At 41.8% G+C, this 117231-nt stretch overlaps 7 protein-coding genes, 1 long non-coding RNA gene and 2 other non-coding genes across 16 annotated transcripts; 3 read left to right on the top strand and 7 right to left on the bottom strand.

Moving 5' to 3' along the window:
- The first annotated feature begins 572 nt into the window (after nucleotides 1-572).
- LOC105899051 (histone H2A, sperm-like) lies at nucleotides 573-3748 on the top strand. Its single transcript, XM_012826179.3, has 2 exons — nucleotides 573-738; nucleotides 1090-3748. The coding sequence occupies exon 2, from the start codon at nucleotides 1092-1094 to the stop codon at nucleotides 1500-1502; it is 411 nt and encodes a 136-aa protein (XP_012681633.2). The 5' UTR covers nucleotides 573-738; nucleotides 1090-1091; the 3' UTR covers nucleotides 1503-3748.
- Nucleotides 3749-6091: 2343 nt separating this feature from the next.
- On the bottom strand, nucleotides 6092-6166 carry LOC116220390. Its single transcript, XR_004163630.1, has one exon. It is a non-coding gene; the product is annotated as a small nucleolar RNA SNORD59 (small nucleolar RNA).
- A 681-nt stretch (nucleotides 6167-6847) lies between these two features.
- LOC116220391 lies at nucleotides 6848-6923 on the bottom strand. The gene has a single exon (XR_004163632.1). It is a non-coding gene; the product is annotated as a small nucleolar RNA SNORD59 (small nucleolar RNA).
- A 7757-nt stretch (nucleotides 6924-14680) lies between these two features.
- Nucleotides 14681-26148, bottom strand: si:ch211-180f4.1 (uncharacterized protein LOC100144405 homolog). Of its 2 annotated transcripts, XM_042707630.1 has the most exons (3): nucleotides 25893-26148; nucleotides 25688-25761; nucleotides 14681-18540 (listed from the first exon to the last, which is right to left on the bottom strand). In XM_042707630.1, the coding sequence occupies exon 3, from the start codon at nucleotides 18440-18442 to the stop codon at nucleotides 16211-16213; it is 2232 nt and encodes a 743-aa protein (XP_042563564.1). In that variant the 5' UTR covers nucleotides 18443-18540; nucleotides 25688-25761; nucleotides 25893-26148; the 3' UTR covers nucleotides 14681-16210. The 2 variants fall into 2 exon arrangements, with proteins under 2 accessions (XP_042563564.1, XP_012681554.1); XM_012826100.3 differs by lacking the exon at nucleotides 25688-25761.
- A 128-nt stretch (nucleotides 26149-26276) lies between these two features.
- LOC116220297 lies at nucleotides 26277-27138 on the top strand. Its single transcript, XR_004163552.1, has 2 exons — nucleotides 26277-26475; nucleotides 26880-27138. It is a non-coding gene; the product is annotated as an uncharacterized LOC116220297 (long non-coding RNA).
- A 9813-nt stretch (nucleotides 27139-36951) lies between these two features.
- elk1 (ETS transcription factor ELK1) lies at nucleotides 36952-49323 on the bottom strand. Of its 3 annotated transcripts, none has more exons than XM_031566143.2 (10): nucleotides 48231-49323; nucleotides 44564-44775; nucleotides 43139-43534; nucleotides 41695-41820; nucleotides 41014-41283; nucleotides 40180-40387; nucleotides 39746-39972; nucleotides 39548-39611; nucleotides 39191-39292; nucleotides 36952-38196 (listed from the first exon to the last, which is right to left on the bottom strand). In XM_031566143.2, the coding sequence occupies exons 1-10, from the start codon at nucleotides 48253-48255 to the stop codon at nucleotides 38036-38038; spliced, it is 1791 nt and encodes a 596-aa protein (XP_031422003.1). In that variant the 5' UTR covers nucleotides 48256-49323; the 3' UTR covers nucleotides 36952-38035. The 3 variants fall into 3 exon arrangements, with proteins under 3 accessions (XP_031422003.1, XP_031422004.1, XP_031422005.1); XM_031566144.2 differs by having other exon boundaries at nucleotides 40246-40387; nucleotides 48231-49321; XM_031566145.2 differs by lacking the exon at nucleotides 39548-39611 and having other exon boundaries at nucleotides 48231-49320.
- A 781-nt stretch (nucleotides 49324-50104) lies between these two features.
- uxt (ubiquitously-expressed, prefoldin-like chaperone) lies at nucleotides 50105-54986 on the bottom strand. Of its 4 annotated transcripts, none has more exons than XM_031566148.2 (7): nucleotides 54884-54986; nucleotides 53405-53540; nucleotides 53210-53291; nucleotides 52987-53054; nucleotides 52787-52894; nucleotides 51867-51930; nucleotides 50105-50371 (listed from the first exon to the last, which is right to left on the bottom strand). In XM_031566148.2, the coding sequence occupies exons 2-7, from the start codon at nucleotides 53485-53487 to the stop codon at nucleotides 50309-50311; spliced, it is 468 nt and encodes a 155-aa protein (XP_031422008.1). In that variant the 5' UTR covers nucleotides 53488-53540; nucleotides 54884-54986; the 3' UTR covers nucleotides 50105-50308. The 4 variants fall into 4 exon arrangements, with proteins under 4 accessions (XP_031422008.1, XP_031422009.1, XP_031422007.1 ...); XM_031566149.2 differs by having other exon boundaries at nucleotides 53405-53519; nucleotides 54884-54969; XM_031566147.2 differs by lacking the exon at nucleotides 54884-54986 and adding an exon at nucleotides 53700-53860 and having other exon boundaries at nucleotides 53405-53519.
- zgc:86609 (ER membrane protein complex subunit 3-like) lies at nucleotides 54249-57520 on the top strand. The gene is made up of 8 exons (XM_012826176.3): nucleotides 54249-54715; nucleotides 54834-54891; nucleotides 55012-55105; nucleotides 55220-55324; nucleotides 55511-55592; nucleotides 55849-55928; nucleotides 56305-56387; nucleotides 56804-57520. The coding sequence occupies exons 1-8, from the start codon at nucleotides 54561-54563 to the stop codon at nucleotides 56930-56932; spliced, it is 786 nt and encodes a 261-aa protein (XP_012681630.1). The 5' UTR covers nucleotides 54249-54560; the 3' UTR covers nucleotides 56933-57520.
- A 102-nt stretch (nucleotides 57521-57622) lies between these two features.
- usp11 (ubiquitin specific peptidase 11) lies at nucleotides 57623-77781 on the bottom strand. Its single transcript, XM_012826177.3, has 21 exons — nucleotides 77584-77781; nucleotides 76471-76580; nucleotides 75512-75642; nucleotides 75265-75382; nucleotides 74633-74778; nucleotides 74171-74232; nucleotides 73831-73930; nucleotides 73409-73582; nucleotides 72184-72342; nucleotides 71402-71626; nucleotides 71221-71304; nucleotides 70940-71034; nucleotides 69971-70174; nucleotides 69418-69542; nucleotides 68750-69223; nucleotides 68170-68240; nucleotides 62711-62823; nucleotides 61948-62097; nucleotides 61172-61287; nucleotides 60878-60966; nucleotides 57623-60672 (listed from the first exon to the last, which is right to left on the bottom strand). The coding sequence occupies exons 1-21, from the start codon at nucleotides 77691-77693 to the stop codon at nucleotides 60499-60501; spliced, it is 3030 nt and encodes a 1009-aa protein (XP_012681631.1). The 5' UTR covers nucleotides 77694-77781; the 3' UTR covers nucleotides 57623-60498.
- A 1060-nt stretch (nucleotides 77782-78841) lies between these two features.
- Nucleotides 78842-112408, bottom strand: grm6a (glutamate receptor, metabotropic 6a). The gene is made up of 12 exons (XM_012826081.2): nucleotides 112008-112408; nucleotides 106086-106695; nucleotides 94077-94293; nucleotides 93575-93710; nucleotides 91482-91636; nucleotides 90996-91136; nucleotides 90571-90771; nucleotides 88541-88680; nucleotides 87703-88326; nucleotides 85607-85918; nucleotides 83004-83242; nucleotides 78842-80857 (listed from the first exon to the last, which is right to left on the bottom strand). The coding sequence occupies exons 2-12, from the start codon at nucleotides 106644-106646 to the stop codon at nucleotides 80854-80856; spliced, it is 2730 nt and encodes a 909-aa protein (XP_012681535.2). The 5' UTR covers nucleotides 106647-106695; nucleotides 112008-112408; the 3' UTR covers nucleotides 78842-80853.
- Between the last annotated feature and the right edge of the window lie 4823 nt (nucleotides 112409-117231).

Consider the following 117231-nt stretch of genomic DNA (forward strand, 5'->3'; position numbering starts at 1 on the left):
ATCACCAAACATGAGATGAGGACCATGCTAGAAAGTATAGGGATAAAGAGTCACATTCTAAATAATTGTAATCTTTAAAAAAAGTATAGGCTATTTTATTTGCCTGAGCAGCACAAAAACAACACTCAGGACATTGTGATGTCACTGCAGAGCCTCACTGACCCAGAGCAGTGGAAGGATATCGGCCAAAGTTTTGATACAGCACATTCACTATGCGAGTTTTATGGACTTCAGGGGGAAGAGACCAACCTTGAAACAGAGTTGAGAGTCTTCCATTACAAGTGTCCCAAGAGGACAGTCAGGTCTATGCTTGAAATATTCAAAGAACACGATGCTCACATCATATTCCCTACACTGTTCAAACTCATTTAAACATATGCTACTCTACCCGTCTCCACTGCAACGGTAAAACATTATTTTTTTGGGTCAGGGCAATGTCCCCTATAGTTAGGAAAGCAAGGGTGGCAGAATACACAAGTGCCCAACTGGCTGGTGACCCCCACAACACGCGCCATATGCTGTACCCGGGGTCCATAAGAGCACTCCTTCACGGTAAAACATGCGCTGTCTGTAGCCCAGTTTGTAGCCCAATCAACGTGTCAATCTGTTGCATAAAGCAATGGCGTCTAGTGATTAAAATCAGGTGCTGGCAATTACCTTCAATCAAGAAGTAGGGCGCACGCTATAAAACACGCTTACACGCTTTAATTTCCTTATCACAGTAACTGAGTTTAGAAAGTAAGTAGACTGCTTTGCACGTTTTAATGTGTGAAAATTTGCGCCAAAATTTGATGATCAGTCTTGTCTACTATTTAACGTCTTCTATGTAGTTATCCTGCCTGAGGTTAAATTGGATTGTATACAAGGCTGTAGGCTATTCATCTTGTCCAACTTCATTTCCATTAACTATCATCTGGTTTTGAATGGCAAAGGCACGCTCAACTTGGGTTATGCTCTAACTAGATATTTTGTTCAACCCTGAGAATCGAAGCGAGGCCTATAGCCTAGTTTAGGTAATTTAGTGTTTGAATGTCTTTCTGATGTGTTATGACTTGTGACGTATATCTTTCCACCAACCATCTTTCCCAGAAATGTCCGGTCGTGGGAAGAAAGTTGCTGCTGTTACAGCCAAGACATCCATATCCCGCTCCTCCCGAGCTGGTCTACAATTCCCTGTCGGTCGAATCGCTCGCTTGCTGCGTAAAGGCAACTATGCACCGCGTATTGGAAGCGGGGCATCAATCTACCTGGCTGCTGTCATCGAGTACCTGTGTGCGGAGGTGTTGGAGTTGGCTGGGAACGCCTGCAAGGATAACCGAAAAAAGCGTATCGGCCCACGTCACATCCAGCTTGCTGTTAGGAATGACGAGGAGCTCAACACCCTTCTTGGTGGGGTGACCATCTCGGAGAGCGGTGTCCTTCCAAATATTCACGCTCAGCTGCTCCCCAAGAGGACCATGAGGGATGACGCAAGCAAAGATGTTAATTCCCAAGAATTTTAACTTATTTTTATAAATTGTATGTTTATGCACTTGTTGTCTTTAATAAAAAACGTTATTATATACTTCTGTGGCTGAATATTAGGCGTAATATTTGTGCCTGGGTGTCTATCCTAGTATGGGGGAAGAATCTAGTGCCCCCCAACTCTGCTGAATCACCGGGTAGTAATTTAGATGGATTTTCTGTAACCACTAAAGATCCACTGTGTAGGTTTGGTGGCATCAATTAGCAGAAGTGGAATATAGTACTTATCGTTGTGTTTTCGTTAGTGTATCATTGTGTTTCCGTTATCTTAGAATGAGCCCTTCGTATCTACTTAGGAAACGGGTCGTCTGCCATGATGAGCAGACAAGCCAAAACCCTGACTCGGGATGGGCCTTTTCGTGTTATGGCGTTTGACGGCCACCATAGGTACTGGCATACATTTGTTAATGGAAGAATGTTCAGCTGGTTGCAATTCAGCAAACTTGCCACCAAAATCTCCTAGTTTCCTGCAAGGCCTCTTGCACTCTACACGTATAATGTAACGACCATACCTAGTTGTATGACGTCTTCCTCAATGTCTGTTCACTGGGAATGTAATTTGGCAGACTTGTTTAACAGTAGTTTTACACTGCATTGGTGACATTGCAGCAATTAAACATGAACCAGTTGTGTGCAAGTGCAGTGTGGATTATATATTCTCTGAGGTGGCATCTCAATGTTAACTTTTGTACTGATAAGCCTGCTTGTTGGGTATATATTACCATTTTAAAGTCTGTAATGACTAACTAGAGTTCTGTGAGGTCGGCAGTTCTTGCCAATCAAAGCGATGGCGGATCCTCCCATCTTTTGGAATCTGTGGAAGATCACCTTAAATGATGCAAGAGGGGTTGTTGAAGCTGATTAGGTAATGCCATTCTTTGTCCTAGGTCCATATTAAATTTGTCGCGTTCGGAACAACAAATACCTGACGATATTAGGTTGACCGTGGTAGGATCTAGACTCTTAAGGGTTAAAGAGGACCTGTTATCCTAATCAAGTGTGAATTATTTAGAATTTCTGCTTTTCAGTGAGTTTCTCCAACAATGTAGATTTTGAATGATGAACTGACAGAATGTTCTTCTCGTAACTGGTGTGGAGTCTGGGGAACACAAATAGTTTTGTTTATTTTATCAATGAATTGTTTCCTTATGACATCTCTTTTTAATTATGCTATACTTTACTGTGACGATGTAGTCCAACTCTTATCCCTCAGTCTTTTTTACTGATGGACGACAGTGTACTTGACAGAGCTCTGAACTCTTAACTTCATTAATAGGGGGCTTACAATAAATCCCCGGGTTAGGAGAAATGCCTAAAACTAAAAGAACAACCTAAGGGGGGAAAGCTCTATCTATCTGAACCAGTCAGTCCTCTCCACTTGTTCCCTCCCTTTGTACCCCACCCCACCCCCTCCTAAATAACCAACCAACTAGGGCACTTCTCCCCCAAGTAACCTAAGTGAATTGTATAAGGCTAATGCATGTTAGGGTGCATGTGTACAGTCATGGACTGAAATCAATCGCTTCCTGTAACCATGAATGAGTGTCTTACAACTCTCTACTAGAAATTATGAACCACTCTTCTTTTCCCAACTGCTCCAGGTCTCTCACATTTGAAGGGTGCCTTCTCCCAACTGCTGTTTTGAGATCATGCCACAGGTGTGCTATGGGATTAAGATCTGGACTCATCTCGGCCACTTCAGAACTCTCCAGTGCTTTGTCTTAACCATTTCTAGGTGCTTTTTGAAGTGTGCTATGGGTCATTGTCCTGCTGGAAGACCCATGTCCTCTGACGGAGACCAAGCTTTCTGACACTGGGCCCTACATTGCGCCCAAAAATGATTTCCTGATGCCATGCACACAGTCAAGGCATCGGGTTCCAGAAGCAGCAAAGCAACTCCAAAACATCGGTCCACCTCCACCATGTTTGACTGTAGAGACCGTGTTCTTTTCTCTGAAGGCCTCATTTTGTTTTCTGTAAACTGCTTTACCAAAAACTCTATTTTGGTCTCATCTGTCCACAATGATTTTGGCTTCCCCAGGAAAGTTTTGGCAAACTCCAGTCTGGCTTCTTTATGTCTCTGTGTCAGCAGTGGGGACCTCCTGGGTCTGGGTTCCAATGTAAACAATATAAATCAACATGTGAATACCAAAGCATGTGTAATTGCAGCAATTTTCTGGGAGAAGTGGTACAACTCACCACAACAGGGCACTTTTTGTGCGTTTTAGCCTAAACCTGGTGCGATTATGGTTTGAAGAAAGATTAGAGTATATTTTCAGCATTAGACTGATATTACATCCATTACACAAATGGCAGGCTTGTAGGCTATATCTTTAATCATGTAGGCCTTTGCCATCTTCTAAGACTACTTTGACTGTGTGAGTTAAATGCTATGAAGGTGTATTATATTAGAGAACAAGGACAACCATAACTGTAGGCTGGTTTCTCTTCTCACAAAAAGACAAATGTAAAGAGCACATTCTTTTTTCACTATGCATAGGCGTACATCAAGCACCATTGTGAATATGGTTTTATTGGATCTTTGATTTTGTATGACATTCAAACACAAGCCATAGTCCCTTAGGCTGCTACATCACATTTGAGGATTCAAAAATTAGTAGGTTTAGGGGGCAAATTGGGCCATATAAATCTGAAGTGACATAGCTCTCTAAGATTCAACTAAAATAGTAAAATACACTAAAAAATGTTTTTAAAAGAATAATTATTACAAAATAAATAATTTAATTTTTTTTATTTTATTTCAAAACATTAAAATATTATAGTAGTTAGGATATAAGCCTATGTTTTATTCCTAATGTTGGCCATAATCATGACACAAAAAGTAACCTAGTGCCCATATGCCACACATAGTAGGCCCACTCATATGCAAAAACATCGATTTGTGCTTTCTCACAAACAAGATCAAGAATGCTCAAATAAAGGTTTAGTATGTTTCATTCAGTGCAGCTGTATTGTCATCTCTGTTTTCATAATATGAATGGCTTATAAACTTTAAGTTAGCATACCAGCTGACAAACCTGAGCCTAATACAACCTAATTTATGTAAGCACATACAAAACTGTTATTTTTAAGTAAATTGAACACATATTTGATTAACCTAACCTAAATCTGAGCCTAAATGTTATGTAGCCTCCCTGGATATATTGGAAATTTCTGATATTGATTTAGATTGTGGATAACCAACACGACATAATGACGAAGTAGACGGCATTCTTGTGTCATCGTGCGTTTGGGATATTGCAGCTAAAACCCAATGGCGTTCAATTTAGCGCACAACAGCGCATTGAACTCCAAAACTTAAACAGTAGCGAACAGTTTAAAGTGCAGCTAAGCTAGCCAAAGGCCCCTTAAAGTTCAGGGTAGGTCAGCATCCATTCTGAACACCTTGTATAGACCATACATGCAGTGAATGTGTCAGGCTACAAGACCAAAATATAATTTTCTCCCTGAAAATGTGGGACACACTATTCAGTTACAAAAACTACCCAAATTGTTCAGAAATCAATCACAGGTTTTTCCTGTAAATGGGAGAATTCTGAGGTGTTTTGCATGGCCTGGTTGCTTATGTCCAGCTGCTCTGGTGTTAAACTGCAAGTTACTCTGAGACTCTAAATGAGTGTAAAGTAAATTAATAATACAATCTATATAATAAAATATAATTAATAGACGCAGTCCTACCACACGACATAGTAGGGAGGTTGTGGCCTGCCGATTAAAAGGCTTTCTTCTGCATGCAATTTTCTCCTCAGTCTGCTTAAGACAACACCTGGCATAAATGAGCACCAATACCACCTCAGTCATCTAAAATGTTACATAACATTGATCAAACTGTTAGTGGATCTTATCATAAAGCAATTGATGGCATTTACCCAAGAGCTATACTTTCAACGACTTCACAACCCTCTTGATATTTATACAATTTACTACCATTGAAAGACTTAAAGGTGGAGTAAATAGCTTTAATACAAAATAAATAACAATGATCACTGGCCACACCTTTAAGAACAGCAGAAATGCCAAACTCAAAACTGATGGCAGGGGATCATGTTTGGTCTACATGAGACTGTCTAGTGATATGATCACACTATTAGCATACTGCATCTAACAAAGCACACAGTGTCATCCTCTATATCCACTATTACAGCTAGTATTCATTCAGCAGGTCACTCACACTTTATTTGCATGAAGAGAACAGTGGTTCTTGAGGAGCAAAAATAAGATACAACTGTATCATGTATTTATATATTGTGTCAAGCATGCTGCATGCACCAGTCCATCAATTTAAAAACATTACTTTCTGTGAGGACCAGCCCTATCCAAAATAAATCATGTGGAGGGGGTGTTCACTTTTTGTCAAGCCACACCTTTATTTCGCTTGGGTATAAAGTGTACAAATAATAGCAGATTAAAATCAGCAACATCTCATTTCAATCCTGATTCTTGCGTCCTCCTACATCGTCAGTTCCTGCAAAGAAACACACAGATGTAAATTAATAAGGCAGGGGTTATTTGACCAACTGACCAGTTTGTAAAAAAGAAAGAAAGCTCTTCTCAGGACAGAAAGATTGGCTTCAGCAGACTCAGAAGAACGAAAGTCATACTGTTAAGTCATCACCGAAGAGATCAACTCAAATTGCACATTACTGGGAAAAATGCAGATATTCTCATGATATCTCAAGTAGGACCATCTAGTGTACCTCCATCGTTGGAAAAGGTAATCTAAAAAACTATTTTCAATCACCATAGCATGAATAATGTTGGAGAACAAGCTTACCATGATGGAATTGACGATGTTGTTCTTCAGGGCCCGTACGGCCTTTGCCCGCGATACGTTGGCTTGGGACATCACGAGTTTGATGTCCTTCACCTCGACCCGTTGTCAACCTAAAAATCAGAAAATCAGTTAGGTTGGTTGTGGTTCATCCGCTGTACAGCTGAACAAGGCTAATGAACTCTGCATTCTTGTACAGCAACAAATTCAGCCTGGAAGAAAGGTGCAGCTTAGGGCCATACATGTTATTCCCCTAACCTAAGTCAAGCACTGAGAATTAATGTTGTGGCGACACTGCCACGAGAGACTAACCTCTTCCTCTTCGCTCTTCTCCTGTACGGTGGGCGTCTGTGTTCTCCTGGATGTTTGAAACATCCTCTCCCTGGACCTTGAACTTCTCTGCAGCGGCCAACTGGGCTTGCTGTGACAGATCCTCAATCTGATGGAGAGGAGAGAAGAGCAGCAAAATGCTTAAGTGACACCCTTTTGGGAGGTGGGATCATTACCAAAAACACATTCAATCTCAGGATTCCCTCTCAGCACAGATCCATTTGGCTTCATCAGACTCAGAAGAACGAAAGTCATGCTGTTCAATCATCACAGAGGGCAAAACATCTATTCATGCTTTGTTTTATTCTAGGGCATCTGAAATACCATAACGGAATAATCTAACACAACTTCCATATTCTAAGACGGACTTCTCAAACATGTCGTAACTGGGATTACTCGTCTTACCTTAGCCTCACCAAATACAATGCAAGTATCTGAAGTAGGACTTTTGTACACGTTTGGTTTGGTGATGACGAACAAGACGTTCTTTGATTTGCGGATGGTTACCCTGGTAACACCAGTCACCTGGCGGAGACCCAACTTGGACATAGCCTAAGCAAAATGGAGGGTAGAGATTATGGGAAAATGCAGCAACCTCTAAAACATTCACAAAGTCCTGTGGTACACGTCACCACAAACTGGGGACTGCATTTTGCTTCGACTTTTCTAGTTCATCCTGTCTAGGCACTAAAAACTAGTCTTGTTTGAACAGTGCCCCGATCTCCAGTCCAAATCTTGAAGTTTCAAAATAAGACTACAACGACTGTCACCATGAAAATGTTATGAATTGTCCGCAATCACAAAACACACATTGCAGAGATGTAAATTAAACCAGACAAGACACACAATGCTGAACATTAATAGCATGACTAGCCTACTGCAACACACAGACCGAGTACCTTTCTGGCCTTCTTTTCACTTCTGCTCTGTTTAGCTTTGCTGACTGGCTCCTCATCAATTTCAGCAGCAGCTCCAAGCTATGAGGGCGGAAGAAAGCGCAATGTTAGTTTTCTTCAAACACCTATTGGTAGACAATGTTTTCACATGACTATTCACACAAGACGAACTCTTCAGATTTGTTTTGTCGCAACAGCAACATTTATAGACCCACGAAAAATGGCGCACAAATGTTGACCATCAGCACGAGTAAAGAAAGAAAGTTCTGATGCTCTTACCTGTGCCTGCTGTGTCTGTGCAGAATCCTGTTCTTCCAGCTCAGGCACAGACTCATCGCTGTCTGATTCAGTACCAGACCCTGTTGAGCACTGTAACGGTGCCGCTGCCCGTTACCGCTAACATTATTCATGTCTGGACTAAGACAAACGAAGTAGACAGAGCGGGGTACAGGCACAAGGTTTATTTGCACACAAACACAACGATTATATTCCACCACAATGACCGCATCTGTAAGACAAACATAGAACATACCGTTACAGAAGAGCCAACACGTTGCAAACATTTTACAAATCAAGACAATGGCGAACTTCTTACCGTGCGGTGGCATGTTGACTTCCTGCGTCAGGACAGAAGAAAGACCGGAGAGAAAGTCGGAAGGGACTTTTGAACTGTGGGGCACGGAACGACGGACGTGCACATGCCAAGTTGGTGGGATGAGAGGGGTGTTTGTAGTGTGTGATTACTGGTGATTGATTTAGAGTGCTATGTAAATATATAATATGATTGTGGAAACCTGTCTGTATTAATATAGGGAATGTATTTATTGATAGTTATTCTGAATATGTATATTTTTAAGGATAATTGATTTAGGATAGGTGTAATGGTTTAGGCGGGGTGAGTAAAATACCGGAGCAGAACATGTTTGAGTGAGATAGGTATAAGGTGCACAACACCATAGAGATATATATATATATATATATATATATATATATATATATATATATATATATATATATATATATATATGTATATATATATATATATATATATATATATATATATATGTGTGTGTGTGTGTGTGTGTGTGTGTGTGTATATGTCTATGCACAACACCTCTAGACTATGTAGTTAGAATGCCAGATTTAGTTAGCTTTTGATTGTTGAAAGTTACTTTGTTATTTTGAAATGTAATTAGTTATTGGAAATTATTGTTTGGTTTTCTTTTCTTCATCTTTGTTTTCTCCATTCTGGCATGTTTTCCTGCTACCCAGGGCCGGTCCTTCCTACAGGCGACATAGACGGTGTCGGTCATATATGACATGTATATATGTCTATGGTGTCGGTTGTCTCGAGCACCACCCAGAGGGGGGCGCCAAAAACTGTGCCCAGCAAAATATATATATATATATATATATATATATATATAAAATGTTTTGCTGGGCAGTCTTTTGCGCCCCTTCTATATCTCCAACCAATATTTTGACATTTGTGATCAGTATTAACAGTGAGGTTGGTGGTCAAATTTCATACAATAATGTCATTGATGACTGCCTAGAGGAAGGCCAGAAAGACTGCACTGTAACCCTTGAAGTGTGGAGTGGAATGTAAATAGTTCGAGACAACGTTCATTTGTACTGTTTATTTATTTTGCATATTATATTTTGATTATTTAACATGTGTACATTTGCATATATTCTTTTATTGTTTGTTGTTATTATCATTATTGTTAGTTAAGTTGTTTATTTGTTTTGATTCTTTAGTGTGCACTTTGCACTCTTGTTCATGTAATAAATAAAAGGTGCAGTACTTTACTGTAAAGAATATTAATTTTGGCACCAGGGGTGAAGCTTGCCTAGGGCACCATATGTGCTAGGTCAGGCCCTGCTGCTACCACTGGCCATTAAAGCCTTTTGAAATTGTTCTAAATCTGAGACAAGGCCTCCAAGCCTTTTTTCACCGCCTCAAAAAGAAAGAGCAATACCCTTGTCGTTCTTGATCACAGGCTCCGGTTTTGATGGGTCTTTAGCGGGGGTAGGGGCAGGGGCGGGCACAGCCTTTTGTGCAGGTTCTGGAGTAAGAGCAGGTTTTTGTGCAGGTGCTGCTACAGGCTTCTGGGAAGGAGCTGCTGCAGGCTTCTGCGTAGCTGCAATGGCAGCCTTTGGGGCTGCTGGCGGCGCAACCGTGGCAACAACAGGAGTGGCCTTTGGTGGAGCCTGCACAGCTGTAGGGGGCTGGACAACTGGCATAGTGACTGGCTTCTCTGGGGGGATGAGTGGGGGAAGATCATCATCTTCCTTTAGGGCTGGAGAAACCACTGAGGGCTTCACACCAGGCTTTGCCTCAGTTGGTGGAGCAACCGCAACAGGCACAGGCTGAATTTCGGAGGCTCAGAGACCGTCTTGGGGGAGACTGGGGGCATTTTAGGTGGACTACAAGCTATAGCTTCAGCTATATAAGGCTTGGGAGCTGGATAAGACTTGGGAGCTAGAGCAGCAGGTTGAGAGGTAATTTTGAATGACACAGGAGTTGTCATTTTGGGGGAGGACAGCTGATCAAGGAGAGAAAACAAATGCTTTTCTTTAGCTTCTTGAATTAATGGTTTAACCTCATCCACTTTGGGTTAAAATTTTGCTGGCTTAACCTCGACTGGCTTGGCCTCAGCCACTGTGGGTTTAAACTCAGTTGGCTCAGCCACAGAAATGACAGGTTTAGCCTCAACTGGCTCAGCCACAAACACTATAGGTTTAGCTTCTACTGGTTTGGCCTCAACTAGTTTAGCTCCAGCTATTTTGGACTCAGCTGGAGCAGGCAAAACAGGGAACTGAGGCGCAGTAACACAGCATCTGGCACAACAGCTGGAGCTTCTGACATAGGAACAGGAACAGGCCTCATTCTTCTTGTGCTTGACTCATTTAGCCTTGACCACTTTGGGTGCAGCCATATCTCCCTGACCAGAAACAGGAGAACCCACAGGAAGGGAAGCCGAGGGGGAACGGGTAGGGGTACCACGGAGACCAGAGGAAGATTTGGGAGTGGTAGGTGAAGAGGAGGAAGCAGACAGTGATGAACGTTGTCTTCTGCCAGAAGGGACAGGTTTAGGGGCAGTGGTGCTTAGAGAGGAGGACAGCTTATGTCCATCCATGTGGCACGGTGGCTCAGGTGCTTGCACTGCTGCCTCACAGCAAGAAGGTCCTGGGTCAATTCCTGCATGGGGCGCTGTTGGTACTGGGGGCAGGTTCTCCCCAGGCCTTCAGTGCTCAGGTGGGCTATCTCCCGGGCCTTTGTGTGGAGTTTGCATGTTCTCCCTGTGTTCACAAGGGGTTTCCTCCACTAAAATGCCGAAGAACAAATAACGCTCCTGTCCGTCCCTGACCAAGACGGACATGATCACTTGACTTGGTCCCCAGGCGCCATAAAGGCTGCCCACTGCTCCTGGCTGCCCTGGAGGAAGGACAGCCCAGGATGGGATCAATGCAAAGGATTTTAATTTCACTGACCTCTTCGGCATGCGTGTGTCCTGTGTCGCCACCCAAAAAATGCACGTGTGTTTTGTGTGTCGTGTGTGACCATAATAAAACTGACCTTGCCCTTTTCAGGCTTTGCAGGAGCTGCAGCAGCTGCGGCAGGAGCAGAGGGTGTGGCTGAAGAAAATAAATAAACTCAAGTTGGAAATATTTGGATATTCTCTTAACTGCCATAACAGGTTTGGAACCAAAAGCAGACAAAGGCAACAAAGTCTCTTCAAAGGGGTCTTTTAATTGACCTTTCAGCAGAATGAATGTCTTTAAAAAAACAGAGGCAGTGGTAGGAGATCCAACAGAAAAACAGCAAAGCTCAGAAGATACAAAACATTGAGATCTCAATGAGGCAAGGCAGGCAGCAAGAAACAGAAAAACTCAAAGGCCAGGCCAGGCCAGGGCTAGATGCACAGTCCAAGAAAGGGTTAAAGGCAAAAGGCGCAGGCAGGCAGGCAGGCAGGCAGGCAGGCAGGCAGGCAGGCAGGCAGGCAGGCAGGCAGGCAGGCAGGCAGGCAGGCAGGCAGGCAGGCAGGCAGGCAGGCAGGCAGGCAGGCAGGCAGGAAGATACAAGGTCCAATTAGCCACAGGTGTGTTAGATCAGGCACCTGGAAGAGGCAGTGAGTCAAGGGCATGGAAAAAACCTGGAGCGGAGAGACAGAGAACAAGACAGGGCACATGACAGAGAAAACATGGATCCGGATCTTGGAAACCAACTGGACAACAGAAATCTTTCAAGAATATGAACGATCTTGTGGCTAACAGTGCTTTGAGATTGTGTTATGTGTTCGACAACCGAAAACTTTCAGTGTGTGCCCTTTTCCCATTATTTCCATGCAGTGCTCACATTCAGAATTTGTGTGTGAGAATCTTCACACCCCCAGTAGTATACCCAAACAGTTTGAAATGGACACCTAGCAGAGTGTGAAGTGGTTTAAAAACTACCATAGTCCTACTCTAATGAAGTGGGAAATATAGAGAGTGGAGGCGGGGTCAGGATAACGAGTGGACAAGATGTCAAGGTTTAACCAACAGTTTTTAAATCAAGCATTACTGCAAGATGCCATCAAAATGGCTTATCTACATCCTACCATGAGCTTCCAAATAAGTATTGTGTAAACCATAATGTGGACAATTTCTTCCAGCTAGAACAGTAATTATGGGTTATTTGGCGTCTTGATTGTCCGTTGTTGAACTCTTCAATGCTCTAATTAAACAAAGTTCCAGAACATCGGACTTAACAGTACGTGTACAGTTGTGTCTACAATCAGAACATCCCTAGTTTGCTTGTTGACTTGCAAGAGTCCATTCTTCCAGCAGTCTTCAAATAAGAATCTTCACCGTATGAAAGCAAAATCTCCAGCAAAGGTAACCGCAGAAGCATCTTCCCCTCAGCACTGTCTATATGTAACATTTGGAAGCTCATGTGATGCCTTACTTGAGAAGTTTTGCACATCCAAGGTTGGATGGAAATGGACATTTACCCAGTAACACAAAATGTATTAACCTTATGTTTACACACTGTTTATCTTCGAATTTTGCTTGAAGAAATATATTCATTAATGATAATGCTATCAAATGTAAAATCAACGCAAAAGTTTAAGTAGTCCTTTCTCAAAAAAAATCAAAAATGTCCAACTCTTCACTTTGTTTAATTTGTATGAAATATGATAACCCATGAGAAATTAATTATGAAGGAAAAATCCATAAGAAAATGGTGGTTTAAAAGAATGACCAAGAGAATATTAATGTCTTGTGAGAGTAAATGTCATGCAGCAATATGCACCATGTCTCATGCACAGAGAAATCCTGTACTTCTTACCACCCCATTGCAAGTGTAATTTCATTCAGTGCAGGCAATGTGTTTAAGGGGAAAGGTGGTCCTGGATCACACATCTTATCATTGTATATCAGGAGTCATACTCAAAGAATAAGCCCTTGCTTGTCCCGAAAAACAACCAATACCTTAGTTTGTTTACTCAGCTGTCACACCAGCCAACAGAGCGAAGCTTTAAAAAAAAATGTGGCAAAGACAGGTGTTGCGCAATTTAAAACGACAGGTTTGCATTTCAGCTTAAAGATCAGTTGTAGCCTAAGTGCACTGAATAGATTCTGAGTTCCGGGACCCCATTACCTGCCAGAAAGTTTAGTATTGGTATAAGCTTCCATGGTATAAGCTTCCATAATCAATGGGCATTTCCAAAACTTGAGTCATGTCCCTGAATAAAATGTAAAGCATCTCCACCAGCCAAAGTTAGCGTTATCATCCAAATGCATTACCTAAAACTTGTTTTTTAAAACGGCGTAATGACTTGTAAATGACTAAGTTGTATAATTCTGAACGTCTATGCAAGGAGTTAGTAGCACATACTCGTCTCATTTATTAGCAAGCAAGTAACTTAAGTTCAAATATAGCATTAATTGAACTATTTCATAATGCTAACGTCTTTAGAGATAACGTAAGGTTTCAACCAAACGGCCAGCCTGCTTAAGATAAGCCGCACAACGATATACGTCAAAGTCAAAGTGTTTATTGTCACGTGCACCAAATAACTTAGCGTCATCAGAGCAGTGAAATTCTTATGACCTGGCAGGCAAAATCTACACAATAGACGGGCAATACAAGATAAAAAAAAAACATATAACATAGTACAACAATTAAAATGTTATATGTTACTATGTTATATGTGACTATGGTATATAACCTACCTAGCGATATATGTTGCTAAAATAATGTAGTTGTAACAAAACTGTATGACTTCAATACAGTTTTGAATATCAGAATTATGTCGAAATCATATTGCTAATTACTACATATAATTTGTATAATGCTACTGTACCTGTACTGTACACATACACACTATATATGTATAGTTGATATTTCCCCTTTGGCTGCTAAAATGGTAAATAGGTCTAATTTCTACATAAATAAAACAAAAAAAATGAATGCAATCTTTTACAGGAGTTAACATGTGTCAGGAAGTGTATGTATTTGTGGTTTTTGAGCAAGCGCCTGTGCTGGTCCCCTGAAGGAGGGGTGCCAGCTCATAGAAATATATTATAACAGGGTATAATTACATCCTTTAGTCATCCTGTTTGATATAAATGAACCCCAGCTGTAAGTATTTATCTATCAAGCCACCTATACAAACTAGTGTAACTGTATATAAACTTTACATATGGGTACACATATACACCTGTATACACACTATTTCACTGACCAATGGATGGTGAGAAGGTTACCTCACCATCTGTTCTACCTGGCAACACTATGATACCTAGAAGCACACTGCCTACACCACAGACGACACCAGATAGAGTTGGGGATTCCCACCATAACCATGTAAGACTTTGTGTCTGACAACTTCTTTCCCTAGTTTTGTATACATAAAACCTTGTTATAATATTTAGTAACAGGATGGGGTCAGTTTCTTCTTTGCTCAACAGTACATACTAACAGTGCCTCATAACGACAGCAGGTGATCACCAACCATAACCCAGATGTCTTTATTGCTTTTGTTTTTATTGTTTCTTTATAATATCCTAAATAATGAAGACTGGGTGGTTCACAGATGTTTACCCAAACTTACTGATCAAAGCAATTCACAAACAGAACACAACACAATTGTAGTGGTTGTTTATTTGTTCTAAAAGTACAGCATACACCATCACTTCTCAACTATTTGACAAAGATCGACATGTCTTCAAGTGTAGATTATTACTTGTTTACTTGAATAAAATATCACAATAGATTCTCTAATATAAAATACCCTGTTATTCTCTGTCACAACAAATCATGACTTCATCTTGGACATCAGGATCTTTGACCACTAGAGGGCACCTCTGCCTGAGAGGCATGGAAGCTAAGATGACAATGTCAGTGCACTACAACTCACTAGTAATGAAAATGCAATTGTTTAGGGTTAGTATTGAAGTATTGAACTTAGAAGATCAATAACCAAGGCAATAAATAAATAAAGTCTCTCATTTCATCTCATTTGATGTGTGATGACAGTTTTTCTTGTTTTTTTTTTTACAAAGTACAACACTAAATAAAGCTTTAAATGCCTGGATACAATGCCCTTAGAGCCAACTGAGACCAATAATATAAATAGCCAAAATGAATATATTCTGCAGGTGTCATGGTTGTTAACAGTCCATCTGAGAAAGTACACGACAACAGCAATTTTGAATATCATATAACATTAAGCAATATGTTTTTGGATATGCAGTCCAGATGAATGTCCTTCAGTTCATCTGCATGTGAAGTTTCTGACAGATTTGCCGAAAAACAAAATACCACTTTCAGGTAATGCTGACGATCAAAATCAGATATAAAATATCAGAATTATGTCGAAATCATATTGCGGCTGGTTGATTTATCAATATTGCCAACTGGTTATGAACAATGGCAAATAAAAATCGCTTCATCCAAATCATAGAGAAACAAATGAGAAATATTTAATTTGCATATTATATGTTAATTTCCCCTGATATTTTTGTAGGTTGAACAAGTGAGTGTTGTTTTGAAGATGTTAATGTTACACTTCGATCATTGTTTTCCAGCTGATAGGATTAGTCATAAACGAATTGTAGTGTAAAAAGTGTAAAGTACAAAATATCACCTTGTGGCTGCACCTTTTTAAGAGGTTAGAGAAGGTAGGAAAGTGGGACTCACTGTATGAGAACAAGGATAACATGCAAAAACATGCTAAGAATCCTATACAGTGATTTGGAATCATCTTTACCCCTGTGAGATGTGACGACCTGCCTTTCGCCGTCAGTTATACCTGTTTATGTAGAAACGCTTAAATTACAAATAAATATAATTAGCGATAGCTATTAAGTAATAAATGCTCTGCATGCTGAATGGTACAATGTCACTCAAAAAATACAAATCTCTGTGCTGCATGGGTGTATTTTAGGCCATGGATTTCACAGCTAATTCTCTCTATTATAGCTGGAAGCAAATGCAACTGCTCAACTCAAAGTGTGTGTGCAAAAAGAGAGATGTACAGTCTAAAAATACATATATATTTTGTTCACAAAGACATTTTTGTTATTAATAAGATAAATGTTTTTTTTTTAATACAATACAGAAGCCGCTTGTGAACGTCCTTTCTGTCTTTCCCACTAAACCTGCAAGTCCGACCTACCACATATATGTTTTTGAGGTGTCAATCTGTGAGTTCTGTGAATCAACTGAACCCTCTTTCTCTTTCTCAGTCTCGTTTTCCCACAGGTTGATAAGAGGGGGGTAGAGCTCATTCAGTGGGATGGATGTGGCGTGCTGCATGTACTTCTTTAGGGAGTGGTGGCAGGATTTTTGCTTCATGCGTCGCCCCATGTAGAAGACCAATAGGGCCATGATGCAGATGGCAAACATGGACCCCATGACTGCTGCCAAGGCGACATTGGTCGGCTGGGCAACCATCTCCACGGCGAAACTGGCATCCTTTGTGGTGACGTTAATGCAGGAATGCTGTGTCTGCAGCTCTGTGGCAGCCATTGTCAGACATACTCTGTACTCAGTCGAGGGCAGCAGGTGAGTCAGGTTATACTCCTGGACATCGACGGGGACCTTGGTGGAGTAACTGATGTGCTGGTTGTCGATCTTCATGGTTGCGCTGACCCACTTAGGCTGGGGGACCTCATGGCCTGGATGGGATGCGGGAGCATTCAGTTTCCACTCTAGCACCACTGACTGAGAGTGAATGATCTTGGCAAGCACAACCAGCGCCCCAGAGGTGTTTATGAAGCCTGGACCAACAAAGCTGCGCTGGCCGCCGTAACCATCACTTCTCTCTACGAACACTAACACACTCCGTGTGTCTGCTCCTTCTGCATTCCATGCGACACACGTGTAGAGGCCAGCGTCCTCTGGCTCAATGTGGAGGATCTCCAGAGCACCTTGATCCTGGAGCCGGTGCTTCTTGGTGCTGCTGTCATTAATCATCTGCGATGCTATGACCTCCGAGGTCACCTTGTCCCCTGTGGGGGTCACCCAATAGAACTGAGGCGCAGGGTCAGCAAAAGCCCAGCACTCTAAGGTCAAAGGTTGACCAGCTGACACATTGAGCTGGGGAGGGAAGGTATAGAGGGAGATTTGAGGGAGGCAGGTGTTGCTAACCACATTCCAACTAGTTGTGACCACTTCCTGAAGGGAACGCCCAATCAGATGAGGAGGGTAGGCACATAGGGTGATTTGGGATTCTAGCAGCTTGAGTGTGGATTGGTTGCCCAGAACTGGTCCCCAGTTAGACAGACAGTCACACCTGAGGGGGTTACTGTGAAGGCTGACTTCATCCAGGTTGGGGAAAGAGCCTAAAATCTCATGTGGCAACAGGCTAATGTCATTATTGTGGATCATTAAAGTGCGAAGTCCATTCACATCCAAGAAAGCACTGCGATCTATATAGGACAAATGTGGGTTGTTGTACAGCTCTAGTTTGGCCATCTCCGGAAGGTTTGCGAATGCTCCCCTCTCCACAGCAATTAGCTCTTCCATGTTGTTCAGGCTCAGCTCCTCCAAGTGGGGGAAATCACGGAAGTCTCCTTCCTGCACTCGAGTGATGGGGTTCTTGTTGAGGTCCAAGAACTTGAGATTCGGGAGAACACGCAAAGCCTCCTTGGGCACTGCTGTCAACTTGTTATCAAAGAAGGAGAGACTCTCGAGGTATTCCAACCCTTGAAATGCCCCCGCTGGCACTTCCATGAGTCCCATGCCAGCGAGCACTAAGCTATGCAGTTTTACCAGTGGGTGAAAGCTCATATCCTGCAACCCCAGAATTGGGTTTTCTCCAATCATCAGGATCTCCAGGCTGGGAAGAGATTCAAACCATTGGCTGTCGATAGCCACCAGCTTATTGGAGTTGAGGTGAAGACGCAGAAGGTTTACCAAGCCTGAAAAGGCTTTGGGGCCAATGGAGGATATCTGATTGTGATTAACATACAGCTCCTCTAAATTCACCAAATCCTTGAGACTATAATCTGGAATCTCTTTCAGTTGGTTCTCCTCGAGGTACAGCGTGACAAGCTGTGTCAGGGGATTCAAGCCGATATCTTTGATGCGGGTGAAATGGTTCTGGGAGAGGTCCAGTTCGGTGAGATTGACCAGCCTCTGGAGCTCCTGTGACACAGAGGAAATGTTGTTGCTTTGGAGGAGCAACACTTGAGTGTCTCCTGAAATATTCCAAGGGACATGGCTCAGATGAAGCTCATTACAGTCCACTGTCTTGGCCTGGTGGTAGACAGACTGTGGCGTGTACCAAGGACGGGTTTCACACACGCACTGCGCTGGGCAGAAGGAACCCACCAGGGGGCAATGGCTCATAGCAAGCAGGAGATAAGTGAAGAGCGAAAAACTGACTCCAGTTCTCTTCATGGTGAACTTCTTTAAAACTTTTTCAAGCAATGGCTTAGTCTTCACAGATGGTAAGGTGACCTAAGATGGGAGGGCTTGAAAGCTGCTGTCACCCAGTCCTGTCAGAAAAAGCACAAAAACAACAACATTAACCTTATGGTTACAGAATAACAATTACAAGCATTGTCAATATATATGTATGTTTGCTTTATTCCCATTTCAAAATTACAAATTCTTATCTTTGTAGTTTATTAACAAATGTTTCAAAATCTTTTATCCTGTTCATAAAACATTTCAATCACATCAATATGCTTTGGATCATGTCCTCTCAAATGCAAATGCTCCTGTCAACAGGAACTTGAAAGGAAATTCACATCAAAGAGTTTTGGTGTTGTCTGTCTCAGTGCACCTCGAGAACTGGATGATCTCATAACCATTCTGTTTTATAGTCCCCCAGGGGCCTGTAAGTATAACGATGATGAGAGAAAACTGCAGACATAGTTCTGTAAAAATTCGCCAGTATCTGTAATAACAGCATACACTGGTGTAGCATACCGAACTGGTGTAGCAAACAAAATACGAACCAAGCAGTGAGTGATGAGCAGTGAGTGAGCCTTCATACATATGTGAGAGGCAATACTTGTTAATCTCAGCCTATAAAAAACTCTTTCTCTCAGTTCCATGTCAACAAGAAACGTCTTTGGTGTGATTTCTAGCAGCTAAGAAGCAAATGTTAGCATTAGCTTTCTGTCTTCCAGCTATTGCCACTCTGCACTAATGAGCCCAATGTTACTGGCTGGGTGTAAAAAGACAGTGGGAGGCTGGTAGCACTTAAAAGGTGTTGCGGCTGTTTAAAATATATATTTTTCCCCTGTTCATTTTAAAAAGTGGTCAGACAGGTCACAACTATGAATTCATCAAAATTAAACACAGATTGTAATTCATGACGAGGGGGAAGGTACGTCAACTTGACAGCTTATTTAAGCAATTCAATGATGCTGATGTGTTTCAGAAAACAACAGTGGACAGATGTTTATACATTGAAGCTGTCTTTCTCACTCATTATGACCATGTACCAATTACATCACCACAAAGAAGATTTCACATTTGGCAAAGTGCCTGCTGCGTCCAATAAATCCCTTCTGAGCCTTGGGGGCACTTAAAGTGAAGCTGCCATGATGCAATCACAAGTAACGGCTTCTTATGCTATATAAGGGACACTTCCCAGGTAGAGTGCCCAGGTAGACAACACGGGGGATATTTTTGAATAAGGCTCTGAGAGTTCTCCTATCTCAGCCTTTTAAACTGTGATTAATTCATGAGCCTTGTTGCCCACTTAGTGCTGATGTGAGAATGTGTATATTAAAAATGACCCTACTCGAATATTTGGTCATTACAGAGGTCAGTGGTGGAGAGAGGGAGGGGGTGGGTGCAGGACCTCTCCCTAATCAATCCTCTTTCCCAGAAGACCTTGTGCTGTCAATGGTATCGCCAGAGACGATGCCAGCACATGCTCAATCTCCATCAGCTATTGGCGAGAGGGAAAAGCCAAGGGCGGCGAATCAAAAAGACACCAAGCCCTGCATATGAGTACAGAGTCTCCCTGGGTTTTAATCTGCTCAGCCTGTGGAAATGCTTGCATGACAGCCTTGTTGAAATCCTCTGAACAACGTCGGGAACATGGACACACACCCACACACACACACACACACTCATAACACACAGTGCCTGCTGACATGGATGGGCCTTACAGAATTAAACAAAAACATGAAAACAGTTTGGGGAGAAAAATAAATTAAAAATCAAAAACAAGATGGGGAATAATTACCCCCGGATTCCTCTCAACCACAGCACACAAATTGACTCTCACGAGACCTGCCTCAAGGGAGAGAGGGAGAAATAGAGAGAAAGACTGAGAGAGAGATGAGCAGCAATGATGAAGTGGTGAAGAGGAGAGTGTGCTTCAGCTTTATAGAGGACTGTACAGGATGTCACATCAGGGGAACCATCCTGAACCCATAGCCCCTGCATCCCTGTCTCTGGCTGGGACCACATTACTTGCCCTACTGCAGTCCAGGAGTCGTCGAGAAGAGCTTAAAGGCTTCTAATGAGCGCCTGTACTGGAAGCTGAGCAGAAAGGAGATTCCTGCACCTGTCCAACCCCCACTCACTCGTCTCTCCCCTCCCTTCCTCTCCCTTCCCAGGCAGCCGTTACAAGCCCCTCCAGCACAGATGGGAGGTAGTTCCCCAGTAATAGACAAAGGCCTAACCTCCCCGGTTAGCTATCATTACCAGGCCCCCCTGCAGCAGAAGGACTATGTATCCCAGCAAGCAGCACGGTACGGAGGGCAGACTCGCCCAACCCCAGAGCCGACTGTGGCAGCTAATCAGCCGAGACCTCCCACCAACACCACCCTACCCCATGCTCTCCAGCAGTCCCCTCCTCCACCCCTCCCCGGGTTGCGGATGTGTGACAGTCCCCACCACGCCTGTCTGATCGCATTAGGGCACGCGGCCGCACTCAGGACGCTAACCCCCGCAGACCCCTCTGAGGACGGCAGGAAATGGGGCCACCTTGCCTGATGCCATGGCAACCTGACAGGAAGTGGGGAAAAAAGGAAAGCAGCCCTCGGGTTGAGGGGGTGGGGGAGGGAGGGTACAGTGCGTGTGTGTGCGGGGTGGGGTGGGGCTTTCACAGACTTGGGTCTCAGTGGGACTGTTCGCTACACTCGCTCACACACGGAGACAGTGATGGGAATGAGGAAGGACGCAGTGCATTTGAAATTCATGACAGAACTGAAAATGGGATATGCTGTGAAACAAATGCTGTCTGATGCAAGATGCTTATGAAAGAATAAATGACATGCAACACAAAAATAAATTACGTGATGCTAAATTTAAATATGAATTATCTGTCTGCTTAATGGATGCCTGTGTATTGTTACTTAACAGCAGGTGTTTAATAGCAGGTTGCTCTGTGCAATTGTGTAAAACAAGGCTAAATCCAGTAGTACATATAATCAGTAGTCAAATTAAATGCAGCTACAAACACTAATGTGACACTAATATAACATAATTTGTTCAGAGAACTAAAGAGAGTGTGTTCACTGGAAGGTCTGATAGCTGCTATTTAAAAATAACTTATCAAGCATTCATCATTTTTCATCAATCTATCCATCCATCATTTGTTTTCTGAGAATTATAAGTGATTTACAGAAACATTGAATTTAATCTTGCTCAAAGACATATCTGTCCAACACATCAACAGGGCATCAGCAGACTAGTACATCTCCTGTTTCCTTCTTTGAAGTCTCCCAGTGACTGCAGGCATTGTGTGGAGGCTGCTGTCCCCTATAGCTAACTCCATAGCCAACTCCAATGTCTTTTAATCTCAAACAATCCCATAGCTACAAAAATCAGCAAGGCCTTTGTGATATAATGAGAGTAATTATCAGAATACAGCAGAACCCCCCCCCCCCAAAAAATGTGAAAGTCAGGTCTGTTCAATACAATTCTATTTTTACATATAGAAAACATGGTGTACAACATTGTACTGTTTTCAATGCAGAACTAAGACAGATGTTGTCAGGCACTGTGCATCCTCTTAATACTGAACTCAGCTCACTGGCTCGGCAAAGTGCTTTTCCGAGGCACGCCTTTTAATTTAAGCAAGATTACCAAGCCAGATGTTGACATGACCATTGTGAAGTTCTCAAACTAGCTCTATACGTTCAAGCTGTCACTACTGATTCCTTATATGAACTTAGAACTCTGAACACAACTAACACATTAGGAGCTTGTTGCTATGGCCTTCAACACAACAAATGTTACCAAGACAACAAATAAAAAACCTGAAAAGTAAATCCAACTGCAGTAAAAAGAAGCTACAGCCATGCAACCTCAATACCAGTAGTTTAAAACACAACACAATGCCTATTCAACTGTGATTTATTCACACTTGCAGAGAGATCGTGCTAAAGACATCTGCCCACTCACGCATGGGAACTATATTGATCATGTTCTCATCACTACTCTCCAATACAGTGCTTCCTCCCTTTACTCTGTGCTTTGCTGCATCTCTCCACATTTGCAAACGTATTGGATGTGATGAAAAATTCATGGCTGACTTATTAATTATTGAGAGTACTGCAGGCAGGTCTTTAATTTTCATCCCTGGCTTTTTGTACAGAGCGCAGGAACCAGCTGTTAATTGGCGTGAAAGAGAGGTAGCGGCTGGAGCTTTGCGGTTTGTCAACACTTCTTGACCTTCCGCCCCTCCCCCCCCCTCCCCCTGCTCCCACCAATAGTTGCAACTGCTTTCCCATGTGACAGGTGTTTCCTCATTTAGGCATCTTGATAATTCAAGTCATGCATGCTGAAGTACACCTTATGTCACTTCTATCAGAACCCATGGCTGGCTTCTTGAGTTAAACCTGAAACTGAAACTGAATTGTGACACTGTGCAAATGCTCTTTCTTTCTTTCAGCAAGAGGCCAAATAAAGGGTACCAGACACCATCATTGTTGCTAGATGCTGATCTAAAAATCTGATCTAAAATGTATCAGCTGTTATATTAGTGTCTTAATGCAAAATAAAAACAGCAGTATACCAATATACCAATATGCTGCAGGGTCAGTGGGAAGTGCGCTCTACCCCAGCCTGATAGGACACGCTGTATTTGTATCCAGCACATGAGCAGCGAGAGTGCTTTTAGAAGTTGCTCCAAATGGACAGAGAGGCCGAGTGTCTTAAAGGAAATGCCAGGGTAAGCATCTTTCCAAAACACTTAAAATTCAGTTCTTGACTTACTTTACTCTTAACTCTAAATGCGAAGCGAATTGCCTTCCAGCCATTTAATGCACTGCTGCGTTTCAAATGAAAAATGGATGACCACAGTTTAAGCCTCCACATTTATGAACAAAATATGTACCATTAACAAATTTGACTTCCTCAATCATTTAATTTGATCTGGGTTTCAGTTCAAAATAGCCCACATTTATCAGTAACTGTGACTTGAACTGAAACGCAATGCTAGGTACAAAACAGTCTGAAACAAACTGACATACAGTATTAACCAATTCTCCAAAATCTTTCCTTACATATCAAGTATTAATTAACCAAAAATAGCCTTGTGTAGACATTGTGAGATGTTTATAATGGCAACTAATGTCATGTCATGTAATGACTTTGCTGCCTGTGTCTGATAATACATTTCTGTTGTTTAGTTCTCTTTCTCCTTCATCTACATTTTCTCCCTTTCTATTTCTTGTGCACGCTTCCTGTCCCTATCTCTTGGAACTTCACTCTCCCTCCCTCTGTTTTATGCTCTGAGAAAGAGAAAAATCAGTTTTGATAAGGTAGATAGGGATGCGCTGGGATAGGTAGATAAAGTGCGCTGACACACAGACAAAGAGATACTGCAGATATCTCGAATTAAAGAGCATCACTCCAGGGAGGGAGAAGTCTAGCTCAAGGACATGCCTCGCTGCTTTTCATGTTCATTTGTTCTGGGATATGAAAGCACTGACGCTCTGACTCTCTCCTCCTTCTCCTCCCATTGAAACTCTAAGTTTTGAATGAATAACTTTGAGAACTTCATGTATTAGCACTACACACGCAAACACTGGGGTGCTCCACAAAGCAAGTCCACTACAGTTTGTTTTTCAGGCAAAATACAGATGATGACCCCAACCTTCTACCGCTCCAGCTGGTGACAGAGTATACATTTGGGGAGGGAGTGCGTTTGAGAGGGCTTGTTATAGCGGTGAATCATCACACTGTGTGCACTCAGCGAGCTAAGTAGCATTAACATTTCAGTAATGTCAGTCCTCTTCAACACTTACTCCCGCAAACTATCAGGGCGAAAATAGGCTTTATGAGTCCCCCTTCTCACTTAAGTGCAGTTCTTCGTGACTAAAAACATTCATGGCAAAGCCACTCTATATGTACTCATTATACCTCCAGCGGAGGCTAGAGGTATAGTTAACAATGAAGTACCATAAACGTTGTGACAATAGGTCATAAAGCACTACGGGTTCGTCCACCTACATCTGTTCTTCTCTGTCTTCTCCTTAGTCATTATCACTTGTATCATGGACAACAATGTTATTGCGTCAAAATGCCAGGTGAAGACACACAACAGTGTAAACAGAGTTACATCGACGATGGAAGTTGAAATCTTTGAATTACCATAGATATCTTGACCCTAAAAGCTTAAATCTATAAGAAAGCAAATCCAGCTATTGTAACTAATTTTCTCAGTTACACTAATGGTGTTAGAGAATCACACTGATTGTATGATACAGATACAATCGGCATACTGGCACTTCAACCATTTTAGTGGAGGCGAAATTAGGTGACCATTAGTGCTGTATAAAAATAAGGATGGAACCTTTTGCCAGGACACACATCTGGTGGGAGGTGCCTGCATCAAGGTCCTGTCATTAGAGGTGCATGACAGTGAAACAGAGCAAGAGAGAAAGAGAGGGGGAGGCAGAGAGAAAACGACAGAGAGAGAGAGAGGGAGAGAGAGAGAGTGATGGAGCGTTGCTCAGCGTCCCTGTGCAGATGGCAAGCATCTACAAAGGGAGGGAAAAAAATGGAGGGTGGTAGGCGGCAGTTTGTTTTTGTACTTTTGCTGTCATCTCCAGCAACCCCCACAGAGATAGTTGTAGCAGGAGCGCTTGGCTCTGTGGTTGCTGTGGGAGCATCAGATCTTTTGTGAACATGGCATAGCTCAATGAAATGGCTCCAGATTGGCAACAACATTTCCACCATTTTTAAACAGGTCTTCTATAAGACATTACAGAATATAATTGTATTTATACAATAATATGTCAAGAACGTGGAACAGGAAAAAACATGATTATGAACTTCTGACAGTTGATATACCTGCAAGTTGATATACCTAACCATGTGACTAATCATAATTTCATAAAAAGAAACATTTTGTTGGCTTATCAAGTTTCACCTTGTTATTTCAGTTATTAGTAATGGTGATAAACACAAACACGTCATGTCAATTATATTAGGCTAATGCATCTAAATCTATAAAGGTTTGATTGCGGCACTATGAAAGAAACAGTCACTGAAATAAAAACTAGGGGTAACTGTTATTTCAATTGATGATGATGAGACAAATGAGGAAATGGTTTAAGTCATTATTTATTTAAAGAGTATATTTTTGAGGGTTTTTTCCAGACTACTGTCAGGTAAAAACAGGCGCCACACTTGACAGACATCAAACTTGAGATCAAAGTAGCTAACCAAATATTCAGGCGCTCGCTGTCGTCTGCATGCGCCCACACGAGCGTTGAAGCAGGTTGATCAATGAGAAATCGCTGCAGACGATGGAGGAAATCAAAGTAAGTATTGTGCAACTTTTTTGCCTCCTCCATTGTAAAAATAGTGCATGATTACCTGCAGACAATAATTAAAATAACCATTAAAATGCTCAAAGTAACGCCCTTACCTCCGGCAAATGCAGGCGGAGTCCAATTGAGGAGATTCCTTGGACCTCCTTCGCTTGCAAATCGTCAGTGCGGACTATTTTGCCAGTAATGGCATATCCTTTTGTTGATGGAAGATCGCTTGAAGCATGCATGTGTAGGCTCCCTACCGGACTCGATTTTCTGAACCGCAGTCAGGGGGTCCAAGATCTGTCTCCGGGTCCGCTCACTGATGTACCTTAACCTGTCCTGTGTGTGGCTCCCACTGTATTTGAAGCAGACTACGCGCCTGAATGTACACGCCTCTCATCCCTGCTCATCACGTTGTCGTTAACCAATAACATTCCCAGGACTCTGTTCTTCTCCAGTAGAATTCGAAGTGTTATTGAAGGATAACCAATAGCATCGCCAGGTCGCTGCTCCTAACCAATAAGGTATAAAAAAGGTTATCAGTCTATCCCGCTGGAATGATGTAATGGTCTAGTTTTTCGCCCTGTTAGTAGGGTTTACCGTGCCTGCTGCAGTGTGGGAATTAAAAAATGTTGTCAAGCGGTGATGTCAGCGACGTAGGCATTCGGTTTCATCAAATGAGTAAGAAGATTGTAGGTCAGTACTGGAAATAGGCGATGACTCTAACACGGTTGAGATATACAGCCCACAGCTTTTGACCATGGCATCATCATAGCGGTGATATTTGGAATCAAAACGTGGGATGGACTGACCTTTTACTCTCTGAAATGTACAATTTCAGTACCCAGTCAATTAGTAGACTATAGACTATGTATTAGGTTATAGACTAGTAGTAGTATGGACAGTAATGTATGGAATAACACATTTAAGTAAGGAAAGACACCTTATTCCATTCTTTCAAATTTAACTTAGCTGATATATGATTATATTGAATGTTTATGAGAAAAAAAGAGAGCACGCTTGACCGATAAATTAGGGCCTGTGAACTAAATGTTCTAAAGACATAACCCTGTATCTGAATATTGTGTTTTAATTCACAGGAATCATGGAGTCTTTTGTGAATGTCTCACTGCATTTCTCAACGTTTGACTGAATTTAGGGTCAGTTTGTATTGTGAGAAAAATTACAACATGAATGGATTAGAAGCACTGCAGAAAAGATTAAATACAAATGTAATCAGTTTTATCTTTTTATCTCCCTAAGGTGATAGCCTCAGTTACTGTATTGTTAAATATAATTTCCAAAGGGTTGCATGACCAACTAATTGTACAAATTCGCACAATAAACAATAAATGACAATGTTTGTTCTATTTCACCCCTACATGTAATCCTGTGTGTTCCAGTTCCTTCAGCAGGGCTTGTCTGACTGTCTAAATCACACCTCACAGAAATGAAAGAAAACAACAGAATAAGTACGTGTCACCATCTTTCAATTATGCTTAACTCAAGCCCACCCTCGACCCCCTTATCCCATTCCATCCCCACCCCACACTGATGTGTGAGACCTGGGCGTGCATCTCAGCACCCTGCCATGCCGAGTGAAAAACAATCACATCCCTTGAAATCCGGGATTACGTTGGATTAGTCAGGCAAATATTAATTCCCCCTCGGGCCCGTACATGGGAGTATACTGTGCCGGCTGGTGCGCAGGCTTGCCCCTGCGGGAGAGTCACGTTGCAGCTTACACAGAGACACAAAACGCCCTGCTCTGTCTAAGCAACTTCGGAGCCAGCAGCCTCTGAGACAACCACACTAGAGACACACAGGAGAGGATCTCTGGTGTGTGTGTGTGTGTGTGTGTGTGTGTGTGTGTGTGTGTGTGTGTGTGTGTGTGTGTGTGTGTGTGTGTGTGTGTGTGTGTGTGTGTGTGTGTGTGTGTGTGTGTGTGTGTGTGTGTGGTGTAAGTGAAGCACCACCTTGTACACAAGCCTTGGGAAAAGAGACTTGTTTGCATCTCGGTAATAACGATACTGATGAAACCACATGCAGGTTCAGAAACCAGAGTTTTATGATATGATGGCAGTTGAACAGGCTACTTTCAAATACACATAAGGGAAAATCTGAGTGGAGCTTGAAGTAAATATGAAAGAAACAGAGCAGGCATAATGCCCTACCCTCTTCACGGTCTTGTACAGCAAACTATCGCTGCAGGCTGACGTGCTCCAGTAATGCTCTACTGTCATTGAGCTTGCTCCCTGCCCAGTTGGAGCTATTGATTGTGGCATTATACTATGCCGCTGCTGCTGAGTCATCAGACAAGAGCAGGGCTGATGCGCTTATTTTTTCTTCCCATACCAGGGACCTCCTTTACCGTTAATCAGACCACACCAAGGCTCATGACTCACTTGGCAACTTGTTGGGCAGTAGTGTTTGGCAAAGAAACAATAGACTTATTTTATTTGTTTGTTTATGACCTCACAGATCATTTCATATTCTGACAAAAGGCTTCTCAGCGACTCATTGCTCTTATGGCTATGGAATGAAGAGATCACTCTGGTGTCTAAAAAAGTAGTTCTATTAAAGAGGTAAAGCATGAGACTTTCAGCTTTCATCACAAATACCCATGCTCTATAGATTAACGGACCACCATTTCCAGTCAGTATGATAACATGCTCGCCTACATCAAGAAAATAACAAGAGGGATAAGACTTCATAGTCAGGCTCCCTTAACTTGGTCAAGCAAGAGCCGTGAACTTCAGAACTTTTAAAACCATCAGTTCTTTTTAATGCCGAAGTTCATAGTTTGTTCATTTTAGCAAATGCATTACACTTTACACCACTGACAATTCTAAACTGATCCCATCAAAATCATAAAATCTAACTCACATTATTCAGTGAATAGGTTGATATTAATGAACAGTTACATTAAGTGTTAAAACTGTTATAAGAGACATTTCTGGAATAAGGAAGCTGACTCCTGAGCTCAAAGACTCTGAGAAGAGATGAAATGTTAGAAAAAAAGACTAACATCATTTTCATCATCAGGTAGCCAGTAGAGTGCCGTTATTAATGCTTTATTAATGTTAATAAATGTTAGTTAAGGGATTATTGTAAAGTACTACCATGAGCACTATTGGGTATCCACTAGGTCCACATGTACATGATTATCTAACAAAACATTTGGAGCAGATCTATTGCAGATAAAAAGATGTGTGATGTACAGATTTGTACAGCTGTTCTTTCCTACATCTATGTTTCCAACTTACGTATTAATTCAGTGTTGGAATGAGCCTGTTGTTAAGGCACGTTAAGTTAAGCACAAATTGGAATGGGAATTTCCTAACTGGAAAAACATGAAATAAAGTTCAAAGATGAAGAAAAGGATTAGAAGGGAACGCTGCACATACATACTGTACACTGCAGCCAAGGCATGGCATTATTACGGATACTGAGATTTCATATTCAGACTGAAAACTGGTGAATGCAGTATCTATATGCACATGTAAATGTGTGGTATTCCACTCTCTGGCAGCTCCATGCTCCGATGGCTGGGGGAGCACTGGAGCAGGGCATGCCTGCTTCATTAGCGAAGGACATTGATGAAATAGGTCATTGTAATTCAGTATATGCCAAAGGACAAAGGAGTGCTGAAGTCATGTAAAATAAATATAAGCCCCTTAAAGGGGAAGGGCCACCAACACATAAAAGTGTCCTTGGATCCTGTACAATTTGTATGCAGACAAAAGAAGATGAAAAGGGTATTTGCCCACAAGTGGAGAGGAGAGTACTTTGATGGGTTGTATTTTATGTCTCTCAGTTTTCCCGTCACTGTCTCTTCCACACTTTCTCTCTCCCTGTACCTCTCACCCTCACACACATACACACACCCTGACACTGAAGACAGTATCACAACATTTCCATAAAACAGTACAGTAATTGGATGGATCAGATACATTGTTTTGTCTATGTCTTTTGAATTTTGCTGCTTTTGAGTTAACCTTACATAACCAGCAACCTCTGCCTCAGTGAGACAAACCAGGAATTGAATCTGTGGTTTAAATCACCTCATCCCTTGATGAGATCACTGTATGATGAGAAGGTATTGTAATGCTGCTATCTTGGCCGTGCACCCTCCATCTGCCTAATATGGGGTACTGACAGCGCTAATATCATCCCTGCGGGTTTCTCTATCCATCTTATGTAAGATGCGCGGCTCCAGTCTATTTAACTCATCATTGTAACCTGAAACCTGAACAGCATAGCCTGAATACTTCATGTAGAGCAGATTTGGCTTTGTAGTTATACACCACTTGTCTTTCAAGCTTGTGTTGTACCAAGAATACATGAGGCAATCACCCTGGGAACAGAACGAATCTTCATCTAAAAGGGCAGGCTAATTGAGAGGAGGTGGACCCTGGCGAGTGTTCAGATTGAACTTGGATGGTGGACTAACTGGGAAAACTGCTTTCAGTCCTTCTGTGCTCGTAAGGATTGAACGATAACAGAAGGGCTGTAGTTTAACTTCCTGTTACTGGACGCTGTTTTTATATATAGTACATGTGTTTATTTGACAAGTGAGGCGCAGAACAACAGAACCGATCAGCCTATTGAAGAGAAACAAAAGTGCCATATTGTCAAACCTCAATAATTGTACATCTGACTCAAGCACCTAATAGCCATCAGGATCTGAAAGAAGTGCATCAGAAACACTATAACGCATGATAGAGTACACTAACACACACTTTTAACCAGGGGCGGAGATCCCATTTCTTTGTAGGGGGGGACAATGCATGGTCAAATTTCAGAGAGTAATTCTTGGGGGGGACATGAAAAAGTTACTGTCTGGCCCTATCGCCCTCTCTCTCTGTATGCTTTCTTCGTACTGCGTCTGCTACCTTGCAGAAAGCAAGCTAACACTTGTCTTTGCAGAATAAAGATGATGAATTTCAAGTGAATACACAAGTCTTATCTTGAGTTTACTGAAGTTATCAGCATGCATTTATTCATACAGGACGTTTGATTTTGTAAAACTGTCTGGAACAGCTGAATCCGGGGTATGTTCCACGTGCTTCGTTACTGCACTTTACTGGAATAAAGATTGCGCACTTCACTGGAATAAAGACAGATTGCTGCATCAACCACAAAAGAAACTTCCTTTTTGTTACAAACACAGATTGCTACATCAACCACAAAAGAATTGGCAGTGACTGTGACTGCAGTGACTGTTCTTCTCATCTCAATAAATGAAATATGAAGGTTTCCTCATGAAATATAATTTTCTAGGGGGGTTCTGTATGTCAACTATGTGTTTTTCAGGAGAACAGTCAAACAAACAAACCCACGATTCAACAAAGTTGTCGCATTTTGCAAAACATAAACCTATGGTTTTTTTTATTTCGCTCTAACGCAAATATCTTGCTGCAACACTTCTGTCGGCCTGAAGTTCAGTTAAAGACAACTGATGAAATGAAGAATTCAAATCATGGTGCCCTGGTGTTCTCTCTCATTTCTGCTAAGCATCAGCTTGCCTAATTCGTGAGCCTGTCAACAGGGGGGGGGGGACGATAAAAAAAAAAAAAAAAAAAACCTCAGCTACGATTGGAATAATCTGACGGGCCAAAAAGCTGGCGGGACAGAATTGGTCCGGGGGCTGCCTGCTGCCGACCCATGGTGTGTAGGCTACTGAACTGACTGAAACAGGGAGCTGACGGTAGCCCCGCCCGTTGGAAATAGCATGTGAACCAAACCACTTTGAGGAATAGGGGATCATGATTTTCAACACTTAAAAAACACATTGTTTTACGCTTATAATTAGCACCACTTGTGTTGTCGGGCTTTTATTTAATATTACTATATTATTCCAAATTATTTATTTGTGTTTACAATGATTTTACAATGACCCTTGTCCCCCCCGGGATCTCCGCCTATGCTTTTAACCCATAGTGCAGGTGTATGTGTCTCAGTTTGTATAGCAACCAGATGCCCTGTGTATGGAGGCTGACATGGGGAAAAGAAGGAATCCAAATGTTACCCTCCACTGAATAATGTGGCCTTTACTGTAACACAGAAAGACATCTGTAGGTTCTTTCTGCTTCAACTTCTGATGAAATCGCAGAATGGATCTTGTTATTCTCGGAAGCTTTACACATTAGTGGTCATTAGCAGCCTTAAGTGGCAATACAACTGATATGGCACAGGAGATAAGATCAGTTAGATCCTGCCAGTCTGTCCCATCTGTATCGGTCAGACGAGTGACAGCGTCAGTGATGACAGCAAGATAACGGAGTGGGACACATCCTCTTCCCATCTGTTTACCAACGTGAGAAAATATTCCAGCTCCCTGATGCCGACAGAGAACGTCAGATCGTTCGCTTCCACTGCCACAGAATATGGAACAGATAAGCATTTTAAATAAGAGGCTCTTTCATCATTCTTTTTGAAAGTCTCCGCCAAGCGGAATCAAAGACTAGTTTTGAGGGAGTATTCTGAGGTTTGGCTAATCAGTGCATTGTGCAGAGGTCCTGCTGTGCCTCTGCTTAAAAGCCCCTCATTAATTAATACCTTGGCTCTCACCCTAGAGAGACAGAATCAGCCCCCACCCAAAATAAGAGAGGACGACATCCATGATGGAAACTCCTGTAGGGGGCATGGTAGGCTTCATTTGAATATTTTTAGCATTTCTGGGGGGGTCTGTACCAAACTCTCCCAGCAGGGGATGAGTTCTATTATTTAGGTCCAAGTTGAAATTACTTTTTAAAGTTTGTTTTTAGCAGAAGAAAATAAGCTTTTCAGACCAGGCCATAATTATTTTGGGGATTCTCTAGTTTAAAATGTGCCAAGTCAGATTTTGTGCCATTTTGTTGGGCTTGTACATTGTTGGCGGGCAATGGAGTAGGATTATTTTCATAATTTTCCATTTTAATTAATTTTTGACAAAGCAATATTCTGTCAAAGTCTTGTCGGGGGTTTGTGAAATAACAGACTAAACGAGGGAAAACAGCATAAGAATGAAAGACTCAAACAAACGATGTAATCAACAATGTAAAGAACAAAATAAGGTTTTATTCTTTTTTCTTGAACATTAGTTCCAGATATTTCTTTAAAAAACAAGATTAATATCTATAACATATACACAAACAAATCAGAATGTGCAGATTAAAAATAGTTTTGTCTTTCTCTCTTTTTCCAGTAAATACAATGTATTTGGACAGTTTATAAACAAAAAATAACAGATGAAAAGTGACTTCTCCTTCTCTCTAAATAAAACCCCAGAGAGCACCACTCATCTGGGTTAAGAAAGGAGAAGCCCGACAGACTGTAACGACTCGCATCAGAGTCCTGGGGCTAAAACACACAAACGAAACTGCGTTCCTCATGTCAAGAGATATCCCACATATATTTGCACATACACATATAGCAAGTTTTTTGCCAACACGTTGCAATTTACCAGGTCGTACAAGAATACTCCCACATGACATTTAAATAGAAAAGCAAGTCAAAGAGGGAAAGGAACAGAATCACAACTTACAGCAACCATCACAGATATATCATTTTCAGTAACTTTGTAAGTACATTACAATGAAGCATAAGCTTTTCAACAGTTTTTAGCCCAAATGATTTCATTCATGGGAGCTGAGAATAAGTTGTTGTTATACTTGGATGACAAACTAAATGGCATGACAAATAAGACAAGCGCTAATGTTTTTAAAGAGACCATCAAAAAGGGTAAATGCCCCCCCCCCCCCAAAAACAAAAACAAGAAGGAAACAAGATTTTGCTGGTATTGAGATACACCTTGCATATAGGTGGTGTGAGTACTGAGTATGAGCGGAAACAGATGAAATCATTATCAATGGCTTTTTCATATCCTGGCCCTCATTAGTTTGCATAACATACACAGGTAGAGAATCAAACACTTCCTGGTCACTTCAACCAGTGACCAAGAACAGATCACAAAAAAAGCACACCGCTACAGAGCAGTAGTAGATATTTCTTCAAATATAAAGCCAGAAAAGCAATGGGTAGTAATATTTCATATTACTGTGAGACTACGTACGATTTCAAATAAGTGTTACATGCCAAAATATTCATCTAATGCTCAACATTAAGGCTTTGGCTTATTCTCCACATTTGATTTATTCTAAATTGTATCTATAACAGTCTATAGAGGATTCTCACTTAGAGTCTCGCTTAGTTGACTTTGCACAAAGGGAAAGCTGGTTGAGGTTACGTGCCATGATAAACAAAACCTTTTCACCTTGAAGGTTGAGCTCAACCATGCTCATTATCTTTAAATAATTTATAAAACTACTCTGTCTATCAAAATACGATTTAATCTAAAAAAAACAAAGCAACACAGACCTGAACAATCACATTGCCATGCTGCCACAAGCACTGCATAATCTGTACTGCATATTAACCCAGAAACTTTTTTACATCCACTGTATTTGTACACACATACACATACATATCTGGTTGTGCCACCTAGTCGGACATCCCCACCCCGAACCCGTCCCCACCCCACCCATCCTGATCCCGATTCAGGGCCATGTGGTCGACTCAAACGCTGGTTGTAGGTCAGAGAAGGCAAAAACAACATCATGGCTAAGGAACTGCAGAGAGAGAGCTTATACTCAGGCCAAGCGGTATTTAAAATGCATTTAACCTCCATTACAAGACATGCAGAATTAGAAAGTCTGAAACACTGAAACAGTCATATCCTCTTAGCATGAAATGCGCTCATCTCTGTAAGTACACATTGTGAAAGAGAAACGTTTTTAACTTTCAAAACAAACAAAAGCGTGTTCTTAGAGTGCCAAGTACACGTGCCAGTGTGTGGGCATGTGTGTTTGTATGCGTGTTTGTTTGTTTTTTTCCCTCAGATGACTCACAACAATAACATAAATCACAGTGAGCCACTCCATATTGCAGGCGGTGTTATTGTTTGCCTGGTTAATAAGTAAAGGATGAGAGATGTGCTCTACTTGTGAAAATCCACCGGGTTTAAATCAACAAGCTCACCATGCTGTGTGAAATGGCTTCATTGTCATTATTATCTGCTGATTTTGAAGGAAAAAAAGAACCCCTCCATGCTAACGGTTAACAAGAATGTCAAGGACTGTGCCAGACTGACCACAGAAAGATTTCTCCCCTTCCTAAAATGGTTTAGCTTCCTCTCTCTGAAAAAGACATGCTGAATACAGGCCAATGCCATTAACATTATGACTAGGGTAAGCACAAATTATATCTAAACAGTGAGTGAATATTTCACGAACGATCAGTTTAATAACATATGTAAAACAAGACAAAAATGATTCATTACAATAAAGACTAGGAGGTATGAGCTGTCATTTTCTGTCAAAATGTCTTTCCACGGTTGTGCGCCACAAAAGCAGGCATTTCGTTTCACCTGTGTTCAAATGATGTGTTTGAATGTTTAACATGTCATGTGAGCCATAAATTAAAAAAAATAATTTGTATAACAATAATATGTTGAGACATAGTGCTGAACTTCTGGATTTACAATACAACCTGAATGACTGGGAGCTGCTGAGGCTGGAAAGGGTAAAACACACAAAAGGAGAATAAAACGCTACTTCTGCTTTTTCGTCGAAATCAAATTCAGACACAGGTCACAACTTTAACCTCAAGATCTACATCCTTGTGACCATGTCAGGGGTTACTGCCCTGGGAATGTTACAATAGAATGAAACTGTTAAGATAAAGATACTATACATTCAGTTAAATCTGTTTGGTTAAAACTCTGATGAAATTCCCGTTTGGTGTAACGAATGCGTTAAAAGCTGTAGCAAATAGTCAATACAGGGACCAAGGAATGGATGAATTGGAGGAGAGACCCCCACACTGGCTTAGATGACCAAACGAACATTCAGCTGGCCTCAGATGAAGCCGGTACAGCGTAAAGTTAGCTTCTGCTTTCAATGCCAATTCTTCCAAGGGCTTCTCTCTCGCTCTCTCTCTCTATATCTATCTCTCTCTCTCTCTCTCTCTTTGGATGCCTGCACACTTATGTTTCAAGGCCGAGCTGCAACAGGTGCATTAAGAAACGCGAACAGTCTAAGACACACAGAGCACAGTGCCATATTTTACATGCAGAGAAAGATTATTTCATCAACACACCTCATCATCTTGTGTGTACTCTAGCAAGACATTTAGGTAACAGCTGTACAAAATACATGGGATACTCAGCATGGGAGGTGGGAGCTAGGGGGCGGTCTGAATGTGCTTTGACTGGATCATTTCATTACAATTCCTCAGATATGATTGTTGAAAAGACACAGCATCCTTGCTGCCTCACAATGAGGCACAGGAAGTCTGCAAGCTTCGAAAAGTGCTTCATACAAACTGCCAGAGATTCCTGTAATACAATTACAAAAATAAAACAAACAAAAAAACTAAACTTACGTACATTCTTGACAGAGAGCTCGAGAGAGACTGTCATTTTAGGTCAGTCTGGCCAAAACCGGCGCAAACTTTCACTTACGACTGACAGATACCAAATCCCCCAAAAAGCTGACACGTTTTGGAAAGGCTGTTTGGTTGGATGTTGGACTCTGCTGTTAAAGACCGGATTGCTTACAAGCATTTCAATCAGACTCTGCATTAAGGAGCGTAAGAGGCTTTTCAGTCAAACAGCACCAGAGAACAAGCTGCTGGATCCACAATCAGTTTGTTACGCATCTCTGAGGCTGGACAGCCGAGGATAATTTCACCTCCTTTTGTGACACGTTGAGATGATGCTTGTTTTATAAGCCAAATGTTTTCATACTGAATAAATATGTCCGCCAAGGTAAACAGATTAAATCAGAGAACATCTCCATACTTGGTGCTTCATTATGAGACTAAAAACAAACGGCCTTTCACAAGAGGCTGGGAAAATACCCAAGACAAAAATACAGCACAGTTGCCGTCCTCAAAGGATGCATTCAGCTCTCCTGTTAAATTACACTTGGTGTTACACCACCCAAAGAACTTACATTCATGACAGTAACCTGTATCCAGTTGTTTTATTTGAATGCAGAGTGTGATTTCTGTGGTATTTTTCTGGGTCTTGTAGCCCTTCCACAAAACAGACAAACACTGCAGCACTTCGAAAGATACTTTAGGTTTGTATACAAACGGCTTATGCTATTTCTTTGGTTGCCTGTGATGTTTTTGTTTTTTAAAACCATACAATTAAAAAAGGTTTCTTGCGACACTGCAGAGACCTTTGTTCCACTGAGGAGGCTGCTTTTGTCAGTGAGGCTTCGTGACATCAGAGAAACACAAAAAAAAAAAAGCAGACCTTTGTTTTTATCCCCCTTCAAACGTGGAATGGCTTCAGCATGTAGAACAAAAGAGCCATTTAAAAACAGTGGAATGCAAATCACATGGACTCTCCTGTCTAAACAAACCAAGTTAGTTCATTCCATTTGTTAAAAAAAAAAGAGAGAATCTCTTGAAAGTCATCGTTTATCTGGCGTGTACATTTTTCAAGCTGAGCTCCAGACATGAAAAATCCCAAAGATGGCTGTGAAAATTCCATTGGAAAAGTGCCATCTGATTTAGAAAATAGATTCTTCTATCAATGGAAAATATATCGAGGGTCACAAAAATTATTTTGTCTTCTTCCTCTTCCTTTACGAACCAAGTGCATCGAACGTCAAATGTGTTCCCCTCTTCAAGTCATCCCAATGACCACAAATATAATTACTTCCTCTTAAATTGTATTGCGGATCCAATGGTAAATTTGAGATAGAAAGAGAAACATTTGACTAGAAAGAGTAATAGACCGTTATCACTTGGTCAAAAATCTTTGAGTCCAAAATAAACGAGCCTGACAAATGAACAATGAGCTTACTCATGGCATCATTGCACTGAAAAAGTGCTCAGTGTTCACTACTAAAATGTTCAATGTTCACAACTAAACAGAGAGAAAAAGGATGCACCAAGATGTCTACTTTGTTGAAATCAGACAAAATAAATAATGAATAAAAGATGAGAAACATGTTTTTAAAAAAAAGAAAAAAAAGTACTGAGTTAGATCTTTCTACGATGTAAAAGAAGTTACAGATGCTATCTCTGGGTCACCAGAAGACTGAGGCATCTGGACCAGCCAATCAGGCCAGTTGGGGTTGCTTTGGAACCTCCAGATCTCTGCCATCATTGGACTGGAGACTCAGACATCCCCGCCCACTGGCAACACTGGGATCTCTGAGTGGAGTGTGTAGTCTGTCCGTCGTCTGTCCTTAGCCTCTCACTGGCTAGGCTGGGTGAAACTACAGGAAGTGGGACCAGGTGATGGAGCCAGGCAGCTGCTCAAGGCTTCTGAGGGCCAGGTGATAACACAACAGGAGTGGAGAGGCCATCCACACTCAAGGCAGGGATGTGGATTTGACTGCTGCCGTTGGAGGGGAACTGCAAAGGTACAAACAGCAAAGCAAATTATAATCACTGAAACAACTTTTTCTCTCTTATTCTTAAACTTCATCTCATGATTTGCACGGACTGAAATGTTCAGGATTTAAATAGTGAAACAGAAAACAGCAGGTACAGTAGAACAACACACAGGGAATGAAGATGACCACAATATTTACTAGGTTTTTTATATATACGTATATATATATATAACCAATATGTGGCGTCACCTCCCTATGTCTTCAGAACAGCATCAATTCACCTATAGGTGCCCTACACTTCAACAACAGTTTTTTAAGGAAGGCAGGTAGGTCGTTTTGAGCATTTCTGATATATATATATATTATGTACATCTACCAAATGCATGCTGTGTACAACACTTATTGTTTCCCTTCTCCTTCTGCTACACAACCCTCCCCCCCCCCTTCCTATCTCCACCCGGTCGACCTCAAGCAGATGGGTCCCCCCTTATGTGCCGTGGTTCTGCTTAAGGTTCCTTCCTGACTAACTACGTTTTTTCTTGCCCCTGCTGCCATTGTGCCTGCACTAAGGGGGTCCAGGCTCTGGGCTCTGTAAAGCGCCTCGAGACAATTGTATTGTTATGGCGCTATATAAATAAAATTGTATTTAATTTAATTGTGAAACAACTATACTGACCACCAACAAGGTGACAGATGACTTTTCTCAGTTAAAAAAAATTCACTGACCCTGAGCATAGGTTTGACAGCACTGACAGTCCTTCTTACAGTACGGTGACCAGCCAGCAGGGGGAGACAGAGGGACAGACTGCAGCCTGAACTACAGCTTCCCTGCGTACAGTCATCTCTCTTGCTCTGTTGCACAGGCACCGGGCCACAGTGGCAGCTCTTGCTCTCGCTCTCTCTCACACGCTCACACTCTCTCTCTCGCTCTCAGATGAAGGTGTAAGGCGGAACAGATGGCGCAGTGCAGGGCAGCATGGGATACAGCGGAGGCAGGAAACAGGAAGTCCTACCTGGAAGGAGAGCTTGGCAGGGCTCCGAGGGGCAATGGGACTGAGCGTGCTCCAGAAGTGGATGGTGGAGGGTAGGGGGCTGGGAGTCAGCAACACCGGAGTCTGGGAGAGCAAGAGAGAATCAGCAGTCATTATATATTCCATTCCATGTTTAAGTTCAAATTGAAACATTTAGCAGATACTTTACATTAACATGAGCAACCATCTGATAATCATAAAGGTAAATGTGGCTAGTTAGGGTGAGATAATAGAGCATAGGATTTCAACAAGCTATACATCACACCTCATTGTGGAGTACAACTTGACCCAAATGAACACCCTGTGACACTTCTATCATGATGAACCAGCAGTGCTTACACTGCTGAAGATCAGTCGAGAGACTCTTCAGTAGAAGCCTGCTCCTTTGCTGGTTAAGAGGCTTCTGTGGATGGATGTACAGATTTGAATTGACCCGTCTGTTTTTCAGTAACGTTAACTGACTGTCAGCTGTCAGCAGAATTCGGGCGCCCCCCACGGCACGATGCAAAGGTGCATGTCTGACGCTCTGTCACTCACCAGGGCGTGAGAGGTGATTACTGTAGGCGTTAGTGTGTTGGTGGCACTTCCGGGGGCCAGGAGGCTGTTGACCGCCGCGTTGACCTTATCCAGAGAGAGGCCTGGGGGTAAGATGGTGGGGGATGACGGCAGCTCCAGGCCACGTGGCTTCTTGGCCTTGGGTGGGTGCGCCTCCTGAGACGAGGAGGAGGACACCAGGACAGACAGGGAAGGGACTGAAGACCTCTCTGCGGAGATACAAACATGAGACTAATTACTATTTCTCCTTTTCCTTCTTCTATTTGATGCTTCTGAACAGACAAGATACGTAAGTTCAAAATTACATAGCATCAGTAACTAGATGACGCTGTTTGTTACATATATTGTTTTTAAGTACTGAATCTGAGGATGAGGAGACAGAACAGAAGAGTTCCTGACAATTTCCTAGCTCGTGCCTCTAAAACGCTGGCCTGGTGAAATGACACGAGCAGACAGACACAAGAGACTGTGCTGTGGCCGACCTGGCAGCTCGGCCTTGTCCTTCGCCTCTCCTTCCCCCTCCTTCTGCCTCTCAGGCTGGTCCACTGGATCCACAGACGGAGGGGTGGCGTCCACGGGGGAGGGGACCTCCGCATCCCGGGGTATGGATGCTGGCTCTACAGCCTGGGGGGTTGGGGGTGGGGGGGTGCAGGAGGGGAGAGGAAAAAAGATAAACAAGATGACAGACTATTAGATGACAGAACAAATAGAAACAATGACAGTGACCAGCGAGATAATTACTTTTTTGGGGGGGGGGGGGGGGGGGGGAGAGATAAAGAAAGATGGTCTCAACCTCAGGCCAACTGAATAATGTGTGTTTCATGTGTTCATGTTCAGTCTCTGTAAAGAAAGTGGGACCAGAATAGGCTTGTTTTTCCAAACCAAATACAGTGGAAAATGCTGACCATAGCATAGATTTAGCTACATTAGAAAAAGGCGTGAGCACCCATATGGCTTGCAGTTAATGAACCTTTGGGAGTAGTGCAGCCCCTCCTGGCTTAGCTCCACTACACATGGTGCACCTTCACATCAACAGGTCAAAATGGATTCGGTGCTTTCAACACAACCAACTGCAAAACATCCTCTACAAAATGTTCTTTAATCTAGACAACTTCCATGACATTTTGCCCATGATAAGGTCCGTCTCACCTTGCATTTCCACCTGTACTGCAGCAGAGTGCAGATATAATAGAGGATGTTTCTAACTGTTGCATAACCTAGTTCATGCAGCAGTCCTGTCTGGTCCCTACCTCTGCTGTAGGCTTCTGGTCGAGGCTGACCATCTCCAGGAGTTCATCATCCGATGACAGACTAGGCTCCTTGGAAAGGGGACTCACTGATGGGGGTTTGATGACCACATAAACTTGGGGCGCCTGGGGTGCCTGGTTGACCACACACTCCCCAGGGGCGACGGGGGCCCCGACAGGGGTCAGAGAGATGAGGGGGCCCTGATCTGAAATACTCGTCAAGAAGATATGAGGAGAGTCGGCCACGGTTTGGGTCTGCTGTGCGTGAGCATTCTGTGTGGGAAAAGGGGGGGTGGTATTAGTTGGCAGACAAGCCTTAAATACAGCAATAACGATTCTGTGCTGAGTTATGATGATTTTGTTCTCTTTCCTGGACTGCCTGCGTTTGTACGTCTATGAAATGAGTAAAAATGCTATAAACACTATATGGCGTGTGTGTGTGTGTGTGTGTGTGTGTAGGGGCATTTTGATGGATCATTATTAACAGTCTACGATTTAAAAATCATGTTCCAGAGTAGTTTCAACTGTAAAATATAGTTCCTATGTCATGAATACAAATCAAATTCATAGTCCATTTTACCAAACTCCATTGTGTGTGTGTGTGTGTGTGTGTGTATGTGTGTGTGTGTGTGTATGTGTGTGTGTGTGTATGTATGTGTGTGTGAGAGAGAGAGACACACTGACTGTGCTGCCCGTGGTGGACCCGGATGGCGTCTGCGGGCTCAGGGCGGGCGTGGCGCAGGGCGAGGGCTGGGTGACGATGACTTGCAGGCCGCTCTCCTGCTGGGCCTCGGGTGCACATAGACGCAGCTGTGGGGCAGACACAAAACACTCCATCTCAGAACTCCTCACGCATTCAATTTACATTCTGACCATTTACATCAGCCAGTCAGTTATCCTCCAATAACGCAATTATTAACTTTAAAAAAAAAAAAAAAAAAAACACTCAAACCTTCAATAGCTTAGCTCTTGGCCTCAAGTGCTCTAGACCACATGCCTAGTGAACTGATCTGGCCCTACCAACCTTGACCTTTGTTAACAAAATATTACTTATAAAATAAGTAAAAAAATAAATAAAAGCCTGCCTTTCTTACTCCAGCCTCATTCACCCACATTTACTTTTTCAAAAGCACTTTCACTGGACTGTGAGTCACGTTAGATGAAACTGTATGCAAATGTAGGTACTCCCATGAGTCGAGCTTGTAAGACATCTGAACGAGCTATTTCAGGAGCAATATTTATTTTATTTGTTCAAAACAATTCATTTATTTACTCATAATAACCTGATTTTGCCTGCAGATGAGGAACAGCACGCAGGCAGCACTTCCTGTTTACTCTGAATGTAATCCTAGTTATGATGGCAAGGACCCCCTAGGTGTTGAGCAACAGTAAAAAAAAAAAAAAGTTGCCATCTCATAGCAGGGTCATTAGTACATATCATTACTCCCATCCCTTCTGACGGATGGATTTGATTCCACATATCGAAAAAACTATTTACATCCCTGCAGGACACTACATGGTTATTTAAATTCTTAACACATCATTTGAGACGAATATATCCATATGCACCGGTGAGCTTATTGTAACGATAATGTGAATAAATAATAAATGAATGTCAATGCAATATAACAGTTATGGTGCTTATTATTGACAACTGAGCTCCTGATGAGCTCTGACTCATACATACTTTTTACAACGGCCTGATTATGAATTACTGCTGCTACGAGTTTGGAACTGCTATGTGATAAGGCATTCATTATTTTCAGTGATTGTAGTTGGTCCACTCTTTGCCTGCCTCTGTATGAAGCTGAAAATGTCAGCCAAGTAAATAAGTGTAATTGACACATAAATAATCGAAAATAGAAGCACACAGACAATAAACTCTGCTTGAGGTATACCAAGCGGCTGTGCGACCGTGACATTGTTGCTATCGATTGTGATGGTGAAAATGTCTGCTGAAAAAGATATCCACTGCTGAGTACACTGATAAACATGACAACAACAGCATATTTGACTAAGCATCCCCACGGAAGACTAAAGAGGCCTAATGCCATCCCATCCCTATGTAATGTATGCTACGTTCCATGAACGTGGGAGATAATCTGTATGAATAAACAATCAGTATCACCTCACACAGAGCGACATCAGGTGTGGGCACAGCAGCTGGGGCGCCTTTGGGCAGGCACTCGGCTATTAGGTGTGCGCCCTCGGTCTTGATGGGTTTGGGTGAGGTCTTCAGGGACTGGATGGTGAAGGTGGAGTAGAGGCCTGACTTCATGTAGTCGTTACGGGAGCTGCGCTGGGCCATGCTGAGCGTGGGCCTCTGAGACTGGAGGCTCTTGGGAGCGCCGTCCACCCCTGTGCCGGCCACGGCGTCAGGCTTGGACTGCACGATCACCTCGGGGGCGCCCTCTCCGCACCGCCCGGTGTCCTCCGGCCCTCGCGCCCCCTCAGCCGAAGCGGGATCAGGGGAGTTCACAAACTTGTAGACGAACTTCTGGCCACTCACCTTCTTGATGATGTTCTGTGGAGGAAGCATTTGTGAACAGGAAGTGGCAAGGAATCAGATCAGTTCTGCATACCATCATATACCCTCTCTCTTGCTTTGTCTTTTTTTTTCCTCACACACACACACACACACACACACACACACACACACACACACACACACACACACACACACACACACACACACACACACACACACACACACACACACACACACACACACGGAAGGCTAATTGCATGCATTCACTTTGTAACAAATATAAATTGCATGAAAACTATATTAATATTTGAGCATTTGCCCATATTATACTCAAGAGGTTACATGACAATGTATTTATAATTTAGAGACTACTGCACTGTACTACTAAAATGAATATAAATGCCTATAAATCACCCTTACAAAAGCAGACAAATAAACAGCCTAACTTATAGCTATATGCTTGATAGAATCTGCAGCATAGTACAAACACTTAATTCACCTTGAACGCCATGGGGATAGTGTATAATTGCTATGTTCAAAAGGCACAGCCCCTAAGACACCAGTGGCGTTTGCTGAACAAAACTGCCTGTAAACCCTCTGAATACTGGGATCAAAGCTCACCCACTGATATGAATAACAATGCTATAAAGCAATAACAATAATATGAATAACACTGAATAAAAACGACATGTTCTTTAAAAGTTTCTCTTCGAAAGGCTGCATACACTGTGCAGACAACCATTTTGGTTCCAAATAATGTTTCTAAGGGCTGAAGGGAGTCCTCACAGTTGAACATTAGTCTAAATCCAGGGGCTAAAAACAATCTCACAGGGATTTCTATAAAGTACCCTTTGATAATTGTATATCTCCCACAGGTTCCTGTAGTCAGCCAGGAGAACTGGTAGTTCTAACCTGAACCCTTCATTTTTTATCTTTTTTTATAAATACACAAATCTTGCTTCAGGCTAACAAAACACATTTGCATTTTATGATCATTATGGTTTTTCCAGGTCCCACAGTGAGTGTTACTCAGGCTGGTGATAAGAGACAGCAGCAGCTCCTCACCTTGTCATAGTAGTAGCGCAGGGCTCTGCTGAGCTTGTCGTAGTTCATGTTGGTCTTGTTCTTGCGGAGCCCCCACAGCCTGGCCACCTCCTCTGCGTCCAGCAGCTTGAACTCGCCGTCCCCGTTGGGGGTCCAGGAGATGAGGTGCTTGTGGCTGTGGTTCTCCAGCAGGTGAAGCAGGAACTGCCACAGGGTGATGGATGGATCCATGGCTGTTCAGAGAGAAAGAGAGACAGAGAAAAAGAGGAGAGAGAGACAGAGAAAAGAGGAGAGATAGAGAGAGAGATGGGTGGGCGAGGTAACATTTCACACTCTACATATTCCCTTATCATTCACAACAACCCATATGACACTGGTGAATTAGAGGGGGAGGGACAGACATCTCAATTTGTGGACACGAGACAACTGATGACAAACAGTCTGCTTCTGGCAGCAGCAGTACAGCATCTGGCTGTACTGTGTTAATGACAGTATTATAGTATGCATCCAGCTGTACTGTGTTAATGGCAGTATTATATTATGCATCCGGCTGTACTGTGTTAATGGCAGGATTATAGTATGCATATGGCTGTACTGTGTTAATGGCAGTATTACAGTATGCTGTGCCCTAATTAACCAACTCATTTTCAGCACACCAGGTAAAAATGCATTCTCTGGAAAATACTGGTAAATTACGAAATATAACATCAACAAAATAGAACATCATATTATGAAATGGATAACATCAAATGTTTGCCATATATTTCCTCTTTCCAACCCAATTCCAATTCAATCACAAAGACAATTTCACCCTGTAGTACATTTATGGTTCGGTATTGATTTAGTCCTAAATTCATGATTGAGGGAGCAGAGCAGGCATGCTTAGTGCTTATTGCCGAATGGATTCGACAGGGCTTATGCTATTCAGAGTTCAGTGTTACACCATCTATGCGGTTGGCATCATGTTACCCGGAGTAAGTGGATGAGAGAGGCCCACTGACAAAAGCGCTGCCAGACACAAAGTGGAGGGGACGTGCATCACAAGCAAAGGAAGAACACGAGGTGAACGCAAATTAATCGTATTACCATTTCCCCCCGTCCAATTACGCAACTCATATCAAACACCTAGGAAACTATCACCATGGTAAAAGCGTTAAAGCAACAGTCACCAGGGAACAGGGTGACATTTTTTTTTCGCCATTCAGGTGTTGTTAAGCGTATTCAGTGCCAGCAGATGCAGCAATTACTGCATTTGTTGCTGCTCTAAACCCAAAAATGTTTGCCTGTACTGCTAGGAGCAGAAACATCCAGGGGCAATATGGCCAAACCAAAGCCCATTTTAAAAAGCCTGTCAGCTCTGCATTTCTGACAAAAAAACATTGCAGTTTAAGCAGCATGATTCTAATCATAAGCAAATGCAGACAAATGTGGTCTACAAAGACAAACTCAGCCTCGATCAGCCTCTGAAAGGTGTCCTGCATCAGATCAATTGCAATGCTCTTCATTTTATGAACTCCACAAACATTTACAAGTGTCTTCATGTGTCAAGAGTGCTTTTCTCTGTAGAGGGCCTTGTTGTTTTCCAACAGGAGAGCACTGAACCAGACATGCAGTGGTGGTATCTACGACTCCTGGTTGATCTTGGACAAGATCACAGTGTACCTTAATAGCAATGCAAACATAAACAATGACAGGTGACAAAAGGGGCATAATTGTACTCAGAACCTGTCAGCCCCTAGAGCATAAGCGCAATGGTTCCCAAAACCCAATTATCTCAGAGCTCTTAAGAGACTGAGGTGCAGATGATGTATTTCACCTGATGTTAGCCTTAACTTACACCACGGAGACACAGAGTGCAGACGGTAAGTAGAATTATCACAGTGCAGGGGCATGAAATATTTGTGAAATTCCTGAGAGCAAATGTGATATGGAACTAATTCCCTGATCAATTCCAATGGTTTAATGGGATGCTTGTAGTGTCGCGGGGACATTGCAGATTCAGAAACCGATATTGTAATTATGAAGAAGGCTTGCACAAAGAGCCCCATACAGAAGAGCAGCTACAGTGTGGATCAATAGCCTACTCATTTACCTACTGTTTGTTTACACAGACTTGGAATACAAGCTTAATTTGCATATTTTGCTTTCACAGTCACCAGTAGAGGCGGGAGAGCATGTTGGAATTCTTTCAGGAATTTCCACTGCTTGAGCAGGAGAAACAGGTATAATTCAACACCTGAGTGAAGCAATCCATGTCCAGACACGAGCTCAGAGCACATAGGATTGTAAGAACACACATTAGTGTTTACCAAACATTAATTATCCTATGTTTTCACTGTCTCAGTAATTCCATTTAACAACACTTAACTATCAAAAAAAGACAAACATTTTTCTATTAAGACCTTTCCTAGCTGCTTGCTCAATCATCCTTCGGCTGAATTGCAGGACCCAATTCATACGTCTCAACACCACATTTTTCATTTGTTTGGATCAGCCAACCCCAAGGCCTCCAACAGGTTGTGAGACTGCACGCTCTCCAAGAGGCCTGACCGGCATACAGACTGGGAGCATATAGTAATAGGGTAATTCCACGTCAAATCAACATATTTTAGAAAGTTATCCCATCCAAGACTGACCATCTTGGATTTGCTTCATACTTTATGTGTAAATAATGGCATGGTACACAACAACTAGTGCTTTAAAAAGGCTTTCAATTTTGCTGCAAATACAAGCGTTGCTAAAATATTACAAAGTTCCATAAGTCATTACTTATGCTAGATGCTTGAAATATTCAGGGATTGTTCTACATAATTAGATGTCTTCTAGTTAGTTTGTGCATATTGCCCATCTGTGGCAAAGTGTAAATTGTAGACTTTTCATGCATGGGCAATATGCACTTGAAAGATAGGGATACATTTAAAAAATATATATGTATTTGTATGCCTCATAAATCTAAATTTTTGATTTTTGATTTTGATGCACCTAGTTCCTAAGAAAGAACTATAACATGAATATGATACATAAAAGGACAAAAGCGGAAAAAAGTTGCACTAAAGAATTATTTTATACAATTTTTAGCAAGCCATAACTTGGTAAATATGCAACTCTGGACCAACTATTTTAGAAGTTAAAGACATCGAATAGTGTAGAACAGTCCCTGAAATTTTCAAGCATCTAGAAGTAGAAATACTTCAAAAGTAATTGAACGTTGTCCTTTTTTAAGAACATTCGATTTTTGCAGTCAATTTGTTTTAAAATTATCCTTATTTCAGACACTAAAGAAAATACATGCTTAAAATGTCCACACTCTAGTTGTTGAGTATTACAAACAATTCATACCAGCATCGTCATGACGCATCACTACATGAAGCCCTTATGTACGGTCCCTTTGCTTACCATCTGGTAAGAGTTGGATAGCCTAACGAGCTGCAAAGGATGGTTGATTCAGCTATATCCTTTTAACGGGAGTGTGAGTGTACTATGTCAAGTACAGTTATACAGTTAAACTGCTACCTACTATGTTTGAAACAAGATGCTCTTTGTGGTGTCCCACATATAATGAGCTACAACTGAGGAAAAAAACAAGTCTAGCTGGTGTTAAACGCTGATAAATAAAAATCAGTGCAGTTGTTTGTTGATAAGAGGCCTGCCAATTCATAAGATTCCCAAGAGGCACTTGTAAACTTACCACTTAGGAGAGTGTTTGGGTCCATTTCACTTGGGTTCTCCCAGATCTCAATTAACAGCCATAAGTTTTTTAATCCAAGGTGTCAAAAGTCGATTTGTGTGTCGTCAAAGAGCAAAAGATGAGACCAGCGAATACAATTCTGTTTTGCAATTATGTAACACTGCACTGACAACACATGCATCTCTTCCTCCATGTTAGTTGACATTAACGTTAGCTTGTTATCGCCTGCACGCAGCTAGCGAACAGCTAACGGTGTATCGTTGGCCTTCACCTATGTGTTTTGCTAATGTCCGTCGACTTTTGATAGTTACTCAATATCTTTTCCAAGACACAGCAGTTGTTCAAACACGTGTAACGTTACGCTAAGTAAGCTGTGAAGCTAACGGTAATGTTAGCGTATGAGATTTCACCCTACTCTTTTTAAAATCAACAGTCGGCTAGCTCGCTAACTTTACTTAACGTTACTCTTATTCGCCAGCTAGCTAGCACAGCAACTTAAAATGAACAGAAAACTAGCAACTGAAAGCTCTCCTGCAGTGAACTCGTTGTGAACGAATACGTGCACCGTTCAACCTAAACGAACGTCTGACTGTACTCATGTCCAAAGTGCCAAAAGTCCTCTCGTTTCCCTCCATGGCCATTCAGTGTCTCAAATGGTACTAAATACATTATATCATAGATCGACGAAGCAAGGCGCCCTTTGAAGTCACACAGAGACCCGACTTTAATCCTTTGCTTTGCTTTCCCTCGGCTTCCTGTTTCCATAAACGCCCGACTACTTTGGTGCGCGTTGTACGCTACACAGTCTGCTTGCCTGACTCCCCTGGTCGCGAGGACTCACAGCCAGCAACAAACGTCATTAAGTTCATGACGTATATTGCCTCCAGAAAAATGCATGAAGTGTGAGCATCTCATTGAACTGTTAGAACATAGCTTACAATTTCATTTCAACACTAGCATCGCATAAACATTTTCAAAAGCTTAATGAGTATAATAAGAAGCAACATATACATATGCAAATACAATGGTTTTGAACGCAGCTTTTAGTTTGTTTTTCAAACATTGTAGTCATTATATTCCCTGACTGACAGATGAGAGCATGCTATGCAGTCTTATGCTGTTTCAAAACGCCATTCGCACCCCTTAAATTATTTTGTTTTTGATCAATGTAAAGTCATAACAATTCACCAAGGGTTGTACTCATCAATGAGAATTTAAAACGAAGGGGAGATTTTACAAACTGTACCGCACATGAGCGTATTTTTGTAGAAATGTGCACCTCAACAATGAAAAGGCAATCTATTTCAGGAAGCGGGTCTGCCACAATTCAACGTCTAGTTTCCATGGCAACTGTTACTAGACGGGATATTAGACAGAGGGATGCTGGCGGGGGGGAGAACGACAAAACTCTTTTCTTATCTTTGAGTACAACTGTGACAAGCACAAAAACAAAGACATATGTAATTAATCGAGAACCACAAGTAGCATTACAAGGCCCTTTATAATCATGCACAATACCGCACCATACAAGGCAGTTACTTGTTCCGATTTCCATTAAGGGTAGGAGGAAAAGCATTCATTATGTCTTCAGGTGACAACTTCATTGGCTATTTGATCAAATTACATCCACTGCCTCAAAATGTATTTCAATATGAGGTCTTCTGGAAGAATAAAGGGCAATTCTTAATGTTGCCTACAGGTGACTTTAGTCAGTGGCGCGAAATGGCCATTAATAACCATAAGGTCTTCTGGAAGAATAAAGGGCAATTTTTAATGTTGCCTACAGGTGACTTTAGTCAGTGGTGTGAAATGGCCATTAATAACCATAACTACATGATGAGAATACACTAAAAATATTTCAAGACACAGAAAAGTTCAAAAATATATTTTTAATCACTGCAAACTAGACAGCAATATTTAAAATAAAAAAAAACATTGGTGCACCCATTGGGAAGCCAATTTAAACTGTGTATGATTTCATTGCACAGCTAAGTCAATGTTTGAAACAAATAAGCCTCTCCACAGGAAAATGGAGAAATATGACATGAAGCCCAATACCAAAGTATATAACAGGAGCTCTACAGGACCTCTCTTCTCCTCACCTCAGGAAGGTCTCCCAAACCCTGAAGCTCTCGGAGACCCTGGAAACAAAGCAAATTATCGATGTAAATTATGTATGTATTGTATGTATCACAAAAATAATTGCCATTTGTGTCCAGAATTATTTGTTTACACTGCTAATTTGGTCCTGCTTTAGGCCCTGTTTACACGGAGCCTGGATTGCCTGAATTCGAAAAGAAATGTCTACGGGTCGACCTTTCGTTTACACGAACCGGGCGGATTGGGTCACTGAATCCGCAACCTTTTGAATCGGGTCTCCAAAGTGAGTAGATTCGAACCCGCCAGCGGATTGGTGTTCGTGTAAACCCCGATCCGCACACTTTCTAACCTGATGTAATTGCCCCACGTGAACGCCTCGCAACCTCAGCCTGAACCCTTATTAACCCGCTGCCTCACTTCATAACAGCAACAAGATAAACTAAATCGATGTTGTTAAGAAGCTGGTTAGGAAAGGGATGACATTAACAAGCCACACTTTAATCTATCACTGTTTAATCGAATGCATCAGACCATTGTTCAAAACCGTTTTTTAAAAGTGTCAGCAATAGCCTATATGAGCAAATCTGACGTGAAAAGATTTTTATTGTAGACGGAAGTTTCAAAACGGTAACTTACACAAACGAGGGTTATGGCGAAGTGCGCGATGTGGAGCGAAATGGAAAACCCCTCTGCTTAATATGCTGTCGTCACTGTCGCATTTTAAAGCCTCAAACTTGGAGTGCCATTTCTCCACACACCATGTAAACATAGCCCAGGAGTTTCCTAAAGGCACAGAGCTACGCAAGCACAAGGTAAATACTTTGAAACATCAGTCAGAGAAACAGTATCAGCTTTTTCGAAAATTCACGAGGTTCTCTGAAACTGTCACGTTGGCATCGTAACAGGTGGCATGGAATATTGCTTGAGCAAAAAAGTTGTGAAGTCTTGTGTACGTGATGTCATTGCTATCCTCAACCCTGACAATGGCGGATTAAAGCAGTCTGTGTCAGACCTGCAGCTGTCACGGCACACCGTTGAACAGAGGATATCTGACATTAACAACGTAATTGAGACACAGTTATGTACAGTTTTTTTCTTTCTGTGAGTGAGTTAGTTGGAGTGTATGTTGTGTGTGTGTGAGTGAGTGAGTGAGTGAGTGAGTGAGTGAGTGAGTGAGTGAGAGTGTGTTGTTACAGTTATTTTACCGCAACCTTGCTCTCCTGTATTTTGAAAACATGATAATTTATTAAATACAATTATTATTCTCCGTCACCTCTTCTCTATGGCTCTTATGTTATGTTGAGCCATTTCATGCCATTGATGGTCTGGTAATACTGTGGCTCTTCGAAATGGTGTTGGGTTTTCCGTGTATACGCGATAAAAAAAGGTACCGGATCCAAAAAAATGAATCTGGATTCAGGCAATCCAGGCTCCGTGTAAACGTGGCCTTAGACACTGTTTTAGAATGCAACAGAGGAAATATACTGAACTGTACAATACATCATTTTATTATTGCAAAAAGGCTTGAAAACTGACCTCTAGTACCATGCGAATATTGGCCTTGATTTTGGCTGAATCTTTAGTTAGTACCTCTGAATACCTATAAAATTAAAAGCAAATTCATTACATCATTAAAACATTTCCACACTGTAAATATACAATTATCTTTGCTGTTTGCTGACAGTTCACGCCATGGCTCAAACTCCAAGGTTAACAGCTGAAACATCCCAGTCATGGGAAAGACTGTATGTTTATATAAAAGGTTAAACACCTCAAATGTAAATATATCAAAATAACTACAAAATACCCCAAAATACAATATTTAGTTTCTATTAAATATTACCTCAGTAAATATCAATCAGGAAAGCGAGCTTTTCTGTAAAAACCCAGCCTTCATCATAAAAATGGATCAAATATGTGGACCAGCTGTAGTGACACGAACAGGAAGTACTGTTGAACCTTATTCTAGTCGTCACCAAGTACAAACTCCGTGTGGATGGGGTCTAAGGATATCACCATGCAACTATGCACTGGTCTTAACTGAAGAATAGATGGGGAGAGGGACTATGGTGTACAATTAGTCAGGAATACTGCAAACTCAATTAACATATGCTGTAACAGACTTCAGAGTTACACACTCTGAAACTCCAGTGAGTCAAAGTGTACATTTAATGGAAAATGTTGGTGCAGATTGTTACTACGGGACAAAAGCCATCGAATCCAGTCCAGTATTGAGTTAGAACGCTAAAACCAGCAACCCCGAAGTTTCCCTTTAAGAAGCCCTATAAAATGATCTGAATAGTAATCCACTGATTGCTGCAGTGTGTGCACCAATAAGTCTGAGTGGTAGTGAGTTTAAAGAGATTTCAGTTTTCACATCATGATATTCTTTGCATGTGCACAAGTACAGGTTGTCTGGCCCTTGTGTATTAGAGGGCAATAGGCCCATGACTCACGCTGTAAGCTGACTAGTCTTCTTCTCAATGAACTTCAGGGCTTCTGCATGTGTGAACTCCACAAAAAATCCATACCCCACAGCCACAAATATTTTTGTGGCATCAGGACTGAAAAACAGTAAATGATTACCTTAGGCATCCTCTTCAAAACAGAAAAATAAATCATTTGAGACAATTAGATGAGACAATTCTATGCTTACACGTGAGCTTGAACATAGAAATTGCATCCCAGATCTACCTCTGTCTTAAGGTCAGAACTTCCAGATTCCTATACAGGAAAATTAATAAACAATGTCCACAAACATTTTATAATTACAAAATTATATTATAATAGGCCTATTTAAGCCATTTGTCTCAAAGTTGACTTACTCCTGTTCAGAGCGGAAATGTACGTCTCTGTTGTTCATGATGACGGTATCTTACCTGTATGTTTTCAATGGAATTTTTTAACTGGAGATACTGGGCCATCTTTTCATACACACCATCTCTTTGCTCCAACACTTTCCTGTCAAAAACAGACTTTAGTGACTAGGAAGATAGAAGTGCAAAGAAAAATCTATGTAACATCAGTATTAGTTTCGTAGATTTAAAATGCACATGGCGTTGGCATACACTTACTCCAAGTCTCTTTTCAACACCTCGTTGATAAATGTTTCATATTGGAGCACCTTGTCGTCAATGTTTTTCTTCTCGGTTGTCATCGTGTACGCCTAGTGTCCACATAAGGCCTCAGCTATGTGTTAACACAAGTGATCTATGATAAATCAAATCAACACCACATTGACAGCTATGTCATTTAAGTACAGCTAGAAAGCTACTTTGAGCAAAGCAAGGTAGAATGAAGCTGAATTGCAATCGCTCTCCATGCATAAACATGTAGGAAATGTTTACAAGCAAGGTATTATAACTTTACCGTAATAAGGCTTTGAAGCTGCTCGAAAGGTGTAATGTTAGAATACAATATACATTGGCTTAAACTGAAGCAACACCACTATTTCGTCAAGTAGTGTTGCAGTAGCCAAAATTAAATACATTGAATGCATTTCCTCTCGCTTGGCATTCTGGGAAATAATTTCCATTTTAAAAGTCTCTGACCGCAAAGGTTCCCCACTCACACATTCATGAGTTTTCCTGACTATACAGTTTGATATTGTGACTCTGGGAACGCGAAATCCATCAAACTACAAACAAATTGTAGGAGCAGTAAAATACGTTTGTTTGCTTTTGCAAAGTTCTATGGCGTGGGGAAGCTTTTATTTTGAAATAATGTACAAATATGAAGTTAGTATTTCACGAGGCAAACTATTTGAAAAACGTAATAAACACACAACTCCTGAAATGTATATCTATCTTTTGATACCCATTAATATTCGACTGCGTAAATCAGATTGATTGACATGAGTAAATTACATGATTTTAAAAGGCACAACTTAAGAAATATGTCAAAGGTCATACTGAGAGACCACCTCTTCCTGGTTGGCCGGTGTGCTAAATAGCTAACTTAGGCAGCCTGCAGGCATGCACGGCTAGCGTGTCGCTAGCTTGTAAGATTAATATGTCCTTGGAACCTTGATTTGTTACATGCCTTCTTGCCTTCATGACTATTATTTTGTTGCTGCCCGCCGTTGAGTCTAACGATCCACATTTGCCAAGTACACTAAAGAAGTGTTGCTCGTGAGTTTTCTTAAAGGTGAACTTAGGGAACTAACGTTAGGGTCCGAACGCTAGCTAGCTCGCTGGCTCCTAAAACAGGCTAACGTTACTGAAACTCAAAATGTCTGGACCAGAGTTGCTTTTGGATTCCAGTATCCGTCTTTGGGTAGTTTTACCAATTGTCTTTATTACTTTTTTCGTTGGAGTTATCCGTCACTATGTTACACAACTTTTGCACAGTGACAAAAAACTGGATCTTGAACAGGTATCTGATAGGTGAGACAACACTTTTGTTTATCTGTAATGTAACGGTTATTTTATGTTCCTGTAGGTGAATTGGTAGAACATAGTTAAAATACATCCGATCTCACTTTGAAACCGTCTGTCTTTACAGTCAAGTGTTAATGAGGAGCCGAATACTGAGAGAGAATGGAAAGTACATACCCAAACAGGTACCAAGCAGCATATTGACTTCCCTTGTTTTAGCATTGACGTGTAGTCATTGGGTTTGCGATGTGCAATTGTCAATATAATGCAAAGATCATTTTCTTTGCAATTGTTGTTTTTCATAGTCATTTGCCATGCGAAAGCAGTACTTCAACGATGCAGAAACTGGGTTTTTCAAGAAAGTCAAGAGAAAGGTTGTTGCTAAAAACCCCATGACAGGTCAGGTGACGGTGCCTTACTATCTCTTTCTTGAGAGTAGATCATTGATCACATCCTCCAAACATTCACACACTGTCAGTGCTTGTATTTCAGTTGTTTCCCCCCTTGTTTCAGATCCCAGTATGGTGACCGACATGATGAAAGGAAACCTGACCAATGTGCTTCCGATGATAGTGATTGGAGGATGGATAAACTGGGCCTTTTCTGGCTTTGTCACAAGTACTGGGAAATACATTTCGTTTCTTCATTTTTATTTGCATTCAGGCCTAACTACATAGGACATAGTTTATAGATGTGAATGCTTTCATGTCTGGAGTGATTTCACTCTGGTCAACAATTAAATCCCCATTTTTGCACATGGCCATGGGAAAAAGCCAACATTTCTTGTTGTAATTTTTCCCCCAGCTAAAGTGCCCTTTCCACTGACCTTGCGGTTCAAACCAATGCTTCAAAGAGGAATTGAGCTGCTGTCACTTGATGCTTCGTGGTAAGCTTCTGAAGATGTTTCTGCTCATAATGTTACTTGTGGTTCAAAGTAGCACTCAATTTGGCTATATATTATCCATGTGTATACAGTATTTGATTAGAACATGATTCAATATAAAAAATTAAGCCTCATCATTACATCTTGACACTTATGGTTGTTTGCTATTAGTCTCACAGACAACTGGTAGGCCAGACTCCTCTTGTTGCATGCTCATTCCATCCTTATACTGAAATGCACATTGTGTTGATTTGGGCAGGGTGAGCTCTGCTTCTTGGTACTTCCTTAACGTTTTTGGGTTGCGCAGTATGTACAGTCTCATCCTTGGACAGGACAATGGTAAGCTGGACTCATGTCCCCACACACCTTCAGCTTTGCTTCATAGGGTTTATTAACATGCCCTTATCTTGTTCACGTGCACAGCACTACACCAGTTCAGAGAGCTCAGGATTTTATCACGGAAAATAAATAATTTAGTGCTTAGAGCGAAAACATTTCAGTAAGTTTAAATGCATATTTGTTTTGTATTTGTCTTTTTTTTTTTTATGTCATTATTCGTCTAATGAGAAATCAAACCTCTCCGATTTTTTTTTATGTCAGTATATAAAATAAGGAAAATAATTTATGTTGGTGTATATTATAAAATATCAGACTACGGTTGGCTGTGCTTGATTTTGTGTGTGTTTTTTTTTTTTTTTTTTTTTAAACAACAAAGCTGCTGATCAGTCAAGGATCATGCAGGACCAGATGACTGGAGCTGCTATGGCGATGCCCCCTGACCCAAATAAGGCCTTCAAGGTAACCTTAGAAAAATTTATTTTGTATTTATATATAGCCTTTGTGGTGAAATCCCAAAATACTTATCATGTAATGTTAATAAGATTGATCTTTTCAGAGGTCTTTATCAGCAGGTTAAAAAGAGTGTGTGTTGTCTTGTGTGGAAAACCTAAGAACCATTGAGTGTAGGAAGCAGCTCCTGCAATATTTAGGAGGTAAAGCAGAGAAACTAATTGAGTTTGCAACATCATGTGTCATTGACGAAGACCAGGAATAAATTATTGATAAATGGTCTTCTCTCCTCAACTTCAGTAGTGTTCATCAAATGGGAGAAGCACTTTGAGATCAATGTGTTAATGAAGAGCAAATTAAATGCTGGTTATAAATGGTGAATTGGAAGTGTGTCTTACCAGAGCTGTGTTTTGGTGGTGTTCCAGAGTGAATGGGAGGCTCTGGAGATCGTTGAGCACAAGTGGGCCCTGGAGAACGTGGAGGAAGAGCTGATGGCTCAAGACCTCAACTTCCGAGGGCTCTTCAGTCAGGAGCTCAAACGCACTGCCTTCTGAAGATGGCCTCCCGAGCATCATTTGGCACTTGGAATGAGACTGGTCAATTAGACCCACCGATTGATAGCTTTATGTGAACATTTAGCCCAGCTCGACCACTGAGCGTTCATGTCTTAAAATGTCTTAATGTATGGGAAAATTATGAAGAAGAAAAAGGAATGTTGGCAAGGAGGGATATTTAACATCCTTCAGTGCAGCAAAAATACACCAGCCGATTACATTCATACATAACACAACCTAGTTTTTCATAACATTCGTTTAAAAAAAAAAAAAAAAAAATTATTTCCAAAGGGGTCTGTTGTCCCTTGCTCGTTTGAGTATTTTATATTCTGTGTTATATTTGTTTAGAGAAATCATAGAGTATGTCATGAATCAGTTATTGTTCAAAGCTTTTCCATGTGAATGTCTTCGGCTTTTGCACCTTTTTAAATTCAGTGCCAAATGATCTTTAATAATCCACTTCTCTGCTGTAGTGAATATACCTGAATCGGAGTATCCCCATTCTCCTCATTACTACTGAAAGTTGGAAACTTGTTCAGAATGTTTTACATATTTAATAAAAAAGTGAAATACCTGTGGACATCTAAACACATTTGTTGTCAGTATCATTAAGGAATCTGCTGGTGTTTCTTGGTACATCATTATTATCATTTTAACAAGATCAGGATAAAATTCTCTACTACACATGAATTTTAAATAGCATTTTTATTTACACTTCATTGATTTTGTACAGTATGAAGTGTAATGGCTACCCATTACACAAAAAAAATATTAACGTTGCAATGCAGTTATATTGTCTTGTGGAAAGTAAATAACAATGCACATTTGTGCACCTCACCCGTAGAAAACAAGAAAAAAGTGGTTATGAACTGTGCACACTGGGAAAAAAAATCCATTATTTCAGGGTTACTTGTTGAGTTATTGAATAATTGAATGATCCTCTTGATTTTTTTCTGCAGTCCAGACCAACAGATGAATTAACTGCAATTTAACACATGTAAATACATTTCTCTTTTAATTAAAGGACAAAACCTTTTCAAAGAAAGAAGTCATTTTAAAATAGGAGCAACTCAAAATGCCTAAACCTGAGATATTCTCCAATACATTTTGTGGTAGGTTAGAGCTAGCTGTCTTTAGCCTCTATCATCTTTTAAGTTTTATAACTATGAATTTATACTGCTTAAACTAATCATATTTATTTGCCCATTAAAAGGCAGTCATACTGCACTAAACATAATAAAGTAGTCCATGAAATGAAACAAGAGAATCTACCCATGAAGAAGTTTTAGTGAAAAAAAAGTGTCCCCTGAATAAATCATCAAAATGCAAAACTTCTGCTGGCATTATCACTAAAATTATTATACAACTACCCTTGAGCAGGGACTGCTCCATCCTTCCCCAAGTACAAATGGAAGACAAGCAAGTCAAGAATTCAGTTGAAGTCTCTTTGATTACACAGCAGTGAACACTGAGTTTTACAGCATAAAAAAATAAATCTGTTGGCTGTTAAAGGGTATAAAACAACATCTATAACACAGCTCCATGTGATGCAGACAAATGTGCACCAGAATATCCTTATAGTCAGTGCTCTCTACATTTAAAATATCCTAATACTTTAAGTGGGAGGTAGTGGTGGCACCACCACAGTTCATGTGAAGGCAAAAGCAAAGTGACAACCGCAGAAGTCCTCTCTAATTTTACAGCAGTTTTCCAGTCTGTGCTATGCAAGGAATACAGCTTTGTCGTTCTGCAATTACTTATCAAAACCACTGATTGACGGTCTACATCCCGTACGAACTTAAGCTAAATGAAGCCTTCCAAACAATTAAGTGTGACGTACCTTTAAGCATTTAAAACTTAGCAGTATATATGTGTAGGAGATAACAGTTTTAACGTATCGTAGAAAGTGGATGTTGAGCCATAGCCAGCTTGCCACCCCAGGTAGAGAGAGAGTGAAGTTGGTACCCCTCAGAATCACCACAACAACAAATGATCAGTACTGTATGCAGGACCTGGCCGAACTCTTCACTCTTCTTAGTCATATTCAGGGCACTTAGAACTAAATCCAAGATTTCCAGCAAAAGAAAAAAAAAACACCAGAGAGTCCCATCTCTGGACGGTAGAAGAACATACGGACAAAGTGTAAAATCTCCCTCAAGCCTATTAATCATCATTTATTTATATCAAAAGAAGCGTATACAATATAATAATAATATATTCAATCTATAAACAAAATAAAATGAAAGATCACCAGTCCCCTGCATCTGATCCAGATGATCAAAGATACAATACAAAAATACTGTACAGATGCAATTTAAAAAAATCAACAGATCAAGAGCTCTATCCAGAAAGCACTTAGCTGAAATATTCTCATTGCTCAAAGGAATATAGAAATTGCACAAGTGTTGGGGGCAAAAAAAAGAAAAGTGTATATTTTAAATGCTTTGTTGTTGCGTCTATTGTAAAAGATAAAAAATACAAACTCTTCCTTAGAAATATGTATCTGTGCCCTGCAACAGAGATTTATTTTCTAACAGAACAAGTGGAAGATCTGTTTAAAAAGCACTCTGATGCCACTGGGAAAATGTCTGGAAAAATAACAGCTATGAAAGGAGAAAAACATAAAATCCCATCAGTGTCCCTCACAATTAATCTTAAAATGATCAATAAATAATCTATCACGAGAAACTGTTCCACCCCATCCGTCTGTACATAAATATGCCTCAACAAATATGTCGTCTCAGCTTGCCTTGCAGGATCATGTATTGCAACTTGTCTGCCATTTCTGGTCATGCAGTCCCTGATATGATGAAGGGTTGAGAAAAACAGAATTTGATTCTGAGATAACTGTGATACTTCTCTGACAGACAAAAAAAACAAGCCTTTCCTGTTCAGCCACAGGTCAGAGATGTCACCCCTTCAGATCATGCGAGAATCCTTTCTGTAACTTGCTCCGCAAAGTCAGCTGAAAACAAAAGTAATAATCTGAGGCGAGATCTGAGACAGACACACAGTGGAATAAGCCTGGTTGTACTCTAATGCCTGGTGACCTGCAGTGGCTACATTCAGCATAATCATGAAGGGAACAAAAAGGTCAACTGTGGCAACAACCCAAACATTCTGAGTGTACGGACGTTTGGAACAGAAAATAAAGCAGAGACACGGACAAACTCGCCCTCCACTTTTGAGCCTGCCTGCAGCCGTCAGACCTGTCCCCTCACGGCTCAGCAGAGAAGCCACTGCGCACTGTTCTCTCCTCGTGTCGCCCTGGTCACCTCCTCTCCTGGTTTCTCCATCCCTCCCTCACCTCCACTTACTTTCTCCTCCTCGGCCTGAGATTTTAGCCCCTTCCTCTGCTTTCATGTTTGAAAAGAGGTAGAAGGTTCAAGTTTTTGTTTGTGTTTTCTTTTTTTGGAAAAGATCAATGAAACAATGAAACAAACACAAAAAAGAAAAAAAATCATCCAGAAACACCCAACAGAGGTTGGGAGGAAAACAAAGTGATCAAACGAAACAAAACCAGGAGAGGGAAAAAAAAAAAAAAAAAAAAATGGACAAAAACAGCTTTAGTCAGTTTCCATGTTGACACAGGAAGCAGCACTAGCCAGGCCATCGTGATTAGAGGAAGTAAAATCGTTAGCTGGCTTCACCGAGGCAGCGCAACCGTCTGTGGGGGCGGGCAGGGTGGGTTTGCGGATCTTGTCTTGGCGCTGGTAGAACAGAACGTAGGCAGCATTGGTCTGCAGAGAAAAAGAAAGAGATGGGTTTTACTTAATTGACCAAAGTGGAACGGTCAATGAATGACACTGAGTCACTGACTGACACACAAAGTTCAGAAAGTCCACCCAAAGCGCCCACACACACACAGCAGGCTTGCTTGTGCAATGACTTTCAGTCAGCGTGAAGAAGAAACTGTAGTGGAATACAATTACGTCCCGCACGTACCACTATTTGATCCTCTCTTGCATAGGTCACCTTGCTGTCATCAAAGTAATACCACTGCCCGTTGTCTTTGTTCCGGGCATAACTGGTATCTGAGGAGAGAAAAAGATACGGACATTGGCTCTACATGTTAAAACATTTTGCATTATTACTTTTATAAAGCTTGGTTATCCAATCTTGTGGTACAGATGCAGTTTGCCTTGTGGGGAACGACATATGTAGTTGCATGGAACTGGATAGAGTTAAACTGTATTAATGTATTAAGGCAAATAGCACAGAAAAAGAGCCGTCACTCACAGTGTCCGTCCCTCAGGCCTCCATAATGGTTAGACACAGCCATCAGGTCATAACGAATGGGGGGCTCCCCATTGGCCCCCGTCTTTCGCAAGAGGTAGCCAGAGAAGTCCAGTTCTCTGGGACCACAGAGTGAAGAGACAGGGTGAGAAAGAGACAGAGAGAGGGAGAGAGAGAGAGAAAGAGAAAGATTTGGGGGGGGGGGGGGGGTAGGCCAGAATGAAATGAAGTGAGAATAAAAGAGAGTGAGAAACAAAAAGAACAAACAGTGAGGAGCCAGAGAGGATCTCATGTCACTGCCACAGCAAGACCCCTCAGCAGAGAACTATCAGCTCTAAGGGCTCTGTCACATTTCCAGCAAGAGTTTGAGTCGAAGCCAGGTGAGGCAGACACAAGATTCTGTCCAAGACATCACTACAAACACTACACATTACATAAACACCCAGAGGACTGTCAAAAACAAAACAATGCAGTGAAGGTTTTATCAAAACTTATGCTTAGTGAAGATTTGACCTTTGCATGAGCCATGTCTTACTAATGTCTACAACATTCCATATAGCGGGTGGCTCTCTGATGGCATGACTAACTTCACGGAGTTATCCCTACAATTTGTACTTCCCCAATAACTGGTGTTAGTAAGGCTCATTTAGCAGTCCTAATATTCAAGGCAGGGTCATGCGATCACTCACTCGTCATTTACTAGCTGTGCTTGTTCCCTTTTTGAACCACTACATTTGTGTTCTTATAAGCGCACAACATGCTAAGAGATGGGATCTCACCGTAGGGGGAAGTCCACTATAGTGTCGAGTTTCTCGCGGGAGTACTTGGTGTAGGAGAAGCGCTTGAGGTGGATGATGAGAACCTCCGGCAGAGACCACAGGTCAAGCTTCTTGGTGGCCAGCTGGTGCTTCTTACACACGGGGCAGTACCTGCACAGGCACACCACAGAGAAGGAAAGCACAGATTTTATAGACGGTGGTTCTTGAGGCTCTCCATCTTACTCCGAAGGAAGCAAGTCCACTCACAGACCCAAATCACAGATCAGATTGCGCCTTTACATCTTTGGAAATATATTAAAAATGAACTAAATCTGTTTTTTTTGTTTTTTTTAAGCTCATTCAAGTGTGACTAAAACCCTGGCTCTACTATGGTGAATTACATTAAAATAATTGTAGGATCAATTTAACAACATAATCATGATGGGTTTCATTGATTTCAGAAGCCACAATTATGAATCTAATGGTACAAACCTGTTGCTTCAGACCCCTTTAATTATTTGTGCTAAATGACTTCATTATAATTCATCCATGAAACTACAGTAATGGTTGTGGATGATGAAGCTGTTAGTGACGAGTCTGTGCATTTCAATGGGCCATCTCAACACCCATGTCTGCATTTTAATAACATGAGCAGTTAATAACTATGAGGCTTGAAGGCTTTTGTGTGAGCTTTTAATGTGCAGTGATGAATCACGCTTATGTTAGACAGAAGGAGAGATGGGGGGAGGAAGGGAGAGAGAAAGGGAGGGAGGGAGGTAATTACCAGGGATTCTCCTCCTCCAGGGTCTCTACAGTGGTGAAGAGCTCGATGCACTCCTGCAACTGCACTGTGGTCTGCGTATGGGGCACCTCCATGCTGGCGTGTTTCACATATTTCTGTTGGACACAGATACATACAAATTACTCAAACACTACAAACTTATTTTACTGTATTAGTAAATGCAAGGTGGAACATAACCACACACACACACCTAACACACATACCTATAACTGTAATAACTATAACACACATACATATGTTTGTAAACTGGCTATGCCAGTTTAGATCGAAGAAGATGGATTCCTATTAGGGATGCAACAGTACAGTGGGCCTACGGTTCAGATGGATACTTTATTAATCCCGAATTCGTTCGTTATGCATCACAGTTTTTGGGCCACAGTAACGGTACACTTTCAGTATCTTTATTTTTAAAGGTACAGTGTGTAGTTGTTAGTGGCATCTAAGGGTGAGGTTGATATAAAAATGCGAAAAGCCTTCTCTAAAAGCCAGTGTTTTGGTTTGTCCATTCTGGGCTACTGTAGAAACATGGCGACGCAACATGGCGGACTCCGTGGAAAGGGACCTGCTCCCTATGTAGATACAAAGAGCTCATTCCAGGGTTTTTCCTCGGTCAAAATGGGTCTTCGGTGCTCCAAAAAAAAATTTGTGTTACCATGTCACCTGGTAGCTTACATTTTACCATTTCAGAAATAATGAGGATATGCTTCAGGAAATCATTTTGCTTCCACTTTAGATTCAAATAGATTGACAATAGTCCAAGCCCCATGGTGCTATCATGTATGGTTCAAAGATTATTAAGGTTTACCTCTTTACATATATATGCAAACTACTGAAATGTATATCAATAGAATCTAGAACTAACCAGTGGTCAGAAATGGAACACACAAATTATGAAAATCAAGTTTATCTATTATTACTATTCATTTTTATTATACAAACCTACATACCATTATTTTTGTTTTTATTATTAAAACTGTCCACAAATATGTTTAATAGTGTGTTTAACTTCTATTGGCCCACCAATGGAGGCTGCGTTGGAAATCAAACTTTTGTCAGCATTTTGAGTGGACATTTCATTTGCATTTGTACAGGTGTATTCGTGCATGTCGGGCTGGCCCTCGCAGCGGAACGACAGTTTACAACCGCACCGGTTTATCAATGATAATATTAATTCGAGATGCAACACAAATATATCCGCTCTCCTCCGAACGAGCTGAGCTTTCATTGATAAACCAATGCGGTTGTCTGCCTCTCCCGAGGACCCGCGGTCTACTGGTACTCGTTCAAACGGGTAAACAAATCAAATAATAGCCTACACCTGTGTAGGTCCTCAACATAGCAGATATTGTAATACATTGAAAGCCATGAATACTGAAAATGGAATGTTATGCTCAAAATCACCGCCGACTGATGAAGTCAGGATCCATACGCAAGTTGAGTGATTGGCAGTTGGCCGCTCTGTCCATTCGCGCACCTCACAGTTGCGTATTGTTCAGACAAGACACGCTTATCAACTCGATTACTATTGATCAAAACAGAACGAGGTTTCGGCTGTAGCCTATACTTGAAACATACTATTGAGACCATATTCGAACATTCATTGCACGCAGAGATGGGCAGTATTTCAATTACTTGTATTTGAAATACATATTTCAACTGCTTTGAGTATTTTGTAATTTGTATTTGATAGGGCCGATAAAAAATCTAACGTAATTTGTATCAAAATACTTTAGAGTAGAGTAATTTTGTATTTAAAATACTCAAAATACTTTCTCCATTGTTAAGGCAGAAGGAGATTTTTTTTCTGTCAGATTCTACCACTAGACCAGGGGTACTCAATAGGCGGACCGCGGTCCGGATCCGGACCCAGGCGCAATCAAATTTGGACCGAAGCCAAAGTCAACATTCTAATTGAATCATGACCCAAGCGAGTTTTTATTGGTGCGTGATTTTGCGCTATATATTTTTTCCCTACTCGATGTGGTTTCTATCTTCCGTATCCAATCCAGAGGTCCAATCAGTAGCTGTAATAACAACATCACTATGACAACTCACTCACTCAATGTTGGCCGCGAGATTTGTGGGTCACGCAGGTTGTGTGTGTCAAACAACGCAGGCAGATCGATTTGTGAACGGTTTCTCAGCAAACGAAAATCATGGCGTGCTCTAATCCTGACAAAAAACGAAAAGTTGATTCCAAAAATCGCGAATTTAAGAAAGAGTGGACTGACAAGTATGCATTTGTGCTGCCTGTGAGGAGCACAAAACCGATGTGTTTTATCTGCAACGAGACGATTGCCCTTGTCAAAAGTGGTAACGTGAAACGTCACTATGAAACATAGCATGCACACTTCGAACAACATTACCCCACATAACTCTGAGGTAAGGTCCAGAAACCATCTGCAATCATCATACCAAGCAACATGCAGTGTAATAGTTACTGTAGATCAGCTACACAACAAGAGCGTGCATACCTCAACATACTGTTGTGTGTCTGCCTTTTCAACCATGAATATGGTCAAAAACAAATACAGGAGCACACTCACTAATGAACACTTACATCAGTGCCTCTGCCTGGCCTTCACACCTTTTATGCCTACATTTAAAGCACACAAAAGGTGTCACCTTTCACACAAATAAAGCCAGACCACATCACCTTTTGTGCATAGTTTGAACGTTTTTGTTGGAGTTATGTTTTTGGATTTAGACCGTCACTGTTCCGGACCCTGGACTGAAGGGAAATTTGGCGAGTGGACCTTTTGGGTTTCTAATTGAGTACCCCTGCACTAGACCATCTGCCTCTGAATGTCATTGTCGAATCAGGCAACAGTCAGGCAAAAGTGGTGCTTCAAATGACCCCGCCCCTTTTTGGGGCGAAATGGAAATCGCCCAGATCTCTCTCATTGACTCTCACGTTAAATCCATTTTTTTCACAAAACAGGGCTGTGTTCGAAAACTTAGATAGCTGTCTTGATCCTTGTCAATTTATCTTCATTAGTACGCCGACTTAAAGGAGGTTCTTTCAAAGAGAGAATCGAGTTGTTGCACCGAACGTTAGCCATCTTGACAGAATGTGGCTGTGGCTATTACGGCACACTTTACGAAGTACTCTGCAATACAGTGCACTTACATTTGTAGTTTTGTTCTGTCGCTGATTAGTGTTGTCTCAAATGGAACACTGAGAGACACAAATGTGGGAGCCTTTAACCCGTAAATCTGTGCTCCGGCCAACTGGAAATTTGAAAGTTAAAAGTTACAGAGAAATAGACACTGTACTATCAGATAACACAGTTATTGTAACCAGCAATAATGGTTGAAGTGATTTGCGAAACGTCAGTCAGCCAACTTTCCAAACTGAAAAGCTTCCGAAAGGGCTCCTCCTCTTCCGCTACGTAGCCAAGATGGCGCCCGTTTAGAGTGAGTAGTGTCCATTATTTCACACTGCATTTTTTGACCGTTTGCAGTGCGCCATCCAGGTACTTTCAGTGCCCTGAATTCTGCTGGTTCTGTCAGTGTGAACGCCCTAAGCACTGAAAGTCAGTGTTTGAAGTGTGCAAGTGTGCGGTGATAGACACGGCCTGTGACTTGATCAAAGCCGTATGACGTCCTTATACACAATTACGTATGACAAAAGCATGGTGGGGCGAGCCCTCCCGGAAGCCATAGAGATTGCATTGAGATCCCTGTTTTGTGAAAACATGAGTCACACAGCTGCTGCCTGCAAATATATATATATACATAATCAATCAAGTTGTTGTCTTTTAATAGCTTTGCTTAGTTACACTGATATTCTGTGACTGTTTTTCCTATTTGTGGGGTTCCCCAGAGCTTTGTGTACATTATATAGCCCAAACCTGAATGCTCTGCTATACCAAACTGTGAGAAAACGGAAAATCCAGAAAAAGTATTTCCTATATTTTAAATACAAAATACATGTATTGTATTTTGTTACATTTTCTGGCACCAGTATTTTGTATTTTATTTTGATACATTTATTTGAGGGGTATTTTGTATTTTGTATCAAAATACATTTTGATGTATTTTTGCCCATCTCTGATTGCACGCGTGATGAAGGCGCATCCCACCACCTGAGCGAAATAATTCATATCTATAAATAACAGGTCACCAGATTTGTAAACAGGTCGCGATCAATATTTTGCAGTACAATAGGCTACCTTGGTTAAAAATCAAATTACGGTAGATGCATGCTAGCATTGCGCTAAATAATTAGACAGCTAACATTAATTAGTGGTGTTAACATAAAGTCAGTTATTGTATATGGCATTAATATTATTCTAAAACACCTTCACTAGTGGTTTTAACCAGATTTGTAAGCAGGTTGTAAACAACATTTTTGAAGTGCCTTGGTTTAAAACAGCTAAAAGCTAGCTACATTAAGTTGCTTGCTCAAATCTCAAATTCAAACCAAGTATTCTCTAAACTGGCAAGCTTGGAGCAGCCTCTTTTCAATGATTGGCTCAGGGGGTGGGAGGTGGGACAAGCTGCTGCCTTGAAGTCGACGGTGAGGGCTCAAAACACCATTAAGCTGAATTGCGCCATGAATGACAGCTTTTTTTTATTTATTTTTTATCGCAGACTTTTTTTGGTGCCTTAGGCGCTCGGGATTTGTTGTAGGCGCTCGGGAAAACGGCTTAGGCGCGCGCCCAAATTTTCTCTATGCAGGAAAAACCCTGCATTCTAAGCTAATGAAAACACAACGATTCGTAGTTACGGGTAATTATACACTAATGAAAACATAATTATGAATACTATAATCCATTTTTACAAATAGATGCCACTAAAACTACACACTGTATCTAAAAAAAGATATATATATTTTGCCTATAGACAAATCAAACTTTCTATTCAGGGAAATGGCAGCATGACTAACTAGGCCTGGTTTCTGTCTCTTCTGCAGTGAGGTAGCTTTCAGTTGCTCTGAAGGTCCAACTATCATAAGAAAGAGCTAGATAGGGTCTGCGTCAATTCTGTGCCAAGTCATTTCTCTCTGTAATATTTCATAGAGTTTGTAATTACTTTGCTGCTGAATTGTGTGCGGGAGGGGACATTGTAACAAGGTTCTCTCATCAGGTGACAGTCAGTAACCACTGAATAAAGCTTTGAATCTTTGGCTATGAATACTCCCACTGCTTTCCTTATTGCCTCCGCCAAGGTGTTTTCATGGTGGTTTGAGAGATTGCTGTGATTTTTCTGATGAGAGGACTCTCCTTGCTCCACGTGCAAGGGATATGGCCAGGTGATGGCACCATGGAGACGTAAATGAGACATCGTTTAAGAAGTGCTTCCCCTCAAGTGGCCAACAGCGGCACAGCAAGGCTGGGTGTTCTCCACAGTGGCTCAGCGTTCTGAGAGCACAGTGGACAGGCGGTGTGTGCAGACATGGAAAGGCGCTGCGTGGGCATCACCACACTCATCCCTACCTCTGCCTCGTTCTCATCGTAGTACTTCTTCTTCATGTCTGGGTCCCAGTCTATGGCCACATAAGGCTGGGCTGCAGATGTAATCAGAGAAAACTGGCTTCAGATTACAGGACCAGGCTCACAAACACACAATACTGTTCATCTTGATGAAGTAAAAATTTAATTTTATATATTTAGTTAGGATGTTGAAATACGCAGTAAAGTAAAAGCAAAAAGATGCACACTGAGTTTTTTTGAGCATCACCAAGCATATGAATATTCCACTAAGTTGTCATTAAGTCATTATGAGTGACTACCAGCTGTTTGTGCTGATGTTAATCTTGACCCAGGTAACTAAAGGGTGAAGTACATTGTCTAGAGGAAATAACAGGGTGCGTGTGTGTGTGTGTGTGTGCATATGTATGTGTGTATATGTGTGTATATGTGTGTGTGCGTGTTATGTGTGTGTGTGTGCGTGTATGTGTGTGTGCGCGTGTATGCCTATGTGTGCGCGTGCATGCGTATGTGTGGGTGTGCGTGTATGTGTGCGTGTTTGTGTGCGTGTATGTGTGCATGCGTATGTGAGGAAGAGGACACTCACAGCTGAAGGAGAAGGCGCTGCCCCCCTCGCCCAGCCCTCTCTCTGTGGTGCCGTTGGAGTTCACCGCCTGGATGGTGAAGAGCGGTCTCCTCCTCCTCCTTCCCTGGCCATTCCTCCCACTGCCCGCCGGCCGTTTCCCTGACAATCCAGCAGCTGTCGTCGGCTCCCCGCTCCTCCCCTCATCCTCCTCCTGATCCACAGCCTCCTCATCCTTGTCCTCCACCTTCCCAGAGGCCTCTGCGTTGCCCAGGTCCAACTGAGTGGTTGTGTCAGTGCCGCTGCTGCTGCAAGCCGATTGCCCCTCCTCCGAACTGCTACCCCTCTCAGGTTCGCTGCCCACGTCCTCTTCGCTGGGCTCTGATTGGCCGTTGTTCTGTACGTCACCCTGCCCAGCTGACGACGTCAGTATTTCAGTGGCTTCTCCGTCGTCAGCTCGCTTTGAAGGTCCTGCCTTCTCACCATCATCACCAGTGTCTGTGTTTTTTAGAGAGAAAGAGAGAGAGAAAGAAAGAGAGCGAGAGAGACAGAGAGAGAAAGAAAGAGAGAGAGAGAGAGAGAGAGACCGAGAAAGACAGATAAATACTGAGAGACAGGTAGGTATAAATAGACACCTAGTGAGGTTTTCTGCAACTGAAACCCCTACTGCCGTTTCGCAGAGAATCGCTCACCATTGCTCACTCCATTGGTTTGGGTCTTGTACAACTCTTCCTCCTCATCTTCCTCATCCCCACCTTCATCATCGGCCTCCTCTTCCTCTACCTCCTCGGAGGGATCAGGGGCGCGAACGTAGCGCCTGAAACCGCACAAGCATTAAAAGCCAAGATGTTTAGCTCACCTGGCAGAACTTGACAAGTGAGTGCTTGACAAGTGAATTATGTTCCCACAGGGGTTGAATACACTAGGACAGGAGTATTTTTACCCGTTAGCTTTAGTGTTGCTACCTGAATTAAGAAGCACACAGTAGTGTCAGCACTGCCACTTTAACAGCTCTACAATTATCAGACTCCCTGGGAAATTAACCCGTTGACCTCTGATTTGGTAACTTACGGTCACACAGCTATAGTTATCCATTATCCAGTTATATATTAGACCTGGCATAATAACCCTACCAAAGGTGCCGCAGTCATTGAAATTGAAACCCATAACCTTTCAGTGTGGCTAGCTGAAAAAGGCACAGCACTGTTGCACGTGTGAGACTACTACCCCCGGTGGAGGACTCACGCAAGGCGCTGCAGGAACAGGTAGTACAGGGCGTCTCGGGTGCACTGCTCTCGGGGCACGGCCATCAGCAGCGGGTGGCCAAACAGCGTGGTGCCGTAGCTGCTGCCTGAGCCGTAGTCCCGGTAGTGGGGGCGCTCCCTCAAGTACACGGCCAGCACCACCTCCTCTCCATCCTCCTCCACTGCTCCACTGCTCAGCTCGTACCTGAAGGAGAGCACGTAAAGGTGTAAGCAGCCTCCCGCCCCAACATCAATACTTTACATTCAGTGTACATTTCCCTCAGACTACATTCATTTTGCAATTAGTACAGGTGAGGTTTAGAGTATATCTGTGCTCCCTAGCAAAGGACCCAAGTCAAGATAAGACCCTGCTCTACCCGTTGAGCTAGTGAAAACCCTACACACCTTATAGGAACCAAAACCAAAGAGCAACATGAAGCGCCAACTTCCTAACCACTATACATTATTGTGACAGAGGGTGGCACTGTTCATACAGAGTGCATATCCTCAAACTGCATAAAGACAGAGTGACAGCACAGAGGTAGTGCACACTATAAAACACTATACTTTCTAGGTGGCTATGCTGGCCTAATAGCAAGATTCAACCAGGGGCAAAAAAATAGGCACAAGGAATTCAGCTGTCACTGCTGATTATTTTCACACAACCTATACTTAAGTCCTGGCTGGAGTCCATGGACTTGATTGTAACAGATCATGTACCAGACCTCAGATTGAGTAATTGGTCTTGATCCACATGCATTTTTATGTTAAACATACCTTAAAATCTATTGCTCGGACCGTTGTCAAGGCAATCTTTGAACTTTGTGCTCTTTGGCAACAATGGCATTTTCTTTCTGCCCGTGCATCTTTGCATTGCAGCAGTGCCAGCACTTGCTTTGACTGGCAACGAGTGGGGGCTTAATATTAATGGTGGTTGGTTAAATGGAAGTGAAATGGACTGGAAGCTTACACAAATATATCATCCCGGTCCAGAATGCAGCTTAGGGACTCATCCGCATGGTAGATCTTATAGAAGCGGTGATTGAACACATCAGCCACAACCATCTGAGGGCAGAAATGAACCAAATGAACACAAAATCATGAATGGTTTCAGGATCTTCTTGATGTATGGGCCCACAATGGAATTAGTCACAGACCTCCAATTAAATTGCTGAATTTAGGATTTATAAATTAGGATGTTCTGTCAGCATTCATTCAGAAAAAAAGATGGATCTCAGAGCTATGGTTTACCTGATTGGCTGGCACATCAGTTGTCTGGGATAGGGTGATGCACAAGTCAAACACCTTACCACCTTTGGGCACAACTACTCGATGCTGTACAAATCAATGAGAAGAATAACATTAACTTTCACACTTGAGAGTAAGGAGGGAAATAAGGGACGGTAATCAAGGTTTCCCAGGTAGTCTATACCTGGACTGGTTTGGCCACAGGGTCTAGCGAGACGAAGAACACCTCCATCACCCTCTCCTTGCTGACTGGCAAGGGGACACTTAGGTAGCAGAAGGGATCAAAGGTCACAGAGACTTTGTGGCATTCAGGACAAACCAGCGTAGACTTGAACAGCCCGTGGAAAGTGTCAACAATCACAGAGTCATTCCGTCGCCGATGGTTACGCCATGCTTCCTCTGCTACTTCCTATGGAAAGAAAATGTCGGTCATCATGCATTCTGATTCTAAGCCCACAAACCATCCCTGTAAAAGTCACCGGACGACAACTCAATACACAACACAAACTCTCCATTAAAAAAAAAAAAAAGGCATTCATTATTTTTTCAGGCTCTCTAGAAAACTATTCAATCCTAAATCAGAGTATGCTACCAATTAGGTCAATATATTACTTTGCATCACAACTTCCTAAGTGAGTTGAACACATTAGTCCCTTCTATAAATCCTTCTGAGTGAGAGCGTCTGCGAATTCCCATCAGTCGTGCCTCCTCAGCCACAGCAGATCTCACAGCATCTTGACTAACCCCAGGCTATGATGGATAGACATGCGTGCTACAACCTTGAGTGTGATGGATGATGAAAATTTGCAGTGAAAACTACATCACAACACTCCTTCCCTCCTTCCTTCTCCTTTACACTCATGAAGGGTCAGTTCATGAAGGGTTATTATCTTATTCCCAGTTTCATCGTCCAATAATTCTCCCTCATCACAAAAGCTAAGGACTGAAAAAGTGATTTTGACCTACCTGGTCAGGCCTGCCGTGTGCGTCCCTCAGCTCGATGTACTCCTTGTTCTTGACGCGGTTGAGGTCCTCGTGGAGGCCATCCAGCAGGAAGGACAGAAGCTCCTGGGAGTCGTGCTGCTGGTAGCCCAGGAACTGAGAGGCAAAGTGGCCCACCTTCGTCTGCACACGCACAAAGAGGTGAGAGGTCAAGGTGGCGCCTTTTATTACGGAGTCACATTTACATAACACAGCTCGTGGACATTTTATTAGTGTTGTACCGGTTTGCACCCTTGACCACTGCACCCGCTTTAATGAGCTGAGGGAAATAAACTTCTTTGGTAATGTGCTACTGGGAAGACCTCATTTAAGAGAAGATTGGAACATGAGTTCTTGTAATACCAGGTGGTTGATACATGCGCGCGCGCGCACACACACACACACACACACACACACACACACACACACACACACACACACACACACACACACACACACACACACACACACACACACACACTCTCCCACCCTCTCACCCATAGACATAGCTGTGCCACTGAACGGGACCAAGGTTGTTTTACGGTGTGATATTGTGGAGATGGATAGATTATACCTTAAAAAAATGCATTTACGCCAAAAGAAGAAAAACGTTATGTGGGTCATTTTAAGATGGACTCTCCTTTAAAATCGCTTTATCTCGGAATGAAGTTTGATCAGGCAAACAGCACAATCAAGTTAGAATCTCTTTCAGCTGTTTCCTGTAAGCACACATATCCTTGTTTGTGACTGGCCAGGGCTATTTGAAACCGCTAGACTGTGCACAGTACGAAGAAATATGTTTTCAGTAAACATTTCAGAAATATGTTTTGAGAAAACTGATTCATTGCGAATTGTGCAATGAAGCAATCCCTGACATAGTTTTGGAGTATGGCCTTTAGACAACACATTGCAGCAATAAGTAACCTTAAATTCTCAAATGAGAAAGTTACAAAGTCTTTAATCTGGGGGTGATGTTGTATGACTTGTAGTCCTCCTCCCAGACAAACACACTGGAGCCTTCACTTCACCTGCAGGCTAGCTGGTGAATTTGAAATAGGCCCTTTCATGTATCGTAGTACCAAGGCTAACTAAAAATAAAATCCTGCCTAATTACCCATCATAAGAGCGAACACTGAAAACGCCAAGTTGTAATGAAATAGTTGGTGAAGGCCAATGTGGTTCTCATGACATTTCACCTTAGACATCTTACCTTGAAGACACGTGGAACCACAGAGTAGTGCCTTCCAGACCAAATCTGTTTGATGACATCAGCGTAGGCCTCGGCAATCTCTCCCTTCATGCCCAGGGGATTGGTGAAGTTGAGCTCCTCGAGGTACGCGTTGCGGAGGAAGTACTCAGTCAATGGGGGTGTGTTACTGAGACACTAGGAAAGTGTACAACAATGGAAGAACCAAATTTGCAATTTGCATACCCAAAACACTGCAACTAAGCGTAAACCAACACTACTAGTAAAATACATACTTCAAACAAATGTTTCTTACTCAGAACACTATAATAATATACAGTATAATAGGATAATATATCACACGTCACATATTCATGGCTTACTGCACTATATTACACAGAGGCATTATTCCCACAAGATACATGGAGACACAGTCTAGTTCTTACCTGGAGGGCAGAGTTCATGAAGCAGGTGTTACCCAGGTTGGTCAGACCGCACACCCCTGGTTGTCCCCTGTACGAGTCCTGCTCCTCCACAGAGTTCCTCCTGAAGGATCAGGAACCACAGTTACAATCAGAACCAATATCTCAGCTTCGGATATGCATCACATCACATCAGCGATCACACCCTATGATTAACACTGATCCCAGTTCAGATTCTGGGTCTGACACACAATGGAGTCAGATGACAGGCCCAACTTTGCTACTACCCACAGAAAAACTCAAACCAAAACCACAGCAGGAGAGGGCAGTCTGCCCTGATCTTTCCGTTTACTGAGGGACTCACATTATCTGAGGCCTGGAACTGGGCCAGGTCCCGTCTGCATTTCTCATCTCCATGATCACCGTCTGTAACACAGGCAGAGCAAGTCTCAGCACAGCCAACACCCCACCTCAAAGAAGGAGGCCTCCAGAGAGGAAGCACGACCCTGGACAGACAAGTCTGGACTGGACTTAGTCTAGTGAATGCAAGATTGTGCTGAGATGGTATGTGTGTGTTAGAGGAGGGGTGGGGTCAGCAAAGTCAGGCGGAGTGCAGTTGGTAGTGGTGCATCTCAGAGTGTGCTTTGTATATGTGTGTGTATGTATAATTTTGAGCATGTGCATGCATCCACATAGGAGATGTACGCATCGTGCGTGTGGGTGTGCGTTGGCGTGTATGTGTGGTGGTGTGTGTGAGAGAGAGTGAGAGAGAGTGTGTGTGTGTGTGTGTGTGTGTGTGTGTGTATGTGTGTGTGCAAGTATTCACCATCCCAGTGCTGAGGCAGGAGTCGAGGACAGAGACATAAATGTTTCGCAGACGCTCACAGCTTGTGTCAGAGCTCTTCATCCAGAGCCGGGTCTCAGCGCTCTCGGCGACGTCAAACTGCTTCCTCATCACCTTCTCAATGGTCTCTGAGGGGCCCCAAAATCAAATTTAGAACCATTATTACATGCACATCTGACCTCTGACCTTCTTTATTATAGCCCGTACATTTGATGGCTATGACACTGCATTTAAATCAGGTCGGATTAACCTTTTTACATAATGTGCAGGCACACACCCCTACATACAGACACACAAAGATAAATGAATGCGGTATTGCAACATACAGCAACTGATTTTTCCTTTTACAATAACCTAAAAAGAATGTGTATCCTAAGTGATTAATAGTGCAGAACAAACTAACTTTAATAAGACTAATAACTAATAAGAGTTAGCACTCCAGAATCAAATGGAGAAGAAACCATGACTATAGCATTGCTTACTTTCCTTTCTACTAGTAGAGCTCCCCTGTGTGCTGCTTCAAACCTCACTTATGGTACAGATAAACTAATGTTCATGTTATAATACCAATGCTCCAACATCAACAGGAGAGTGACAAAACGAGCAACACTCACGTATGGTGTCTACTCTGCTGAACTGCTCAGTCACAACATTGTCCATGTTGCTGTGTAGACACAGGAAGATCTCCACAGGGTAGACCTCCACTTTTACAGTGCTGGGTAGGTCCACGACCTGTGAAGTACCAGACATATTCTTAACAAAGTACTCTTAAAAAAACTAAAACAGAATAGCTTATCAGATACTTACCTCAGTGGAAAGCCATTGGGCAGAAATGAACCAGACTACAGTTAAGCTAGTTACCTTTCGCTCTAATGCAGGTTGATCATCCACGAGGCCATACCAGGCCAATAACTGGTGCCAAGCCTCGGCTGGGATCAACATAAAGTCCTCGTTCTCCACCAGACGCTCCTTCAGGTGGTATGAATCCAAATCTAAAGGGATTAACACCATTTAATCAATCCATCAAGGTACTATTTCCACCATTGACGATCCTGGTAATAGTACCTCGCACTATTACCATGCACTCCTCACACAAACTCTTCCCCCAAGCCATCAAAGTCCTCAATATCCAGGGACTGATGTGACACCTCCCTCCCAACACACACAGACACACGCACGCTCACAGACACACACCCTCAACTAAACCCCATTCCATTCCCTATGCAATTTTTTTGCACATTTCTCTCTTAAATTGCTGCCAAACACCGTAAGTAAATACTGTATTGACCACCTTTCATTTCTTTCTGCCAACACTGTATTTATCATAGTAAATACATGGGTGGCCCTGCACTTGCCCTTACTGCCTTACTGTGCCTATTGTCTTGTTTTAGTAATTTTGTAATGCCTTTGTGCCGTTTTGCACATGTGCACTTTATGTAGTCCTGTGCAGGACTGTATAGTCTAAGTTAGTTCCGTGCAGTGTCATGTAGCTCTGTGTCCTTCTATGTAGCACCATAGTCTCGGGGATCAATGTTTCATCTCACTGCAGGGTTGAAATCACAATAAATCCAGTCTACAGTCTACAGTGTGAGTGACATTTTCTTTAAAGTTGTACACTTATTTATGTTGTGATGTCTTTAATGTTGTCTGACTGAAAAAGCCATCATCCATGGGCTACAAATGGGTTTTAAAGAAAAATAACTATGTTGCTTCTTTTGTTTTGTCATGGATTTCTGATTGTAGAGACATTGCTACATCCCAGAATAGAAACATTCAATGTAACATCCATGTAATAGGAATCTGGACAAAGAAAAGCTTACCCTCAAAGAGTTCTGTGTTATCAATCTGGCCAGGAAAGGAAGAAGAGTTCTGATCTCCAGTTTTTACATACTCTTTCCACTGCTCAAACCATCTCCTTTCCACCAAATACCTACAAGAGGAACATAAACATTGAACTCACAGGATTGAACAAAATTCAATGAAAATTTGGCAAATATTTACACCACTGTTCTCCCAGTTTTAATGTCAGACACAAGCTGAAATAATTGGGCTTGCTCTTGCCAGTCACCTGTTATGAAATTACTATGGGTAACGAGAAAAGTGATGTGGAATGAGAACGTGCCCAAATACAATTATTCACGTTGATATTGTATTTCTGCTTGAAGAACCAGCGATAACGCTTTAAGTGAAAGGAAGAGTAAACAGGATTTGTTTCATCATTGGAAAAAACGAAAGTAACTGGAGCCAAGCAGGTTTACTACCCCAGGAAAGCGAAACTTAAAAGACCAACCAGAAACAAAGTTAAAATGAATGCCCTGTTAAAGTTGCAAACAGAAAATATGCTAGGTTAAATGTAGCCATTATGGTAATGTATCATCACAAACGTGTCTCTGTGTGTAGAGCAGACATGCCAATGTAAATATGTGTACAGCACACCTGCTATCCTTCCTGGCGCAGCCTATTAGCTAACGTTAGCATACTAACAGTTGCAATGAACGTCTAATTCGTATCAAATAAGTTCACATAATATGTCTGTCCATACAGTGTCACGAGTGAGAATGGTTAATGGCAGTTGCCGTCATCTCAGTCTACAGATAATAAGCCAGGTTTCACCTTCTGACGTTAGTGTATTGCTCAAGTACCTATTTAGCCAGGTAGCTAAATAGCTAGCTAGCACAAAAAGTCACCAAACGTCACCACCTTATTTCAGAAACCCATTATATTAGCCACCAGCTAACGACACGTTGGATCACTGACCACCAGGACATGTTCAAACTGTACACGTGCTTAAAAAAACATGGAAGGCCAACTGAGAGTAAGTAATACAAACATTAACTGGCAGCTGTCCGAACAGATAACAGATTTTTCACTTGTTATTAAGCGTCAGTGTTCGCTCTATGTGGGTGTCAGTCAAGAGGGCGGTAAGAGCCTACCAACTATCCCCAGCTCGGAGTTCATGATTCTGTACAATGGTCTCGATCTCTCGCCGTTGGGTTTCTAATCCAGGGGGTTCTGTAGCCGAAGCAGGAGTGATAGCAGCCATGATAATTCATCAATATCAGTAAAGCTCTGAGTTCATCCACCGCATACAAACCCCGGAATATTGAGTATTTGCAGGAAGTAGGAAGTGGTTTAATGGTGACAGCTTCCTTCCCAGCATAAAGGGCGTGTTTCATTTTGTGGGTATAAGCAGCAGGGTGTACCTACCCGGTTACGTTTTAATTGGATACTGTTTTCTTTGTTTCTAGGCCTATGTGAACACTACCTACAGAAGGTTGACCTGCTGTAACTACACACGTTGACAAACTTACTTTTTCGAAACTCTGAAGGTATAATAAACAAGCTTTATCTAGCTAGGTCTGAAAAACACTGTAATTACCTCAGTAGGCTATGCTGTAAGTAGTGGCTGGCTATACACATCTGAGGTTCATATTATAACTTATTCTGAATACAAACTACAAACAATATATCATAGACTTTTGTTCTCTGAGGCATTGCCACTGCTAACAGTCAGATGTATTGCTCTTCATGGCCACAAGGTGTCATCATATCATCATTGAATAGAGTTCATAATACACTGCAGGGACAGATTCAATTCAATTCAATCATATACATTCATACATTCAGCTGTATTATATTATCTTATTTGGTTTTGGGTCATTTTGTTTTTAGTCTGATATTATAAATGTCATATTGCTTTTTACCAGTGTATTTCAGTCCACTAATGAAGGCCGCCTTGATCAGTCATCGTGAACTTAAATGACAATATATATACAATATATTCTGAAGATGTGCACATTTTTCATACAATGTGAAGACATCTGGATAGATTCTACAGACATTTTATGACTGCCAGTGGCTGTGCTGAAATACATCATGTCAAGACTTACCTTGAACCACAAAGGTTCTGTACTCGCTTTCATCTTTCATCATACACCTTTAAATATTTTAAAGTTGGATGAAACAAACATAATACAACTTATCAATAATTTCACACAATTTCAATAAATATTCAACGTCGTGACAATCTAATGCCATGGTATGTTATGGTATGTGACTTCATGAAAAGTATATGAATCAGATTTTTCAAGTTTCTGGTTGAAATTAGAGATTTCTAACTAGCTCTTTTATTTGGATTGATCATTGGATTTATCTGATGCGTAGCAAAACAGACACAAGCACACACGAACATATTGGCCAATTATCTTTATAGAGACAAAAGACTATCTGTTTCATTAAAACATTTATTCTAACATGCAAAGTACCATTAGACATAACAATGCCATGCCCAAATCTTAGACTCATCCAAGAGAAGGGAGTTTAAAGTACAACAATCCTATGAATGTGAAAATTAAATTGGGAGATTGATCTCAGTTCACATTAAAACACCTGAGTTCCTTACAGTACAAAAAGGAAATAACAGTTACCTCTCCAACCTTAATTGAATAATCTAAAGGTATATACAAATAGTTCAAGTAATAAATAATGAAATTCCTCTGTTTTTTTGTATGATCATATTGAGTAAAAAACATGTAATGATGGCACAACTCTTCTGAAACTTAGCATGATACGTGTGATTTGCACACTGCACTGAAAATCTAGCTAAATTTGATGGCATATGATCCACATGAGAAAATACTCCAGTCACAGGACTTGATCTGTTAAGGTTGACCCAAAAGTTACTGTATTAAAGTAATTATATGTTTAACGAAATGTATTCCAGTATATCTATGTATACTTAGCAATATGAGATCTTTATATTCATGCCATATCAGCCATCAACACTATTCTGACACTCAGACTTTGGTACTCAAACACATCTTTGTCCACATATCTGTGAATGGGCACATCATAAGAGAAATCACCAGGGTGACGAAATGCTATTCCCTTGGCTCCACAACACCCAATCATTGTGCAGCATAGTACCCATAATTATGATCCATGTTCCAAGTGTTAAATTGAGAGCTAATTATAGGAATCTTGAATTTCACAAGGACACAGTCAAGCCATGGACCAAGGCTTCAAAGAGTGTTGGTGAAATTACGGTAAGAAAAAAAAAACATTACACAGATGGCTGAGAAATGAGGAACCAAAAATGTAAATCATTCTTGGTTGACCATTCCAACATCCCCCATAGACGAATTAAACGTTTGCATGCATCCATTTTCTTTCATCCTTGCTAGAAATGTACCCATAAGTGCATTTTTTTTATTTCACCAAACTATACTCTATATTTACAACCTTGAAATCTGAAATGTATGTTTTTGTTTATCATTACCAGTGGGTTAAGGACTTAATTACGTTGTGCACATGCTAGATGATTTTTTTTTTATTGGTGAGGTTATGGAAATACAAACATATGTCTTGTGCTTATGAATTCAAGGAAAAAGCACTGTAATTATTGATAACCTTATGCAATTCAGAAAACATAATCAATGTGCTGTCTTGTGTAATGCTTCAATGACGGAATTATCAACTGTGAATGTATACTGAATATACAATGATATGTCAGAAAAAAACTGTATTGCAGGGAAATGGCTCGCTCATGACAAACATCTCAGGATCATTTGAAAATTATATAATGGATTTCACAAAAATAAAAATCCATGCATTGCTTTTCTTCTCATGTTATTCATATAACCTAACTGTGCTTTTCATTTAAACATGGGATCTCGATTTAGTGACAGTCGCCGCTGCTTCAGAGAAAATGGCTGAAGTCACACACACACATACAAAACAAACAAACGATCACAAAACCCATGCTGCTACTTCAGTGGACAGGAGAGACATATACTCATAGACAGCTGCTGCTGTGTCCAGTCTCCAGTGCAAAACAATCCCTCCGTCTAAGATGGGGTTTCCTCTGCACTCTGGCTTCCCAACATCCACATTGACACAGTAGTGTAATGAGGCTTGAGTTCTTTGATGGTGTTTTTACAAACATGAGCTCTGAAGCATTTCAAGTTTCTCCTAGAACTGGTTTTGTGTTGCTCCGTCTCTCTTCTCAGCATCTTGCTGACAACAGTTATTTTTATTGAGCCACACTTCAGGCGATACTGACACCGGAAGATCTGGGTGTTTTATCTAAGCTATTAATACTGTATACAGGAGCAGTCTCCTCTTTCTCAAATGTATACAGCAACAGTCTCTTGCTCAAAGTCCATTTGTTGTCAGGCCTCCAATAGTAAATAATCCATCTTGGGCTACCTGTCATAACAAAATAGAAGATATGTACAGAATCAATGTGCAGTTCAATTCACTCATTTATATTTCATTGGATAGTATAGCCTCTTTCAAAAGAGGTGCCAACAGAGGATCTATTTTAATAAAGTTACACATAGAACACATAGCATAGTGTGAAAATATGTATTGGTTCAAACAGTGGCACAAATAATAGCTTCACATATAGAATATGTCAAAAAACATGACAAGTGAGAATTGCCTTCACAAGAAAGATGAAGTAACTAAGTAATTTACAATGGCCATGCAATGCCTCAGAAAATGAGAACATAATGGCTTTTTGTGCTCCATTTTTTTTCACCAGACTTAAGATAAACCCAAGCATATGTACAACCATTCTTGGCCAATGAACCATGCAGGCATTGCTATACATTAGGGATTGGTACGCATTTACTCATATTTCCTGTCAAGATGCAAATATTGGCTCATAAGGAATATGGCTTGGTTGAGGGATTTCCTGTTTGGAGGGCTCCATAACCTAAAGCACCAACTGAAAAACTGAGATAGAAGCCATTGTCCTTGTTCCATGTAAGGAAGAGTAAATGCACAGTCGCATCATGATTTCCTCAAAGGCAAAACAATGGGCTATTTTATTTCAATGTCACTAAAACTGTTGTTTACACCAGACAGACAAACTTCTGATCTTTCCTTGAAAATAGACTTCATACACCTTTTCACTTTTTCAATATCCTATCCTAAAATATGATAAGATCCACAATCTCAATAATAGCTTTGTTCCAAAGGTACTGGAAGGGAGACCATCAGACAGTAGCAGGATATTTAATATCATTTTTAATAAACTGCTGCATATATGAGCAGTGGCATATCCTGATTAATAGCTAGGATAGCCACCATTTTATTTTGCAGGGAATGTGAACAGTGAAACGTTTAAGGCGTAAACATATGAGAGAATGACAAAAAGGGAACGACGAATGAGTAAAATGCAGGCCACATGAAGCTGCCGGAGTTCATGCAAAGTACAAACGACAAGCCAGTGAGCGAGGGAGGAACAGAGGACCAGTGCTGTTTCAGGTAGTCTGAAGCCTCATTTGGAGATGTCTGCTTGCATACACTGAATGACTGTTGACAAAATAATTATTTGGCAGGGAAACAAAAATAACCATGCCATGTTAATCTTTAAACAAAACCATTCTTTGAGAAATGTCATACAGCTGTTTTAAGGGATTAGGTCATTTCAAATTACGTTTAAATTGAAGAGGAATATCATTTTTTATTAACATAGTAATTCAAATCTAAAGAGTGGGCTAAATTAATTGCTGAATCAGTTCCTCTCAATGTTACCCTCAGGTATAACACTTTGCCTTTTAAAATTCCACTTTAATGATAACAAAGCTTGTACTTCTGATAGTCCAAAATTCACACCAACAATTATCTTTTTTGGGAAATTTCATGCAAGCTTAGCAATATTTTTGCTACAAGGGACTCAATAATAATGTAGTAATGAGATGAGCTGCCTGGAATTTCCTTCGTTAAGGAGAGTGAGAGTGTGCTATAGAGATAGGAGGAGAGTGGAAAATAAACCCAAAAGGGCTTTGCAGAGATTTAGAGGGAGAGAAGAAAGAGGACAGAGAGCAGGAAAGAGAGGGAGAGAGAGGGGGAGATAAACATAGAGGCTTAGAGAAAAAGTGACGTGTGTGAGAGAGAGAGAGAGAGAGAGAGAGAGAGAGAGAGAAACGTGAACAACAGAAGGACAGGATTTGAAGGATACATATTTTGTATTTAATAGAGACAGCTTTTATTGACAGATTTATTCCACTGTCATTTTAAATCCAGTTTTGACCAGTGTTTTGTTCAATAGTAGTCACATTTCTGTACTGAAACACCAAATCTTTTGAAGTCAAATAGATATGTATAATTGGCTTTTTTGTCAGCTTGTAGATGTCATCTACATACAACATTACATGCAAAATCATAAGCAAGCCCACAAGAAGATTGAACTCAGATATGATAGATGTGATGCGCACAATGTTAGAAGTGAGATTCATGCCGTTTGATATTAATATCATATTGGTGGTGGTGGAGTTCCTTGAGGGACAGAAAACTTTTTTACTGAGAAAATAGGATAAAGACAGAATCCCAAAAAGTAACCTACTGTGTCCTGTCAGGCTCAATTTTAGTCTCTCCGTTCTGCTTCTCGTTTATGGACTTCTGGGAGAGTCGGGTGGACATGGTGGCCGCCTGCACCACGGATTTGAAGCTACGCTTGCGCTTCTGGACATTCTGCTCCGGGTGGAAGATGATGACGTACACCTTGGGCATGTAGAGCATCCCCAGCGACACCGAGGCACTCAGGCTCATTGACACAGTCAGGGTGGTCGTCTGGATGTACATCTGGGAGAGGGGAAAGGAAGAGAGGAGTTTACATGTATTAGTTCTGCATGTGCTTATTATCCAAAGTGTCTTACAGCATAACGCAGATCTGCATTCTCATCCCTGGGTATCCAATCCTTGATCTTGGAACTACAGAGGAGTTCAGAAGGGTTTAATCACATGCTAAGCCCATGGAGAGCTGTGTGCATGTGGGAAGTGAAAAAGGAGATTACAGTACAGTTTTGCACTACTGATACAGTTTTTAAATGTTGTTTTTTTATTTTTGAATAGGACAAATTATCTGGTTTTGCACTGTCTTGGTCCTGATTTTGAATTGACTCTTCTCTGGCCTCATGTTTTGAATCAGATTTACCTTGCTTGCTTGCGGTATTAACCCCAGGTGGGGGAGCCATTGGGTTCTTCAAGAGAGCACAAGCACTGAGGTTCAGCAAATCCATACACCCACACACGCCCACCAAAGCTAAAGAGCCAGGGTTGGATGCTGGAAATCCTCACACAATGCAACAGTGTTGGGGCTTTGAGAAAGGAATGAGGGGTGATCTAAAACACATTTTCACAAATACATGCCAAGGGTTGCGTCATTGCCGCAGCTCACCAAATATATATATAATATTCCCCTGACTTGCCAATAGATATTTGTGGACGGTTAGCAGAGAGTAAATACATCTGGATGTGCCTGTGGCACCTGGACAGTGAATGCCGCGGCAGAGCAGTTACTAATGCCCTAATTCCTAATTCCTCACGGCGGGAAGCACTCAGGTTTATTAAGATGGCTAAAGACATTGTTTCCAGTCTCCCACACAGTCCCCCCACCCATCAACCTGCTCCCACAATTAAGCTCCCAGAACAGTGCTGTTGGGTTGAACAGCTTTTGTCTCCATGTCATGGTGTGTGTTGTCGAGATAAAGGGAAAAATGAAACGTTCTTTTTTCCTGTTCTCTCTCTGTGTGTGGTTGTGTCTCTCTCTCTATTTCTCTCTCTCTCTTTCTTTCTTTCTTTCCTTTTCGTGTGCCTCATCCACCCTTTCACGTCATCTCATTGCCATATCAAAGGATGCTTCAATAGGAGAAAAAAATAATGTTTCGCAATGCAACTTCAACTTGTTATCTGGAGCTTGGCAGGTTGTTCCCTACTTCAATGCCTGCATTTACAATGGAGTGCATTTTACATAAATTTCTACTTACGCGCTTAACTATTTATGAAAACACAGCCATTTTCTGAAATGTGAATTTCTGCACTGCTGTGAATAGAGGTTGACTCACTGGTAAATCTTTAGAAGGGAGTGTGGAACAACATTTTATGCTATAAAAATGTACATTCGTATAGCCCCATTTAACCCATCTTATCATAAAAGGCAACCATTATTCTCTGACAGTACGACAGTACAGTAGTGTAGTGCAGACGGTAGGTTTTTTTTCCTTCGTGGTCAGATGCTTCACTAAATTACCGCTATTCCAATCACCAGGACGCAAAACATGAAATTTCTTACATAATTCATCGAGTTGTGTGGGTATGCTAGTGGTTAGCTCATCTTTCAAGACATGCAACACTCATATATGCACGTCTTGGTAAGAGGCTTGGCCATCCACTTGAGGAGGGGGGTGCCCCGGAGGAAGAGCCCCAGGGAATCCTCTTATGGGGGGAAGGTACCGCTCAGTATATGAAACACAAGGAGCAGCAGGAAGAATTTGATGGAGGTGAGAGAGCAAGAGCAAGATTCTTGGCTATGGTCGGTGCGCTGGTGGACTTTCTACTGCACTGCTTGGATTAGTAACTGCAGCACATTTCGATTGGGTCAGGGCCCCTGGCTAACTAGCCATGTAATCCCTCCTAGATGTAGCTGGTCTGTGGATAGTTGGAGTCTGTTCACACATGCAGCATGTTCTCTGTGGATTCTAGTCCCATTTCTCAACACTTACTCTGGGGATTACTCATGGGGTGTATGGCCTGTGGGGAGATGTATGAGAGTAATAAGGGCAGAGATGGCGGTTCTAAGCTTGGCATCTTAAATGTATTAAACAAGAAATAAGGTGCACTGGCCACACATAAAAAATGGCGGAAAGCTCCAGCACTGTTTCTAGTGACGTTTTTGGGGGGTTGTGGAGTGAAGGTTACTTCTACAGAGTAGCGTGCTCAGTTCGCATCTATAATCCAAAATGTACATGATACAAGGCCCACAAGGTGGCATGCAATGTTCTGACGAGAGCTAAGTTAGCTTTTCCGTGGTGTAATCGAATAAGCCCCTTTGAGATGGCAGTGGTATGGATACACGTATCTGATGATTCAATTTGTTAGGCACTAAAATTAAAGGGGCGACCTTCTCATCCAACCCCTCCAATACCATGTGGTGTGCTTTATAGATACCTTCTCAGTGGATTGTGCTGTGCCAAAGAAGATGGGTACAAACGCCAGCCAGACTATGCAGGTGGTATACATGGTGAAGCCGATGGGCTTGGCCTCGTTGAAGGTCTCGGGCACACCACGGCTCTTGACGGCGTAGATGGTGCAGGTCACCATGAGGATGATGCTGTAGCTCAGGCAACAGATGAGTGACAGGTCGGACATGTCACACTTGAGGATTCCACGCGCCAGCTCTGGATTCACAGGTCGCAGCTCTTCGTAGTCCACAATGGTGTGCGGGGGCACTACGCCAAACCACGCAAACACACCCACCACCTGTGAACATGGTGTTCCAGGTCAAAGTCGGTCCATGTATATTGCATTATACAGCATGGAGTGCACTGAAAGTTCTACTTGCAAGGCTGTAATAAATACAAATATAAAATAGCAAGAAACAAACTTACAAACTATACCAAGAGTCAAAAACTTTCCAAAAGTACGTGGTTGGGACTGTATGATAGTTAAGAATATGGTATATAATTTAGATGAATTGCAAAAGTGAGCATGTGTTAGCATATTTTTCAGCTCTGTGTAATCCTGTATTATAGATCACTAACCATCAAACCGACAATAGATATCCAAACCAGTCAAACGTCCATAAAGAAGACCACACCACCAGTCTACCAACTCCCAGTCAAAACACAAAAGGAAGGAGACAAAAACCAGACAGAGGTAGAATACAAAACGTCTGTGATGGCAAAAAAGCTGAAATCCATGCGGACAAGTAAACTCAACTTCTTTGTGGAAGAACATTCAACACCTAAAATGAACACTCCCCCACCAGAAAGAGTCGAGAGTACTTGTTAACTGATGGCAACAAAAAAAAGAAAAGAGAAGTAACTTAGTGGAAAGTTTTTTCAGCTTAGGGGGGTGTAGGAAGGTAAAAGGCAAAGCAGACGCAAGCTTCGGAGGAGACAGATGTTCCTGTCACCAAACTCGGCAGAGTCGAGCTCGCTCACCGAGGGTCTCTATGACACATCTGTGATCATGTGCTGGAGGAGGGGTGTGAAGCACTGCTCCGCTGTCAGTCACGGCCCTGCTAATCTCCTCTCAGCTCGCAGGCTGCTCTCCCCACTTTCACTGGCTCATCGGCATTATTCTCCAGCTAAGATCAAACTACAAAAAGGGTCTTTATCAATCATATTTTTCCATGGAGCGCAGTGGGGCATGTGATCAGTGGGGAGTCTCATATGCCAAGTGAAGTCTCCTACTTGTAGAGCCAGTGGTTTTTGGGGGGAGGGGTGCGAGGTTTTTTGCAATCAGACACAATGAGCTTACCTGATCTGACACACAACCTGTCCTTGTGTGAAATATTGCATGAGGACTGAACCATCTAATACACCGACGCAGCAGATTCTGTATGAGTGCTTATCTTGACACAGATGTCCACAGTCTTAATGAACATATGCTACACATGTTTATGCATGATGTATCTCATATTGGGAGGTGGTACACATTCAAATAGTCTCATATACCGCAGTTAGAATTTCATATTTGGGAAAAACTATAATAACTAACCGGTAGGCTTGTATACAAAAAAAGGTCCGGCGTGCAATACATGTCACGCTCAAATAGATGTGTGATCCAAATCCCTCTAATATTCAAAGTAGGACATAACCCACAAACGAGGACAATTTTTCTGTGGCATAATTTCAAAGAGATCAATCAGAGCTGCTGCAAGCACTTCTGTGTGTGAGTGTGTACACCCAAGTGTGTTTGTGTGAGTGTGTGTGTGTGTGTATGAGTGCGTGTGTTTCTATGTATGCGTGACAGCGAGTTGTGGTTGCATAACGTCCTTTGACAATATTTGCTCGTGTCTCTTAATGTTGTTTGGTTCTGAATTCCAAAAAGTTCTTAAAATATGTGCTGTTGTGAAAATCTGTGCTGTATCCCCTATATGTATGTCTGGGTTTCAGTATGAGCACTTCATATAGGCGTTGGACATAAATATAATTGTGTGTTTGTGTGTCCTATATGTCAGTGCATGACAGTGTTAACTGTGTGTGTCACTGTATATTTTGTATATGTTGTATATTTTGGGCCTGTGTGTTACCCCGTACCTGCACAGAGATGAGTATGAAGGTGATGACCAGCTGTGAGGTGGGGCTGATGAACTTGGGCGGCGAGACGGACTTCTTGCCCTGCTCGAAGATGCGGTAGATGCGGTTGGTCTTGGTCAGCGTGGCCGAGTAGGTGATGCACATCCCCAGGCCCAGCAGGAGGCGGCGGAGAGCACACACCACCACGCCCGGCTCGGCGATCATGAAGAAGGTGATGAGGTAGATGAGGAAGATCCCCGTCAGCAGCACGTAGCTGAGCTCGCGGCCTGCTGCCCGCACAATGGGAGTGTCGTTGAAGCGGATGAAGGTGATGACCACGGAAGAGGTGGCGATGATGCCCAGGATGGCTAAGAAGACTGGGATGATGGCCCAGGGCGAGTGCCACTCCAGTTTGATGATGGGCGTGGGCCGGCAACCTGTGCGGTTGAGCGTGGGCCGCATGTCGAAGGGGCACGACTCGCAGTTGAATTCATCCACCTGGTACAGGTAGCCGTCGCACAGCTCACAGTGCCAGCAGCAGGGTACACCCTTCACCATCTTCTTCCTCTCACCTGGGTTGCAGGGGAAACTGCACACCGAGTCGGGCACCAGCCGATTGCCCCCAGACCACTGCATGTCCTCCAGCTAACAAAGAGGGAGAGAGAGAGAGAGGGAGAGAGAGAGAGAGAGAGAGGGAGAGAGAGAGAGGTGGATAGGGAGCAATCAGGAGAGATGAAAGGAAAAAGATGAAGGTGAGAGCAACACACTAGCTTTTACTCATGCATCTATGACAAAAATGGCCAAAAACATTTTATGGGGACGAGACTTGAATGGGTAAACAGAAATGGCGCATATTTACATTGAGTCGCAGTTGATTGGTCCACTGGCCAATGGCTTTATACCCAGGACTGGAGATATTGCTCAGCTGGTACTGGAAGATGTCATAACGCCCTGGAGCATCTCCATTCTCATTGAACAGAACCCCAGTGCCCGCACTACCTGCACAAACACAAGACACCTCCAAATCACACACAAGCCAGAGTACCTGCAAGCACTCTACACATCACACCCACCAGAATACAGCAGGGATCCACACTGTTGAAACAAAACCCTCCAAAGGCTCAGAGTGATTGTATCATCCAGAACAAATGGCTGTGATATTGCCAGTTAAAGATGAGTACATATGAAGACTCTTGAGGGCTCCCATTGCACTTCCCCTCTCCAACTCCCCCCCTAACCCTCCCCTAACCCTATCCCAGCCCTCTGAGCTCTGCGTGCACATTAACCTCTCAGTACCACCAGCTGTTAGCGATGGATGCTCCAGCCATGCATACCCTAACGAGTTTAATATTATATACACTCCCGAACATCTATTTTTAAACTTTAATCAAGTCTTTCCCGAAAAAAAGAAGAACATATGTTGAATGGAAGCTTGAGCTGAAAGCCAGCGCCGGGAACATCAGCAGAATCCGGGCGCTGAATGGGGATGGCGCTGTGGAGATGTGGCGGTGAGCACAATGCTCTCGGTGGGGTTGCATTTTCTCAGAAGCGCCTCAGATTCTGTGCGGGCGTCATTGCAGCCCTGCCAGGAGATTGTCCTCTCTAATCACTGATAAGCAACCTCAGCATTCGTGCAGCGCCGAAAAAAAGGAGAGGTGTTCCCTCTCCAAAAGATGACGGCTGCCTCATCTGGCATGCCAGCATGAAAATGAGGTCTTAACTGTTTTTTTCCCTCTTCTCTGCCACCCCTACCCTCTCCTCCTCCATCTCTCTCTCTCTCTCTCTCTCTCTCTCTCTCTCTCTCTCTCTCTCTCTCTCTCTGTCTCTCCTGTAACGCACATTGCTTGTTCAATTGATCCCCCTAAGACATTCCCATCTGAGTGGGTTTTTTCCCCTCTCCTCCTATTATTTTGGAAAAGATGTACACGTGTGCACAAACACACACACACACACACACACACAACTAAGCTACACTACACTGGCGCAGAGGGGGAAGTCTTAATGTGAATTCATTTCATCGAAAGCCTCTTACCCGCCAAATGAGAAAGGGAAGATATATTATTTCTTAAATGAGCTTGGGGCGAAGGGTGGGTTCTTGTAGTTTGAGAGGAGAAAGCAAGAGGAGGGAGGAGACAAAGAAGGGAAAGGGAGAGAGAGCGGGAGAGAGAGAGATGGAAAGATAGATTTGGGGAGTAAGAGGGCACTACAGAGGTGTCCTCTCAGCATAGCTTCTATTCCTCAGTAAAGAGAGTTTTTTCCCCTCAAGTCAGAGCCACAGAGCTGTTGATGCAGAGGGAGCCAAGGCCATCAGAGAAGAAGAACTTCTAAAGCAAAACTTCTACAGACTGACTGCAAAAACATGTATCTCGCTAAAAAACAACCAGAACAGCATACCAAAGGGTGCCTTTTCACAAAAAGAAATACAAACAGCAGTAAAACTATTCACATTTTAAATCTTATATATGATCGTAGCTAAAGTACACATACGTATATTTAAAAGGACGTCATCCAGCTGTATCGCTTCTAAATTTTAAATAAATTATAATAATATTGTTGTTGTTGTTTACGGCTTCTGTATTTATGTTTTCATTTTAATATGCACTTCGAATTTCAAAGCATATATCTACAGATTCCTTGTGGCTTACTCACAACTTTAATCAAAAATAATTATCAAACCCTATACACCAAAAATGAAATCCTATAGCTATAACAGAAAGCATATAATCTCATTCTCACAAATCATACGACATGTGACAAGGACAAAAACAAACATTTGTTAATCTCAAAAGGATGTTAGCAATGCATTTTGTGCCAAGATTTGGGACTGATATGTGCAGGCTCTCTGAATGTGTTAGATAACACAGATTAGCTGCTATTTTGAGTTCTTACCATTGAAGCTCACCGAGCGTATGTATTTAAGCAACATGCGTCCCTCCACTGGGTCCATCTTGTCACAGACCCCTGTGGATCCGGGGCAGAGGTCCAGATGCATAGTGTGCAGAGCATGGGCCATGGCGTAGACAGCATCAATCACAAACTGCACTTTCCCTTCCTGTTCATAGGGAGAGTCACGGCCTATCCTCTCATTACCTACGATGGAGAGAAACAGAGAGAAATAGGGATGGAGAGGTGGAGAAACAGAAAGGCAAATGGATAAATGGAGTGACAGAGTAGTGTGAAGAGAAGGAGAGAGAGAGAGAGAGAGAGAGAGAGAGAGAGAGAGAGAGAGACATGGCATGGAATGACATCCACAAATAGGTTGATAAAGTGATCATCAAAATACTTAAATGCAAGTACATCCAATATATCCTTACCTGTGCATTTTTTCTTTTCACTGTCGATTTTGATACCTGGCCGTGTCAGTTTACATCTGAAATCATCTTCCCAGAACTCAGCAAACCAGATGTTCCTGCGGTTGTTTTCCAGAGATCTGGTGGTAAAGTACTGGTCAAATCCTGCAGCAGAGGGGAAAAAAGAGATCGATCTTGTAGAACTCTTGGGGCCCTAATTTTATTGATGGGCAATGTGGCTGGCAGCATGCAAAGTCCGCCACACAAAACCTAAAGCTAATGTAACAATTTGGCAAAATCATTTTGCAAATTTCATAACATGAGCAAGATTCTAAGCGAAAACTTGAGTCGGTCAACGTAATGCTGGGGTGTGTCCGTGCAGACGTGGGAGTTCCATGTATGAGTCCCTTCAAAGCAACACCTTTTTCTGTGAAACCTCATGATTTCAGCTGTAGTAACCCTGTACAAAGCATTTGAATAGGTAGCAGTTACACCTCTAAACCGCCTAACCTTCAATGGAGGCCCTTTTTGGGAGGATGGTGACAGCTCCCTCTGCCATGTCTTCCTGGTCCAGGATTGGTGAGCTCTTTGCTCCCCAGCTGTCTGAGCCCACAAATAGGAAGTGACCTGTGAGGTTTGCCCTCTTTGCTGCCTCCAGGACCCGTCTACATGAGAGAGGAACAGGAAGCAATTGGGTTATAGGGTGACCCCCATCTCTCAAACAACCGCATGACTCTGTAAACTGATGCTGTGAGCCTGATGTTTATGGCAGAGGACTTCCAGGTTTCATGGATGAACCTTGGGGTGGATCAACTCATTATGTCTCTATCATAGCTGTACAATGGGTAAATTAGTGTGGTGGGGGAAACCAATCGACAATCTGCAATATTTCACAACAATCCACATTACCACATTGAATTACATCTGCACCAACATGTACAACAAACAAATTTCATATATTTAATTTCAGAGAAGGAAATAAGTTTACGCTATTACCATCTAATATCCACACATGATAAAAGATTGATGTGCTATATGGATAACACATCATTGAGAAATGATGATAGCCAACAGCCATCTAATTAGGGCGAATCCTCATTCATCAGAGGCAATTAATACCAGTGTGGGATTGACCATTTATATTACACTATCCAGCAGCCCTTCATCCTGTTGAGCAACTGATGTGCTTTAATGAGGAAGAAAGCAGAGGCTGGACTGAGTGTGAACACATTAGAGAGAAGTGTCATTACTGTATTTCAGGGGTTTGAAGCTCTTGAAGTACAACATGGACACTGTGTGTAAAAAGTATTTTCCTAACCGACCGAATGATTAATAGATCGAATGATCAGTTGATCACATGGTCTTTGTATATGTTTTTCATTGCTTAATTCATCATCATATGAAAGGCTACACTGTGTGGACTTAATCTACAAGCTTCTCATAATCCCCCTGATCATACTTAGGAAACAGATTGCACTAATTACCAACATTTGGCTCTCTGGAAACGTTGACAGCTGAAAAAACACTGACACAAAAACAGCTTTTCTCTCCCTGCTGTTAAGACGCGGTAATCAGGCAGAAGAGGAAGACCAACACAGCGGTAAAAAGACTAGGTGATCAGCTACAGAGAACATTAGGTGACACGGCTGCCTCTCCCACAGAGACTGCTGGACAGCTGATGCCAGACTGGATGCCTTTGTGGTTTGTGTGCACATCTCAGGCTGGCCAGGGAGAGACACACACTGCTGATCTGATTTAGCTGCAGATAGGAGCAGCTGTGTGCTTCATTAGTAGTCTACTTTGGTCAACCTGGAAGGCAGATTTCCCCACGGTAATTCCCATGCTTATTGTGGATAGTTTTTTTTTTTGTCTGAAAAAGGTTAGCCAAATGTGAATTGACCAGCTCTGATAAATTGTTCAGAGAAAGATTAATTCACACTACTAAAGCCTAATGACACAATGACACTAAAGCCTAAAAATAAGCAATGGCAAATACATATACAAAACTGTTGACTCTTTTGCCGCCCAATTTCTATGGATTGTTGTGACTGATGAGATATCTGGGCATAGTCAACTTTAACATTACAGCTATTGCATTAATATTGCATTATAACTCAAATGATTGCAATTCTACATGCATTCAAGTCCAACCTTAGTTGTATACTGACACTTGGTCAGGTCACTTGTAATATTCCTTGCCTGGGTTCCTAAATGGACATGTATCCCTGTTTCCTTTCCCTAGAACATGTACAGCCAAGGGGTTATCTCAATAGATGAAGACTTACAACATAAGTCCCATGAGGCTCATGAAGCTGGCTTCAGTGCACAGTCCAAGTAGGAGAAAAAGGCCAGAGCTTTTTCCTCTGGCCATGAAGAGGGAAAACGCCCACACAAAAGACAGCTGCAGGGGACCACAGCTCCACTGCCAGGAGGTATACCAAGATCAACGGAGTGAGACACTGTGGGGCAATAGGGAGTCCTGCCCAGCAGGTGGAACGGCTACCTGAACATCTAACGAGCCTACATTCTGACTCCGAGGCAATTACACAACATTCAAGTCATTACCAGCTGCGCAAAATACCGCTGAGACTCTGATCACTTACTTGATGTCGTCCTCACTGGCAAATATAATGACTCCACGTGCATTCGAGGTCTCCATTAGCCTCATAATGGCCTTGTCAAACGTTCCCGGCTTTGGATCTCTTGGGATCTTCAGCGATTGGGCGATGCACAGACCTCCTTAAGGTGGAAAGTGAAATTGGATTCTGTGAAACTGAACCTCAGGGTTTTAGAGTAAATGCGAGAGGTCACATCATTGTTGCATTGCATCACACTGACACAGATATTCACAAATAATAGGTCGTGAAATCTAATCAAATTTGTTTATTTTATCTTCTTTATGAACTGTACACACGCACAGTAATTTCTTGAAATCATGTTCTCTCGATTATTTGCACAAAGGAAATATACTGTTTTAAGGCTAGTAACAATGAAATTCGATCTATTTGAGAAGTTGTGTTTGGGGAACAGTGGAAAATAGTATGTGTAGTCTTAATCTATAATTTTCATTTATGCATCGCCATTTGGGGATTGTGATGACTTTACCTGCCTCGCGAGATATCTGGATGAAGGCATCAACTCCGCTCTCCCCGTAGTTGCCCTCCGACGCCACCGTCGACACGTAATTCCACCCCATCGCCTTGACAATATCCACCATGGCCTGGGCTTGGTAGGAGTCCGGCGGCACCACACGGGAGAAGAAGTCGTAACGGTTGTGGTCACTAAGCTCCGGGGAGGTGGATGCATAGCTGATCTGAGGGATCTGGTAAATGTGTAAACATAAATATATTTCATTTAAGCACCATACACCTGATGAAATTGGAGCATATGACATATGAACGTTATTCATCACACCGCCGCTTGTCCTCTATACTTGGGCCTATCATATCATGCTGTTTAGCCTGCAGGCTATGCCAATGAGAACTGTATATTACCATATTGTGTTATTCATCTGTTGATGACATAGCCTACCAATGCTTGCAAATGCACACAACATATCCACCACTGCAGAACTATAATAATGTTGGTTGAGGTTGAGGATACATGGAGCTGAAACAATTATTTCATTTTCACTCTGTTCTTCCTCTCTTAAAAAAAGTCAATTTTCATAATTGCACGCTACTATCTCTTCCTCTGGTAGTATTTAATTTACAGTAACTGAATTGTGGCATGAGGTCTACATTCATATCTAGTCATTCACCCATCCACTTGATAGTTACTAATCTACTCTGCTTCAGCTGTGTATTCTGGGAAAATGAATTAGTCAGAGGCATGATATGATTGGCAACATGATGGTCTCAAATGAACTTTAAATTACCACATCTGCATTGTCAGGACATACATAATTCATCTGTGGTTCTTATGCCTTGTACAGGTGACTGTTGACAGGCCTTGGATCCTTGGCTTGCATGGCTTGCTAGTGCAGTGTAGGTATCTGCAGGGATAGGCAGTATTTCTGACAGGTGTATGTAAAATATGTATTTGAAATAAAAAGAATAGTATTTTGTAATTTGTATTTGTTTGGCCTCATAAAAAATGCTTGTAATTTGTATCCAAGTAGTATAGTGTTCAGTAAAACATAGAGAAAATATTTTTCCCAAAACTGTTACATACATCTGCACGCATCTTTGGGAAATAGAAAGGTGCGCTGAGCGCTTGGCCAATGCTTGTTTTTGACACATGGCCAGTAAAAGATTGACTTCATTTGTATTCTCTGATTCAGTGTAAAGGCCAATTCATCAGCTTACATAACTGATGTAAACAACGGACGTAACTGACGTAAAAGTGATAGCATTTGTGTCTGCTAGGGCGGCATAGACCATGTCACCTGCATGTAAAATTTTGAAAGGGTGCAGGCATGTTTTTGTAGCTCTCTGATTGGTTAACAAGAAATCTGATGTATGACCTTTGCCTTCCTGACATGGCTATGGTCATCTAGCTGGCTTGAATACTCCCCATCATGATACAGTCCAGTTCATGCCTTGTCAAATATGTCAAAGATTATCAAATGCTCAAATATGCCTATGTCGAGTGGAAGTTTGTGATACGATGCTATGTACCCTTGGAAATATATGTTTGTATTCTAAAAATACAATATACTGTAGTTTATTTTAATACATGTTGTCGTTGTTGTATTTAGCATTTTATTTAGATACTTTTACTACTTCAGTATTTTGGAACTCATCACAATGCATTTCGATGTATTTTTGCTCATCCCTGTGCATCTGGGGTAGTTTTGGTGCTGGGCTACAGAGAATAGACATGGGGGTGTGAGAGAAGGGAAGGAGCGGAGAGGCTGAGAGACCATTTGACAGATTATCTGTGAGGATTAGAGAGGTTTTAGTTAAATTAAGTTAAGCACAGACGCAAAAGAGACAGAGATCAAGAGACAGGACCAGCATTTCTCACATTTAAATCCAAATTATGCTGAATTCTAACCACTCACTCACATTCAGAGACCCCCCCCCCCCCCCCCCCCCCCCCGCTTCCCCTCGTGCCGAAAACATAGAATCCTTAACATGTGGACACTAAATCAATGTCACACGGGGGCGTCATTAACAACGCGGTTCCTATTATGGGATGGAAATGACCATTTGTGCAGGACATGCTTCGTGACCATGGGTGCGGTAACGTTTGGGATTAATTAGTTTCTGCATGCCATCACCTCGGGGCCCGACCCGACACATAGGAATAATACCTTGTCCTAATTCCGGAGCACTGGCTGAGAAAGACTCAATATCAGAATGTGTCACTTTCATTCAGCTGAGGGACTTTGATCCAAATCCAATCTTTTAATCACCATAATGGCACCTGTCTACAACAACCTAGACAATTTGTGCCCATGGAAATAGGCCTCACAGTCTGCTGGTCTGTCAGTCTGTCCGTCCATCTGCCTATCTGTCTATCCATAGGCCAATTGATGTGTTGATCTGTCTGTCTCTTTGTTTGTCTGTCTTTGTTCCTATTTTTCTGAGCAACCCCTCTCTCGATCTACCTGCCTGTTTGTTCACCTGTTCCTCTGTGTTGTGTGGCTGTTGCTCTGTTTCCTTATGCATGTGGTGTTGGTTGTGGTGTTGTCCATGCCTCCGATCTGTGAGCCTTTGTTTCTTTATTTATAAGTCTGTCCATAACTCTATGCCTTGTGTTGTCTTGACTATTTTTTTTACAGTTCTGTGTGCCATATGTTTGCCTACCAGGGGATGAGGGGATGAGAACATGTTCACATGCTTCCTTGACTGCCTTGTCATCAGTTTTTAATGTAGTATATTTATGATTTCTTTGTGTTTGTTTGTCATCTCTCTATCTTTTTTATTATTCAGCCATAAATAGTATTTGGCATTCAGTAAAGAGATTGCAGCAGAGGTGAAGGAAAGTTCAGTTAAAGTTTGGGCATCTCTCAATCTTTGCTATGCAGTGCTCCACCTCAGATTCAGTGCACGTAGAAATAAACCTAGCCGTTTCACCCTGAAGCTACAATTATGGTAATTAATGAGTTTCAAGAACTATTTACAACCTCCCATACCGCTTTGTGGTCCCCTGGCTATGTCATGAAGGTGGAATTTACATGTAAAAGTCATACAAGAATGTTTTTGCTTTTTTCCTGAGCTCTACTGCATACTTATGACAAACACATGTTTTAGCAACACAACACATTACAAAAACACGCTGCAAATTCAGACAACACAACACATTACAGAAACATGCAGCAATTACACCAAACAACAACTGAAGTGTTTCCAGAGGACACTTAAATGTGTATAACACATCTGGACTGTGAAACATGCCATGTTATCTGCTATAAAATTAATAGATACTTTCAGAACCAAGTTAAACTACCGGTAGGTTTTGCTGACATGACTGATAAAATTAAATCTATGACTTTCACTGGGAAAAAAGGCTCTGTTTTTGAAGATATTTAAACTCGTATATCCACTGATATGAATCGTTTTCGGGGATATGGGTCAACCCAGATGACAAAAGGCCAGTGGACCACTGTCGTCCTGCTGGGGGCAGAGCTGGTAGTCCGCTGCCCTTTTGCTCATTGGTTTTTGGGGCGGGCCACTGGTGAGTTGCATAGAGCCCATTTTGCCACTTGCTTTAAAACCGTTTATTCTTTATTCATTTATTCTTCTTCATTGATTTTTCACTAACCCTTAACATTTTTATAGATGTTACCATTGTGTAAAAGTTTTTATTTTTCCCTGTGAGAGCCTTCTAGTACAATGAACTTCTTCTGTTTAGCAGCTGACATTAAATAAACTATGCCAAGGATATGATTATTATCATTTTTTTTAAAAATTATTATTATTATTATAAATAAAAGTTATTTTATTAATATCCACGGGCAATTAAACTAAAGATGATAGTGGTCAGAAAGCGGACTCAGGCCTACCTTATCTGACGCTTTAAAACAATCCAGCAGTGAATATTTTCAGGCAAGTGGTCCTACTGCATCAAGTTAAATGCTTGATGCTCAATTTCAATATAAAGACCATAAACATGGCTGACCTCTAAATGTTTTAAAGACATGTGACATTTATGTTTTGTTAACCTAAAGCAGACAAAACAAATAACTTGTTTACTTTATTTTCCAATGACAACACTTCTCATAATTCTTTTAAAAAAGTGCAGAATAAAAGTGTGCATCATCTTTTGCAGGGGATGAGGACAACTTTAAATCTTCCACACCATGACAGTTCTTTTTAAGTACGGTGCTTTCTGTGACATCCGCCATTTGTTGACTAGTTGACATCCGCCATTTGTAGGCCTCCATCAGCTTCGCTTCATGATGACCACCTTTTCAAATGTTTCACTCTCATCACTGGACGTAAGGCTTGTATTTGTTTCTCGTAACGCTGCAAGATAAGGAAGCACTGTTCAGAAATCAGGCCTTATATGTGAACTTATAAACATACATAGATAATGCACATTTTACTCACATGAGATAGATATCTTTCCATGGATGAATTATACAGTATTTGTATTATTATAGTATTTATATTTGTTAGACATTTGACTATAAGACAAATCCATGTTGTTTCCATACCTGAGATGCTGGAAGAAGACCAGGCAAAACAATTAACAGCTGAGAATAATGTGAACAGCTGCAAAGAGAGGGAGAGAGATTAATATGGAATCATGTTTAATAATACCATACACATGTGTTATAGACAGAGAACTGATGAGTTAATGTCTAAAGAATGCAGAGAAAAGAGTACAAATTGGTGCTGGAAAATATAAAACTGGAACTCTGGGGACTGGGGAAACTACTGATTGACAGGCTGTGATTGTGTAATCATGAGGGTCCTTAAAGGGAAACTTCGTCCCTATTTTCCCATCTCTTTAGGTCTAAATTACTATTCCCATGGGGCAAGCATCTGCGTAAAAATAAACAGCTTGTGTTGGCCACTGACAGGCTGATAATGTTATTATAAGTGTCTGACAACAAGATGGACAAGATTCCTACAGAGATGTGTCTGTTTACCTCAATAACTGTGAAGAACCTTTAGAAAATTACTGTTTCTACAGTTTCTGTAGAAAGTGACTGTACAAACAGTCTCTTTACTGTAGTAATAGTTACATTATGAGCTTGTCAGTGGCAGAAAAAAAGGGTTTTACTTTGACGCTGATGCATGCCCCATAGAATAACATTGTATAGCCATTCTGTGGCTGCCAGTTATAGCGTTCTAACTCTAACTTTGTCCCAGGTTAAAAAAAAAAAGAATTCCCTTTAAGAGGAGTGGAGAAAAATCTAAAAGTGTGAAAAGGCAAAAGTTGCAAAGATAGTTTACAAAGTTAGCAAGATAAGTCAACTTATAAGCAAACTAATGTTAAACAATAACATTCTCATAAAACCGCTTTAAACCTTACCTAGTAAGGACAGCTAAAAGACTACAGGGTGTAATGTTAGCATATCAAAATGTTCTCTGTTAATACTCACCAAGCACTCAGTGTGAATTCTCCTTCCCTGCAACAGGTTCGACCGACCACCAACTGAAACTTTTCCAACCGTCATGCATCATATAAAGGAAGAATGTTTTGCTAACTGGTTAAAAAACAATTAAAGTGAAAGCAACTATTAATGTTACAGCTAAGCTACCTAACATTGGTGTTTCACTCATAGACAGTGAATGTGTCCATCTATTTTAAGTGTCCTCTGGAAACACTTCTTTTGCTATTGTTTGGTGTAATTGCCGCGCATTTCTGTAATGTGTTGTGTTGTCTGAATTTGCAGCATGCTGCACATGTGTTGTCAAATTGAAGATTGTTTTCTTAATTTGCTTGTTTTTATTCGCATGTGTTTTCTTAAGGTGCAGTGTGTTGCTCTCACTAGAGCCTTGATTTCATCATTCTACATCCACCAAACCTTTTGATAGGTAGGCCACCTACATTCCTGATATGTTCAGGAAGGATTCCTGATGTGAACACAGTTTACCCCCGAATATTTGAGGTGTTTAGTATATATATAAATACTTAGTTGGGTTTCAACAACACGTTTGAACATCTGATTGTAGGCTGTTAGCACATAATGGCTTTGGAAAGCGTCAAGGAGGAACAGAGGGTTTGGCTGATTCTCACCCAAGGCAGAGTTTAACCTACTCTTTTCCTGTCAAACTGGCTTCAGGAGGCAGACGGGGAAAGGTTTCATTACAGCCTGCTTACTATTTTAGCTTGACATCTGAGAAAACCTGTCTTCCCTTACAGACTATGGGCTGGCGCAGATCTAGAAGATTTGGGGTACTCTTTAACTACTGCATTTTTAATGGCGAGAGCCTTGGAAAACGTTATGCGCTAGAACACCGAAATAATGAAATATACTTTTTCAAATGAATATTCTTTCCCATACACCAAGAAGAAAATACATTTTTTTTTAAAGATGTGCGTTACATTTGAACTGTCAGGCTAAACAAATTTGCATCACTTCATGCAGATCAAAGAGTCTGTGTTTAAATCGGTGTTTTAATCAGTTACCTTTCATGTAGTTAAAGTCATCTGGCCAACAGCCAAATTGTTGTTGCTCCTGGACCAGATCTGCATGGATTCATACCAGGCGCCAGATTCAGTCCTGACAGCCACTCTCTGTTAATCATCTGTGGCATTATGTTCCACTTAAAAAACATCAAGCCAAGACCATGGCGTCTCATTGGACTGTGCTGTTGTTCATAGTTTCAATAGCAAGCAACTACAAAAAATGCCCCATATATCATATTAATGCACATTCGTCTTTAGAGTAATCTAAATTTACTAATGATCTATTGCTCCTCACAATTAGTAAGAAGACCTGAACGGTTGCATTTTATCACACATTTTTCACAGGCGGTTAGAGAAGCCAATCAGGCAGCAAGTATTTCCCCTCTCGTCCCTTTCATCGCACTAAATATAGCCTGCAGTGTCTGAGACGCTGCCATCGGCTTATTGTCCCCCACGTCTTGCCTAATTCTCTTGCTAACAGCTGGCTGATGTGTTATCTCCCTCCCTGGCTCGTGCTAAATGGCTTATTGTGAGGAAAGTGTTATTAAGCTGTGCAATGTATGACAACCAGTCAGCTCGCATGGGATAGTGTTCTGTTCATGCATCTTTGTAGGTCTCGGCTTAAGGCCTTGAGTTTCCAAAGTTTTGTTTCCACTTTGTTTGGGTATTGTAAGCCATTACTGGCGTTCAATAATTTAGTGCCGAGGGCGTTTTAGACAGCAATAATTCAACTCGGCTGCTTCCCCCCGTTGTGACAAAAGCCTGACAGCGATGCATCTCTGTGACTGAGAAAGATGCTTCGTTCTCATGCCCAGCAGGTCAGTCGAGATGTTGAACAGCATCCACCGTGCAAAAGCAACAGCAGGCAAATGACCAAATGCCAAGACCAAATTCTCAAGTAATGTCTTTGCATTTAGTGCTTGTTGTTTTTGTTTTGAATCTTGCGTTTTTTTTAAAGGACAGTTTTATTATGTTTGAAATAGGCACTCTGCTGCATACATGTCACCAGAAAGTACAACTTTAAATATAAACACATGTATTTAAATAACATTAATAACTGAACAGTTACGATGTTATTTCTGTTTATGAATTAAAAGATACAAGTCCTCGATGCTACCATTAACCTAGCCAGAGGTCTGAGTATAGAAAGCAGAATATCTACAGCACTTCCTTGAACTCAGACAGCAATGTCTGCTCATTAAAAAAACATGTAGTTTGTTCCAAGCACAGTCCATCTTCAGTCCTCTACGAACAGCTGAAGTGCAGCCTTATGAAATTACACAACCAGCCAACAAATATCAGTCCTTGTCTGACATACTGCAACTGGAGTTGACAGTTACTGCAATATTGTTTTTCTTTCCCTATGCATCACTCCCATGCTGTCCCTGTAATCTAAATAAGTGCCAAACAACGGTGAGAGGGTGCATGACTGCACGTGGAGCTACATGATTTGCTCTCTGTTATATACCAGCAGGGCATTTAAGGTCTCTGCTCTCCTCATTTGCAGTAGTTGTGTCTCTAACAACTTTTGAGGAAATGAGACAAACTGACAGCATTCAGTGAGTCTGTGCCTCCTCTTTTGTCAGAGATACTGAAGAATTATTAGCTCAGAATATGCAAAGCCAGAGTTATTTAGGAGATTTGCCTCAGGCTCCAACCTCACTGTTCAAATTTGAGCTTCATCCCCCAAATATTTTGAAGATAATTCCAGGTGTGCTGCTCAGAAAGTATCGAGACATATCAGAGAATGTTCTGGAAAAGTTTGGTGCTTGAGCACAGCTCAGAACACTACTAGTTTCAGGATGGTTTAGTACATGACTTTCATGTATAGGCCTACATTAAAGAAGAGTAACTATCTTGAAAAAAGTTCACCTTCAACTTGCTGTCACTCACTGTCAGCTTGTGCTATGTAACAACCACACAGGGTTTAAAGAGATTACATAGAGTGTGACTGCAAGAATTAAATGAATGTTAAATAATATGGCCACAGCTATACACAGTAGAATGTGTTCAGCTAACATAATACAAAAGGTGCTTTTTATGACAACAGTTCTTCATAGGTTTTTTTTTCTCCAAATAGATAAAACTTCCACATACTATGTTTTTCATGTAAAGAGACATGTCCTTGTCATTGAGATTGTCAGTGGGGTTCTTAAGACTACTTTGGAGTTTGACACCCTTATACAAGGACCCAAACTGATTCCATCTGAAAAGTACAAAGATTCTTTCCTTAGAGACTCGACTGTAGATCTTTAGAAAGGTTGTTCTATTGTGAGAATGTACCACAGTATGTAGTCATGGAGGAAATAGGAAGGGAATTCATGAAGTCCATGAACATTCTTAGACAAAGCAAAAAAGTTTTTTTTCCACTGCTCCAGATAAACAACACAGAAAAAATGTTCTTCACAAGGCTGACATTCCAGTGCACAGCTCACACCTGAAATGCCACCAGGCCAAACCTGGAGACCTATAAAGCAACCTCTTGAATGTCACCATGACTCATCTAAATGACCAACATGACTCATCTGTGCACATAGCCAATCAGCATTCTTTTCACTGGAAACCATTGCACACAGTCCCTCAGCCTGACTTGCTTGTGAATCACAAAACAAGAAATTGGAGTGAGAACACTATTAACAAATAAACACACAAAAATGTGTCTTACGCTAATGTTTGAACGCGCAATGAGGTGCTTTGTCTAGCTTAAAACTGACCCAGGCCTATTTGAAGGCAAAACAAAATAAACAAAATGAGGTGATCAGCAAACCTTTGTTTTTTTGCCTCACTGAACAACTACGAGGTCGGAATTATATCTCTGTGTGTTTGAATGCTTTTTTATCACACAAATGCAAAAAGGTATTTTTTTTTAATGAAGATGCAGGGCCAATGTTCTCTCCTGATCCTCTTTTATCCATTGTCTGCTTCCCACAGTATTTGCTGAATTTAATTAGTGCCTTGTCTTCTGACAGCTGTCCCCATACGCGACATCCTTTTGTTTCAAACCTATTCTCATGTAGCGCTACTTGAATGGACAAGTTCATCCTTTAAAATAAAGCCATCTGACACGTTTCCATGAATAAATCTCATCATTTTCAATCTTTTCATTCGTTGCCATGATTTCCTTTCATCTAAAAATGGAAACCGAGCACTGACTGGCATTTCAAGACAATGTCTCTGTCTTTTTCAAAATAACGTTTTTTCTTTACTTATTTGTTTTTTTAACTTGAGGAGGGTCACTAGAATAGGCATGTGTTGTTTGCCTAGACTGGTAATTCATCCACACAGTTAGTGAATACCACTTAGTTAGCACAGGTATTCAGCCATTTTCCTCCAAAAAGAGATATGAGCTTGAGCCATCTCAGAATAATATCTAAAGACGGAGGCTAATGGTCAAGCTAGTGAAATAAGAAGACTATTACTCTGATACACGCATGCTTGGATGACACTGGCTCGTCTGAGGCATGTTAAACTCTGCCTTCTCGTCCATCCCATTATGGAGCGACTGAGAAAGCATGATAAATCCATCAGCCAGTCAGTTCTCATAAAATCAATTTTGCTTTTCCCCGGCGACAAAGGAGTGAAACACGAACAAGCATCCCTAACAATACTGTCCCCCTTTCGCCTTTTAATTTCTTATATAAGACCCATGTAGGATGGGATTTTGTTCTTGTGGAAGCCCAAGAAAAAAAGGGAAATACTCAATAAGCTTTCAGTAGGGTGTAAATCTCCACATTAGTCATGGAGATTCTACATTTTTCCTCCGTTCTGGTGCAGTGTCCAATGAGTGCCAGGAGTCGCTACACAGAAGATAAAAAAAGATTGAGAGAGTCTGTGCTTCATATCTCCACTAACATTTTGATGGCTCATGTGGCCATGGGCGGGAGGGGGATTGAGCTGTATCACTGACTGAGTAAGTGAGAGAGAGTGATGTCGCATGGAACAAGCTGACCTCAAAGATGCCTGATTGAAAATACTATCTTTATTCTTTGAGAAATTTGTTGAGAAGAAAACAACAAACGCATTGCCTTTTCATTTCCACAAAGTTTGTCGTGCCTTGGATCACACCCTTCCTCGCCTGCCAACAAAACCCGAATCAAAACCCAAGGCCCTGGCATTGTGCTTTTCCACTTTCCCGGGGCCTCGTATGCATGATGTGGTGCTTTATTCTCCGTCCCAATTCAGCTTAATCCAGTGACAACATCGGGCAGCGTTCAAAAAGAACGTGTTGGATGGTTTGCATCACAAATTTGTTGATGCTGTTCAGGGCTCATACATATTTATCGTTTATTTTTTATTTGAAATGTGAACTCGCTGTCAAAATGCACAATCAGTATGCAGAGCGTGTGTGGGCTATTGAGCCTTTTTCGCACCTGGTGAAGGGGGTGTTGTTTACACTGGTGGGTTTTGTAGTGGCAGTATTTCACAGAACACCTCCCGTGGCCGCCCGAACCATCCCAATACACATGCAAAAAAAAAAAGCTGACCTTAGTTTGTCACTGTGGTGGTTGTAATCGCATAGGGCTACGAAATATTTCACAAGCAAGACTAAGCCTTAGTCAGGGGAGATGTCTCTCATCCAGTATCCAGAATTTCCTCCCACTCGGTATCTGCAGTTCTTCCCCTAGACCCCGTCTTTAAAGAAAACAACAAAAAACAACACCCGAACCAATTCGATGGACCCTGGAGACAACCAAAGAGGCATCAGGCCTTAAACGCGATTAGTTCCAGCCTCTAAATCCTCATTGTCATTTAACTGCAGTTCCAGACCCCTAGGAATTCTAACAGGCAGCCCAAACAGTTGGAGTGGCCAACTGTCCATTTCAAAGGGAGATTGTGAGGGGGTTGAGGAGAGGGGGGTGGGTCTGAATCCTGAGGCAGCGGTCAGTGTGACCCTTGCATGTCGAACACGATGCACCATGACCCCTTCCTCCAAAAAAGGCACATTTAATTAGTGAGGCTTTCACAACGTATTTGAGAGATTTTTGGGATGTATTTCAAGTAGCTCAAGAGAATCTCATGTAAGATTCGTCGTGACAGCATGAAATAGAATAGTGGATAGAAATTTGTACCTCCAAATGCCTGGCTCCTCTGACTCATTCTGAGGGCATAGCAGGTCCAATTTCTCTAAATGTTGTGACACATTCAAGTAGGCTAAATGTATATCTGTCAGAATGAAGATATTGCATTTACATCACAGTATTAGCATGGAAGGTGCCCCAAATTTGTATGTATGCTTGTTCACTATAATCAACCACTGCACGTCAGACACCATAACACACCATAGAGTCAGGCAAAAGTCACTCCCAAGATATATGCTGGCTTCCTCATGATTTATGGGGATTTGAGTAAATGTCTAATGTCATTGAGATTGCAGGAATAATTTGACATGACATGATATCTAATTCTGTTAAAACATTGGGGAGTATCCTCTGATTTTTATCCTATGAATGCTTTGTGGTTTAGATTTCTTTCTGTTCACCAGTCAATGGTGTGGACAGGTGCGTGACAAATGTGAAATTTTGACAGCTGGTTTCAGAGTGAGGGTAAGGAAAGCTCACATGCCGTATCGTTGGCTACTCTTACCTCAAAGAGGCGCAACACGTTGGCCACCATGATGGATACGGAGCTGGCCGAGGCCCCGATGACTCCCACCACACGCTCTGGCTTGCGTATGATGGGAGGCTCGCCATTGGAGCAGCGTATGTCCGATGTGTCCTTCTGGATGAGGGCCTGCACGAAGGTGAGCGACTGCTCCAGCGCGTAGGTGTCCCTAGAGCAAGTGTCCAGGATGCGGGCACCTAGCGTGATGTTGGGCAGCAGCTCTGGGTCACTGTTGATCTGGTCCAGCGCGTACAGCATGGCCTCCATGCGGTGGATGCCTTTCTCCTTCTTGATCTCGCCACAGGCCACGCCCGCGGGGCCCTTGGAGTGCACGGGGAAGAGACCGCCCAAGGTAATGTCGCCTTCGATTTTGATGGAGCGTGGGTGCGTGGGCTGGTGTGCCCACACCTCTGCCCCGGGGCCCACCAGCACCCAGAGGGCCCACAGGAGGGACGGGGTCGGGCCATAGCTGCTAAACCTGAACCCTGACACCCAGACCTTGCCATAGTGGAGGAGTGGGGACGTGGGCGGATTCGGTGTCATGCTGCTGCGACTGAAGGGACCCAAAATGCTCACCCTCTGCCTGAAGCACCTGCAAAAGACAAAACAGTGTAGGAGCTCTAATTACAATGTATTCAGGTTTACAGTGAGACAGTTAAAATGTACTCTTTTAGCAGACACTTCCATTTAAAAGCAACATAGTGCAGTGAGGGTATATCAGTACACTCAGTATACTCTCATAATTTTGGTTTTGTTAGCTACAGGGAGCCACTGGCACTGTACACATGTTACCCTATACTAAGTTATAGTACAAAATTTAGAACTTTCTTAGCCCTTGGCTTGTACTTGTATTTGAAGTACCCATACAAAGAGTTTATCATGGAGCCAGAACTCTTGGTAAAACCCTTTCTACTACACCTACTACACCCCAAATAATGTTCTTGTTTACCGAACCCATAAAAATTTGATGAATAATATAAACTGATTAAAGTGACCAATGCATTTTGACAGCTGATGTTACTATATCCCCTGATATTGAATATACAGTATTTCTTGCTAAAATGACATAGCATTATTAATCTGACAAACCCCGCTAGTAGTTTTAATGCATCATGGACATTTGTATCTGGGGAAAGGTAATTATATCTCAAGACACAAAGGTATGCACAGTGCAGCATGTCTCAGCCAGCAGAGAGCACAGAGATGTCAGCTGTGGCTCTGACTTAATAGAGTGCATCATTAGGCACCGTGTGGCTCAGCCTCAGTGACTAAGAGCACAAGGACAGACGTAATTTCTAGAGACGGAACAGAACAGCCAGCTGTGGACTTAATGTTTCATGTTCCGCCGTGGTCCATGAGGAAGAGGCCATTTGCAGAGGATAGTCTGTTCTCAGCAACTGCAACTCTTGTTGGGACAGAGAAGGGTTTTTGCCTGCTTTTCTGTTCATGTAAGATGTTTGGTTTGGCACTGATTGCTGAGCTAGCCACTGGGGAGATGAAGTTTCAGATGGAGTTTTTTGTGGATTTGTTTTGTTTTGAGGAGTTCGAAGCCCATCTCTGTTGAAAACAGGACTCTCAGTCTGTCTCTGTGTCATCTATGGCAGCTCAAATCATTTATATATGAATCCCTTCCCAACAAGATGGCATTCAAGCCTCTCTTTTGTGAAAAGATACCCCATTTCAGGCTGGATTTTTATAGTAAATGTCACAGATGTTCCCCAAAAAGGATGCTAGCACTAGCTCTTTGTTGGTTGGCCAGGCCATTTTGCTGTGCTTGAGTGGGTACATTATTAAAGCCACATGAGACGCCTTCATGTCCTACTCCCTTGTTAACTCTGACTTCATAAGAAATATCCGTCCATCTGTCTATCATGCACATCTATGGCAGGCAGCACATAACAGCACAGCTCATTACTACATACTTATAAAATGGCCTTAACATGTGTCTCCCATCTTAGTTTAAACGTGGATAAAGGGGATGGTTCTTCCTCCAGCACCAAAGCCTTGCGCGTGATACCAGGAGGCTGGCAGCAGCCGGCAGCCTGCCTTAAATTAAAAGTCATATTTAATATGGAAGACTAATTCTTTTAGGAGAGGCTTCACGATCTCCCCACTTAATGTGATTTGGAAGGGGCTTCACAGTTGTAGCAGCAGTGCATCCCTGGATGCTGAACAGAGCAGACATCCACTCCCAGATGCACACACACCCTGGTAAATATACTTTTTATGGTGATAAAACATCACTTAGGACCAGCAACATAATGGAGGGGTTTTAATAATACATGGATAGCCCTTCCTTGTTGTTTGTAAGTGAATGCATATGGGATATTGCGATGCCTTTTAATGGTTTACAGGGAGCTCTTGTTTGTTTACAGTCTCAGGATAAATCTAACTCAAATGGGATATTATTAAATATAGAACGCTCGTTATTACAATCCAGTGCAGAGGTGGGCAAAGAAACCTGTAATTAATGCAGTGGTTCCCAAACCTTTCATGACAGGCCCCCCTTTGACAATGAAAAACATTTAGCGCCCCCCCCCCCTTTAATTAAAAAACAAAAACAGATGCCCATCAGCTGTTACATAGCTTTTTTAAACATTGTTTCTACATTTGAAGAGTTAAACATTTTCAATTTCATTTCATCAATCAGTTAAACTAAAATATTTGATAAGTTCTTTCTTTCTTTTTTCTTTCTTTCTTAACATTGCTTTATTTTATTTGATCAGAGCTCTTGTTTAAAACATTGAAACATTTGTAACTTCTCTGCGGTTGATCAAGGCATACAACGTACATGTTAGGTGCCTGTCCATTGTATTATTAATTAGGCCTGCTAACCCTTCTCACAAATATGCACAACAGTAGGCCCTGACCATATTATATAAGGTCAAAGTCGGCTATAAACTCATCACCAAAAAGGTTTTTTATTGGCTACTATGCTGTCATACAAAATATGACCTGCAGTTGGTTGTGTAGGTTTCTCATTCCATTTTTTCACCCTTTGCGTAACAAAGGTAAAGGTAAGTGTGGGGAACAAATATGTATACAGTTCCATTCATTCAGTGGGTTGCCCCGGGAAACCACTGAATTAATGGAACTGTATACATACATATTTGTTCCCGTCAACAAACCACTGAACATTTGAAAGTATAAGACTCATTTCTGTAATGAATGCATAGGCGTACTATTAATAGAATTAAATTCCATTACTCAATACAAGATCATCCTCGTTCACATAGAACATATGTATATGACAAATTGTATTTCTTTACGCCTGTGACATAATCTGATAATGGCATCCATGATAATGGGAAGAGAGCTACAGTATGTGCTGTCTGATGCACATTCTTCTGGTTCATTATTTCATATCTTGAACCCCATTTATGTATCTCAGCTAGCTAGTGTGATTGGACCCTAGGATTTTCATATCTGTGTCACATTGTGCGGTTGTGAAACCTGATCCAGACATTGAGAAATATGTGTATATATCTTAGTTTACATGCATACTGTACAAATGTGTGCAATGAAGCATATATGTGGCACCTTGTCTTTACATAAGAATGGATCCAACTCTCCTGATAAGTTTTGAAAAAATACATATGTTGGTGTCTCCAATATAAAACTAGGGACAGTGACAATTGTTAAGGGAAAGATCTCTTATGACTATCCCAATGGCACACCAAAGAGCAGCAATGAAAACCAAGGCTTTGAATTATATTAGTAGCTTATCATCAGTCTGTCAGCTAGGGACTTCCACCTGCCCCCTAAACCCAAATCCAAAGGATTGTGCAATTACTGAGAGGACAAGACATGGTAGCGAATTATATGATCAGGGTTGCACCCGTATGCTTGGTCCATATCTGGCTTTTCATTTGTTTATGGATGTGTTAATCTTTTTCTACCTGGATAATCTCTGTTCACCAAAAACACTTTTTACCTTTGTATGTCATAATTGAGAAGCAAATGTACCTAAAGAATTTAGTTTTTTCCCCCTAATGACTAAAGTATCAGTGGGCCATATGATGCCTCTCGCAGATGATTCCTGAGGATAGCACGCACAGAGATGTCTAACTCCTAACAGCAGATTAAGGGATATTTTTCTTTGTGTGACTGCAAACACCTAGGGCTTACAATGTTTTCACATTTCATAAGGCAGAGAATGATGTCATGGCAAACAGTTAAGGTCAAACACAATGGCACAATCAGAAGATGATAGAGTTTTAGTATTAGCACCATACTGTGCTGATAAACAGTATGATGTTGAAAAACGGTGTTATTTATCAAATAAAAAGCATGTCATAATATAGATCGACCCAGGCTATATGAACCATTTTCCTGTTTGGGTCAAAAAACTCTTCATGTCTGTGAGGCAGTAACTCCATTTGTACGTTGTGAGTTGGAGCTCAAAATGATCACATTTCCATTCAAGCAGGTGTGTTCAAATGAGTTCAGTTTCTCAGTATCACGATCAGATACCATCTGAAAACCCTTTTTCCAGGAAGAAGGAAATCCCTTGTGACTGAAGCAATGATAACTCTATCATTCCAGTGAAGATTTCTGGATGAGGAGATCATCAATAAATCAATAGCTTATCATCTGTGTATCTGTCTGCACTCTATGATTCAATATGGTTTGGCAGGACATATCTTTGCATCACACACCCTCCAACATTACTGTTGGCATCAAAGTCAAAAATGAAATGATAGAGACCACATCCACGAAATCAGGTCAATTACACTGATTAAATTAAACTGACCCGGGCTTTTGTTCCCTAAAGTGAACGGGGCCTGGACTCAGGTATTTTTAATGTAAGGTCAAAGTTCGGCCAAGCGAGCTCCTCGTTGCCTGCACAGTGACAGTGTGAGGAGATTTGTGAAACTGAGAGCGTTGCAAGGGGGTTAACGTGCCATTGACTCCAGGTCTATTAAGATCCACTGATCTCACAAGACACTTGACTCCCTATGAGCAGCTCTCTCATTGTAGGGCCTAACTATTGAACATTACAAATGAACTGACTCAGAATGTCTTCTGTTGAGTTTTTTCCATTACCAATACATTGCTTTCGCCCTGGTATCGTAAAAGGGGATAAGACCACTATTATTTCATTGACATTCAGTATGAAACTCGACTAAAAGCCATCATGAAAGCATGCTGTTCAGTCTTTGAGAGGTTGCGTGGGTGAACTGTGGAAAGGAAAGATATTGCAAAAGGATGTCTGGAAGGCTCTTCAAGGACATTTTGCACCATTTTGCATTTATCTAAAAAACTGATTTACCTCTAATGATAACCAGCAGAGCAAACTACTGATGTCTCTCAGCAACTCTTTAACATAAGATGCATCACCCCCACTCAAAAAGGAATTTAAGGGAAAATCTACATTGTGTTTTGACACACTGCAAATTAACTGAAATAATAGGATATATTCAGAAATGCTTGTGAGCCTCTTTCAAATCTCTCAGTATATTTGTGCTCCACAAGTTTAGCTAATCTTTATTAGCCTATTTTACCATAGAGATGAACCTCTCCGCCTCAGTGCCTAATACAGGCTTGCCTGACACTCGGGCAGAGTATATAACATACTCCTACTTCATGCAGTATGGGCTCCAAAGAAGGTGCTGCATATGAGTCATTAGCAAAAGCAATGGGGATTGAAATACACAATAGTAACTTTCACATCACGGATTAGTGCTCTTCCATTACACGTGTTTAACACAAAATAACTTCGATACACAATATGCTGTGAGAAATATAGTGGAATACAGCGACTTGTTCACGAAAGCAAAATGAAACAATGACCGCTCTGATCGGAAATTTCGGTGCATTGAGTGCGTGAGTTCATGTTTGAGTCTCTGTCCATGGTGCTGGAAAAGAGAACCCGATCAGTTATGATGTTGGTAATTTGCTTACCTGACATTTCCATCCTTGACGTGAAACGCGTTGATGGGGCAGACCGAGGCGTCCAGAAGTGCCAATCAGGAACTTGATAGACTCACTTCGTACATATGTAAATACTCCATACAGAACTTTCTGTCCGTCTCTAACATGTTAAACACTGTCCGTTGGCAGCCACGTCAAATTCCATTTCAACGGATGCTCTCCGGAATGAAAACCGTTTGGCATTACTTCTTCTCATGGATACTTATGAAAACATACATTTCTAGAAATTCTTCCTTTCGAGGCTTGCACATTGCCTCACAATTATGACGCTTCAAATTACTATCAAATCTCTTAAAAGCGTGGTTTCCCCCGCCTCTCGCTCTCCCCCTCTCTCGCCCTCTCTCTCTCTCTCTTTCTCCCTCTCTCTCTGTCTGTGTATGCGAGTCTCTCCCTCTCTCTCTTCATTTAAGGAGGATTAGTGTGTATGTGTATGCATGTATGTGCGGAAGAGAGCTAGAGCGCATGCATGCGCACAACATCCATGTACGAATGTGTGAAACTGATGAAATGGAATTGTTTTCTTCACCTCACTTTGAAATTCAGAAAATCGTTTCTATTCACCTACCGAGTCGACTCCGTCACTGTTTGCCGTGTCTCCGTGGAGACTGAATAGCTTGAGGCAAACTAATATTGCACATACATATAGCAGCTGTGGTACAGGTGCACTAACAGTTAATTTTCGGTTATTGCCATTCTGACTCAAAATAGACCTGGCAATCACTTTTCATCTTATTTGTGTGTTTAGATGACACTGATAATCAAGAGATGGGATTTACAGATTGCTCATTTTTTTGTGAAGGCACCTGTCATATCCATTTCTAGACATGCATAGACAATGTATGACACATTACATAGAAAACTGTTCAAATGCTTGGTGAAAGTCCATCTATTTAGGATGCAATCCATCTTTGTTTACCGCACCGCAGTCTCAGCCCATGTGTCTCTCAGACAGACAATTGAGCTTCAAACAGGCAGAGAAGATTTCTGCCGAAATGCAGCACAGGAGGATTCCCAGTGCACATGCAACTTTAATAGCCACAGCCCCTGCAAACTTTCTCCTTTGCTATAAAAATACAAAGCTGGAATTATATATGCATGATTTCACTGAAGCCACTGCATGCTCATTTCAGTCGACCACTGGGCTTATCATCTGAGATCGCACATGACTGTTAATGTGCTGTGTTTGTGCCAACGTTGGCATGCATTTCCAGTTCATCTCATTTTAGATTTAATTTGGGGTAAAGAAACTAGTCGTTGTCGTTGTCACCAAATATTGCTGTTATGTACCCACAATCTCAGAACAAATCAGAATTAGTTTTCATAGGGTATATTTAATAGGCATTATCCTACTGACAACAAATGCCTTTGAAACCCACCATGGCTGATTTCAAGGGGGCCTGTCATAATAAACCATGTGAGGGTCAGAATACTCCTTTGTAGTGCCTTTGTAGTACACATAGCTAATGGCTAATCAAATATGTCAGCTACAGCTCAGCACACAAATGATGTCTCCTAAGAACATCAATACATTGACTTATAGATTTTCTCCGGAGAAAGCAGTTTGTCATCTGTGGTATAAAAAGTTCCTAGTACGTTCCCTCTCCATATGCCTACAAAAGGGGGAAACCCAAAAAGCTGACCACTGGGCCAAGAGACATGCGACTCCCTAATTTTCAAGTGTATCAGTATCTCATTTAACATACATTTATTCAAATCCTGTTTCAAAATGTACTGCATGTGGGCAGGGATTAAGCTTTTCTCTCTGAATGTTATATTTTTTGCCTCCATGTGGAGGAGATATTTATTCATTCTCTTTTTTCCTTCCATCCTTTCGTGCAATTGGAGGAATGAGCAGCCGTGCCTGTAAACTAGCCTTTCATTTTCCCTCATCAGACAGAACCCCCCCTTCATACACACACACACACACACACACAGCTCAGCACACTGATGAACCCCCAGTAAGTGGGAGACAGGACATGTGATGTGTGTTCAGCTCCATCCACACGCAGTGAGGAGGAGGTCCCTGGGGAGTAGGGGAAGGGAATGAAGGGAGTGGATCAGCAACCCCCTACACACACGCAGAGACACACACACACACACACACACACACACACACACACACACACAATCCTGTCCCAACCCCTCTCCGCTGCTGCTTTTGGTCAGCTTTGGGCAAGTGTGTGTGTCTCTGTGTGTATGTGTGTGTGCACGTGTGTGTGTGTGTGTGTGTGTGTGTGTGTGTGTGTGTGTATGTATGTGTCAGTGAGTGTGATAGTGTTCTAGGGGGGATATTGAAGTGTCTAACTTCCATGCTGGCTCCAAGCAAGACTGGGCAAGGGAACCCAAACCAGTCCGCCATGACATCTCATCCTCCTTAAGGCATGGTGGCTGCAAGACTACAAAGCCACCCCCCACCCCCACCCCCCGCCACCCCCCACCCCCAACTAGATCCAAAGTGATAATTTCACACTTCCCTTGCTTGCGTTTTGATGTGCCGACGTTTTGTCTCTTTTAGGGGAAATTGTTTTGACCTGTAGCCAGCTGACTGACGGTGTCGGCTTGACTCACGCAGCCCGCGGAATTACTGCCTCTAAGAACGCCCTGCTCTGCTTGTCGCGCGGCTGACAAAATGATTATCATAACAATGGAAGCGCTCATCAGTGAGGGGGAAATGAAATGACCCAACTTTGACAGAGGCCTTATTTAGCTGTAGGTGCCGAGATTATTTACGTGGAAGCCATTAAGCCATAGAGAAAAGAACCATACCCCCCTATACCAGAAGCTGTTCATCCAGCATTTGGCTAACATGTTAGAACTTTGTCACCACCAACAGCTGACAAATGTTACTCCTGTGTGGTGCCTTTGATATGTGGGCCTTGCGGAAGGCTAATCTGCATAGAGGCATTCCATTTGTTGTGTGGAGCATGATTGGTTTGGCTCCATTTAGCTCTCTGTTCCAATCACTTCTTTCAGAGCGCCGTGCGCAGGGATGAAATGCCTTGCCACTGCGGATTATGCATATATGTGAGGGAGAACAGTATCTCCTGCTGCTCATTTGCACATCTGCTTTTTCCCCTCGATCAATATTTATACACAGTAAATAAATAATCACTGCCAGTAGCCCCCTGGGCATCATTGCGATATTTATGGGAAGTTAGGTGTGAGGGAGGAAGAGATAGAGCCTTCTCGTTTGCCTCATGTCGTTCTCTCTTCCTTTTTTTGTCTCCCTCTCTTTCGCTCTCTCTCACTCTTCCATCCGCTGTTGATCTGGGTAGCGTTTGTCACCTCTGAAACGGGTATTCCTCTGACACACCTAATGGTTCGAGAAAGCCAGCTGCGGCGGATTGAGGGTGCATGGGAGACGGTAACCGGTGTTGTCACGGCGGTCCAGACAGATGGCTCCAGGTTTCTTTCCTCCCCGCTGCTGTTCTCCTGCCCTGTTAGAGATGCTCTTTGATGTTCACTCCAGCTTGGTCCAAAACTTTCCATCCCAAAGAGAGCACAAGAGAGAACAACACTCGCTGAGTGCTTCATGATGCCACCCTTAAGTGTTGTATTCATGCCATGGCATTGTTTGCACTATGCCTGCTGTACTGTGATTTTTGCCAAATGCGTTTAATTTTCTCCCCGTCAGCCTATTGCAATACAAATAGGAAATGCCAAACGGTGCATGGTCAACTCCCGGAGAAAGAGCACCTAAAATTAGGTGCTGTGAATTGCCATAATTTAATGCCTTTTCAGCCGTGTCAGAAAAATCAACCTTCAGGTTGACTAAAATGTAAAGCCCCTGGAAATTGCAACAGAACCAACCACTCAGCCACTTAGATACCGTCACAAATGTCTGGAAACATTCCCTCTCCAATTTCCCTCACTTCCAGCTGTTTTTTTCCTTCGTGCATGTCACAACCGATTCATACCATGCCAATGTTCAAGCTGTTTTGTATGCGTACTGATTCGGTGGACAGTGTCCTGTCAAATTCATGTCTTAAGCTGTCACTCATGGGACGAATCATACCGACACTCACAAATTTACTCTGCAAGGCATTTCGGATGTGTCATAGCGGCCTTTTCTCCACAAATTTTGAATTTGCCCAGGACCTACATGAACTTTTACTGGGAGGGTGACTCATGAAACTGACTTAAGTGGACTATATTTGTTATTGTTGTTATACTTGCATCACTACTTCTTTTCTGGGGTACCTAGACAGTGACAGACATAGACAGTGCTGAATGATATTCATGTGTCCACAGATACTGAAAATCGGGTAAAATCATGTAGGGAATTCAAGTAAATTCACTCACACCTGTAAACACTTCATCTGAGCTTGTTTGTCAAAGATCGTTCTGTTGATGAACATGTTACATGTCATTAATACAGCATAGACTTACAAACATTTGCATAACAGTCATTCTTTCAAAGCTTAAAAATGTATCGCTACAAACATGGATCAATAAAATAGTCAGAATGTTCTAGAGAAAAAGACTGAAGTGCAGCTGTTCTCCACTGAAGCATTCACAGTATATTCACTGCACTGGAACTTCTCAGAGCCTTCTCTGTGCCATCTTGAACGCATGAGAAAAAAGGACAGAAAAGGGATGGAGATTCCCCTCTCCATCTTCATGTTTTTTTATATAACAGCTTTCAAAAGGAAACATGCCACCCCCATCACCCCACCACACACACACACACACACACACACACACACACACACACACACACACACACACACACACACACACACACACACACACACACACACACACTTCCACTACCCTTGGGTTTTGGACCTGGTGTTCAGGGTTATATTTAAACAGGCAGGCATACCACCGGCAAGAATGAGGAGCACTTAGTAAGCCCAGGTCATCCTGCTCAATAATACAGGAGTACACACGTGTGACAGGCACGCCTGTGCATATTAAACTCCACCATGGACACCCCTGCAGGGATGGACCGACTCTGAGCGGCAAAGAGAGAGAAAGGGAGAGAGAGAGAGAGGAGAAGAAAGTGAGCGAAAGATTGGTAGCCCTGTTTCAGTTTCTTTCCTCCTTGCAGAGACAAACCCTCTTTACCAAATCCGCCATGCTCTGGCACACAGCTCCTCACACGCTCTGTGTCCTCTGAGGCGTCTCAGTGGTTTAGCGGCAGCTCAGGGGGTTCCGTGTTTGAGGCTCTCTCCACGCCACACGGGTCACA

Source organism: Clupea harengus, chromosome 4 (genome assembly GCF_900700415.2).
Source record: "Clupea harengus chromosome 4, Ch_v2.0.2, whole genome shotgun sequence".
NCBI classification, from domain to species: domain Eukaryota; kingdom Metazoa; phylum Chordata; class Actinopteri; order Clupeiformes; family Clupeidae; genus Clupea; species Clupea harengus.

What these genes read in the sequence shown, in the direction of transcription:
- LOC105899051 (XM_012826179.3), top strand. Translation starts at nt 1,092, where the DNA reads ATGTCCGGTCGTGGGAAGAAAGTTGCTGCTGTTACAGCCAAGACATCC.
- si:ch211-180f4.1 (XM_012826100.3), bottom strand. Translation starts at nt 18,442, where the DNA reads ATGAAGAGAACTGGAGTCAGTTTTTCGCTCTTCACTTATCTCCTGCTT.
- elk1 (XM_031566143.2), bottom strand. Translation starts at nt 48,255, where the DNA reads ATGGACCCAAACACTCTCCTAAGTG. An exon ending in CTGATGTCGCTCTGTGTGAG is followed by an intron (nt 41,821 to 43,138) that starts GTGATACTGATT and finishes TCTGCCCCACAG; the next exon opens with CTGCGTCTATGTGCACCCGA. An exon ending in TAATCACCTCTCACGCCCTG is followed by an intron (nt 39,612 to 39,745) that starts GTGAGTGACAGA and finishes ATCCATCCACAG; the next exon opens with AAGCCTCTTAACCAGCAAAG.
- uxt (XM_031566148.2), bottom strand. Translation starts at nt 53,487, where the DNA reads ATGACAACCGAGAAGAAAAACATTGACGACAAGGTGCTCCAATATGAA. An exon ending in AAGACTAGTCAGCTTACAGC is followed by an intron (nt 51,931 to 52,786) that starts GTGAGTCATGGG and finishes TTAATTTTATAG; the next exon opens with GTATTCAGAGGTACTAACTA. An exon ending in ATATTCGCATGGTACTAGAG is followed by an intron (nt 50,372 to 51,866) that starts GTCAGTTTTCAA and finishes CTTTGTTTCCAG; the next exon opens with GGTCTCCGAGAGCTTCAGGG.
- zgc:86609 (XM_012826176.3), top strand. Translation starts at nt 54,561, where the DNA reads ATGTCTGGACCAGAGTTGCTTTTGGATTCCAGTATCCGTCTTTGGGTA. An exon ending in GAAAGTACATACCCAAACAG is followed by an intron (nt 54,892 to 55,011) that starts GTACCAAGCAGC and finishes TGTTTTTCATAG; the next exon opens with TCATTTGCCATGCGAAAGCA. An exon ending in CTTTTCTGGCTTTGTCACAA is followed by an intron (nt 55,325 to 55,510) that starts GTACTGGGAAAT and finishes TTTTTCCCCCAG; the next exon opens with CTAAAGTGCCCTTTCCACTG.
- usp11 (XM_012826177.3), bottom strand. Translation starts at nt 77,693, where the DNA reads ATGGCTGCTATCACTCCTGCTTCGGCTACAGAACCCCCTGGATTAGAA. An exon ending in CTCCGAGCTGGGGATAGTTG is followed by an intron (nt 76,581 to 77,583) that starts GTAGGCTCTTAC and finishes TTCCTCTTGTAG; the next exon opens with GTATTTGGTGGAAAGGAGAT. An exon ending in AACCTGCATTAGAGCGAAAG is followed by an intron (nt 75,383 to 75,511) that starts GTAACTAGCTTA and finishes GGTACTTCACAG; the next exon opens with GTCGTGGACCTACCCAGCAC.
- grm6a (XM_012826081.2), bottom strand. Translation starts at nt 106,646, where the DNA reads ATGACACCGAATCCGCCCACGTCCCCACTCCTCCACTATGGCAAGGTC. An exon ending in ACGCTCGGTGAGCTTCAATG is followed by an intron (nt 88,681 to 90,570) that starts GTAAGAACTCAA and finishes GTGTTTGTGCAG; the next exon opens with GTAGTGCGGGCACTGGGGTT. An exon ending in CCAATCAACTGCGACTCAAT is followed by an intron (nt 88,327 to 88,540) that starts GTAAATATGCGC and finishes CCTCTTTGTTAG; the next exon opens with CTGGAGGACATGCAGTGGTC.